Source organism: Chlamydotis macqueenii, chromosome 19, assembly GCF_036417535.1.
Source record: "Chlamydotis macqueenii isolate bChlMac1 chromosome 19, bChlMac1.mat, whole genome shotgun sequence".
In the NCBI taxonomy this organism is placed as follows: Eukaryota; Metazoa; Chordata; class Aves; order Otidiformes; family Otididae; genus Chlamydotis; species Chlamydotis macqueenii.
The window spans coordinates 4,452,077-4,563,910 of record NC_141574.1 but is presented as its reverse complement, the minus strand read 5'-3'; the positions used below and the strand labels follow the sequence as shown (position 1 = coordinate 4,563,910).

Genomic DNA, 111,834 nt, shown 5'->3' with positions numbered 1-111,834 from the left:
AATAACCAGGAAGTTTGTGACGGAATGACAGAGCTGCAGGAAGCCCTGCCACATTTCTGCGCCGCTGCCACCACGTACCCAACGTGTGGAAGAATGGCCTTTTGCCTTTATGGACCTGGGCCTTGCTCAGATGGGGACCCACAGCTTGTGACTGCCTCTGTTGGGACTGCAAAGCCCCCACACCCCACGCCAGTGCTCAGACGGACCTGGCGTCTGTGGGGCTCCTCTGCCCCTGCACCGTGGCCGAAGGGGCCATTTTGGGCCCACGTCTCAGACGTCTCCAGGGTGCTTCACACGGCATCTCGGCTGTCACCGGCCCTGCCATGCCGCTTCCTCCTGTCCCTCGGTCGCTGTCACCTGCCCTCAGGGTATGCTGTCACCCCTCGCCCACGGGACGTGCCCAAACTGCCGGAGCGTCCCTAAAGGCCCTCAAGGCCATTCCACCCTCATCCAAGATGGCCGACCGCGCCTCACTCCGCGCGGCGCCCCGCCCCGATCAAAGATGGCCGGCCTCCCCAACCGCTGCCGTGGACTCCTGCGAGCTTCTCGCCCTCATCCAAGATGGCCGCCGCGACTCGCGGATTGGCTGGTCTGCCCGACGCCGGGGCGGCCATGTTGAGTGAGGCAGGGGGCCGCGGGCGCATCCCGTCATGCTTGGCGGGCCGCCGGCTGCCCGGAAGAGGGAGAGGGGCGGTTGTTGACAACATGGCGGCCGCTGGCGCCTCCGCGGGAGGAAGAGGCGGAGGGAGAGGAGGCGGCGGGCGGAGGAAGGAGTCTCATTCATAGGGAGCCCGGCTCGCTGCCCTTGCTCCTTCCCTCCCCTTCTTCCCCCCCCTCCCCAGCGGCCGCCTCGCCCCCTCCCCGGCACCATGTCCTTCTTCAGGCGGAAAGGTAGGGGGGCGGCGGGCGGGAGGCCCGGGGCTGAGGGGCGGCTACCGGCCTCGTCCCCCGCACGGCTGCTGGGCCCCGGCCCTGCCCCTCCGGGGACGGCGACCGGGCCCCGAGAGGAAGCTCGGCCCTCGAGGAGCGGGCTCCCTGCAAATGACGGTCAGTCCCGGCGCCTCCCGGGGACGGGGCCCTTCTCCTCCCGGGGCGGGGGGGCCGGGGCTGCGCGGGGATCGCTGCTGCGGGACCTCCGGGTGTGGGCTGCGATCGGGGCTCCCCCAGTGCTCTCGGTAGCGAACGCCGGGCTACAGGCTCCGTCCTTCCCGGAGCGGCTGGGGCTGCAGCGATTTCCACCCTTCCGTACCGGCGGAACACAGCGTAGCAGTTCTGAAACGGGTGACCGGTGCAGTTAGGTGGACTGGTATAAAACGTCTCATACCTCATCCAGATTTGGAGCCTCTCTAACTGTTCAGAGAATATTTTTTTTCACAATGCTGGTATGCATATTTTGCTAAAAATGTAATAGGCTAAGTATGCTGCAGCAGGAGCTAAAACCCTAATTGAAAAATAATGGCTCTCATCGTGCTGAGTTCTTCCTGAAAGCCAAAGGACTCAGTGACAACTTCTTTTGTAATATGTTCGTTGATGTTCTGGAGCACAAGCCAAGATTTGAAACTTAGGACTCCTGAAATATTTATGATATTCCTGTAGCACAAATGGAAATAGTTTAAATGTTCTTTGAGAGTGAAATGCTTTGAAGGCACTTGTGCCACAGCCTGTGATGCAGCGTGCTTTCAATCTGCACGATGTGTGGTTCGAGTGGTTTTTGTTGCAAGTGGCACCTTTTAGGAAGGGCTTCTTGGGAAAGTCATTCTGTTATCTCGTAATGCTTTAGCTCAAGCACTGTGACCATTGCTCTTCCAGCAGTGGCTGATACGGTGCTCTCCTGGAGCGTTTCTCAGTTACTAAAGCCCAAAATGTACGTCTTGGGAGGCAAGAGTGTAAGTTAGGAGGAAAGAACACATCGTCTGAGATGATGTTTTTGCTCTTGACTGACAAGTCCTGTTGTAAACTTGCTCAGCTGAAGTTGCAGCATCGAAAATTTCATTCTTTGTGGAGGTTAGTGCAGTAATCCTGGAAGACATAAGTTAAACTTCTTTTCATATTAGTAGTTATGAAGATTCTTGAAGTCTGCTGAAGGTTTTGCAAGTGCCATAATCCTTTTTTGGGGTGTTTACATGCTAATGTTGAGCTGCAGAATAAAACTTTCATACTGCTTATAACACGCTCAAAAATAGTGTCTGCTGCTTCGGTGATGAGGAGTTGTGAAGCTGATGTTCCGTCCTGGTGTGTAGTCATAGGAACAATGTAAGCTTTGTCGAAAACTTTCTCAGGAACAAAGTAATGAAATCCCTAATTGAGTATCTGTTTGTGTTACTTGGATTAAAGGATCTTTGGTCAGAGAAGCACAGTCAGAACTGAATGCCCAAGAGAGGTGCTGTTAAGGAGAGGAGAGAAGCAAGCTTTCGTCTGGGTTGTACATAAATCAATATTGCTTCTATGTCTCCATTTTAGATACTGGCTTTTGGAGATGGTCTTAAACTGCAACTGGGAGAAAAGCAACAAATTAAGGGTTATTGTAAAGCTCTGTAGGCTAGACACGTGCAGTCCAAAGGAATGCAAAAGCATCCGTGTTCTTGGGTTGAGCTGCTGTTGTTTGAGAGGATATAGCATTGGATTAAAAATTAAAATAACTTTTCAAAATGAAGTCATAGCAAGGATCATAAAACTACTAACATGTAGAAAAAAGTCGAAAAACAGTAGTGAAATGTTTCTTTAGCATTGGCCTTAAAATAAAGGTCTGGAAAACTCTCAGGTTGGATAATAGGTTGAAAAATTAAACTATAACAGTTGAACCAGCGGCCAGGTGCTTGAGGGCTGATTTTGAAATTGTTATCAATGAAAGCAGCCAGACTGCATGCTCATTTGGTAGTGATATCTTGGAAATAACACACAGTCCCACTAGTTGGCTGCCCTCTGAAGTAATGTTGGTTTTTGTGCAGGTTTGTACGTGAACAGTTCAGATTTGTTCATTTTTCTGCATTTCAAGATGTGAATTAAAATTGTCAAATGTCACGTGGCTCATTTGCCTCGGTTTGATGCATCACTCCGTTGTGAATGAGGCTTGCGGTGGAAACTCACCGACTTTTAGTCCTTGTTTATCATGTACCGCAGTGGTCTCTCTGGCTTCACACAGAAAGTGAAAGTCAATTCCTCGACTGAAACTTCGCTCTCTAAAATTCGGTCTTGTCACATATAGGAGTTTTGTTTTGTCCTCAGCTGTTAATTTTGTTCTGCTAGAAGGTGATGGGGATGAGAGAAGCCTGTGTACAGAGGCTGGGAACGTGACCCAGGAGTTTGTATTACAGTAATGAGTGGGTAATTAGAGAGGAACTGAGTGGTTGGTAGGAGGGAACAGATGTATTTAAACTGAAAATAGGCTTACGGAGGACTCTTCTGTTGAAACTCAGGAATCACTGCTGGCAGTTAGGAATCAGTTTGAATCCAGGGTTCAAAATACTGTATAGAGGTTGCTTCATTCTCGTTGTACCTCAGTATTACTTCAGACGTATATTTTTTCCAGTGATTTTTCTCCTGCATATCAGCACGCCCCCAGTTACGTAAAAGCTGGTTATTCTCACTGTTTGCAGCTGCATCTGGCTCCAAGAGTTCAGTTTTAAAAGAATCTGGCTCTTTTAACAGGGGCTTAAACCTCTCTGTCGGGAAGGGAGTGTGGGAATGTGCTAGCCGCTGGCTTAAATCTTCAACGCTGAGTTGCCGGTTTGCAGACCTGCACCATTTATACTTCTCGCAGCGGAGGCTGGCAGCTCGGCAGTGCTGCAGCCGCCACTGTGCAGGACAATTATGTAACCAGAGACTGAAGTTTCCCTTTAAAATATTTAAAATACTTAAGTCAGAGTAGGAAGGGCTTTTTTAAAAATCTACTTGTGTTTTGTGACGCAGACGTTTGATTGTGCTGGGTTATGGTTTGTGGTTACGTTTGGAAGGACCTCCCGATCAGTGTTCAAAGATGACCTATTTGTAGTAATAATCCCAGCCTGGAGCAGCCGGAGAAGGTTTTGCTGGTAGATCATGTTCTTCAATATAACCACTTAATTTGTTCCTCGTGCCATCCTGTTTATGTAATCCTTCAGTTTCTTTATTTTTGTTTCAAAGAGATCTCCTTATTCACTTCCTTTAGGAGCTTCCTTTAAAAAAAAAAAAAAAATCACTTTTTCATCACAACTTTTTAAAAACTATTATCTTCCTGTCAGGTGCTTGCCATAGGCAAGACAGTAGTTAAGCAGCGTTATTTGTGAGAGAATTAACTATTTGCAGTGTGTTTCCAGAACACTTCTGTGGTATCCATCATGGCTGGGGAGTTGTGGGCTGGCTCTGGCTTCGCGGAGCCTGTTCCACGTCCATCTCTCGGGCTGTGTGTGTGTTGTACTGTTCTTCCTGTGATAGGATGGACATATCGGGTTTAGGTGTGTGATTTCTGATTCATAGAGAGCATCTGCCAGTGCCCTACACTTAAAATACATCTATCCCACTCCTTCCAGTTAATGCTGCTTATTAAAGTAACCTTGAATGCGGCCTTGCTTTAATCATCTAAACAGCAAGCATCTTTCTCGGTGTTAGTTTGAAATACTGTATTTTGTTAAACTTAATTCGTGGACGATAAGGTTTTGCTTTTGAAAATAAACCAACACAAAAGCTTTGAAAACCTCTGTCAGTTACTAGATGTGCAGATTTAAACACGAGAGATTAGCTGTAACAAAATGATGGTTTACATCTGCCTTTGATACTTGCTGAAGCAGGGAATTTTATGTCCGTTCTCTGGTAAATGCCATCAGTCACCCAAAATAGCATTAATATTTCCCTTTGCATTTTACAGTGAAAGGCAAAGAACAAGGAAACACCACAGATGTGAAAGCAATTAAAAGTAAGATCGATATTAATTTTGTTTATAAATTCAGATATCTGATATCATCTGCCATTTTTGTTTTAAGCACTGTAATAATTTCCTTACGCCTGAGCACAGATGTGACCTATGCGTTAAAAACAAAACAAACCCAAAACTTAATTCTGTTTCAGAGTATTTATAGTAACTAATCTTTCCTAGTCATCTTGCTGAATCTGTAAGTACAGAAGGTTATTAAATTATGTCAGACATGAGCTTTAATTCAAAGTGATTGTGCAGTTCAGTCACCTTGCAAATAGTCGTTCTTCCTTATCTACAACAAATTGCTTCTGAACTTTCTTGCTTACATGCAGGAAGCTACTTTGCAGTTTTGAAAATGCAGCTGAACTGTGTCTGATTCGCAAAAGCGACTGCGGGTGTCTGATTCAACTTTGACTGATGTGACTTGTGGGACTGAAGATCTGAATCTTGTTCAGAACGAATAGCTACTCTAGTGCTGTTCCGTGCGATACAGAAATCTGGCTGCTAAATCTGTTGGGAGAGAAAAAATATTGATGGGAAGGAAGTTTATAAACCGTGAGAAAACAAGATTATTTATCTTGCCAGGTTTTATTGCAATACTAAAAATTTGTGTGAATCTGATCTGCTGCTTTTATATCCTCAGACATCAAAATCCTGTTTCTGTACTTGTTAATGTGTTACCTGGATATCAAGAGAAAAGGAAAGGCTTTTTTCACCTTGGTGGTCTGTCTTTCAAATCAAATACAGGAAATAGTCGCATCCGTTTAATAGCACACCCCGTGATTTCAGTGCAACTGCAATCTCCAGTGACTAGCTGAAAGAGTTTACCGGGAAAAGGCTGCAGTATGGTCACTCTGTAAATAAAAATAAATTTTAAAATTTACTGCATTGCGAATTGTGGGCTGCTGCAAATGGGGAGCACCTTTCCAGTTTGGCAAGCAGCTACTCTACAGTCTGTATGATGTTAGGTTAGTGATGTGGTGCTATCTGGAGGCATCTGGTGTTTGGTCCTTACTTTAAGTAGAAAAATTTTGCTTCTAATGTTCATAGTATAAAATTAAATTTTAATCTAAATCTCAAAAAGCCTAAACCATTACGAGGAGTGTGGCTCTGGTTCTACAAGAGTAGCCTCCAGCAAGTTTCCCTCAATTACTGTCATCAGCCAAGCCACTGGCTGCCACCCGTTGGCCTGGAAAAATATGGTTTGTTTTTTTTTTCTCCATTATTGCTGGTATTGAATACCAAAGGCTTTTTAAAAGATGGCAAGCAATGTCTTGGTACCAAACACTGCAACTGGAGAAATGCTTTCCAGTAGCTTAAACGTGTTAGCTCTCCTGTTCCGGTGCTCCTAAGGTGTCTGTTACCGTGATGTGCAAGTGTGAAATTGCCAACTTCTGTCATGTGTAATGAAGTTGTGAATAAAAATAAAGTTATGCAGCAGGACGGTCTTCAAAACCAAGTTGCTTGACACCTTGATGAAGCACATCGTTAGGAAGCGGTGTGCTGAGATATAGTGTGTCATCTGACTGGCTTTATTTTTAAGTCAGAGGTGTAAGATGTCCTTGCATGACATCCTAATCAAATGCGATTCCCTGAGAGCTTTTGAAACTGCTATGAACTTGTTCTGGTTTTTTTCAGCTTTGTCATTAATTAACCATTAGGTGATGCTTTTTCACTGGCAGAGTTTTGTGTGAGGAAGTTCTTTGTTCTCTTTGGGCTCAAATAGCCACCTGTGCTCTAAAAGAGCTAGAGGAGGTTAAGGCTTTTAACCCAGGTCTCATCAGACCTGTCCTTACTGCTTTTTCTCTTAAAATAAAAGAGGCAAAGAAAATATTTTTGAAAAATATTATTGTTAAAATTCCCAGGTAACCTTGTAGTTCAGGAACTTCTTCTTTTCGTCTTCAAAAAGATAAGGAAATTGGTATGAACATTGCAAATACACTAAACTGTTGGCAAAGTATTAAGCTGTTACGATAGCAGTTATCAAGGAAGCAGGAGGACTCAGGAATAATAATTGATGTGTAAACTTAGACTTAACATCTTTTGATTAGCTAGTGAACAAGGAAAATATAGAGGGGTGGGTACCACTGATCTATTGGAAGTGAGTTTATTCTTGCTATAATAAAATTTGTTTATTTCTGTGGTCTTTATTCTTATCAGACCCTTATCAACGCTGGCACACGCTGGTACAATGAGGTTTTTAATAAGGCTGACTCTTGCAAACTCTCTAGCATATCTTGAGGTGCTTAGCACTGGATAAAGTGTAAAAGAGGTTTGGGGACCCTTTGATTTTAATCACTCCTGTCTTGATTCCAGCTCCAGTACCAGTACATTCCCCTCAAAGAAGCACTAGGAATCATGCCTTGCTGGAGGCTGCAGGACCAAGCCATGTGGCAATTAATGCCATCTCAGCCAACATGGACTCTTTTTCTAGCAGTCGGACAGCTGCCCTTAAGAAGCAGCCGAGTCACATGGAAGCTGCTCATTTTGGAGACTTAGGTAAGGCTTCATCAGCTCTATAACTATGTCAACATTTCTTTTTATTCTGTGTATGTTACTGGTATGCTCACCATCCTTTGGCTTTCAGGAAAGTAGATGAGGTAATTGGAAGATTTGACTGCTCTTAAAATAGCATCTGTGTTACCCTAGAAGAGTTTTGAACGGGGACAGTACATTTGTTTGTTAAGAGGTTCCTTTACTTTATTCCACCATTATGTTGGAATTGTCTCTTCACCAGTTGCATTGCAGGACACTTTTGTATTGAATACCCGTGTCTGTAATACAATATGGAATCATTCTCTTGATGTTTTTCTTTAGGCAGATCGTGTCTGAATTATCAGGCTCAAGAGACCAAATCAAGCCTTTCAAAGACCCTTGAACAAGTTTTGCAGGACAATGTAGCCCTCCCTTATTTTATCCAGTTTATGGAACTGCGGAGGATGGAACACTTGGTTAAGTTTTGGTTAGAGGCTGAAAGCTTCCACTCCACAACGTGGTCCCGTATAAGGGCGCATAGCCTGAACACAGTTAAGCAGAGCTCGTTGGCAGAGCCAGTGTCACCCTCAAAACAGCAGGAAATTGCGTTGTCTTCTCCAACTGGATTGCTTGAGGAGAGACTGGAGGATTCTAGCACAGTCCATCTGCTCAGGACCAAGCCAGTGGCTTCAGACAAGAACAACAGAACTAGCAACAGCCAGAACCACGTGCTCTCGGGTCAGGAGAGTGACAATACCAGTGTTCTTTGTCTAAGAAAATCGGAGACAGGGACTCGTTCTGCTCCAGCTGATCAGCAAGAATCTTCCAAGCTCACGGTATCAAATAGAAACAGCCCCTCCTCTGCACTAAAAGACTTGTCAGGAAAACTCATGAAAAGTAAGTGCCATGTGTTCCCTTTCTTAAAAAGGTGGGGAGATGGGGAACGTGCTCCTGCTTCTTGCTTTGTACAATCAGCCGCCTCAGTTCTCGTGCATTGTAAGTGTGATGTCATGTTTCGAGGAAGGAAATAATCTTGTGTGTCGGTAATCTTAACTTGCTGGATAAGCTAATGGTCAGTTTGAGCTGTGTATTGGTTGTTTGAAAATAAATATGCTGCTGAAGAGACTTAAAAATCTAATAAGTTCAGGTTACTCCTGTTCTCACATATATAATCTTAAAAATGAACATAGCGATATCCCGTTCTTCCTTCACTCATCCCAGCTTAAATGAAATTGCAGAAGACTGGGATGATGGGACTAAGAATTGATAATTAACTTCCCACAGAACATAAATATCCTGTATCATGTAAAATGACATAAGTAACGGTTGCAAGAGACTTGCAGAGATTTTTATGTGGAACCTACTGTTTTTGTTCTTGAATTTATTTGCTAGAGTTCCTCCCCTTGTAACTGATTTGTTCTCATTTGGATTCCACCTCTTCAGAGGCTACTGGAAGTAAGGATGAAATTAAAATATTTACTTTTGGTAGTAAGCTATGTGCACAGTAAGCTGTTTCTCTACTTTGCATCTACTCATTCCTCCCTCATTTGTGCAAGTCTACAGACAAAAAGGAAATGCTCCTTTCTTCATATTGGTTCCTTTCGTTTGCCCAACTGTTTCCTTGTGTTGCATCCCTTTCTCTTGCTGTTTGTCTTTCTCGTACAGTTGTCATGTACCTCCACAATACATAACCTCAGCCCCAAAGAAGCTTAAGCAAACGCAATGGTACGTCAGTCATGAAAAGCACCTCTGCTTTCTGACATCTGAAAAGAACTTGAAAGTGCTACGTGCTTTCTGAGAAATCTGAAAATCTGGAGTATAATTTTTTTTCTCTCTTCCAGAGCAGTGTCCCAACTCTTGAAAGATCACATGTAAAGCATACATCTTGTTCTGAGGCATCCCATTTTGAGATTTTTTTAAAACTTTCTTTTAATTCCTTTATAATGCGAGTGTTGTATATTCTCTATGATGAGAGCTAGAAAACTGGAACTTCGCGGCAGTTCTTGGCAGAAAGGCTTCACTTCTGGGACTCAGGTGTGCAGCTGAGAAGAGGGTGCTTTCTTGTCTGGTGGTAGGGAATTCAGAGCTACGTGGCTTTGTTCCATCTCGCGGGTCAGTCTCTGCTGGGGGCTCACTGTGACGTGGCTAGAGAGAGCGCACTGTAGCTTCTCAGTAGCAAAGTCTTGAGTGGTGGACTGAAAGCTTCATGGGAAGGAAACTTGTCACTAATATTCAGATACTCGCTTTTCTGAAGAGCGGACGTTTGTCATTGACTCTTTGTTTTAGACATACGCCAAGGAATTCAAAATTTGATTCTGTATTTCTTCCTTGTAGGTATAGAGCGGGATGCAGTTAGTACTTTTACCAAATATATTTCTCCAGATGCTGCTAAACCAATACCTATTACAGAAGCAATGAGAAATGACATAGTTGGTAAGAATGTATACTGCCTCCTCATTTCAGAGCTTCCTCCTTCCTCATAAAAATGTATCTTTAATACCACACGCTCATATTTCTTCTTATTTTTATGAATTTTACAGTCAGTTGTAAAAAACCAGTAGATCTCATTATAAGTATCAATGGATCTGACCTTTCAGTAGTGCTGTGCAATATCCCCACAAGAATTTTCAGAGTCTTTGCTTGAATTAGTGAAAGAATTCCTGGTGGTTATGGAGGGAATCCAGATTTGAACCTCAATCAAGTATTTTAGCCATAGTATTATCATTCAGCTCCCTGCAGTACTTTAAAAGCTCTTTTTGCACAGTCAGAAACAGCTGATTTAGTGGCTTTGAACTGCAGTTTTTCATTAACTAGTTATCACTCGTGTCTTTCAACTCGATCAGCCAAGTGCATGTTAAAATTAACCTGCTCTTTCTTTGCAGCAAAGATTTGTGGGGAAGATGGACAAGTGGATCCGAACTGTTTTGTTACAGCGCAGTCAATAGTGTTTAATGCAATGGAACAAGAGTAAGTGGATTGAATGGTTTGGCTTCTCGTGTCCATTGTCCTTCTGCAAAAGGTATTCCATTAAAAATGTTCGTGGAGGGATAACTGTATAATCATGTTTTTGTGCAGTCTTCTGTATTTGAAACTGCTCAGATCTCTTTCTCCAAATCCATTCTTGTGGTCACTTGCTGGAGTTGTACGTGCACGCTGTTATTACATTCCTTATATCTTTGTGTCGTTTGTAAACCCGCACCATTTCTTGCGTGTTTTGCTTTTATCCAACTAAAAGTGTAAGACTTCTGGGGCGAGAGCTAATGGGTTCATAAGGTGCCTCGAAGGCTGTTGGCCCTTAATAACTAATTGTTATTCTATCTGCGTGCAGGCACTTTAGCGAATTTTTGCGAAGTCATCATTTCTGTAAATACCAGATTGAGGTGCTGACTAGTGGGACTGTTTATCTGGCTGACATACTTTTCTGTGAATCAGCCCTGTTCTATTTCTCTGAGGTGAGTGTTAGGTTTTGGGTTGGGTTTATTTTGTATTATTCCTTTCTGCCAAATGTAAAACCTGTTCATCCCCGATAACTCTGATAAAGACACCTCAGATAGAAACAAAAACATGAGGTGTATCTTTTTCTGGGAGAAAATGCATTAAACTCTTTCCAGCTGCGTGGAACTACTTCAAATGTTCAAACCCGTCCACTGTGTTGTAGGATGAGTTTTTGTGTGTATCTTCTCCAGTTAGCGAGTGCTTCTGGGTGTCACTTTGCTTTGTAGAAGCTTTGACGTAGTGGCCATAATGAAGTAGTGACTCTGAAAGCCCGAAGGATTCTTACAGATGACAAATAATTCACTGGCTTTACATAGAGAGGATACTAATTGAGATGTGGTAGGTTAGATCTGTGATTTCACAGTTGCAGGGTCTTGTACCTTTAGGGAATCATCTGTTAGCGGTGAAAGACTTGTCCTGATAGTCTGACAAGCCATGTAGTTTGAAACAGCAAGCTGGGAAGCTGAGACAGCATGCTGAGTTCAGTGTAAGCTAGGTGTACCATGAAAATAGCATTTCCTCTGTCTTCAGGATGGTACAAATAAGTAGTTGTTTGGGAACTGAATGTGAAAATCAGTACAGAAAGAAATGTCACAAGTTTTTGGTTTTGTTTTTTTTTTAAAAAAAAAAACCAAACTAAATCTGTCTGCAACACTATCTGAAAACTCAGAATATTTATGTGCCTTGGTGACAATTTTGCATCATTAATATATGGACTGTGTTTCTTGTTTTAAATGAGAAGCAGGTTTGTCTGTGCCTGTTAAAAGTTTCTTGCTAAAATTTCCTTAATTTCTTCTCTCTCTTTAATTTCCCTTCCAGTACATGGAGAAGGAAGATGCAGTTAACGTGTTGCAGTTCTGGTTGGCAGCAGATAACTTCCAGTCTCAACTCGCTGCCAAAAAAGGCCAGTATGATGGGCAAGAAGCACAGAATGATGCCATGATTTTATATGACAAGTGAGGGAGTTCAACAATTATTTGTTTCTGAAGCTCTAATTTTATACTTATAGTTTTGTGTTGCACTGTGCAAAAGGAACTTTTTGTTTTCAAACCATAACTGTGTGGTCTTGCACTGTTATGCTGAGATGCATTTTATTAAGGTGGCCTTTGATGTGTCTGCACACAAGAACTTTTGAAATTTTTCTTTATACGTGAAGAGAAAATGCTCGTAAGGACTCCATTCTTAAACTCAGTTCAGAATTTTCAAGACTTGATTGCTTGAGTTAATGTTTGGTTGTGAAATGTCAAAGCCAATTGATTGCCATTTGAAAATGTAAAAGATTTAAACCGAATAGCAGATGCATCACTGTAGAAAAACCTTGGGGTTCAGATCCTGTTATCCACTTGAAGTAGGCTGCTGGAGCTGTTATCATATATAGTAAAACCCAAATAGTGCTTGTTCTTAATATTATAAAATATTTCCCTTTTTTTTAAGGAAGCGACCAGATCCCTTTAATGTCAGACTTTCCTCTCACTCTCAGCAGTGTAACTTTTGTTCCTTTATTTTGTGCTTCCCCTTAGCAATAATGCAACGGGAAGACAAACATCAAAACTACTTCCAGAAAATGTTTGCTCTTAAGCTTAAGTATGAGACTTATTGCCACAAGCTTGTTATTACCTTAGTAGGAAATAATTAGAGAGGAAGCAAACAATTCACTTTGACTTTAATCAGTCATCCCCTGACTCCATCCATAAACTGAATTTTCAGTGATGCAATCAGGAGATCAAATGCTGCTTCAGAGTTTTGGGTGTTTCCTACTTCGTTCCTGCTTCCTGCTACAAAGCTGTGTGTATAAGATGCTGATCATCAGTAGCCATGTGATGCTCTGTTTCTCTTATTTGTATCTTCAGGGCAAGACTTTATGAAAAGTACTTCTGTGAATGGGGAATTTTCTTCCCCTGCCGTTAGTGAGGGTCAGTTCTATGTACGTTTCTGAAGCCAGCACCATCTAGTGGCTGCAGCATGGTTGGTGGTCCTCAGTGGAAAGGGTGGGCACTCACCACCTGCGAAGTTTTGCAAATCCTGTTGTGCTGTCTTCTTCCCCTGTCTGGTGCTGCAGGTACTTCTCCCTTCAAGCCACGCATCCTCTTGGGTTCGATGACTCGGTGAGGTTAGAGATTGAATCCAACATCTGCAGGGAAGGTGGTCCTCTCCCGAACTGTTTCACTACTCCCTTACGGCAGGCGTGGACTACCATGGAGACGGTGAGATACCTTCTTCACAACAGTTTTGACAGTTAGTAAAGGTGATGTGGAGATTCTGTGGTGTGTCAAGTGTCCCCTTCGGCGTTTGTCCCCTTCTTTTACTGACTTCCTGTTTACCTGGATAATATAACAGCTTAGTAAAACTTGCTAGACCATTTTCCCCAGCCTGATTTGAAAAGATACCACCCACTGGCTTCTGTTAGTTCTCTGCGAAATGTTTGCCTTGGGTGATTATTGCAGTTTAATGGAAGTAACAGAATTTCCTCCCATGTGAGTACTTTTCAACAGCTTATTACATGTCTTTAGAAACTTTTCCTTCCTGCTAGTAGCAGTTGTTTGCAAGTCTAATACTAGTGGTGTGGCTAATAGTGTAACTCTGGGATATTTGGATACTAGAGATAAATAATTTGGTTCTGGAGCTGCTGCTGATTTTTGAACAGCGTAGCGGAATAACTGTAAGCCTGCTGCACTGTCAGGCCTTTCTAGAGGAAATAAAAACTTGAACTTCAGTTCCAGTAGCTGGAGGATTTGATTAATACATAGTTATTTTTGTTCATTTTGCAGTAGGGTTCAAATTTCAAGGAATACAATCACTAATCCAGAATAATTCCATATGCGGACACTTTTTGTGTACCATCTACACGAGGACTGAGATGCGTGTCCCTTCTGTTCTGCAAATGATCTACGGTAATTGATTAAAGAGGACTCCTTCTTCTGTCTCTCAGGTTTTTTTACCTGGTTTCTTGTCCAGCAACCTTTACTACAAATACTTGAACGATCTCATCCATTCAGTACGAGGAGATGAATTTCCAGGAGGGAACATTGCACTGAGTATTCATGGCCACGGTAGCTCTCCTGATAGCGACTCTCTAGGGGGCCCGGATGGCTCTGCCTCCCAGGTATGGGTTTTGTGGTTTGGTTCTGTTATAGGAAATGCTGCAATCACTTTTTTGTATCAATATCAAAGTTCCTACGCTGTAAGGAAACACCTTGTAATTTGAAGCTTCCCGTTCCACTTTCACATTAAAGCCTGTGTTCTATTGAGACACATTTAGTCTACTTGCTGCTGAGTTCAAACAGGCGGTGTTGGCCTGGAAGGGTATCTTCTGTATTTGTTGTACCCAAAGCCTTGCACTGCTTTTAGACCTTTGCATCAAAGTGCCGTAACACTTAAGAATGCTTTTTATTAGAAATAACATTTTAAATCAATACCACAATTAAACTTGAGGCAAAACCAGGTAGTTGTGAATGAAGTCCTGAAGAGTCCGCGCAGCTCTAGGTTTTAAGGCGTCGATCTACTCATGCGTAGAGCAATGACAGTTGATACCTGACCAGGTGACGTTCGCTAGTTTGTCTTAGCAGACTTTTCCCTGCTGTCATCCTCAAGCTACCTAGTCATGCTGGTCTGCTAGAAAATGGCCAGATTGCTGGCTGGCCTTCCCAAAAGAGAGCTCTGACGCTTTACTGCATTATCACTGAGGTGCTCTGAGCTGGGGGATGATACCTGAATTTTGTTTGCATGTACATAGTTTGATGTAAAGCTGGGCACAAAAAAAGTCCACTGCCGGGTAAGGCGTGGTTAGAGCTGTGTGGCTGCCTCTCCGCTGTACTGTGTAGAAATGAGAATGTGACTGGGCTCCTCCAGCTCTGTAACCCTTCCAAAGTCATTGAGAAATGTCCACTGTGTATTTGCTTTGCACAGCGCCCTGATTGTGGGCCAGCATCTTTCCTTTTTGTTGCCTTTTGTGGTGCCGCTTTCTGAGAGCTGTATTCCTGCGTGGGCCGAGCCTCAGAAACGGGCAGCGGAGCTTGTCACGCTCTGAAACCATTCAAATGACGTCAGAGATGTGTTTTTAACCAAGAGTTGTCTGTTCCAAAAATTCTAGCTTTGCTTAATTCAGATGTAAAAGAAGAGAGGATGAGCGGATTCTAGCTTATCTGTAACCAGGTCAGCTTGCAAACTGCAAGCCCAGCTGAGAGCAGAAAAGCGAAGCTAGAGCTGCTTTTGCTGAGTTGCTTTATTGAATGCTGCAGTGCTGCCATGAGTTTTAAATCCGGTATCTAGATCAACAGTATCGATGTACTGTGTGTCATGCAACTTGGAAGCTGTACTTCCTGCTTGTAATAGTTTTAAACCCTCTGATTTCCAAGAAGGGGATATTCCCCCCTGGTTGCCAAGTGGGGAGTAAAATCTGTGTTCTGACCGTCTTGCAATGCCCTGCTGCGATAGTCTGAGCAGGAGAAGCTGCTAGCAACTGGCTTGCTTGGACAATTTGGGAAGTGGAATGCTACTTTTTGTTGTGTGCATTCCTGCTTATCTGACTAGGAGAATCTCCAGGTCCCTGCATATTTTTACATAAAGAACAGCGCTTATGCAGAGCAGCAGGAAAGGAGTTCGCAAGGCAGCTGCTGTAAACATTTCTGTTCTGTGTTAAGGTGCTAATAGATTGCTGTGTGTTTGTGCTCTCCCTGCTGTTGCTGTAATGTTTCCTTGGCTTTTTTCGTAATCTTACATAAATACTCCAGGTCAAAAGATAAATGTTTGTTCTCTGTGTATGGGGGAAGCGCAGTGTGTTTGGGAATTGCTTACCAAGTGCATGAGAGGGATGAGTGAAGCTGCTGCAGCTTTTGAGGTAGCTCAGTGTTCTGTACTCACAAACAAATAACTTGTGCGCGCGCACAGATCTGTTCAGTTGATGATGCTTAGGCAGCAGTCCTTACACACACGTATGCTGACCTGTACATGGTGTCTCTGGCTCTGTTAGTAGAACTTTATCGTCCTCTGTTTAAAAACAATGTCGTACTGAGCTAGGAATTCGTCACTGCGTAGATGCTGATTCTTTTATGCTTGCTTAGAGACTTTATGGAGGTTTAAGTGTAAGAGCACTGAAATAGCAGTTTTGTTAAGAAGCTATTAGTTGTCTGCATTGGGCACTAATACTTAGAATTTTTATTTGTAGTCCAATGTCAAAAAGGCTAATGTTAAAATCCTGAAAAATTTTGATGAAGCAATAATTGTAGATGCTGCAAGTCTGGATCCAGAATCTTTGTATCAACGAACGTACGCAGGGTAAGGTTCATTCAGTGTATCTCATTCTTTCCAGCTGTGTTTCACCTGTTTCGTTTCTGCTGTGTCCTCCTGCATTGAGAGCACGCATAAATGCAAGGTGTTGCAGTCTTTGTATGTGTCTTAATACTTGAAAGTAAATTTATTCCATTAGTGTGATTTAACACCAGTGTCATAGTGAATGTTTCTCTGACCAGAATGAGAGAAAAAATATTTCCAATTGGTTTTTCTCTCTATCCTAGTTACTGTTCCTCTTTGACTCCAAAATACAGTTAAGTAGCTCCTGTTTGGGGTTGGAACAGGAAAGAATAAGCTCAGCCACCTTTGATATTGTAACGTGCAACTTTGGTTTGTCCCTACCTGCATGGTCTTATACTTCATTCCTTTAGCAGACTGCACAGCTGTTCTTCTATTTCTTAAGTTGCTCTTTGTTATAAAGCTCTTCTGCTCTGTGGATCTCGTACAGAAATTCCTTGTTTCTTGCTTTTCTGTTGCATCCCAGTCCTCTGTCCTTCTAGGTACTATAAACCGTTTTCTCCCTAACGGCGTGTTTTTATGATAGTGCAAAGCACTTGCTAGCCCTGCCTATTGGTGTTACATGATTGAGTCACTGAAGCATTTGCCTACTTCTAGTTTCTAGAAGAATTTTTAAGGTACGCTTCCAATTCAGATATGTGAGAAGAGCGGGAGATTTTTCCCAATGTATCAATTGTAGATGGAAGAAGTGGCAATTGTTAAAATGCCAGTCTTCTGATACTAGAGTCTTTATTGTGGTGGCTTTTTTTCCTGACTGGTAGCTTTTCATAATGCTGAAGTTCTCTTAGTAACCTGTGTAGTTCTTTTATTCCTTCTGCCTTCAGGAGGATGACCTTTGGACGAGTCAGTGACCTGGGACAGTTTATTAGAGAATCTGAACCAGAGCCTGATGTAAAAAAATCAAAAGGTTTGTTTTTCTTTTTCTCTCCACTTCTGTAAACATCTGCAGAACTGATCTTTTCCTTACTGCAGTCAAGATAAGCAAGATTCTTGACTCTTTCCAGATCTCTTTTAAGCCAAACAGGGATGCTTAGGGCATCGTCCTGTACCAAGTCAAAACCCATCTCTGGCCCAGTTTCCTAGCCAAATTCTGCTTTTCTGGTCCAGCTGGACTCCTGGGAGTATGAGCAGCCTGTGGGAGCTGGAGCTGTCGATGGAACCTGGCAGGGATGAAAGCCGCTAGCAGCTGAGCTGATGATCAAACCTTCAAAGATTTGGTCTTGAGATGGAAAAGAACTTCAGCTCTCCACATGCTTCCCACCCAGTGTGGGATCTGCTGTTAATGCAGCTTTCAGCCCTGGCAAGGAGGAATGGTTCAGGCTCAGTGTCTAATGAACCGTGGTTCCACATAATCCCTTGTCTTCCGTGCCGCTCCTCCGTGTTCTGTAACGCCAGCAGTGCAAACCCTTCAGAAGGACGGAAGGAATTGGCTTTTACAGGGGTGTGCCGCAGTTTGCTAATATACCTTGCTGTTTTGTGTCTCACCTAGGGTCCATGTTTTCACAAGCAATGAAGAAATGGGTTCAAGGAAACACAGACGAGGTGTGTTTTCTTATGTTGTCCTTGTGACTTTGCGGCATAGATTAGGGAAATGAAGCACTGAAGTTCTTAATCGTGGCTGTTTCTCGGAGTATCTTTCTGATGCACCAACAAGAACTGTCAGACTCTGTGTGCTAGATATAATTTGATGGCAGGCATGTGTGAAACTGGTTTGATTTTTGCCAGTGCCTGCTGGTTTAACTGACGTAATGGTTAACCGTGCTTGCAGTCAAGGCTTTTCTTATTATGGGATTATAAGATATGATACAATTTGGAGTGGAGGTGCCTGTTCTTCTTCAGGGTTTTTTTTACTGTGAAGTGAAAATCCACTGTATATGGATTACTGGCTGCATTTTTTTCCCCTTGGAGGGGCTTGGACAAATCCCCAGCAGATAAGTCTAAGAACTTAGAACCAACTCTGAAATTGCATCGAGCCATAAATACTCACGATAACTGAAGTTAATGCTGTACTTAGAAACCAGGTGCGTTTCTGTCGAGGGAAGATAAGTTTACTACAAGTCACCAACTTGTGAAGGTTAACCACGTCTCCAAGGTTGAGCGTGTGAATTATGCTGAGAGGACTGCATTTTTATTTTAAGAACTTGAAGCTATCTGTATTTTGGGCTGTTTTTTCTGCGGCAGGCTCAAGAAGAGATGGCTTGGAGGATAGCGAAGATGATAGTCAATGACGTTATGCAGCAGGCGCAGTGCGAACAGCCTTCGGAGAAGGTTATGAAGGTAAGGGGGTGGAAAGGCTGCCTGTCTTTATCCGACTTAAGCCAGGCTGTGGGAGGAGCAGAGCTCTTGCTTGCCTTCCTAGCGCATCTGAAGCCCACGCTGGTGAATGTTCAAACTGGCATGGCATGATATGAAGAAACAAAGGTTGGAAGTGTTTCAGCCTACGTTTGATGGAGGAATTTCTTAACAGATACCTTTAGTGGTTCTCCTGTGCGAGTGTTAAAATTGTCTGTTCATTTCGAGTCTTTACGAACTGTATTATTAGTTAATGATCTGTGTTGCAGGATCAATACTGTAATTTCTTATTTGAGTTCACACTTGCTGTTTCATGTTCAGTAAAACTCAGCAGCTGGAAAGTTGTCTTGCTGGGTGCACTAATTCGCACAGTGCTGTGTCTATGCTCTTCAAAAAAGACGCAGTAGCCGTGTCAAGGCTGGTGGTTTAGTGTGGGATGTTGTTTAGCAGCTTTGTTGTACAAGTCCACATGTTCTTTGCTTTAAAAAAAAAAAAACCCACACAGTTCTGATGCAGCAGTTCGGTTTTGTGAAATAATGACGACAGCAGTTTCCTAAGTTAGTATCTGGTACTTCTGGCTTTCAGGCATCTGACTGCTTTAAAATTAACTTGCACTTTTTAAATTATTGAAGGCAAACATGTGCCAAAGCCCAGTGATTAGAGCCGAATGGGTGGATCCATAGTTTCGCTACGTAACGGTTTTATTTTTAATAGAGCAGTTATATTTAAATGACTTGTATAATGATTTCCCTTAATGGCTTGGCTGCAAATGATGTAGTTCCAGTCTGGCTAGATGAAAAGGTCTCTCAGCACAGTATTTAGAAATGCCGAGTGGCTGCAGATGCTCTGGATTCAATTAAGCAAGTATGGTTACAGTAATCAAAAGGTTGAGTGTGTTGTGGGATTAGGTTGTTTGGTTTTTTTCCTCTCCCAGACTCATAAGCATACCTGGCCTCAGCATTTTCTGTTGAGCTCAGCTTTCTGTTGAGTGATTGCCTTTCATGTTTTAGGGTAAAACGAACTCTAACCCTGTTTTTCCTTTTCCAGCTATGACTCTAGAAACATCAGAACAGGAAATCTGGTTTTCCGCTTCCAGAACGAGTGAACTTTCCCTTTTGGTGGATTCTTTAACACAGCCAATAAAAACAAAGCACTGTTACTCCAAATGCTGAACTCTCCCTCATTTATAAGGAAGAATTAAAAAGAAGCAATCCTGTACCTCCACTGTAGAGCCTGAAGAAACACTTTTTCCTGTTGTACGTGGCGTTCATAATGATGGGTTTTAAAGAGAGGAAGATGCAGTTTACAAATGTGTCACTGAGAAACTGTGATCAGCTTCACAAATACTTGACCCTGTCTCAAAACGACTTTTAAGCAAAATATCTGGAACAGGACACAAGCCACAACAAAGAGGGGAAGGTTTTGCTGTAGTTTCTAGTTCTACTACTTGTAATTTTTAAACACGTAATGGCGAAGGCCGAGGGGCCAGGTCCCCAGCACCGGCCACTGGGGAAGCGAACCTGAAACGGTGAATTCATTGGCAGTGAATGACCCGAAAAGTTCCAAGTTTTATTTTTCCTTACTTGAAATAGATGCGTATTCAACTGTAAGATAAATGTATTTTACTTCATAACTGCATTAACTTTTGAAGGCAGCATAGAATGATGAGGAGCGAAGCCCGGACAGTGTAACTCTTCCTTGTCGAGCTCTTACACCTGCAACCACACAGCCCTGCTTCCGCCACGGGGCAGACCCCAAAGCCAATCTTGCACTGGTGCCACGCTCTGCTCCCGATCCACGACTCTGAATGCAGCCCGTGGTTTGAGGAGATCGTACTCTGTAGAATGCTCCGTTTTCTTTCCTCTCCATCCCATGAGCAAGGAAAGTAATTGCTGCCATGTGTTGCTGCCACTCTCCATAGCTTGTTGTCCTCCAACATAGTATTGAATTCCAGATGTTTGGTTTACAAAGAAAAACAATTTTTTATGACCTCTGGCCTTCTCCCTGACATTGTCAACACTTGCAACTTGCAACACCTTTAGTTTAAGTAAAAAAGCCACAGTGTTACACAGCTCCTCTCTTTTTTTTTTTTTTTTTTTCTCTTCTCCAGTTAATTGATTTTGCAGGGTATCAAGAGTACTCAGTGTCTCACCATTATGTTATCACTACATTTTTACTATACAACACTTCTATTTTGGGTTTTTTATTTTACTCTTATGATTGCTTTTTTCCTCAGACTTGTGCAAAAAAAAAAAAAAAATCACTTTGCAAAGAACTCAAATCATCTCCAATGTTCGGAATATCTTGATTGACTAGCAAGTGTTATTCTGTTGCAATATTTGATTGTATAGAGACACACTGTATTGTCTATAAAGCAAAAAAGGCTGTGTATAGGTTTTTGGTACTATGTACCACCTCTTATTTCTCTCATGCCCAAGTATTCATGTACTTAAAACATACTATATTTAATTGTGTTTTGATTTAAAATATATAAATATTAAAATTTGTGTCAATTTTCTGTTTTGATGGGATTTGACTTTACATATATATATTTTTTTAATGGGAGTCTTGGGGCTTTATAAAAGAACCAAATCCCTGAACAGTTTGTCCTTGGTACATTTGTACACGTTTATTAATAGTTAATGGGTGATGTTAATGGCAGTGTGGTGAAACAAGACTAATTTCTATCTAAATACGCAATAGGAAAGTGTTTTAATTGTGGAACACAGCAGAAGTTGGGCAGGGAAACAGGTAGAAGGGGCAGGGCTTGGACCTGTAGCATGGTGTTGAGCTATGTGCGCACACTCAAATCTTCTGTGCAGGAAAGCTGAGCCCTCACCTGTTCTGCATGCAACACTTCCTCATTTTTCCACCTTGGCAGGATCCAAACTAACCAGCTGAGTGTGGCTGGGCATTCCAGGTGGTGGATCTGGGTACAAATACTGCTCAGGGCTGTGTTTCCTTCAGCTGCTGCGCTGCCCGGGCTGGATGTGGCTCAGCTCAGCAGCAAACACCTGGAGTGCTGCAGCTCCTGGAGACTGATAAGAAAAAATTCCATCAAAAAAAGAAGGGAGGAGTCTCTGCCAGGGCTGCGCCGCGTTCACGGGGCCTCTCCCTGCTCTTCGATGGGAAGGCCGTGTGCCAGGGGCTGCTGCGGACCAGCCCAGTGCCTGCTCGGGGCAACTTGTCAAGAGCTGGTTTGCTTGAACAGCGGCCAAGGGGCGAAGCGAGGCTTGGTTGTTGATTTGGACGCCCCCTGCCAGTTTTTCCTCCTCTCTCCGTAAGTGGTGCCTGGATGTGATGGAGTGTTGGTCTCCAGGGTTATGGGTAGCTGATCCTCACTGTGGTTGTTACTGGTTTGCACCGGATGGGGTGGGTGACATTGAATTTCTCACGGTGTTACATATTTGTGTGGCAGATTTGAGTCTCCGTGCAGTATCTCCCTGCCTCCCGTCCGGCCCAACGAGCCAGCGTTTATTTGGTGAATAAACCACATTTGATGGCAGCCCCAGCCCTTCTCTCCTTTACTCAGAAGGATTTACACACACTGCACCCAGGCGGGCTGCGGCGTTGGATTAATTTCTTACTGGAGCGGGATATTTGGGGCAATTCGTCCTGGTTTTGCCGCTTTTCGTTTTAGAAACGCGATAAATCCCCTGTTCCTCGGGGCGGAACCCGCCCACCGCGGCCTCGAACCCGCGGCCCCCGCAACGCGGCGCCGCCCTCACCGCCGGCCGCCAGGGGGCAGCAGCGCGGCGCCCAGCGCTTCCCGCTCCAGCGGGGGCCGCTTCCGGCCCACGCGGGCCGCGCAGGCACATGGCCGCGGTGAGCGGGGGGAGCGGGGCCGGGGCCGGGGCAGCAGCACGTCGGTGTGGGAGGGGTGGGGGTGCTGGGGCGCTCCGGGGTCCCCTGACCCCTCACTCCCCCTCCGCGGTTCCCCCGTAGGGCTCCTCCTGCACCCCCCCCCCCCCCGCGTGGGGTCCCTGTAGAGCTTTTCTTTCCCCGGGATCCACAGCGGGTTCCCCCGTCGCGGCTCCCACGCGGGTGTGGTTGCGCGGGTGGGGTGCTGTGTGCTCGGCCCCGGTGGGATCCCCGCTCCTGAGCCCCCGTCCCGCAGAACATGTCGCCGGACGAGGACGTGCAGCGGCTGCTGATCCAGTTCCGGGACGAAGCCGGGGAGTCCCTGGGCTCCCCCTTCGACGTCCCGGTCACCATCACCCCGGACAAGCTGCAGCTGGTCTGCAACGCTCTCCTGCAGAAGGTGAGACCCCGCTTCGAGCTCCCCGGCACCCCCCAGCCCACCCTGGGCCCCCCCTCGCTACCTTTCTGCCCCCAGGATGAGCCGGTGCCTCTGGCCTTCTTCGTCGGCGATGCCGAGATCGTGGCGTCGCTGGAGAAGACGCTGGCAGGGCAGAGCGTGGAGACGGAGAAGGTGCTGGACGTCATCTACCAGCCGCAGGCGGTGTTCAGGGTGCGGGCGGTGACCCGCTGCACCAGCTCCCTGGAGGGGCACACCGAGGCCGTCATCTCCGTGGCCTTCAGCCCCACCGGAAAGTACGAGGGGCTGGCTGCGGGCGGGGGGCTTGGGGTCGGCAGTGGCTACCGTCATCCCCTACTCTGGTGGCACCACGCTGAGCCGGGGTCTTCCTCCTCTCCCAGGTACCTGGCGAGTGGCTCTGGAGACACCACTGTCCGCTTCTGGGACCTCAGCACAGAGACGCCGCAGTTCACGGCCAAAGGTGGGCGCGGGGGTGTCCCAGGAGGGCAGCTCCTGACACCCCTCCCTCGGGGACCCCCTGCCCGCTCGAGGGGACAGAGCGGAGCCTGGGTGCTGCCTGAGCCGTGTGGGCTGGGACCGCGGCTCAGGGAGGGAGCAGCTCTCTTTGACTAACGGAGCAGAGGAAGAGGGTCTGGCCAGGAGGAACGCGGAGGGTTCCCCCCACCTCCAGCCTCGGGGCGGCTGCGTGCCGGGGCCTGGGGACAGACAGACACGGCTCTCCGTTCACACCCACTCGCGTTCTCTCTGCCAGGTCACCGGCACTGGGTGCTCAGCATCGCCTGGTCGCCCGACGGCAGGAAGCTGGCCTCGGGCTGCAAGAACAGCCAGGTACGCGTCGGCTCCCTCCTCCCTCGGCGCGCGGCCGGGTGGGTCTGTGGGGGCGTGGAGGCTTTCTGCAGCCCTGTTCTGAACTGAAATGAAACCTGGTAAAGGGGCTGTGGGGGATCAGGGGCAAAGACTTGGTTTTTCTGGGGTGAGAGGTGTGTATCCAGTTGTCCTGTTCCCCAAAGGAGCTTTGCTTGTGGGTGCGTCCTGGTAGTTGCGAGTCGCATCTCTGAACTCTGCGCTGCGCAGGGCTCTGGCTTTGTCGCCTTTGTAGACCTCTCGCCGCTGAGCCCTGCTGTCTCGTGGCAGACGCTTTTCCCTCCCCGCAGGAAGGAGTCCAGGCTTTGGACGCGGTCCTTGGCAGACGGCTCCATCACGAGGGAGGTGTCTGGAGTGAGAGAGGGTATCGCCCGGCCAAGCCAGGGCTGCTGTTTGCATGACCCAGACATGCAGCAGCAGCCTGTTTCGCAGTGCTCCTGCTCAGACACAGCTGAATTCCCGCTCACAGGAACGCGAAGGGGGCCCTGCCCCGGCTGTGGGGCAAAATGCGTCCGTTTTGGGTGCGCTTGAGGGCAATTAAAAGTGAGTCAGTAACTTGGGAGGCTGTAGAGGGGCGGTCACTTGCTGTGACCTTCGAACGGTCTGGGATCAACGAGAGCTGCCCCGCACTTGGTTTCTGAGCGGCCGCTCCGTCAGGCTCCTGTGATACCAGCCCCAAGGAAACGGGACGGGCCAGGGTGGCTCTGCCCTGGTTTGGTGCTCTTCTGGCTTTAATCTAACACAGGGAGCTGCTTGTCCTCTTGTTTCCCTGTTTCTCCCAGGTTCTTAAGCAGGAGATGACTAATGCCTTGGCTCTTTGGATGAACATTTATGTAGAGAGAGAAAAAACAAGAGACAACCAGCGTGTGTCCCGCCCACAGAATCCGATAATAAGTAGCATTTAGCGTGCTCTGGCTTTCGTCGCGCTCTGCAAACATTCGCTAACTCCCTGGCACAGAGTGTCATAGGCTCAGCCTGTTTTTTGGGGACCTGGACGGGTTTGGAGTTGAGGCAGATACTTTTGTAGCGGCAGCGTTTTAGGCAGAGCGGAGGGTGACCAGGTCTCATGCTTGGAGATGTCAGCTGATTGCTGCAGGGATTTGGAAAGGCATCTGGCCCTCCTGCCCCCCTCCCTTTTTTCTCCCTGCCTCTGCCAATGTAAATGCAACCCCAAGGACACCTATCCTTTCTAAATGGAGCCCAGCGTCCCTGGGATTCACGTGATGCATGTGGCCTGACACGACCCTCTTGCTTTCTCTCTTGGACAGATATTTCTCTGGGACCCAGCCACCGGCAATCAGATCGGCCGGGTGCTCGCCGGCCACTCCAAATGGATCACGTGTCTGTGCTGGGAACCGCTCCACATGTAAGTGAGGGGCCAGCCCGGCCCTTCCCCTGTACTCGTACGGAAAAGAACAGCCTGACCTGAAGGGCACGGTTCCCGCTTGCCTTTCCCCGTTACGGTGTGCAGAGGGGCTGCGTGCAGGAGAGCGTCGCTCAAGGCGCGCTGGGAAAAATGTGTCTAGCTCGGAGCCAGGAGTCTCAGCCGCTGCTCACCGTCCCTGTGTGGCGCTGGGGAAGTCGCTGCCAGGCTATGACTGTTTTTCTCTGTATAAGAGACGTACCTGCCTGCAGAAAACAATGTCTTCGAGGTGCTGGACAAACGTTTGAGGTGTTACTCCCCAGCATGCAGAGCGGGGAGCCTGCGCGGTGCCCGAGCTCAGGCTCTGCAGAGCGCTCCCTTTCTGCATCCTGGTTGCCTGTGTCGTCTGGTTTATTTATCCTGAGGGCTGATAAACTGTGCAACGCGATCCCCTTATCCCTTCGAGCAGCTAAAGCTCTGTCTGAGAGGTGGGTGGAAGGGGACAGTTGTAGCCAATAAGCCAAGACATCTTAAAATAAATAAATAAAAAGAGCCCCTTCAGAGCAGATCCTTGCAAATTGAATTTGCCAGTAGGAAACTCCAGTTATTTGCAAACCGTTAACTGGATTAGCGAAAACTGATTATCAAGGAGGATGAGGAAATGGAGAGGAGGGAGACGACCCTGCCAGGGCTCCGCTTCTGTCTCCAGCCAGCTGCGCTCCCCGCTCAGTTCCTGCGCAACAGGAAGAGCCGTGCTCTTCCACACTGCTGCTGGTGCCGGGGACCACTTTCCTTGGCGTTAAAACTACGTTGAGTGGTGAAGATGTGCAAAGGACAGGGGGCTCTTGGCTCCCCTGTGGCCAGCTGCTTCCAGGTGTGGCTCATGGGGACCAATTTAACACGTGGACAGGCATTGCTGCTTTTGGCACGGCGGCACTCGGTGTCCACAGGCGAGCACAGGAGTTTCCTGCCGGAGACGAGAGCATTCGACGTGTTCCCGTTACTGCTGGGCTGCGCTGCCTGCGTAAGGCAGGCTGATCCCCCTGCCCAGGGCTCTCCCCAGCCGGTGCCCGGGGAAGGTGCCAGTTTGTGGTCCCCTCGTTAGCCAGCGGGTTAAAGCTGCTCCCTGTGAAAACAAGGTCATTGCCAAGAGCTCAGGTGCCAGGTTTGCCCTGGGCTGATGCCTCCGGCGCGCAGCCAGGAGTCGGTTTGGAGGGAAGCATCTGTCTGCCCGTCTTCCACCTTATGGGATCTTGTTGTTTGTAGATCCGTGCTCTGCCCCTGCCCAGCCTCTCTCTGATCTTCAGCCAAAAGAGAAAGTTCTCTTCTATTGACTTCTGGGCCCTTGAATCCTCTGGGGCTAGTTGGGGAAGAGCTTGGTGGAGAAGCTCTGTGCAAATGGATTTGATCTTTTTTTTGCCCAGAAACCCTGAGTGCCGCTACCTGGCCAGTGCCTCCAAGGACGGCAGCATCCGCATCTGGGACACGCTGATGGGCAGGTGTGACAAAATCCTCACGAGCCACACGCAGTCGGTGACGTGTGTGAAGTGGGGTGGCGATGGTTTGCTCTACTCCTCCTCCCAGGACAGGACCATCAAAGTCTGGAGGAGCCAGGATGTAAGTGAGGCGGGGAGCCCCGGGGCTGCTGGCGAAGGGGGCTGGACACGCTGTGCTGTAGCTCGCTCTGCTCTTCCTGGCACAGGATGTACCCTGGAAAATGGAAGTGCAGGGTGGGTGCTGCATCCTGTTGACCCAGCAGAGCCTGTTGATTAGCGTGATGTGGAAGGGGTAGCTCTTGTGCAATGTTTTCATCCCTAAAAGCATGAAATGGGGGTAAAAGCTGGAAACACCCTTGGAACAACCTGTCCTGGTGGGTTCCTTGCAAGGCCCTGCAGGAAACAGGTCCCTGAAGCTCAACGGTGTCATTTCATCCCTGCCAAGCCTGGCTGCAGTCCTGCTGCACAGGCAGGAGGGTTTGGAAAGTTTAGGGTCGCTGCCTGCAGCGTGATGGGTCCGGTGGGTCCTGTACAGTCTGGCTCTGTCCTGCCCACCCCTCTCTAAGCGGGTGGTTTTGTTTCCAGGGGGTCCTCTGCCGCACCTTGCAGGGCCACGCTCACTGGGTGAACACCATGGCCCTCAGCACTGACTACGTTCTCCGCACTGGTGCCTTCGAACCTGCTGAAGCCACCATCAACCCCCAGGATGTGAGCGGCTCCCGTAAGTGCAGCACCCGCGTTGCAGGCTGAGGGAGGATAACGAGGAGACCTGATGTCTCCTCTTAACGCTGCCACGGGCCAAAGCAATCTTGAGAGCTGGGAGGAGGTCCTGTGCTGCTGTTGGTCATGCTGGCAGCCGTGATCTTCCTTACGCACGCACAGGGTTGAGCAGTCTGGGGGATGGGAAGGCCACCCTGTTTTCAAGGGCTGTTGCTCCCAGTATCGCCCTTGGCAAAGAGGAAGTAGGTGACCAGTCACAAACGCATCCGCTTGGCCCACAGACCCGGCATTGGAATTGGCATCACAGGGTTATAAAGTTTTCTTTCTCCTAAGAACTGCAAATCTTTCTTCCTTCCATTCTCCCTTTCTCTCTTTCAGTGGCAGAACTGAAGGACAAGGCACAGCAGAGGTATGACCAAGTCAGGGTAAGTCCCTTTTGTCCCCACTGTCATTTCTAACACTGTCACTGGTGGAAGCAGTAAACGTGCACGGCTGGCTGTTGATCCCAACACTGGTGTGCTTCCGAGCTCTCCGCACCTGGCTTGTACAGGACTTTGGCTCTTTCGTCCCTTTCTCAGGGCCAGGAACCGGAAAGGCTCGTCTCGGGGTCGGATGATTTCACACTGTTTCTTTGGAGACCAGCAGAAGACAAGAAGCCGCTGGAGAGGATGACGGGCCACCAGGCATTGATTAACCAAGTCCTCTTCTCGCCAGACACTCGGATAATAGCCAGCGCTTCCTTCGACAAGTCCATAAAGCTCTGGGACGGTAGGACAGGAAAGTGAGTTGGTTTGTTGTGTTACAGAGGTGGTACGGGGTCTGTGTGTAAGGCACGGGTTATGCAGAGATGGGCCGCATTGTCATTGTCCAGCAACTCCCTGGTGTGTTCAGCATCTCTGTGGCCTGAACTTACACAAAGTAATTCTGCTGCCTCTCTCTCTGCCCTTGAGATGTCCCCTGTCCACGTCCACTCCTCTTGTGTGACAGGGTCTGTGCTTGGCCGGCTGCATGTCACCCAGCCACAGCACTGCCTGCCACCCGTGCGGCACACGCTGCCTGCTGCAGGGTCGGTTCTCCGGGCCAGGAGCAGCTGCGGTGGGATGGGATGTTCCACTCGGCTGCCCTCCTGAAGACATGTGCGTTGCACGCTGTAGACTGACCCGGTTTAAACAGTTCCTGTGCCAGAGAACAGCTTGTTCTGGACGACGCAAATTCTTGCAGTTACAAGTGGTGCTGGTGGTGTTTGGATGCTCCTGCAGTCCAGCTTTTAACCTTCAGCTGGAGTATTGGTGACCTCTCTGGGGCAGAAGTCCTTCCTTGTAGATCAGCCTTTACACTGATGAGCTTAGGTTTCATGTCAGTAAGTTTAACGATTCTTCTAAATCCAGGCTGCTCAGCCAAAGAGGAGGAGGACACATCCGTATGATGAGGCTGTAGTGTTCCCTGCTGGATAAGGATTTCTTGGCAGAAGAGTTCAGATAAAGAGCCGTTGTCTAGAAGGCTCTGAGCCCAACTGGGAGGGTTTTTAGATGGACTGAACCCCCTATGGACTCTGTATAGCAATTGACTGCCTTGTGTGTGCTGGCTTGGGGTGTGCTGGGCCTCCTGTGACCGTGTTCGCTTGCTCACAGGTGGAGAAGAAACGTGAAGGCTGGGCAAGGGCAGGTTTGGAACAAACCCAGCTGCCTGCTCCTCTAACAGCTTCTTCATAGCTTCTTCATGCCTTCTCCACGCCAGGTACCTGACGTCGCTGAGAGGGCACGTCTCGGCTGTCTATCAGATCGCCTGGTCAGCCGACAGCCGCTTGCTGGTGAGCGGGAGCAGCGACAGCACGCTGAAGGTCTGGGACGCCAAGACAAAGAAACTGGCCATCGATCTCCCTGGCCATGCAGATGAGGTGAGGTGTCTGGCCGAGCTGAGGTGTTTGAGAGAGGCAGGAATAGCTCCTCCTCCCAGCAGAAATAACTGGGTCTTTCCCTACTGCTAGGTGTATGCAACGGATTGGAGCCCGGACGGACAGAGGGTGGCGAGCGGAGGGAAGGACAAGTGTTTGCGGATGTGAGTAACCTGTTGGGTGTCCGTAGAGGATGTTGCAGCTACTCCATGTGTCCTTCAGAGCTGCAGTCTCCTTGCAGAGACCTTCATGTTTAGGGCATGGTCTCTCCTTGCAGAGAGCACAGTCCTGGGCCAAATTCCAGCCCGGAGACCTGACCTCCCTCAGGGCAGGAGCTGCTGCTGTCCCCTGGGAGATAACTGGAAAGCAGAGTCCCTCCAACTGAGCAGTCGGTGGTGAAATTTGACTCAGATATTTTGGCTCCTGAAGCGGGGGAAGGAAGGGTTACACCAGTTGGTCGCATCCTTCCTTTCTCACCTTCCTGCCTCTCCCAGTTATGCAGACAGACAAATTCCCATGAGCTGGTTGCCATTTGACCTCGGCTGATGAAGGAACCCAGGCCCTGCTGTGCTGCTGTCGTACAGTACCTGCTGGGCCATGTGGCAGCGCTGGTGCTGGACCACAGGGACGCAGCAGCTCTTTCTTTTTGCAGATGGCGTCGATAGGAGCAGGAACACAATGCCACCAGTCCCGTCCTAAGCTGGCCAGCCCATCGGCGTAATCTGCCTGGGAGATCTGCGAAGTGATGGATGACAAAGGCTGACCCGAGCACGTCTTCCTGTTCCAGTTGGCTGCTCTCCCTCGTGGACTCTTTCCTTATATTTATTTAAGGAAATTTTAATTCCAGAGCTGTGCTTTGCAGGATGATTTCCTCTGAACATTACAGGAGGGATATCTCATCTGCCTCCATCTCAACTGGCTTTTTATTGCAATTTCAGCCTTACAGCAGCCTGCCGCCTTGAAAGGGGCAAGCGAAGGGCGGGGACAGCTCATGCCCTTTCTTGCTATGTGAGGAATCGTACAGGGAAGAGGCTTTTAGTAGGGTTATCCTTGTGTGACCTTCAGAGAGGGCGAGAGGAAGGGGAAGATCCAGCACATTACACTGCAGAATTGTGCTCGGCTGCATGCCTGCGACAAAGATCTGCTGAGAATTAAGGTGTCAGGGCTTCTCGTTATTCCAGTGAGGTTTTACCTTTCCACTCAGGCCGTTTCCCTGTGGGCTGTGCCGACCATTATCTGTTAGTGATCCTCCACGTCCACAGCAGCTCACCCCTCTGCTCATCCGTTCAAGGTGCAACAGGCATGGACTTCAAATGGCACGGACTTTCAGGTCTCGACGACTCTTGGAAGTGGGGGAATGAGGCGCTTGTGCCTCTGAACAGGGAGGAGAGCGCCCCTTTCCCATTCACTGCCGGCTCAAGGGGGAAGGAAGGGGTGGGGAAGGGGAAGAACGGAGCAGGCGTTTTGGGTGGTGGTTTGTCCCTTGCCCTGGATACATGCTGACAGCAGGGCTGGGCCTGTCGCAGTGCCTGGCAAAACTTCCACTGCACAGAGTTGGCTCCTTCTGGAGTTTCTCAAATGCATTTACTCGCCCAGTGGGTGAGAGGGGCTCAGCGCTGTCAGTTCTATGTTCGTAAGCTTGCTTATGAGCCTTTTACAAGTCGTTTCAGGCTTCCAGCAGTCATGAGGCAAATGGGCCTGGATTTAGCGTTTATTTCCAGGATGGCTACAAAACTGTGGAAATCAACATGGGATTAATAAGGAATAGAGATTATATTGTCAGATTTAGTTGCAGCAAGTTAGCAGGAAGGCCAAAACATTCTCCTTGGTCCTCATACTGCAGTTGCTACTCAGTGGTTACTGCAACTCAGAAGAGGAGTTTGTGTCTCAGGTGCTTCCCAGCTGCAGAAGGTGCATTTTAGGACTTGATTGCTTTGGGGAATTAAGAGGAGATGGTGCAGTAACGGCCATTTGCTTGTCTGCAAGTGTTCAGGTGAGCAGAAGACTGGAACAAAGGGTGAAATCTTTAATATGACCGAGAACACAAATTGCAGTTCCTGTGGTTGGTATCTCTTTCTGCCAGCCAAGTCAGCAGGCTCTATCTTCATGGGATCTTTTGGGAAGAACTCAATATCCTGTACCTCCTCTCTCATTAACCTCCTTCCTCCAGCTGGTTCTTGCTGACTGTGAAGGCCATGTTGCGTCCATCTGCATAAACAAAACCTTTCGTAATTCGCTAAGGTAAATGTTGTAGGACAGGGTGATTTAAAACTGTGGCTGATAATTCAGCCTCTCCAGATTGCCGTGCCCTTGGGAAGGAGAGGAACACGTGTACAGCTGACGGATCTCTCGTAACAGCCTAGAAGCCTGCCCGTTTTGCAAGTTTTTTGGGCTGCCTGTCCTAAAGGAAGCAATCCTCCCTCGGGAGTTCAGCTCTGTCTGTGTCCCTGGGTCTGACTTGCTGAAAGCAACAGCTTCTGCAGCTCCAGTACATGGCTCTGTCAGGGGGACGAAGCGTAATTCTCTGCTTCCTCTCCTAAAGTGCTGCACGAGGTCACTGTGCCCTCTTAATCCACAGTGCGTTTTTTGTGAGAAGTGGGGGTGTATCACAGCCGGGGAAGTGATCCTGGCTGCGGAGGCTGGCCTGGCTGTGCGTGTGCGTACGCGTACGAGCACCTAAAGACCATTTCCTTGACCCCTGATTTCCAAACCAAAGCAATCGCTGTGCCTTCTGGCCATGCTCCTGGCCTAGGCTAGCTCCTGCCATCCCTTCAGACTGCTGCTGTAATGTTAAGCACCAAACAGAGCCTAACTAAACCCCGCCTTCCTAATGCTGGAGAAGAAAGCTTTTCCAGAGCAAAGTGTGACCTCTTGGAGAAAGAGAGGGCCTTGCAACTAAGGTTACACCAAAATAAGCTATTTTGGCCTTAATCTTTCTGTGACCTGACAGTGGGTGGATTTTGAACCACAGTATGTGATGGGTTTGCACGCAGACCAAATTATTTTCCTGTCTAAGCAGCTGCTACTATTTTTATCATTCATACAGTACCAGCCCTCACGCATACGGAGTGCTGGCCCCGTTCCAGCTGTATTCCTAAGCAATCCCGTAACGCTCCTCCCAGTTTGATTTTGAATGCGGCGTTTCCCGGGCCTCGCTCTGCAGTCTCCTGCCTGCTCTCGTGCGCTGGGGAATGGCTGCTGCCCTTCGCTTCGGGGGGGTGCCTTCTTTTTGGCAGGTGGCGAAGTGAGCACGCAACCTCCTTCGCTCTCCTGGTGATGGTGATGCAAGCTTTAATTAGCTGATTTTTGAAATTGCAGCTGCAGATTTGGGTTGATGGTGTTATTAACGGGGAAGACGTTACTTTTTGTTAAAGGACAAATCTGGAAGGTAGGCTGGAGCTTGCCGATTGCTTTTCCAGAAAGCACGTCGCTAACCTTACAAGAAACCTGCTGAAATACCTGAGCTTTTCCAACGCCGTGCGATGAGAATATCGGTACCTGCTGCTGTGTTTCAGTCCTGTTTCACCCGAGCTACTCGTTAAGCATACCACACACGTATGCCTACCGCAAGGGCGTTATTTTTCACTGGTAATACGAGAATAATTTCATGCATGTCTGGAAGCTGTCTGTCCCAGGGAGCCCTCTGACACTTTCTCCTTTAAAAGCTGTAATAGCTCAGCTGATGCCGCCGTTAATTGTGTTACAAGTCCCCAATGGGAGGACAGAGATGATAAGGCCTGGGAAGCATGCCAGTCCTCCGAGAAAGGTTTACCTGTCTCATAAATTCCTGGGTGTGAGGGAGGGAGGGAGAGAAGAAAATGGTGAGATCACCTAGGGTGAAGTGGGCTGTCTGCGGTAGCGCTGAGATGAGCGGGACGGTGCCGGACTCCTGCCTTTGGGAGCAGATTTAGATCTAGGTGAGGCCTTAGCATCCTTCTGAATGTTCTTCTCAGGGCTGTGTGTTCTCCTTATCGAGGGAGGAGGGCTGGGCAAGTGGCATACACGTTGTGCTCCCTGGGTCCTTGGAGCCACGCGTTCGTGTTCTACTCAGCTCATCTGATCTCTGTTATTTTCCCAGATCAGTAACTTAACTTCTGTGGGCATGTTTATAGCCTGGGGAGAGGTATAAGAAAACTCTTTTGATGAACAGGAAGAAAATAATCATTCATTGTTCTGTGTGGACATGAGGAAAAGCAGTCTTCTCTCTCCTTTCCTTTGGGTCAGCCCAGGCACCGTTCAAGTGAAGTTTCCCCCTCAGAAAGGGCTGCATTTTGGTGGCATGGTGGAAAAGGACTTACTGTGAAGACCATTAGAGCTTTTAAGGATGAGAGGTGTTATGGAAACTCAGAACAGCGGTGTTTGTATTCTCAGGAGCTGCTGACAGATGAAAGCATACTTCTCCCGTGTACTCAGACAACCAGCCTGGAAGGTGCTAATTCCTCCCTAGATCTGTTGCTCTTGTGATCGTGAGTCCTAGCTCACATCTGAGGGACGAATTTGTCCAAACCGATGTCGTGCAGCTGGGAGAGCGCCACAAATCCATCTCCAGTGCTGCTGTTCTGTGTTTTCTTCACTAACCCTGTAAATCAGTGGTCCTTCCTAAGCTGCAGGTCACTGGTGGTCTCTGTCAGTGGGTGACAGGTGTTGCACAGTACCATGTTAAAAATAAATAAACTCAGCACGTTACTCTGTGCTTGTGAAGGATCACTGCGGTCGGTTAGGCGTGGTACTGGTGCCTGCTGCCCGGCCGCGCTTTTTGAGCACGCTGGTATTTTATTGTCCTGCCGTGTGGCTTGGCAGAGCAGAGCAGGGCATCTCCCTGAGTGTTGCAGGGCTGCCGCCGCCTGCCCGTGCAAAATGGTGAATATCTGTGTATTCCTTGGGCGAGAGGAGCAGCACGAGCCCCGCAGGGTTATCCTGCATCACCCTCCCAACACCTCTAGGAATGAGGCTCCCTTTGGGAAAGGTGGACAAACACAGTCTGCTCCATCTCTGACCTCTTTCAGCAGCGAAAGCAAATGAGGGTGCTGTTTGAAAATAGGTTTATTGTAGTCCACCGGTGCTGGAAATATGGACACCTAGAAACCCTTGCAGGGGCTAAACAAGGGCCCAGCTTAAATGTGTGACCTGCATGCAAATCCCGCAGCTCTTCCTTGAGCAGTTTTCCAGACCACGGCCCTTCGGATCCCGTTGGAATCCCAGTGCGACAGCAGCGTGTTTAGTTATTCTGGTCAAACCTCCCCGCCGTTCCTGGCTGTTTTGTCCTTGCTGTGCTGAAACAAACCTGCTCGAGGGCTCCAGCCCCGTTACGGGAACAAAGGGGCATCAGATGTGCTACTACTGAAGCGAACTGTGTCCAGTTTTTGAAGTGTAATGCAGAATAGGTGGCTTACAAATTCCTGAAGTGGCTTTCTCTGTTCAAAAGGCATCTTTCTGGATTTTTTTTTTTTTTTTTTTTTCAGCTTTCCTAAAATGCAGCTGGTCACATTGATTTCTGGGTGAGGATACATGCTGATGCTGAGAGGATTAATACCAAATGTGAGAATTGGTGGATGGCAATAAACAGCCAATTTTCAGGGAAATTACCTTCTGAATCAGAATATTTAACACTTGTGGGCTTTTTTCTGATTTTAAAACCAGGGGCACTGTGAATGCATACTAGAAAGTGTCAGTGTTACTACCAACACCTTAATTTATGATTAACTTGGAATATTTTTACATCTCATTTATTCTTTCCATGGGGGTGTTCTGAGCTGCTGAAATTATTTGGTTCGCATTGCTTTCTCTGTTTTGTTTGCTAGGTTAGTGCCATGAACAGATTTTGGATGGGAGCTCAGAACTTTAGAAAATAAAAGGAGGATTCAGTCTTGAGGGGTTTTAAAGTCCTTTGGTTCTCTTTGGCACAGAACAGATGTCTTAGGATTCCTCTGATGTCCCCATAGAATGTCTAGAGCTTAAAATGTCCTTCATAAAGCTGTCAATATTCCCTTAAAAAATCTCTTGCTGAATATTTTTTTTAATCTAATTGTGTTGTCTTTGGCGAAGACTGGCAGTGGAGGTTTTGACATGGCACACAGCTCCAGTAGTGCTTGGTTTTGCGTGCCAGAAATTAAAGTGAGATAAGTGAAGAATAAGGAGAGGACCAACAGCGTAACTGCTCGGTCTCTATTTTGCTGTAGCAGCGCTGAAAGCAGACCCGATATCACGTGAGAGAAGGCGCAGCGCAGCTATGTGGGGCCAGAGCTCTGCCCTGGGTGATCTGATGCGCACCTTGTGCTGTCTGTAACTTCAATGGAGGGTTAACCCCTGCTGCAGCGGTGTCAGATTGCTTAAGGGGGTTTGGGGCAGATGGGGATATTGGGGAGGCCTGAAACAGCTCTGGGACAGGAGGCAGCAAAGTGGAGAACATGGACAGAGAAGAAGAAGAGAGCACTGAGGAATGGAAAGGAGTGTAATTATGTGTATCTGGAGCTGAAGGTCAAAGGCTCCATGTGACTGCTGTGTCTTTTGTTTTGTTTTGGTTTTTTTTTTGTTATATTTGTACATGTTGCTGTAAACAGCCCCAGGCTGATCTAAAAGTGCTGGGGGGCAGAGGCTGTAAATTAAATCGGCTGTTCTCCTTATAAAAGAGAGCAAGCAACTTGAAATATCTTTGGCTTACAGCAGTTTGCATGTTTGTTCCACCATGGCTTCTCCATTCATTTAAGTTCCTTGTAGTGTGTCTGAAGTAGAGTCTCGCTGACGAATGGAGCGAGAGAGGCGCTGGGAAGGCAGTATCGCCGCCCTGGCAGCGAGGCAGATGGTGGGATGCCTGCCTCCCCACCTTGGGCTGCTGCGTGACCGTCCGGGCCTCACCCCTCACCTTGCCTTGCTCCTCACTGCAGGCAGCTGGCTTGTGGGGCTCCCTTCTCTCCTGGGGGGCTCCTCAGCTTTGTCCTCGCTGGCAAGTGGGCCTGAGGCGGCCGAGAAAACAGCTAAAAGTGAAAATACAGCAAGGGTTAGAAGTGATAGCCAGGCGGGGGAGGGCCGAACTCGAGTTTGGCCTCTGCCTGGGCCCCGGGGTGAGGACAGGGGCTGGCCCCAGGGTTCCCGCCCTCCCCAAGGGGACCGACCCCAGGAGCCGGGCTGGGGGTTTGTGCGGCCGGACGGGGGGCCAGGCCCAGCCGAGAGCTGCGGGGCCCGGGGCCGGGCGCGCCCCTGTGCGGGGATGGCGGCGGAGGCACCCCGCCCCGCGCTCCCGCCGGGTTACGCGGGGTGAGGCACTCTTTGGCCGCCGGCGGAAGCAGCCGAGCGCTGGGGCCTGCGCGATTCGGCCTATAAAAGGCATTGGGTGGCGCGGAGGTCCGGGCAGTCGGAGCTGGGGGTAGCGAGGTTCGGATTGCGGGGATAGCGGTGGGAGCCTAGGGAGCCGCTGACGGCCTGAAAAGCCCGGTCTGCACCCCGACTGCTTCCTCCCTTCCCGCGGGGAGTGCGGCGGAGACAGCGACAGCCACCGCCGGAGCCGCGGGCCGCGCCTCCCCCCCAACCCGCCTTGCTGCATGCTCTGGGGTTGGGTCCTTGAGGGGGGCCGCGGCGCCGGCAGCCCCCGCTGTGGCGAGGCCATGGGGGCGAGCAGCGGCAGGGCGCCGAGCCCCCTTCCCCGCTGAGGAGGCCCCCTCGTCCCGGCGCCGATGCGGCGCTGTCCCCTCGCACCCGGCCCCTGAGGTCCTTCCTCCCCCCGCCTCGCCCTCCCCATGCCAGTCGGAACCCCTCGCTTCGGAGACGCCCTGCAGCAGCCCCGCCGGCCCGGGGGTCTGCGGCTGCCCCCGCGCTATGAGAGGAGCTGCCCCCGCCGCCGGGGGCAGCCAGGAGAGGGGCAGGCTCCCACCCCGCCGCCGGCTGCCGTGAGGCGGCTGTAGCTACCTCGGCTGGAGGAAGAGCCCCTTTGTTTTCCCTCCCTCCCTCCTTCTTTCCCGGGGCTTCATGCCCCCCTGAGGGATGATGGAGGTGGTGGGGGACTTTGAGTACAGCAAGAAGGACCTGATAGGACACGGAGCCTTTGCTGTGGTCTTCAAAGGTCGCCACCGCAAGGTAAAGAGCGATGGGCTTCGCCCGCAGCCGGAGCGGGGCCGGTTACACAACCCCGGGCCGGGGCCGTTCCGCGGGGCTGCGGCTGCCCGGAGCCCCTCCCGGTGGGCGACAGCTGGGAGGGGGGTGTCCGTTGGGGAGTTCTGTCGTGATTTGGGGAGGGGGAAAAAAAAAAAAAAGAAAGAAAGGTGTGAGGTGGGCTGAGGTACCGGGGCGGGGGCCGGGCCTGTGCCCGGGGCAGCCCGCGGCCGCCTGAGAGCCCAGCAGCCGACTCCCGGCCTCCATAAACCCGTTATTTTGGTTTTTTATTTTACCCTTCCCTTAAAAAAAACAGCAACCAATCTGCGTTCCCAGCTCTCCTCCCTGCTGTTTGGTAGCTCCCTAACATAGCGGCCAGTGGAGAGTTGCAGCTGTAGGGGAGGCTGAGCCCTTTGTTTGTCAGGAGGGTCATGTTTATCCCGCTGGATAACGAGGGATCTCATGGAAAATTGTCTCCTTTGGGATTGGCTGGAGATTTCTTAAATTCAGAGGTGTCTGGTTTCCTGGCGTGGCTTGCTAATAACCACGGCTATTCATAGTTATGGTTTCTTGATGCTGGGAGAGTTTATTCTGGTGTTGGTGCCTAAAGTGCTCAGCTTTCCAGAAAACAACTCTTCAGATTTATCATCTTGAGCATTAGGGTAGTACTCACATCTTGGAGAGGCACAGGGCAGTGATTTTTGGGTTAAAAAAAGAAAGAGATAAAGGAAAACAGAAATTTTAAAGGCCAATGAAGATGCTTCCACCTTACAAATAAATAGGCAATTTATTTTTGGATAATAGATAAATAGGCAATATACCAGTTTACTTAAAAAGCCAGTTATTTTCTTGTGCAGTTTTCAGCTGTAGAGCATAAGAAAGCTGAAAATGGGAAGTCCTTAAAGGAAAGTAAAAGTAACTTGATCATTGAAAGAGCACTAAAAGCAGATACATAGCACCACTACCACAAAATAAATGGGATATGATTACTTTTTTTTTTTTTTTAATGCTTTGGAATCCATGAAAATGCAGTGTAGCTGCAGCTGGATTTTAATAGCTGTCTGAGCTATTGTGGAATGAAATAGTTCTTGATGGTGTCATGTGATGTAGTAATCACTGGTGGGTAGAGAAGGGGTGATCTCACAACTTGTTCTCCAAAGCTTTACTAGCTAGTTGTTAGTGGATAAAGCTTAAAAAACCCATAAAACTGACAATACTTGTTTGTTTGTTTCCAGAAAACTGATTGGGAAGTAGCCATAAAGAGTATTAACAAAAAGAACTTGTCAAAGTCACAAATCCTACTTGGAAAAGAAATAAAAATCTTAAAGGTATGTTAATTTGCAGTGATTTTTAAAGCTGCTTTGCTTGAAAAGGAGAAGAGACTTTTGACCTAGTTCATTCCGGGTCATGGGTAATTGCTATTCTGCCTTTTGTTTCTTTGTTAGTTTGTTTCTTTGTTAGTTCCAGCAGAAATCCAGAACTGAAGAGATCAAGGGAAAAAAAAAGAAAAAAAAAAAACCTTTTTTAGTTCTGGATATGGTCTCAGAACAGGTTATGGGCATGCTTTTGTAGTTAAAAGTGGAAAATTGTTGTAGAACCAGCCCCTGTGCTTTGTTTATTGCACATGTAGAAAACTTTGTCCTTCAGGATGGCTAATGCGGCATCTTTCCCAAGTAGTGCATACAACAAAAGTCATAGCTGGGGGTAATACATCAGTCTTTGATCTTTCTTCATCTTCCTTGCTCAAAGATGCCTTGGAAGCTAAAAGTGGCGTGCTGAATTTGATTCCTGAAGCGGTTTTCCCACTTCTGAGTTGTGTTAATTGACTTAAAATGTGTAGTGTGGCTTTAATGAAGGAAATAAAACGGAGCATCATTTAGTTTTTCAATGCTATTTTACAGAAACGTCTCCTCGGATGGTCTGTTAGTGTTCTCCATGCTCTGAACTTCACCATATCTCATTTCACATAGCTTCACAGTAATAATTAGTGCTGATTTCTTTCCATCTTCCCATGCTTCTTGAGATACGTCACTATTTTTATACAAATGTATACATATTATGTTCTAGTATATTTATTATATACCAGAAATTGTCTTACTGGGTAAATTAGTGTGCTGCAAAGACAGATCCTTTTTTGAGCAGTTAAAATAATTGCATGTCCTGTAAGTTTTATTTGGTGTTAATTGGTTTAATTTTCAGTTTATTGTGAAATGCTAAGGTTGAATTGAAAATAGTGTAGTTAGTTACTCTGCTAAGCAAGAAATTGTGTGAGACTATAAAATTCAGTTTAGTCGGTTTTCACTACTCATTAAAGGATTTGTGCTGTAGTACTTTCTGTAACAAGACACAGGAAACAAATTCTGGAACCAAATGTTTTTATAATCTCTGAAAATATTGCCTAATTTCCTATCCCTGTAAATATTGTCTAAATAGCTGGGATTTCATCCAAATTCCATCAGATGCTCCAAAAAAGATGCTACCTTTCTTTGTAAAATCTGATTCTCTCTGATTATCACCTCGCATATTAAATTTAAAATAATAACAGGCGATTTCCATAATACAAATGTTTTGTTTTACAGGAACTTCAGCATGAGAACATTGTAGCTCTCTATGATGTCCAGGTAAAATATATTTTGATGCCTTTTTCTTCATTAACATTTATTTATGAAAATATAATGCATATACTGAGTAGAAAATTTGGAATGGTCATGTATTTTGTTGCTATAATCAGGTTGGTATTTAGAAAAGGGAATCCAGTTCCCTAGCAGTGGCAGGGGAGTTCTCTCATCTTCAACGCGCTATGCACTTATTTTGTATCGGCTCTTTTTAATAGGCAGGATGTACAGCTGGGATAGAAAGCCGTGAGGAATACAGTTTACTTCCAGGCAGCAGGGGCAAGCGGCAGCATGAGAACCTCTGAGGAGGCTGTTTGTGTAGTCTGGTCCTGTCTCCAGAGAAAAAGCCTCAGCTGTCTGGGCTGTGTCGGTGGCAGTAACTATTCTCCTGAATTAGATTTGTTTCTTTGGCCTTATAATTTAATTGGAAAGTGGATGTTCATAGATAACGGCTGACTACACCTGAAGGAAAGTGTATGAGTAGGAGATCTGAATGGATGAAGCAAGTGACATTAAGAAGTCAACATAACTTACAATACTCTGTTGTAGAAAAGGACCAGCAGACCAGCATCTTTGAGGTCTCTGTAACAAAGGAATGCCTTGTATAGCCCTGTGTCACGGTGAGGGAGGGCTGAAGGAAGTGAGAGGCCATGATCACACATGGATGTGTTGCTGTTGCCTGTGTTCAAAATGACAGGATAAAGTATAAAAGCCAAGCAGACATTTGGATCTTTTCAAGTAGGAGAAATCAGTAAATTGCTTCGAATCGTTGTCGTCTTTTTATTCTGAGGATTCTGCCTGCTCAGGTGAAGGAGTTGGTTTTGTAGCCTATCTAGGGTAGTGTATTCTACTTAGTAGGACATACATTTTTTCGTATCCTAAGGCCTGCAGGTGTTGAGTAAAGCTAAATATTATATGATGTAGTTTATGCAGCCATTTGTTCTGCTTGAATAAGAACTATACATTTATCTCCTGGGCTCAATTCTTATCTTAAATACAGAGTTACGTCTATGAAAAAATTATTAAGACCCACCCTTGGGGCATTGCGTAGTTAAAGCAATGCAAAATAGAGATTTTGACATTCTTCAGTGTTTTCTGCCTTTACACGTTTGCATCCTAAAAGGTTTTCAGCTTACGTGTAGATGTGTATTTCTGTAGTTGCAGAAATCTGTGTTCACAGGATATATGCTGGGCAGGCTCAGGTTTTATTGTGTGTACGGGACAGGTACTGACGTCTGTTGGCTTTTGGTACAAGGAGATGATGTTCACGTTGTAGCAGACTGCATCAAAACTCCCCATATGGATGTGTAGACTCTTTTCCCTCCTGGGAAAACTGCAGAACTCCCTCCTTCAGAGCTCTGCTTTTTGAATCGTATTAGCTGCTCTGAGAGGGAAAGTATAGTCTCTTTGCTTCTTGAAGAGACGAGGTTTTCCTGAGTATGGCTAAGTGGAAATAATCTCTCAGCATCCTAAATTTAGTATATCCAGACATCTTAAAAGAAACTGGAATTGTTGACGGTGGGTGTCGGTGTGTGAGTAAGCAGCTGCATTTCAGATTTATCCTTTACAGTTGTTTATATGTGAAGGTTACTTACTGAGCTTTGCAGCTCAACCTAAGATATGTATTTTGATGATTTACCATTGTGTACCTTCTAACCCTTGGAGAGGCGTTTGCTTCTTTTGGTTTATGCACAGAACATCCACAAGGGAAGAGAGGACAGAGCCATACACTTGTAAAGAAAACACCATCCTAAAGATTATTTAAAAATGTAACTTTTATGCTTTTCTGTTTTGCCACAGGGAAGGGTGACCTTAGGGTGACAGGACTTCTTGAACGATCAGTCTATTTGAGAAGGGGATGTTGCTGCTTGTCACTGGCTATTGCACTTAAATAAAATGAACAGTTAAAGCAAAGAGAAGGGAAAACCTGTGTCTCATGCCTTGGATATATTTCAAATACTTTCATGGCAAACATAAAGCTTGGCGGTATGGTGCTGCTTCTATAGAAGAAATTGCTCTGCAAATTACGGTCTAAAGAATGCGACGCTTGCACAAATAAGCTTTTCCATTTCTGCACAGGGCTATGTTTATGAAATATTATACATCATTAACTTGTATGATTACATTAATTTATAACCCAGCAAGAACGAACACTATGCAAGGCATTCACATGTCTAGTAGGCTGTTACACCTACTAATTTTCTTTGGCATTTCATGTTCTTGCATGTACTGTCTTTTTTGTTTGCCCTAGTATTGTGAACATAGTGACATAGTACGGCAGATAAGACTTCAAGATTTCAAGCAATTTTTAAGTTACGGAAGCTATTTTTTTTTTCCTCAGTGCTGGAGCCAGTGGAGTCTGTGTCACAGCAGGAAGTTCTCAGTGTGACTGGGAGTCTGTTTTATTTTTGTAGTTCTGTTGGTCTGAAGTTTTTCTTAACCTTAAGACGGTTTGAAATAGGAAAATGCTTGTGTTTCAGATGCACTATTTGGCAGGCCATTTAGTTGAATAATCCAAGAACTGATTGTTGTACTGAGTTTTCAGATAGGAAAGATGGTGTGCAATGTAAATGGCAAAACTAAGTGAAAAAGTGTAAATTAATTGCAATGACAAAGAAATATTTTTATATCTCATAATATTACATGAAATTATTTGTACTTAATAGCAGTACTTAAGATGAAATCTGTATCCCTGCATAGCAATTTGGAATATATCTTTTAAGTTTGAGAATGAAAGGGTGGTTATTGTTTTACGTATCGCAAAAGGCTTCATTTGGAGTTACTTTCGCAGGGGGTGGTTAGATTCCTTCTCTTTCATCTCTTTTCACTTATGGTTGTGTTCCTGTTGCATGACCTGTGACCAGTTGCACAAATCAGTGTCATAAAGATACATACGGCGTTAAGGTTTTAATTAGATCCGAGGAGAACTTGTGAGCCATTCTGCTGGTAGTACATGAACATTTTAAAATCTTCTACGTTGCTCTTGCTTTGTCTCCTATGAACCCCATTTTGATGTGTTACTTGGTATGTATGGAGTCCACCGAGTTAAATTACTAGCAATGCCTATTGTTGGGGAGACACACCCGAATGAAGTGGTGTGCCGTTAATGTTGTATGCATTGGTCGGCATAAAAATCTTTTGTTCTGGTGCTAGCACGATAATTGCCCTTGACTTCCGAAAGGAGGTTACATGCAACGCTGGCGGGTTTGATCTGCAGTTAAGCATTTTATGTAAGCAGAGCATACCGTTGTTGTTTGTGCCATCTCAGAAGGCCGGGGATCTGCACGTACCGGGGTGTGGAGACCAGCAGTTCTAAGACTGAAGGCTTGTGTGGAGATACTTAAATACGAACTCTCCATCTGTGAGAGGAAGATGTTTTGCAGTAGGAGGGCTCTGAAAAATAATCATATGCATCTCACCTCTAAATGTGAAATTAATTTTTTAATGAAGTGAAATGCTTGAAAAAAACCCAGAATACAATAGATGGATAGCAAGACGTAACCTGTTGAGACATTTTTTACTTAGCTTCTTGGGCAAGAGTTTGGTAGTCTTTCATTCAAGAATAAAAAACTCCTGAATCTCTAAAATGGTGTAAGAATGCAGCTCTTTTCTCAGGGTGATGCTATGGGCTGTCATTCGTCCTGCAAGAGATGATCAATCTGGAATCCCGTTAATTGGGGAAATGGAGCCCACTAGTTCTCCAAAGCAAAAGGAGTCTAGAATAACCTCTAACTCACCAGCATGAAGTACAGTGAGGTCCTCAGATAAAGTATTATGCTGAAGTATGAAGGTATCAGTAAGTTATTTGGAATGTGCTATATTTAGGGCATGAATTTACAGTTTTGTGCAGTTCATGATCCCAAGTGTGTGCCGAGTAGAACTAGTCTCTTACACACTGCCAGACAGTGCCTGTTTTAGCAAATAATTTAATTCAAAACCTTTTTAGTATGTCAGCTGTCAGAATGAAAGCCTGTAATGTATCTTGGAGATAGCGTTTTAGAAGAATGAATTAATGTCTTCGCTGCATGGAGTCTGAAGTTTGCTATTTGAACAGTAGTTTAGAGAGAAGTAATTTCTAGTGTGTTAGTGGAGGAACAGTGTCTGAACAGAAATTGTTTCTTGTCTTAGCTTGTTGATACGTAGCAGACAAATAACTGCAGCTGCTTCTGCTGTCCTTGAAAGCTAGTGGGAACAAAGCCACTGGTCCTTCTGGGGTCTACACCTCAGCCTTTACTTACACACAAGTGCCCGTGAGTCCTTACTAGGGATGCTTATGGAAGGACCCGTATTTCTCTGTACCCATTGTGTTACCAGTGGGAATTAAATATTGCTGTTTGGTTTACCCAAGGACTCCGGTTGGTCTGGTAGTATTTGTATGTTTCTTAAGGCATTTACTTCAAGTATTGCAGTGTGTACTCTTGATCTTGGTGTCTCAGCTTTGATTGCCTCCATACTCTCGTCACAGCTGTTTCTAAACTCATCTTTTGAATGAGAATGTTTCAATATCTTTATTTTTTTCCCTCAGCTCCTTGATTACGGTCTTTGTGTTTGTCAGTATCCATTCTCACTGCGTGAGGAAATAGTCATGTGAAAATATGCTATCTAGTCAAGTTTTCAGATAAAAAGGAAAATCCTGCCCTGTAGAAATTGTAAAGGTTTTGAAACACTGCCTGACAGCTGACGCTAACTGGAAGGTTGGTTACGACAATACTGGACTGCAAGGAATGACGCCAGTGTGGGCGTTGAAGGTTAGGGACAACCAGTTAGAATTTGTTTTGGCCCAGAACAGAACCAAAGAGTTGGAGTTACTACATAGTCCTTAGCTTACCTGCTGTGCCTAGATGCTATAATTTGTATTTCAAAACCATTTCAGAAGATGTTCAAGCACGCGAGCCTGTTAAATGTTTGGTATGCTGTGAAGAGGTTTGCCTTGCCTTTGTGTTGAGCAGCAGGCCGGTCTCTTTCACTGCCTCCCATCTATATTAGTTAAGTACAGCATTTCTCATAACAAAACGAGTGATACGGCTATTGTGGCACATTTCTCCGGGGCTGATTGCTCTTTTATGTGAATAATTGGCAGCACGCACACTATTTGAACGCTACAGGCACGTGTCAACTGACATTTAGGCTCAGACTTAGCATTTAGTCGGAACTAGCAAAACGTTCAGCCCTTTAGACGTGATAGGAGCTGAACATGTTAGAAGCTGCTGCTGTGGCGCACTCGCAAAGCAAAACAGGAGTATGTGATACAGTGAGAAACAGCCTTACAGAGATCTGGGCCAGTCCTTTTTCACTAAATCAGCAGAATTTTACCAAATGTATTTAATGCTCAGAAAAAACATGAGGAGTGTATTCCTGGACAAAAAAAAATAGAAGCAAATATAGCACAAATTAACATATCAGAAAATTAATCAGATAACAGCAGTGCACAAGCTGTCAGGTTAACTCTCATGCTCTTGGGAGTCCAGTCATACACTGCAGCTAAACAGAATATGTAAACTTGGAGCAAAAACGTAGTGGCTGTTTCTTTGCCACAGTTTCTGCTTCGGCAGCTCGCTAAGAGCTCCTTGCAGACTTTCAGCTTGCTCTAAAGGAGGACTTCCTAACCAAAAAGGAATCTAGAGTATGTTTCTGCCAACACGCTGGAGTTCTAGCAACAGCTGTCAGAAGTAACCGTGGATGTTTTGACTTCTTTTCCAATTAATGTCTTTTAAATGGAACTACTGCGCCGAGCCTGTGATTTGGGCAGGAACTTCACATCCCCCGAGACAACTGTTGGAAGTCTGGGATTAAAACACAGCAAGTTTTGGCAAATATGTTGCCTCTTAGTCTCTTTCTAGTAGGTTTATCTGTTAGCTTTCTGAATTGTAAAATGGTTTTCTACTAGCCTTTGCTATCTTTTACTTAAACTTGCAAGTAAAACCTAGGTTCAGAATAAGAAGGAGCCAAAGTCGGGTTTTTGTCAGGAAAACTTCAAGCTACAAAGCACGGCATGCTGGGCAAAACCGCTCTGTAATTGTTGCAACACAAGATACATTTGTTTTGCTTGATTATTTTTCTAGGTAGACGTGTAGACCGGGACAACTCCACCTGCAGTAATGTTCTGATCTGCAAGTCAATGTAAATTTTTGAAAGGTTTGTTATCTGTTTCATGAAGCAGCTTAAAGTAGCTTGCTAGGTCAGCTTTATTCCTGAATGTTAGATCTGAAACATGCTGGTTTACAAACCTTTTCCTTTTTGAGCGCTTTGCTCACGTAAACAGAAATCACAGGTCTAGAGGATGATCATAAGGATAGCTTTATTTTCCAGCAAAATAATGAAGAAGGGAAAAATGCATCTACAGATTTGACTTGAGTTTTCTGATTGTGTTCCCAAAATGGAGATCACATTCCCAGTCAGGCTGGCCAAGAACTGTAAAGCAAAATGTGAGCAACTGCGAAGGGATGAATGACTTGAGCTGTTTTCAGCTAAAGCTGGCGCTGGTGGGATATTGAAAAGTGTTTGGTTATGTGTTAAAGTTGGGATGAGATGTGGCTGTACCAGTACTGTGCAAAATAATTACTTCTGCCATACAAATTAGAGAGGACTTTTGACCAGTCTGGGAAAAATCTCTTTATGAAACCTCTAATCTCCTCTGCTGGCTTAATAAGAAAGGATTATCTAAGCTACAACAAGGAAACACACTTTCCTTCTTACTATAACTTTAACCCAGTGACTTGTTTGATTATTTTAAATCAAGGACATCAGTCAAAAAAAAAGATGAGTAACGCTGTTTGAGAGAAATCTAGTGTAGTCAGTAGGAATGGCTTTCTGTAAACAGGTGAGGGCTAGTACAACAGGACAAACCATCAGCTCTGTGTTTCTGAAGGGAGCAGTTTGATTTGAAAGGACTTTGTTTCCAAGGGAATCCAGAGAACACATTATCTTAGCTCTGTGATGAATAAATGTCTGTCATGAGCTGAGCATTACATACTGCCATAAGCTGCTGTTTTTGTACAGAGTGCGTTGTGTAGCGGAGACACTGACGCTGTGGAACATCTATTTCTGATTCATGGGATTGCTATGTTCGGGTGGAAATCCACTAGCTGAGCTCCTTTCTTGTCACTGGAGAACAGACGGTTTCCATGCTGCTTAGCTGTCTTACTCTTTTACACAGCACAGCTGTGCTTTAAGTGAAGTGATCTTCAGTTGGCAGAATTTTCAGTTTGATAAGTTGAGATCTTAGAGTTGCTCTTTGGGATCCTTGGGGTTCCTGAAAGGAAGTCAGTTTCTATCTTGGAAGACGCTGTTGTAAAGGAACAATGTAGAAAGAAACAACATTTATCATTATATATCTCCAGTAACTTACAGAGCAAGTAATTACTTATCTATTTTTGCTTTAATGTATGCACTTAAGTTTTGAGGCATTTATAAGATTGCAAATTATGGTTCACGTTGGCCACAGCTGTTACAGAAACATTGAACAATTGGGACTTCCTGAAATGTGATCTACTGCTGCTTTAATATTCTGTACTGCTTGGAGTTTGCCTTTCATTCCCAACAGATTTGACTAATGTTCCTAGAAACTTGCTTTCTTTGAAGCTAATTTCCAAATGTAAACAAATCTGTAATGTGCTTGATGTTCTGAGCTGGGAAGAGCCTCAAATGCATTTCTCTAAGGCAGAGGAGGGTGACTAAACTAAATGCTTCCAGAAAGTGAAGCAGCCTAATGCAGTCTGGAATTAACCTTTAAACGTCCAGTTTGTCTCGAACTGTGCTTACTACAGTTACCTGCCATGGATATCTGTGTCTGAGATGAGTTGGTGGACGTCGGCTCTAACGGGTTGTACCACCCCTGTGCTCTGTGCTGTGTTTGCTGTTTAGGATAGTTGGTTTCCCTACCCTGGGCCCATGGGCCCATTTTTACTTTATTTTTCTTTTTTAAAGCTTCCTAGCCTGGCCTGTTAGCGAGCCCTTGAAAATGGCAGTTCTTGCCAGTATGGTGAAATTGAACATGTGCTGAAGTTTTAATACAAGCACTGGGAAAGGTGGCTAAGTTCACAGCTTTTGTTTTGCCATGCAGTGTCCCTTTTGACTTTCCTTTGTCACGGGTTAGCAGAATACAGTCAGACTGTCTGCGGTTCCAGCTGGGGCACATGCCTGACCTTGTCTGGTGTGCCATCTCACTCTTTTCCAACTGTCTTAAAAACATATTTTTCCACAAACTATCAACCTTTGTTGAAGTTTATTTTTAAAGTGGAAGGGAGATAACATACCAGGTAACTAAAAACATTATCCTGTTTATTGTATACTTACCTTACCTTTCCTTCTAGTTGTCTTTGTGTTCTTTCCTTTCAGTCTTAGTCAGCGCAGAGGGGGAAAAAAAGCTTTTACTTTATAAAAGATCTCTGAGTGTCTTCAACTCTGTAGGCAGAACAGAACTAGTTTATGCAGGAGACTTTGTGCAAAACAATGTTGATTGCTGGCATAGACAGGTAGGCTCTTTCTTTCCTCACACAAAATAAATATTTGTAAAAAAGAAGAATGTTATTGCTACAGTTGGGTTTAAGCACAGATGTTTTTACTGCATTTTTGTGGCGTGTGTAGATAATTTACAGTAGAAGTTAGCTAATCTGTCTTTCAGTAACTTTTACCCAGTTCCAAGAGAGGGAACTGAGGTTGCAAATAGGTCAAAGGAGGTCAGCGCTCTGGAAAATCTCAACAGGGCTGCCATGCCAAATCTCACCTTTGCCGTAACGTGTCTAGGTCCATGGCAGGGATATGCTCCTCGCTAAGGGAGCTACTTTACAGAAGTATGTGAATTAATATCCTAGAAAATAGCATTTGGGAATCTGATTATTCCAGACAGGTAACTGCTCTGTGATTTCTGTCTGACCTTCGGCTTGTCAGATGCAGAACCAAGGTTTGTTTTACCCAGAAGCAGGGAACATAGCTTTGGAATTCCTCCGTAGAAAGCTGGTTGTCATAGCCAAATTGTCTCGCTTACAGTTTGTTATTCTGTCCGGTATATTTGTGACTAAATATTACTGTCCCGTTACCGACTGATCGCAGTGATGCCTGCTAGCAAAAGTTTACTTATTTGGAAGGGTTCTTGGTACAGAGGCTGTGTTGGCAGAGCAGCCCAAGGCAGCTGAAAGCTAAGGGAGCGATGTACAGTGGAAATGGATATTGCTTACCGTGTGATGTCTTTCAAATGATAGCTTTAGTCTTCAGGATATTGCCTGGTGATTTTTTTACGTATACTAATGCTTTTGAAAATGTGAAATATTTAATATGGGGAATGTACATATTTGCTACCCTCTAAAACAGTGACTTCAGCGTAAGGTGTCTCAGTTGACTGACAAATCTCAAGTTACACTTGGTTAATGCAGGTTCTGAAGGCTTTGTCTTGTTGCATTCTTAAATGGGATTTGTTCTCCTTCTCTTTTAGGAAATGCCCAATTCTGTCTTTTTGGTAATGGAGGTATGTGGTAACATATGTATTTCTTTCTGGCTGATTTTAAAGATGCTTTTTAGGAAAAGCTCCTTCTTTGCACCGCTGCAAAATAACCATGAATTGTTAAAGCCAGCAGTTATTTAAACTAGATTATTAATTTCTTATGCACTACTAAATTTATCAGCAGTGTTTGGTCCATAAATTATTCAGTTTCATTTTATGATACTGTAAGCATTGATGAAGTGTTACACCTCAGATTATTAATTATAAGTAATTGACAAAACGATTGTAAGGCAAAGAACTGGAAAGGATCTTCTAATTTTTGTGAAAAGATTACAAAGTAAAAATGATATAGCAAGTATTTCAGTGCTTGAATTTTGAATAAAAATCTTTCTTTTTAACAGTACTGCAATGGTGGGGATTTGGCAGATTACTTACAAGGTAATTGACTACTGATTTTCCTTATTAAGAAGCTATTGCATTACGTGTCTATATTCTGTATTCCTGTAATCTATCAGTGTTTCTCTGAGATTTTTTTTTTTTTATTTGTGGTTTAAACATTTTTCTGTTCATGGCATATCTGTAATTCCACAATGCATGTTCACTCTGGTGTGATTTTAGAATACCTTCTTTCTAAGAGTCATTGAATTCACCCAGAATCCGTTTAGTGGTGTATGCTGTCAGCAGCAGAGTGCTGTTTGTTGTGCGTCTGTATGCCACCCTGGGAACTTGGAAACTAAATTTTGAGGCTGCAGGAAGACATTAGTTTTTGCAGTTGTTTAAAAATATTTGCCAGTGTTTCTAAATGCCACTCATAATTGAAAATAAAACTGACAAAACAGCAATGAAGGTGAATAAAATAATGTACAAACAGAAAATGCTTTTTGCCACTGCTTTCAAAACAGTTAAATGTAACATTCCTTTATTTGTAACTGAGGGAGAAGATGGAGCTAACCATTAAAATGAAAAATGTGTAGTTTTCTTTTGGGGGGCTGTTCCCAGTATTTTGATTCCACCTGCTTTCTTTTCTAAGATGTCAGCTTAAAAAAATACTGAATTGCTTATATAATGATGCTTTCTACAAAGAGGCCGTTCTGACCTAGGGGAGATTTTACCCTTCAACGTGGCTCTGCCCAAAGTGAAGACAGAAGTTAGAGAATCATGACAAATGGGTTCTTATTATAAACAAAATTTTGAGCAGAGATGTTAATCTTTATATTTTTCTTGATGAAAATATTCTTCTCCTTGCCTTTGTAGCTCAGTATGTTGAAGGAATCTTTTTGTGAAGAGCTATTGTTATGGTAACTGTGTATATTAAAAGCCTAATTCACTTCCCATTAAAATCTTTGGAAAAACTCTGACAGTATAATCCAGCTCTTGCGTTCAGTACTTTTTCAGACTGCAGAATGAGATAATACCTTCTGAAGAGACTTTTGAAAGTATATCTTATTTTTTCCCTTCAAAATAAATTTTATCATGGATGAAACTTTTGAGCAGAGTGGTTATCTGCGTCCCCATAGCGATATTTTTAAAGAATAGGTTTTACAGCTTCAGGTTGTAACGTGATTGTAGATGCATTTAATATTCTAAACCTTGAAGTTCTTTTATTTTCTCTGCTCCTTTGTCTTTTCAATGAGTTTAGGATTTAATGGTGATTGAGAAGTTTTACAATTATTATGCTACTGAGTTGAATAAATGACTGTAAAACCAGATAATTCAGAGCACTGTAGCTAGTGTAAAACTATGGAGATGTACGTGTTGTTGAGAGTGTATACATTTGTAGAAAATTACTGGAGATTGGATTGTTCTGAATGTAATTCACTGTGACTTGATTGTTTTCATTGTTGATCACTGTCAAGTTTATTGCTTTTTCCCCCCCAAAAAATTATATTTATTTTCTCATCTGCTAACTTGTGTGTTATTTCCAGCTAAAGGAACTCTTAGTGAAGATACCATCCGAGTGTTCCTCCAGCAGATTGCAGCAGCCATGCGTATTCTGCACAGTAAAGGAATCATTCATAGGGATCTTAAACCACAGAATATTTTGTTGTCTTACGCCAGTCGTAGGAAGTCAAGTGTCAGCGGCATACGCATCAAAATAGGTAAATATGCTTTTCTCTGATCTAAAGGTAAAATCATCACTGTTGGATTGTTTCCCTCATCAGGAGCGTCTTTGTAGTTGAAGCGCAGAGGGTGTACTGGATATGGTGTGTATTGAATTGATGCAAATCAGACAGTAAGTCTAGAATGATGAGGTTTATACTGTACTGCAGATTCTCCTTATGAAAAACCTTGAGTCATAAAGACCTTTTTTATTAAATCTGTGGGGAAAAGAAACCTATTTAGCTGATGTTTCTAGTATTAAACTATTTTAATTAGACATAAATCTGTAACCTTTGAAACTTTGAGTAGCCTTTAGCCCATTTCAAAACTGTGTGCATGTGAGACTCCAGTCACAGTTCCAGCTGTTTGGGTTTTTTTTTTTCTGTGATGGACCCTCCTAAGAGTTATTTCAGAAGTTTAGAAATGTAGGTTATGACCTATTTTGGCATTGAAACTGGGGAGAGATGTCAACTATTCAGGATACTACCAAACTCCTCTTCAGAGGACACTTCAGGAGTTTTAGTCTGTCATTGTTGTCTGTTAAGCGTCCATTTAGAAATACCTTGTTTTTAACAAGTTTCTTTTCTATGCTTTTGCTCAGCTGAAATCTGAGATCTGTTCCAACTCATTCCATCTTCTAAACAGCACAGAGGAGACAAAAGTTCTTCTCTTGCTGTCCCTACTTGATAGTTTCAGATGCTTTTGCCTACGTGGAAAATTCAAACATCTGAAACTTCTACCTGATGTGATTTCACTGAAGCAGATTGTATATTCATCACTCTTAATGAACCATTTATATTTAGCCACTGACTTTAATCCTTTCCTGCTGACGCCAGACAGCACGCTCTGCAGCTGGGGAGATGGCTGAGCAGCAGTTTATGCAAATGATGTCACTGCTGTTTCTTGGCTTATTATTTGGAACATAATACATTATTCTTTCAGTGTAACATAGATTTTTACTATTTGATGTAGTTGGCTGTATGTTATACGTGTCTTTTTCTCTCTAACTGGTAATTGTAGCAGATTTCAGTAAGAGATAATTTCTAGACTTTGAAAATTATCTTTCTTTTCATTGACAAATGTGTTTCTTTACATAGCTGACTTTGGTTTTGCTCGTTATCTGCATAGCAACATGATGGCTGCAACTCTGTGTGGTTCCCCTATGTATATGGTAAGTGACAGTATATTTCAGTTTATGTTGCTTATCTCAAACATTCTCCTGCCAGAACAAAATAATTTACTACTTGCAGATTGGCAAGTGCCTAATGTTGCTTCAGAAGTATTAGGGGCAGCATGCAGCTCACCTTTCTTTAGTTTTACTAGCTCCTTTTTTTTTTCCTTGAGATTTGGAGATCATGATTGTCAAGATCAGGGAGACATTAAACATTTGTTAGCACTACAGGGAGGAAAAATCCTAGAAAATTAAAAGACAATACATCTTAGCATTAATTTTTTGGCAAAGTATTTTCATTCCCACTTACATGTTTTGTTTTTGTTTTGTTTTGTTTTTCTTGAAATAGGGCATTATACCCTTCCCAGTTTCTAAGAAAATAAAAAGTGATCAAATATAGGCTAGAAGAGCTTTACACTAGTAGTTTTAAAAAAAAAAAAAAACCAACTTGATGTTTTCATTCTATTTATTTAATGTATTCTCTCACATGAGATATTTAGTTTGTGTTTTTTTTGTTTGTTTGGGTTTTTTTAAACTATTTGGAGGTAATTGCTGTTAATTCTTACTACGTAGTGTAGTAGTCAACTGAGCACTGAACTGTTGGATTTTGGCACCACCACTACTATACTGTATGGTCATGGCAAGATCATTTTGCTTTCTCTTGTCTTGTTTTTGTCCATGTAAAATGGTGATGATGATATTCCTTATAAAATGCTTGGCTGTTTATCCACAAGGAGAACTGCATAAACCAAGCAAGTAACGCTTACCCCTTATTCCCATACGTGCCGAGCACCGGATGCTTTCAGAACATCAACGTTTCTAGTTTTCTGTGTTTTCAAAATGTAGCTTTCATTTTAGATAGAACTGTTAGCTTTCAAGTCATGTGATGGAGATTAAAATGTTAACATTGTTTTAAAATATTTACTCTTCACAATCAAGTGGTCTGTGTTAGTACTGCTCTGACAGAAGAACTGTAGAATTTGTATTGCTCTGGCTTTGCTTTTTTGTTTTCCCTTCTGAGATTTTGCTGTTCTTTCCAGGCCCCTGAAGTGATTATGTCTCAACACTACGATGCTAAAGCAGACCTGTGGAGCATAGGAACTGTGATTTATCAGTGTCTTGTGGGAAAACCACCTTTTCAGGTAACATTTTATTTCCTTTTCCCTCTTTTTAGTCTCACGGAAATTCCTAGGGCTTTTTCTTTCAGTCATGAAAACAGAAGTAAGTACTGATTCTGAGTGTAGTGTCGATGCTTCAAAGGCCAGATCACTTGAGGATGACAAGGAGAAGTTGCTCATACTTAGTCTATGAGATCAGTGTGTTCAATCCAGAGGAAATATATGAGGATACTCAGTACTGAAGTCACTGCTCTGCTTGGGGTTCTGTCCTTTAATGCCCATATGCAAAAGCCTCCTTTTTGTGTATGTGTGCATAGGTACGAAAGCTATTTTCTCCATGAAACTGAGCTTTAATTAATGTACATTTTTATTTGACAGGCCAATAGTCCTCAAGATTTGAGAATGTTTTATGAAAAGAACAGGAATTTGATTCCTAGGTATGTCACCATGGCCTTTCCTGTCACTTACATTTGTTGGTTGAACACTTTTTCATCTTTGGGAATGCCTGGGATTCATAAAAATATTTGGTGGTGCTATCTTTACAAGGATGTAGTATGATACCAGCAACTCATGTTGCATCTTGCCTTCATTGTACCTTGCGGAGTTGAAGGTGCCGTGTAGTGAGGCCACAGAGCATGTACAGTGAAGGCCTAGGGACATGGCAGAATGCTGACTTCCTGAAATTTAATGTGCTGTGCATTATTTAGCGGCACGCATGAAACTTAATGCATGTTTTACTTCCTCTCTGTGTGCAGTATTCCTAGGGAAACATCAGCTTATCTGGCTGACCTGCTGTTGGGTTTGCTTCAGAGAAACCAAAAAGACAGAATGGACTTTGGTATGTAAATTTTCCTTTTGCTGTCTTGACTTTCCTTGTTAGTTGTATTCATGTGACCAGAATAACTGTCTTGACCTTTTGTCTACAGCCAATTACAGGAAAAATGGAGTATTTTATTCTTCTCGGTTCTCATACGGAAGGCAGAGTAGCCAAAATAAATCATTAGGTAACTACTGTCAGTCAGTATAAAGTGATGCATGTAATTTATGACTTTGTTGTTCAGTAGTGAAATTCTTTCAATTGTGGCCTTCCCCCCCGCCCCCCCACTGTGTTAACTGATACAACTTAGATTTCATGTCATAGTCTTCTGTTACTTTAACTGGTGTTTGGGCTTCAGACTGGGAGCAGACATCCCCAATCTCCATGTGGTGCTGGTTGCAGAATTTAACACAGTGCTGGAAGAACCCACTTCAGAAGGAAAGTTGCTTTAAATGGTTTTCTCCTTGATACTTTCTCTTGCAGACTGCAAATATTGTAGCAGTATTAATGGGGGTACAAACTGTGTAGGTTGGATTGGACCTTGAAAGCTATATATTTGTATATCTGAGGGCAGCGAGACATGATGTTACATCAAAATTGTTTATATTTGCAAACATGAAATCCTAGTATTGTGCTTAGATATTGCTAGCTGTAGAGACTTCTTTATTTTAGTGGAGTATTTTCACTGGGGTTTTTTAAGCCCAAAAGTAATAGGAACAACAGTTTGTATTTCGTTAAGTCCTAAAATTTTAAAATTTTTAGGCTGTGCAGTGCCTGAAGCTTGCGCACTGTTATGCATTACTGCAGTGTCTGTCTAGGACTGCATTTTGAATTAGTTGGGAAGTTAAGCCTAGTACAAACTAGGTGGATACCCCCTTAAAAAAAAAAGTGAACTTGTTTGGCTCCAGTTTACTGCTGTTTGGCTTTTTCTCTTTAGCTGGAGACCTTTGGTTGCAGAACATTGTTCTAACTTCTTAAGATTTCAAGGCCTCAGATTGGTGCTATTGAATCCTTCAGAATGGCTACAACTGTTGCCTCTTCAAAATTAGTCAGGAGTGCAGTTTAGATTTGTGTGTGCTTTGTACCTGCTGGGTTGTCTGTTACTCACTTCACTCTCAAAAAAGCCCTTTTATTGCTGAGGTTTTCGTTACATATTACTGCAGAAGTAGTAATGTTTGGGTTTTTTTCTCCTTTTTTTTTTTTAAAAATGCAAACTCGGGCAGCATTTTTAAAAGACCACCACTGAAAAGTTAAATCTTGATTAGTTCCCCTTAGCTGCATTGTGTATGTCACCTTATTCATGCTGGTTGTTTAAATTTTATAGCGCTATTTGTTATTGCAGTTTTATCACAGCTACCAGGAAATGTTAATTTTAAACTTTTAGTTAATTAAAGCTAACTTACCTAAATACTATTATCTTTTTTTTTTGTTATTACTTTATACCAATAGCAATGTGCTTTATACTGAGATTGTTTTAGCAAGAAGGTGGTTGGCCCATCTAGTTTAATCTATGGAATGGTGAGAAAGAGCCTAAACCTTAAAGCCTCCTCAGGCTCTTTGCAGATAAGACGCAGTTCTTTCCTTACCGTAAGCTATTAGCTATTGCGATGCTGAGATCTCAGGGAGAGTTGCAGCCAAAAGTCAGACATGCTCAGTTTTTGTTTCTGCTTATGAAACTTCACCATTGCTCTTTAGTTATGCATGCAAGCTTGGTTTTGGTGCAGTGCTGAAATACACAAATTGAGTCATTCATCACATGTGGTCCTTGCATATTTGTGATAAGCAGACTATATTTGTTAGGCTGTGCAGACAGGAGGATTCAAAAGGCTTAAGCTCAAGACTCTCCTAAATACTTTTTTTTCTTTTCCTTTTCAGTTCCTGCTATGTTTTGCCTCAGGAAATATCAAATTTTTTTTTTTTTTTTAGCAATTTGGAATTTAAACCATCCATACTAGCATAATTAAAGTGTTGCTCATCTGAGAACCAGGCATGGGTTTTTGTTTGTGCACGTGACTGACGTAACTCGATTTAACTGCTATACATAAAAACTTAAGTAGAAGTTAGATCTGGAAAAAATACATCATAATTGGGTAAAATGTCCCGAATTATAGTGTCAGTATTGAGAGGTCAATATATAAATCTGTATGTGTAGAAGTGTTAATACATCACAAACATGGACTTTGAGTAATTGATTCCACTTTGCGCTTTAGGTGTGCTGATTCCTACAGTTTCTTCAAACATGGGAAATGCACTGTATCGTTTGTGGTAGTGGGAGAAGGCATTTTTGCTTAGAAAGAAAAATGGAAAGCAGAATGGTAGTGATGAAATTAATGTTTTCCTTGGCTGAGCCACTTCAAGGGCCTCAAAGGGGCTGCTCTGGAATGTGCTTAGCAAAGGGAGTGTATAACTGAGCCCAGTTGCCTGTTGTTAAAGTAAAAATAGCATTGGAAATCTTGTTGATCTTCCAGTAATATAAAGAAGAACAGCAGGTGTTGTACAAAAGCTCAAGAACACCTGACTGTCGTGTTAGAGTTAATCATTACATTATTGTTCTTGCGTTACAGCCAGCCTCCTTCTGTATCAGGTCGTGGAAGAAAGTGTTGTTGAAGGAAGAGGAGATACTGCAGGCCTCAGATTCTTTCATTCTTTTTTCTTTTTTTTTCCTTGTTATTTGCTTAGGTCTGATAAACAGCATTGCTTTTCCTCAACTGTTAGAACATTAAAGTTCACAAAGCTCAGCAGCTAGCTTCTACCAACCCTCAATTTCCCCTAGCTAGCCTAAGGTTGGTTCTTGTAGAATGAAACTTTCTCTGTAAACTGCTAGCCAAGTGGTTATGCTAAGTCAATTAAATACATCTCAGCATGTCCGTTTAGAATAAAAACAAAATATTCCTATTGTGACAGTAACAAGTTAACTGAGAAAATTGTTAAAGAAATCGTGTTTAATTCTGCTTAGGCAGAATGTGAACTGGCTGCTTAGGTTGTGTTCTGCTGGTGGGAAGGAGAGTGGCTGCTGCTTTGTTGTGATTTTTGGCCACCTAAGAAGTCGCATTAATGGGTTCAAAAATAAGCATCACTCCTTGGGAAAGGCAGAAGTGCAGCAGTGCTCATCATTTTGAAGAGAGATTAAAACTGAGTTAGTACCATATTGAACATAGAGAACAAAATTTTATGGTGAGTATAGGAAGGCTTCTTGTGTGCATGATCCTTAAGTGCAGTCATAAAATGTCCTCCAGCAATTCAGTCTGATTTGCCTTGCTGGCTGTTGTTTGAAGTTATTCAATTGATTTTTGTTTCCTTTCCAAGTGCTATAGCAAAATACAACATAGAAGACTTTAATCTTTTATAAGCTCTTCACCCTCTGGCTCTGAAACACTGATTCTGGGAAGGCAACCATTTATCACCATCTACAATATAGTCTGTAAATTCTATGTCATTTGTACATTTGCTCACCATGGTTGTTGTTTCTTGTTCTATAGAAGCATTTTTCAACCACCCTTTCCTGGATCAGATTTCAACAGTGAAAAAATGTAAGTAGTTTTCTTTTTCCATTTACTTGTGCAAATGATGAATGTTGGGAGCTGGAATGGAGGATCTGCCAAATATCACGCTAAGTGTTTATGAGGCATTTTCCTGAGTCTAACTTTTTGTTGTGCCCTATTGTGAGGCTGTGTCTAATCCTTTTTTGTATTATGCTAGACTGAAATGTGATAATTACTTACTAGTTCCTTTGACATTTCAACTGAACTTACTCTTGTGTGTTTAAGGATGTGCTGTGCTTATCAATTCAGCCTTTCAAAATCTTAGTCCCTTTTTGTTTTTTTCCTGGGTTTTCCTCTTTTAGCTTGTCCTGTGCCAGTGCCCACTTACGCAGGCTCAGTCTCTGGCAGTTCCTGTGGTAGCTCTCCTTCATGCCGTTTTGCTTCTCCTCCAGTAAGTTCTCTGTTATACAGAACAATCTCTAGAAAATATTTTCTGTAATGTTTAGCCAAGAGTTAGGTGAATTTTAGATCTTTCAGTTCTTGAACAGTGTAAACTGTCACGTTTAAGAGCACAGAGCAAGAAATACCTCTGTCTTTTGCTAGAAGAATGGGATTAACGTTTTGGTTTTTCCTTGCTCCTTGTGTTGTACTTTGTAGGTTTTTTTGTTGTTCTTCTTTAAAGAAAAAAGTACATATACATATCAAATACTAGAGTAGTACATCTTTAGATACGCTAATACGGTTTGACACATAATGAATGTTACAGATAATTTTTTGAATTGGCCTTTTTGGCTGAGGCTCCTTATACTGATACAAGCTGGTGACTTCAATTCTATGTGGTATTTGAAAGAGGTGCATCTGTATCATCAGGAATGATTGAATAAATTGCAATCGTTTAAATTCACGGCCTATTTAACACAGAACTGTCTAAATTGACACTACAGAGTTGTCCAATATTTTAAACTTCCAAATTCAAATTCATTTTATATTTATAAATACTTAAGGAAAAAAAAAAAACTGCCCAAGCTTTCTTTTTTTTTGGGGGGGGGGGTCAAAGCTAGTGTTGATTCTTACTTCAGAAACTTCGTAGTTAAAAGAGCAATTTCACATTCTGAATCACTTCTTTATATACAGAGGATTTTTTACTTTCTTTTTTCCACCCGCCCCTCCAGTCTCTGCCAGACATGCAGCATATTCAAGAAGAAAATTTGTCTTCCCCTCCACTGGGTCCTCCTAACTATCTTCAAGTCTCTAAAGACTCTGCCAGTACCAGTAGCAAGAACTCCTCTTGTGACACAGATGACTTTGTTCTTGTCCCGCACAATATCTCTTCAGACCACTCATGTAAGAACCTTCCTTATTTTTACACTTTAAAAGAATTTCCACTCGTAACATACCTTTATGTCATGTTACTCTTTGACTCTCTTTTCTCTAAACATGTCTCGATTCAGATTGGAACTAATTTATTTAGTTTGATTACTCTTTGAAGGGAGACTGTTTGGTATACCTGCATGCCCGTCTGGGACCTTCAATTGAGTAGCCAGATATGCCAAAGATACCACGGTGATTTAAAGTAATGGAAAATATTGAGGCTTGGCAGTAGAAGTTGTCAGTTGCAAACAACTGCTGATAATAAGCCCAAGGATCCTCTTAGTGGAGGCAGGCACATTGTTACTTCCAAACTAATTAAGTGTTTGTAGACGATGCTGTAGAGCTTTATGTAATAAGTGTAGGTAAAACCATAAAAACATTTAACATGAAAGGTAAGGCATCAGACTGGGCTTATGCAGTAGAAAGACTTGGATGTTGCACGTTGCCATTTTATGACCTCTTCCAATTGCCTGAGTTGCCATTAGGAAGCCAGTCAGCTGATTTCTATACAATGCCACCAACTCATGTTAAATATTTGACTAAATCAGTGCCTTGATCTCTGAAGGGTTTCTGTTATTCATTATTATAAATTTCCTAATGCTGATACCTTGTATTCTTAAGCAATGTATCTTATTTCAAAATTATTATAATTAGTATAGCAAAAAAAAATCCAACACAAAAACCTTTCAAAGAACTACCTTCCCCAGTTATATTTTTGTTATTGGCCACATTTGAGGTATTGTCATGCACAAAACAATTTGTGGGAAAACCTATACGTTCATAGAAATTTGTCAGAAGTTGTTATTTCTGCAACAGTAATATTGGAGAGATGGGGTTTTTTTCAAGATTTTGCTTCATGACGTGGATTTTCAATGTGTTCCTCTGCTTACTGTAGATGATATGCCATTGGGAGCAGCTGGCAGGCGGGCTTCGAGCGAGTTCTTGATGTGTGGAGGGTAGGTGTGCTGAGCTTTATCCAAAAGAAGTCTCATGTTCTAAAATTGATACTGCAGCTGTAGAAGGGGTTGCTGGGGTTTTTTGCAGGGGTGGGTTTACATAGCTGTGTGTGGACTTAAAGATTAGTATTCCAAGTTGATTTTAATAAGAATATGTAAACAGCTTGAGTTCAGAAAGTTTTGCTGCAAAGTAGATAGTTTCTCTGATGTGAAGATCTGTCTTTTGACAGCAGATTTTGTTTTCACAGGCAGTCACCATTAACTATTTCTGGAAGCTCAGGAACTGTACAGAAACCATCCTCGGCCTCTTCTCGAAGTACTGCTTCTGGTACAGCTAACAGGTGCGTGATGTAGGCTTAGCGTTTCCTCTCTTTTATAAAGGTTCTCTGGTTTTGTGGGAGGTTTTTTGTTGTTATGTTGTTTTTTGTTTTGTGGTTTGTTTTTTTTTAATTGTGCGTAGCTACTGGAAAATGAATTGAAATAGAAGCTGGTTGTGTTGTTTCCAGGCTCTCTACACTTCATACATTCTAATGGCTAACAATTGCGTAGCTAACTTCTGGCTCTGATGCGTCCCCAAAAGATTTCCTTAAGGAAAGAGAGTATTCGTTTTTTCTGTTTAAATATTGAACTGGTTGAAAGCAGAAACCTCAGAGACAAAACTGATTTGTCCTTTTTGGTATTGTGAAGCACAGCACAGTCTTCATTTAGTGAGTCAAGATGTTGAATGCAGTACATGCGTTAAGTAGTTGTGAGAGAAGAGGAACTTCCAAAGCCCAGATTGCCATGGATTTGTGTCTCGTGGCTCGATTGTCTTGTGTCTGCTAACTGGGTGTGGTGCCTGGTATCTTTCCTGTATTATATTGGAAAATGTAAAGCTTAACCATGCTGTTTAAATACTCATGTAATATCTAAACAGAAGGCTTAGATTTGTCATTTTACCAAGTAATGTATTTCATAATGTTTTCAATGCAAACAGAAAGAGGATGAGTGGCTAAATGGGGAATAAAGCCTTTATGCTGGGTGTGTTTTTGGCTTATGCTAATACTACAGGGCTGCGAGTCAGCATTATTTGTCTAGAAATGCTTGTCACAAGAAAAGTTGGCTACTTTGTGCTGATCTTTGTGCAGTTTGTGGAATCTGCTGACATGGGCTATCAATACAGCTTTAGTCTTACCTTTCATGTTTAAGGGCAGATAGTGGGGATGGTTTATCTGTAAAGATCCATTTGCTCTGGGCTGGCTTTGTACAATGTATTATAAATACATTGTAATTTCCTATTTTAAATGGTGTCAGGCATCACAGCTTTTAGAGTTAGAGGTTCTGTGAAAGTATGCCAGTTAGGTTATCTGTACGTTACTAAATGGAGCTAAATGGTTGTGTGATTAGAAACAGCTGCCTACTGTTCACACGTTCGGTGTTTGTACTGTAATAGTTTAATTAATAGTTGAGTAAATTTGGTAACTAATGCTTGGGGCATGGTCTGAAGGAAGCAGTGTGTGTCTGATACTCTACAAGGTGCTGCTTTTAGGTTTTGGGTTTGTTTTTTTATTCCTGAGAAATGTTCTTTCACAGTGTGTGATTTTTATTTACCTATTTTTTTTCAAAAGGTTAGGCCCTATGAAACGGTGAATTTTTCTGATTAGCTGATCAAACGGAATGAATTGTACCCATAGTTATCCTGCTTTCTGTCAAGTAGAAGAAGCTGTAACACTTCTCAGGCTTCAGCCAGAATGGGCAAAGTAGGTAGAGGCAGTTCACTCTTGTGGTTAATTGCTCACTTTATTCTCTGGATCTCAGAGAAACAAGATTTGCATGCAACTCTGCACACATCTGTATTGCGTTTTCTCTGACCAGTAACAAACCACATCAGTCCCAAAGATGCCTAACCAGAACTTAGCTTTGGGCCTGGGCTGGGGAGCCCTGAGGGGAGGCCAGGTGCTGTACCATGCCTCTCCACCGACACGAAGACGGCATTGCTGCCTCCAGTTCGCTGTGGCTCAGAGAGCTTGGGTGCACCTGCGAGGCTGCTTGAGAGCAGGGGAAGGCATTTTCCATGCTGAGTACTTTAAAAGTTGCAGTGCCTTCATGGCCTCCCCAGTGGCAGTGCCACAGTTTAAATAACATCTGCTTCCCCTCTCTCGGAGGTCGGGGCTAGGGAGCCTCCCTCTGCTGCCTCGGTGAGTTGTGTCAGTCGTAGCAGGCTGCCCGCTGCCTCTGTGTGGTTTCCACTTGTGAGACCTCTCCCCACAGGCTTTCCACTGACTCTGATCACAGCTGACTTCCAAAGTACTCTCTAGGAACTAGTTGGCAAAAAAAAAGGACAAACTTCTTTGCTTTTGCTAAGGAAATTGTATGCATATTTGGAAGTAGTATTTAATTCTTGGAGGTAGCAAAGAGAATAGGACAAATACAGTCAGAAACCCAGATTTCTGTTCGCCTGTAGATGTGCAGTGAGTGCTGTAAGTGCTTGTTTTCTAGAGCTTGTGGTAAACTTTTTGGACGTTTCTTCTAAGAATTTCTAGTCTTTCTCTGAGAGATGGTCAATAAGGACCAGATACTAAACTGATTATCTTCCAAAAAGCCCATTTGTTTGAAATTCTTTTCATTGAATCCTGTCTTCCTTTAAAAGTGTTGGTAAATGATTACGTTGCGGTGGTTTGATTCCCTTATCAGATAGTACATTGAGGTAAGCGAGGACACTGACACTTCCGTTGAACTTGGGCAATGCTAATCTGCAGTTTGACCCTGTGGATCGGTGTTCAGGTGTGTGGTTTTGGTCATTTTGTCAGAGGGTGGTTACATAACATGTTTTCCTTCTGCAAGTTCACAGTGTCTCGTGGGATATCTCTGACTGTGCTTTAGTGGCTTTTGTACACATTCCAGCCCTGCTGCTGAACTTCCTGTTCTTAGCGCAGTGAGTTTTCCTAGAACGCTATTTTGAAGCATGGTAAACAGAGCGCTCTGATTGGCAGGAAGTCGGAGGGATCTGCAGATCGCTGTGATGCGTGACGAAGTGCTTCAGCTAGTACTGCACTCTCAGCTCGGTCTCATACTAGCCAGTGTACAAAGGTGGTTAGTAACGAACAGTTCCTGCTGTTCCTCTGTGAAGTGTTAGAGCTAAGTTAGGACAGGCGAAGATTGTATGGCTTGCAAGGGAGCGCAGAAGTAGCTTATTTGCCTGTTTCCTAGATTTTCTTGAAATTTCAACAATGGTACAATTTAGAGAGAGACTGGTCTGCCTCTATTCATCTCCTGTCTCCATACCTTCCAACTTCAGGCACTGTCAGCCTTCGGTGTCCCCTCGCAGTGAAACGGCACCTATTCCAGTTCCCACTCAGCTACGGAATTACCAGCGCATCGAACAGAACCTCTCCTCTGCTGCCAGCCCCGTGTCAAACCCTCACGGATCACCAAGGTGAGATTTTTTTTTTTTTTAAACTCCTTTTTCTTGGTTCTAGTTTGTGGTTGTACCCTGACAGATGTCCATGGTTTCTTGCTGATGTAATTTTTTTTTTTTCTACACAAAAACGTACTAAAGAGACACTTAAATTATAACAAGTAATAGTCCTTCACAATCTCAAGACTGTTGGATGGGCACTTGAAATTTTTCACAAAAACAAAATGAGCTTGTTCTTTCACTCAGATGCAACCCAAGAAGGTAGAAAGATGAAGTCTCATTTTTATTCTTCTTTGTGTATTATACAGCACTGCGTCATACACTAGAAAGTCAGTAATAAGTTATGTTTTGTTTTCACACATGTAGTGCTGAGATGAACACATTGTTCTGTAAAGCTTCAAGGAAACAATTTTTGGCATGCTAGTTAACCAGCTTGTCTTATTACAAAGCTCTAGCATGCCAGATATATTCTCTGCCTTGGGGTCTACAGGATCAGGATGGTGAAGGTCAAAAACTTAGAAACACACTACTCAGAACCCTGTAGATATTTACAAAAACAAAACTCGTGGTTCTTTGTATTATTTTTTTTCAGGATCTCTGATTTTATAATAGTTAGGACCCTTGGAGAAGTGCCTTTCCCTTAAATAATCCATTTTCAGTTATCTGACCTGTGTACCAGACCCAATATGAAAACTTTTCATAATCTTCGGTTGACATAAAAATGGGCATTTGCAGCAATTCCTTTCACTTGATTGTAAAATTCAAAATTTGATTATCAGGTTGTTCGAAGATTAGGAATCCATGTACTAAGGGATATCTGCTTTAATTTGCTGCAGTTAACAGACTATTACGGCATTGAAAGTTAAAAAGTCAGTGTGAACAAAGGGAATTAAATCTTGCTTGTTTTCAGTATGAGAAGCTTAGCTTAAGTTATTAGCTTAATAAGCTTCAACGTCATGGCTTTCTCTTTAAATATCAGTATTTTCTTTAACTGATCATTATACTCCTTAGGAGATTCTGAAGCTTATCTCAAGGAACCACAGTGTGTTTAACCATTCTTTTCACCTCGTTAGGGCTGGAGTTGTGAGACGCTCAAATACGAGCCCAATGGGCTTCATGAAGATGGGCTCTTGTTCTCCAGTACCAGCTGACACTGCCCAGGGTGTTGGGCGCAGGTTATCCACAGGGTCTTCTAGACCATATTCTCCTTCACCACTAGGTAAGCCCATAAATTCTTAGCAATTGGTGATGGTTTATCTGGAACAGTAATTCAGAATGCTAAATCTTGCTGGAAATTATCTTTAACCAAAGCCTGCCCAACTAGGTCACAGTTACAAAAATAATTTATGTTAAATGACTCACAGAAATAAACTAACTAGGTTTTATTTTGCTTTATCTTCATTTGTAGGTGAAATATAAGGTGTAAATTCACATTTTGATTTTGTTTGCATAGTTGGAACCATACCTGAGCAGCTTGGACACTGTTGTTGCGGACAACTTCAAGGACATGAGTCAAGGAGTAGAAACTTCTCAGGTGAGTGACTTTGGACAATGCAGCCAGTACTATTTTCATAGAGCTTCTACAGCATTTTGTGAAGGGGAGAATGGTCCCCTTCATTCCCCATTCATTCTCCCCATTCTCAAGATAAAAAAGTAACTCTGATAATGCCTGTCTTCAAACAAGGATGGAAGTGGATGGATTTTAATGAATGGTAGTAACATGCTTCTCAAAATCTGTTTTTGAAAGACCAGCTCTGTCATCCCAGTCCTCAGAAACAGGAGGAAGAACTGACACTGTGCAGCGTGCAGCATGTTTTCATCATTCACTTAGGAAATTGGCTGGGAGCTGATGCTAGTGTTGCTAAGCATTCAGTAAGCTTTGCGAGTCATAAATTATTATGGCATGCCAGCAATAAAAAAAGATCAGGGAGAAATAGGACTTGAAGACGTTCTGAAACTGTTAAAGATTGAATTGCACTGCAATGTCAGAAGGATCAGGCATAAGACTGTGCAATTCAGAAACAAATTATTTTGCTTTATGCACGTTCCGGGTGCAATTTCTTCTTTATCTAAAATACTAGGTATGCTATTTTGACTTTGTAAAAGGCAGTGTTGAATCTGCATTGTGGGTTTTTCCCCTATTTAAACACTTTCCGAAATCGTCTGGAGATGATAGAGCCTTCATTTCTTGGAGCAGCCATATTTCATGTATCTGGGAATGGTTTCATCCATATGAAATCAGTTCTATGACACGTCTCAAAAATTACCTTCATAATTGCTATGCCATTGTCAGTCTCAACAAAAGACAAGGAATGAGTGAATCCTCAGATTTGAAATAGTCTCTTCTCTTAAAAAAAAAAAGATATATGTGAATTGAATACAAAGCAGTGTGTATGCTTTTCTTGTTGCACCTTTTCTTTGGATAGAATTTTGTAGGGCTCTTGTAGTGCCTTTTGCCTGTGTCAGACTGAGTTTTAACATACCACAGCACTGTTTTTAAGGGTTTTTACTGTTTTATTTCTTCATCTGTTTCCTGCATTCTTTTCCTATTTAAATTTATTTCTTAATTTCAAATGGATGCAGTGGTATTTCTATTTGTAAAATACCACAAATGGCAGCAAGTCTGTTTCTCAGCATTTAAATGGATATGGGAAGCTGTCTTTTGCTTCTGGGTGAAGCCAGGTCATCTGTACTGCAATTTTCTAAGGACTGAAGATGTTTGTTGTGATGTAGCTTCTGAACTAATTGAGCTGCTCTTGCTGCCAGTGGCAGCAGAGGACAAACTTCTAATTCAGAAGCCTTCCCCATGGTGGCAGTGAGACTAGAACAGTAACCAGTGAGATTTTAAGACTAGTTTCTGAAACAACAGGTGAGGACTTTCAATGCTATGAGACAGACAAGCAGAGGGATTTCAGACAAGCAAATTATTGGCTGGGAAGTTAATGAGAAATAGACTTGATCCCTCTGATGGAGCTACAGGCAGAAAGGCTGTTCTGAAACACACTGTTTAATGGAGTGAAATGAAATCAAGATGAAGTAGCTCATACTCAAAATCTAAATGGCAAAAGCATAGCCTTAAGAAGGTTGAAAGATTTGTCTTAACAGCTTAACAGGGCACTTTACTGAGCAAACTGCGAGACGTTTGTGATGATTTTTTTAGCATACACTTATGAAATGGAGCGTATCTCAGAGGATTGTCTTGGCCAGCTCTTAAAAATCTTACCTAGTTAGTATGGTTCATTTTCAGTTTTATCTTTTTTTAAAAACAAACTAACAAAACCAAACAAATGTGAGTGAAATTGTCACTTCAGTGTCAGTTCTTTGAGGTTACAAAGTTAGGCTTTTCATCTGGGAAGTCTTACGTACTGTTTGTAACTTTGCACAGTTCCTCATCATGAGACATAAAAATATCACAAGCGACCATTTCATCAAATTTCAGTTTCCTTATTTTGAAAGAGGAAGGGCACCTTTGAGTAGGTGAGATGTTCATAAGAGATGTTTCCCCAAAGTCCTCTGTTTATATGACTGTTTATAGTTCTTCCCTTTCTTTTTCCTTTGGGAGAAACTTTGCACTCGTTCTTAAGTGTGAACTTCCTTTGTACATAATAAGCTTTTGAAAAGGATTCAGTCTCACAGACTACAAAGTAAATGACTGCCCAAAGTAATGATCCCAAACAGTTCCATCTGAATAATTTGGTTCTTTTTAGTACCTAGTTTTCTTGCAGGAACCATGAGATGAGCTGCCTTCTGTGTCTGCAAATGAAGTCATTATGTGCAAATGAAGTCATTAACATGCAATGTCGCATTCACGCACTTGTTCTCAAGTACTGGAATTATGTTCTTGCAAACCTCTACTGAACCTAGGGTCTTGGTGGCTGTGCTTGGAATTTCAGTATTGGTTACGGTCATGCCATTCCTGTTGAATCCAACCACTTTATTTGTCTTGGTGCAGGTTGCCAGAGGTACTGCAGCTGCCAGTACAGCTGTCACCCTGAAATCTTGCCTATTTGGCAGCCTGAGTGTCTCATCAGTGTGATGTAGTCCAAATAGCCAGCAAGCTAAATGCATTCTCCTTGCCATCTCATGGATATTTGCAGTCTCATCTCCCTCAAGTTTAATGGTGATCTCTTGCATTTTGGGCTTCATTGATATGTTTTCCGAGCACTGCAAGGAGAATTTTACTTCATTGTTTTTCATCCCCACAGGTTCTCCAATACCACCATCTCAGTCTCCACAGTCACTTCTGATGGGAGCGAGGTTGCAGAGTGCTCCTACTCTCACAGATATTTACCAAAACAAGCAGAAGCTCAGAAAGCAGCATTCAGACCCAGTTTGCCCATCCTATGCTGGGTATGGATACAGTCACTCTCCACAACCAAGCAGGCCAGGTAGCCTGGGAACATCACCTACCAAGCACATGGGGTCGTCACCTAGGAGTTCAGACTGGCTGTTCAAAACTCCGTTACCAACGATCATTGGCTCTCCTACTAAGGTTTGTTAAGTTGCCACTGTCAGTAAAATGCGAAGTGGCAACACACTGCCTGAAACAATTCCCAAGAATATTTTGGGCTTCTAACCTTGGGTTTTGTGTGTTCTTGGTCTTGATTCTTAAAGGCAACAGCTCCTTTCAAAATACCTAAAACTCAAGCATCCTCAAACTTGCTGGCCCTGGCTAATCGCCAGGGCTCGGTAGATACCCCGTTGCAGCCTAAAGACATCGCTGACCCGAGGGACTTCACGCACTTCCACTCGACCCAAGGAGGGGAAAAGCAGGCAGGAGAACAGCACAGTAAAACGACATTTGGCAGGTAGGCATTGTGGTATTTATAAACCTGTAAAGCTGGGTAGGTAACTTGCAGAAGAATGCACACAACAACTTGGAGGGGAAGAGCATGCAAAAAGTGAGCTGTGAGGAGATGCTGAGGTTTGGTGTATACAACAAAAACATTTTGTACTGTGTATAAATATAGCATGGACTTCCTGGAGTGCTTTGTGTTGCTGTCTAGTTCCCTTTTGTTTTGATTATCTGAATATGGAATTCCGTTGCCTCTGTGAAGCCTGTTCAGTTTTTCCTTGAAAATCAATGTGACAAAAAAAAAATATCTCTGTTTTTATAGTTGGCTCTGTTTCAGTAGGTCCATGATGAACAGTGAGATTTCAAAATTTTCTGTATTTTTGTTGAAGAATTCTCTCTAATAAATACCAAGAATCTGAAAGTCAGCTTGTGTTGCAAGTTAGATAGGAATGTCTTCCTGAAGAACTTTGTTGCGAATTCTTATGTTTTTTCTGTTTAGGTCTGTTAGTACTGGGAAGCTATCAGATCAACAGGTGAAGACTACCCTTGGTGGACAGTTATATCAGGGCAGTACAGACAGCCTCAATACAGAGCGACCAATGGATACAGGTAAGGAACAGATTGCTACACCCAAGCTGTCTGTATGTGCTAGGTTTTTTATGGACTGCCAACTAGATACAGTTCTGCTTCCAACTTGGTAATTGGCTCTGACAATTTTTAGTCTCGGTGCAGAAGGCTTTTTTTAATCTTTGAAGAGGATATGTTCCATTTCTTTAGCATAGCTTTAAAATAACTGAGACAGGAAAATATCTATTTCTGTGCTAAACACAGAAATATCTCAATTGCCTATACTGGCTAGAGGGGTTTGGGGTTTTTTTGTTTGGTTTTATTTTAATACAACATTTGCGGCAGTTTCATTTCCTGTTTCTACCTTGTTTTCATTTGTAAGCCAGTTTGTGTAATTCTGGGTCTTTTTTTTTTTTTTTTTTTTTTCTTTCTTCTTTTCTTCCCCCTCTTCTCTTCTCTCCTCTCTCCCTCAGCTTGTCCCTTGCCACAAGTGGCCACCCAGAAGTTCTCACCTTGTTTTTGAGCAGTTGGAAGAAGTTCTGTAGACAGGGCTGGTCTTCAGCCTCCAGACATATCATGATCTGCCTTTAGAATTTTTCTGTTGTATCTTTTGCTACAGGACTGTTGTTGTCCTCAGGCTCTCAGACACAGCCTCTTTTGCCCTTTTCTAGGGGAGAGTAGAGCAGAGAGAGATTGAAAGTAAAAAGATACGTGTAGACTGCATCTTGACTCTTTTTTTTTTTTTTTTTTATGTATCACCAAGGCTGTCCACCCAGCTTGTTTTATTTGCTGTCAGAACTTCTAACTAATCCAAGTCTTGGATCTACATCAAAGCATGTTGTGTTGCAGTGCTCCACTGTGCTGCATCTAATTAATTATTGGTATGATTATATGTAATAGGGACTAATGTGCTGAAATTTTGAAATTTTCTCTTCCAGCTCCAGCAGGGGCCTATGGGATGGCAATGGCACCTCCTTCCATGGGAAGTGGGGCAAGTTCTCGGGCTGTCATGTTTACTGTTGGGTCCCCTCCAAGCAGCGCCACCCCTCCTACCTGCACCCATATGGTCCTCAGAACCAGAACCACCTCAGGTAAGACTTTTCTGACAACTGTGGACAGTCCTTAAATGCAGTATTTAGGTTTGCCCACTTCTTGCGTCAGTCACCTGCCTACTGCCTTGCGCAGTAGGCCCTCTAGGCCATACAATGAAAGTGCTCTGTAAAGCAGAGATTAATATAAGGTGACTTCTGCCTTTTCTCTCCTAAAGAGAGGGCCAGACGTACGGATTTATAATACAGCGGTGTGTAACCTCCTGTGTACACAGCTTTACTCCACCCCAGGGAGTATAACAGATCTCTGTAACAAAGGTGGAGATGAAAAGCTAGACTTCCGATTCTGCATTTCTGCCTGCTGCTGTGCGTTGTACCAGAAACAACACACAAGAGGTGTGAGCTGACTGCGTTTCAGCATGTGTCAGCTGTGTTGCCAAATATCAAAGATTTCAAAGAAAAGGCCTTCATCTGCTCAAGATGAGCAGGAGTCTGCAGCAGTGTGCGTTTGTGAACTGCAGCACAGCCTTTGGTCTGTACTGTTGGACTGTCTGCCTTGGACTCCTTGTCAGCCATTTCCCAGAATCTGTGCTATGAATCGTCGCTGTTCATTAAGCTGTAGCCTTTGCATTCTCTACAGAGCGATGCAACGAACAACGAGGAGAGCCTCCCAAGGGTGAATCTGTGATGACTACTGATTTGTCAGTTGCTATCATCCGCAGTCCCAGCGCTGCGAGATGGAACAACCTATTAGACTGAATGTGTGTGTTATTTTTCTTGTAGTTGGATCAAACAGTTCTGGAGGGTCTCTCTGCTCTACTAGTGGCCGTGTATATATGGGCTCTCCTCCTGGTATTTATATGGGTTCTTCTCCTCCGGGAGCCGAGGCAGCTCCGAGTCTGAAGTACATGCCTTATGGTACTTCGCCTCCCAGCTTAGAGGGCTTTATCACTTTTGAAGCTCCCGAATTGCCTGAGGAAACTTTAATGGAGGTATAGAAAAAATAATTTAATGTTTTACAATGTATAATGCTGCTAAAACAGAGACATGGTGAAAACAGGACTGCTCAGTGCACTTCGTAGTTTCCTCTTCACTATCTCACATATTCCTTTTAAGATCTTGAAAATATTCCTGTATCAATTGTGGCCAATTTCTCTTTGGTAGTTATCCCTGGCCTTTCATGTATTTGAATAGGTAACCACAGGAACATGACCGCTTGTGTTCACCAGAGCCTTCCCGAGAGGCCTGTGTTTTAATGCCAGATCTCTGGCCACGGGTGCTGACGGTAGCAATCCCCCTCTGGGCGTTGTTTTTTAACTGCTTCTTCACAGTCAGTGAATGATATTAAATCCTACTTGTGGGAAGAGTGTCCTGTATTTTTAAAAATGTGTGGAGGAGTGACACACCAAGAACACAAATTGGGGTGGTCTTTCACCACCACCACAGAATGCTAGCTATCCTTGGAGTGTAAATTTCTGAAGACAGATTGCTGGTCTGTTTTCTCATTCACGTCCTGCTGGAAGCTGTTTGGATCCCTATTGAATCTAATATGTTGTAACATGAGTGTTGGTCAGGACACTGCATTCTTCCCACAGATAGAGTTTAAAATGTATTTACACCTGCATTACTAATGAAAAGATTATAAATATTGCTAAGATATGTCTGATTAATTTTGAAGGCTAACTTTTTTTTCTGAGCACAGACTATGCATGTAGTATCTGTTTTAGTCACCAAGAAGCAGTGAGTTGTTTGCTTCAGCTGAAGCTGTTCAGTTTAAATTGTAAACTTTGGCAATGACCACCTTTTAACAAGATATAATTTTACATCTAAGTGTAAATTAGAGTGAAGCAGATAAGTATGAAGCTTTAGATCAGTTCTCTTGTAGGTATCAAGTCTGTTACATGATAAAAGCCAAATGTTCCTCCTGGCTTCTCCTACAAGTGCCAAGCATACTTTTGGGTTGCTGATAATACAATAACAAGTAATATGTCCCACTTGTGATTCCTTTAGTTGCTCAGGTTTCAACAAACATAGAACTCCATGCCCCAATTCCTTTGGCTTTGTTGAAAGCCTCTTAAGTATAAGCTACAGTATCTTGAAATCATTAATGAAGAGAGACTAAGTTAATATCTGTCGATGTGTTTGGACTCGCTTGGTTCTGTAGTCCCTAGTGCTGGCTCTACTACCGTGTGATTTCTGCATAGAATTGACATACCAAGAGATCCTTAAATGATTAGCAAGAGTTTTAAGTGTACTTGCTTGCCTCACGGCTTATAATGGTTAAATTGTTGTCAACTTTCCCTCTGACAGAGAGAACATACAGATACACTGCGTCATCTAAACATGATGCTGACATTTACAGAATGCGTTCTGGATCTGACAGCAGTACGAGGAGGAAACCCAGACCTGTGTACTTCTGCAGTATCGCTGTACCAAATCCAAGAGAGCATAGTTGTTGATCAGATCAGCCAGCTAAGCAAAGAATGGGGGTAAGTATGCGGTCAAATAGTATCGAGAGAATTAGTGAACGTTGAATACATAAAAAAACGTATTCAAACTATGCCCCTTTTGTTGGGAGTGATTGTAACTGTATAGAATCTTTTCTAGGAATAAGTGTTTAACAACTGAAGAGAGGTCAGAAAGAGCAAAGGATAGACATTTGCTGGCAGGCAAATAAAAGGACAGTGTTTTTTGGCCCGCCACATAAGCTGGGGAAAGTGGTGAGGAGTTGAGGCCTGAGGTGCAGCAGTGCGCTTCTAAGCTTGGAAATTTGTGTCAGATCTGAGCCCTCAACTGTTCCTGTTGACCAGGCTGAAGCAGTAGCACTGAGGTGGAGGAAGGGGGAAGGATTGTCCAAATTTGACCTGTTTTCAGTGGAAACAATCAGCCCTAATACAAAGTCAAAAGCAAGGAGAAATATGAGAAATTTGGAGTGGTGGGAAAGGGCAGTTCCACTTCCTGCCTTGTTCCTGAAAAAAAAAACAACAAAAAAACCCCAATAAAACAAAACAAAACAAAAAAAAACCCAACCCTGCAAAGTGTTTGCTTTTCACAACTGAGAATTCCAGGGGCAGAGGAAATGACACTGCAAGGAAAAGTACACCCAGATGCTGTGGTAAGACATTGACCTCGGGCAGTCAGACCCCACAAATAAGTGTTCCTTTTCAAAATGTCTACATTAAAGCAGTTTGTGTTGCTGCTGCAGCTAGTAGCTGAGCAGATGTACTCTCAACCCGTGACAGAGTGTTTGTGAGGGGAAGGGAGGGGTGGAGTCGCATTTTAAACATCTATCTTCCTTTGCTGCTGCTGCTGGGTCCTGTGTAGGGTTGTAATTGAAAAGAGGTGTTGGCTCAAGGCTTGAATGTGCTCAAGAAAGGTGTTTTGATACATAATTACTTTTTTTTTTTTCTCCCCTCCTCCCTAGACAAGTGGAGCAGCTGGTGTTGTATATGAAAGCCGCCCAGTTACTAGCATCGTCTCTGCATCTTGCCAAAGCACAGGTCAAATCGGGGAAACTGAACCCATCCACTGCTGTTAAGCAAGGTAGAGGCAACATAATCTAATTTGCTTTTCTTCAGAATTTGCTTTGCTGATACATCCCTCAAAAAGCTTAAGGTGCAACCTTAGGCCCCCCCTCACTAACAAAATCAGAACAGTTTTCTTCTGTACAAAAGAATTGTAGATGTGTACAATTGCAGAGTTCTGATAGTAAACAAAGATACAGCTAGAAACTGTTAAGAAATGGGCAGCTTTAAACTTGAAATGGAAATTATTTGATATATATTGAATTCATACAAGTGGCAGAGTAAATAAACATTAAAAGCACAAGTTTAAACAGATTGACTGGGAGAAGCTGAACTTAGGCTATGTTGTTGTTTGGTTATATGGTTTGGTTTTGTTTCGGGTTTTTTTCTTAATTTCTTCTTACCTTTCTACCAGTTGTGAAAAGCCTCAATGAGAGATACAAATTCTGTATCGGCATGTGCAAGAAACTGACAGAAAAGTTGAATCGTTTCTTTTCGGACAAGCAAAGGTTCATTGATGAAATCAACAGTGTAACTGCAGAGAAATTAATCTACAGCTGTGCTGTAGAAATGGTAAGTCACTCCTACCTAAACAATATGACATTGAGATGAATTGCTTTCTTCTCTCATGTACCTCTTCTACATAACCAGAAACTAGAATGTATGTTTCCAGAGTTCTGTTTGTGGCAATTTTTTAGTCTTTCACTCTCTTTCCTGCCCTGCCTTTACTGTGGTGAAAGTTCCTGGCAGATGCTGTTCCTCAGAGACATTTCCCCTCCATCAGCACATTTGGTACATAAACACTAGGAAGTGAACTCCTAATCCACACAGCCCTGTGTGCTGAAGTCTCATCCAGTTAAGGCTTACTAAAGCACAGAAGCAACAGAAGTAGCTTCATCAGTCTTAGCAGGTCAGTTTGAGGAACATCAACCTGTCCATACAAAGCAAAAACAGTAGCAAATGTGTGGAAGCATTTTCATGTAACTGATAAACTTTGTCTGCCATGGAGCAGATGCAGTAACCATACAGGAAACTTAACTGCTTTTTTTGTGGAGCGGGAAGCCTTTTTAGCATAGGTGTCACGCAAAAGACACTGCGTAGTATTGTGCTTAACCCTGATAATCGTGTAGTCAGGCAAGATTAATTTGTCTTCTTTACAAGAGAATGTAGATGTAAGAACAAGCATATTTATTCACATGTTGTTGTAACACATAAGATCAGAAAGTGCTTTTATAGCTTCTCTGTGCAGAATATCCTTAGTTAATAGAGCACAGGCACTATATTCTCAACTTCATTTTGTTGTCTCACAGTTGTAAAAGCAGATAAGCTCAATTAAAGCTCAAAAATAGTTTCTTAATGACACTTTTATATCGTTCATTTTGAATTTTTCATTTCATTACTTCCCTGATGCAGTTTATGTAACTGAATCTCCTGCGTGATTCCAGGTTCAGTCGGCAGCTCTGGATGAGATGTTTCAGCAAACTGAAGATATTACATATCGATACCACAAAGCAGCCTTGCTGCTGGAAGGACTGACTAAAATACTGCAAGATCCTGCAGATATAGAAAATGTACACAAGTGTAAGTTTATGTTGAATAATGAAAATACTGAAAATTACGTGGAATTAATGCATTGTAAAATAACACTGAAGTCATCAATTATTTTTTACCTCTCTCTGTTTGCAGATAAATCTAGCATTGAGCGAAGGCTTTCCGCACTTTGCTATAGCACAGTGGCTGTATATGAGCAGTAGGAATATCCCAAGGACCAGATGGCGTGAACATAAGGGACCACATCAGTGATACTGCACTTTTTTCACTACAGCTTAATTGTTGTCCTTGTTCTGCCCCACGTGGAAGATGATTCTTACATTTCTGTGGTGACTACCAAAGAAACAGCAGCATATTCAAAGAGGAGAAATTCCAAAAGTACACTTGCCTTACTGATCCAGCAGCTCCTTTTTCTTCCTAGCAACAGAATTTAAAAGAATCTCTCTTCACATTTCAAACTGATCCTTGTACGTGTGCTTTGAACTTGAATGATCAGGGTTGTTTGTTTTTTTGGGTTTTTTTTTTTTTTTTCTTCTCATGAGGTTTATAGAGAGTGGATCCTTCTGCATCAGGTACAAAAAGACATTTCCCTCAGAAGATTCCCTCAAAAGTTTGTGAAAAATATTTTTAAGTTGTCAGGAAAATGTGGCAGAGTGAATTTGGGAAACCCTAACCATGCGCAAGTGCTGTTTGAAGCTTTCGGGGCTAAGCTGGCTTCTGTCAGAGCTCGCATGTTGTAGACATGGCTCAGCTTGTCACATGAAGGGATGGTGAGAAAGCGCTCTTTCACACGGGGGAAAGATGGTCATGGAAGAAATTGCGCTCCATCTGTGCAAAATCCCCAGTGGGTTTATCCTGATGTGGATACAATTTGATGATCTTCTTCCAAAATATTTTGTTTTGCACTAATTTACTAAAGCAACTGTATATTCATTTTTGAAGAACTATATTAAAAAAAAAATTAGAGAAAGAAGGCACAATGGACTTTGGCTGAATTTCATTTCAGTGTACATAAAATTCTTTTCAGAATTTCAAATGTAGCTTCTAGAAGACTTTCAAGCAAACTGTAAAAACTTGTATTCCTGTGAACCTTTCCATTTTATACCTATTTGTCTAATACTTGAGTAACTACTGCTCTGGACTTTCTCAGTAATAGCAATGTTGAGTTGCTGGTTGGTTGCTTTTTGTATAGATTTGGTTGCATCTTTTGTTGTGCATGCGATATGTGCATTAATGCCTGCAGTCTCTAGGAGTGTAACGACAGTTCTCTGTAGTTTGTTTCTTGGGCAGTATTACAAGAAATACTGTAAACCGAAGGTTCTGCAAGGAACCATGCAAAACCAGAAAATAATGTTGAGGTTTGAGATGCTGATAAATTGATGTAGTGTATCTACATACAGTGTGTGAAAAATCAGGATTCTTTTGTGTGCGTTTTGGGGGAGAGGTGGGAAGCTTCATTTAGCCTTATAGGCATTATCATTTCAAGCATCCCATAGATCATCAGGACAGCGATTTGCAAAGTATTTAGGCAGATCAGCTTCTCTGGAAATGGTTCCTATACTTTAGTTTGGGGACTTTTTTTTTGTTACTCAACTGCTTGAATACTTGAATAAACCATTCTCCAGGACAAAATCATTTTAATCCTCTTAAACACAGTGGTCTGAACTATTTGACAAAGTTGTACAGGGCTTACACATCAAAATATGTTTCAGTGTTCGGATAACCATGTGTTTCCTTTACTTTGACAGAGTAATGTACTTTATACCTTATTTATCTGTATGAAATTCCAACAGTTAATTTGAAAGTGTTTGTTTATATAATGTTTGTATTTTTAGGTCTTTAATACAGTGTTTCTACCTCTCCTTTGTAATTGCATGCATTATTCTTGAAACTAGGTAATAACTCACTGAACTGTTGCGTAATAGCCTTTTTATTATGGCCTGTATAAATGTATATTAAGGTAAAAATAAATACTGACACTAGAAGTGTTTCTATGGTAAAACCGAGTTTCTGCGTCTCTGTAACCAAAGGCCAATGGCGTTAACTTCCAAAAAAAATGGTCTGTACTTGGCTGGTTAAACCAGGTGCTGAATGTTCCCTGTGTGGGTCGAGACGCTCACCTCAGCGGTTGGATGTGCCACCGGGGCAGGATGGGGCAACCTGCTTGAGTTTGTTATCTCCAGATAGCTGTGGCACAAAGTGTCCCCGAGTTTGTTTTCCCTTGCTTTAGGAAAACAATTCACCTTGCTTTTTTTTTTTTTTTAATTTATTTTTTTTAAACTTGGATTTGAAAACAAATATGCTAAGTAGGTTCCTGGGTAACAGCTGTATGTTCTTTCAACAAGGTGCTTATTTGTTGCCTCTAGCAAAGAGGAGCTGTCTGGGCTGCCAAAACAGCATATACAGAGCTAATTGACAAAAACTGGCAGTAAGTTACAATTTCTATCCAAGCTTTACAAAAAACAGGCTTTCTCCACCCTGTAGCTAATATCCTCTCCCCAGCTGATGTGTGCTGTGGTAGCTGGTACGCGGCTGTTGTATCTTTGGGTTGTACTATGAAATTTTTCCCAATTTATTGTTTAAAAAACCCTACGCTTGTGACTGGCACATAACGATAAAAGAGGATAAGGAAGGAGTGAGCAGGGAATGCTAATGATGTGTCTGAACACGCATCTAGGAACAAAGCGAAAGCCTTAAAATACAAGTCTAGGAGATAAGCTGCTTTTCCCAGGAACTCACTGTTTTTTGTTGGGTTTTCTTTTTTTTTTTTCTCAGGATTCAAGCTCATTCTCCTTCCACTCTTGCCAGCAAGACTACAGCTGCACAAACAGGAGGAGAAGAAAAGGGCCATTCTTGTTTGCTGTTTTCAGGAGGAGGAGACCAATGTTCATGGCCTGTCTTTCTGCATCAACTCATTCCACAAAGATCCTGAAGCTGTCCTCTGTCTTCAGCTCTCTGCACTGAACAGCAGGTGCTTGTTTCTACCAAATATTTTTTTTTCAGCCTTTTGAAAGATAGAACTTGAAAGGAGATATTTGATGTGCTGCTTTTCTAGTTCAGCTCTCTAGCATCTACTCAAGAGCACCATGTTCCGTACTTGTTCTGCTCTCTCCGTAGTGTATAATGTTGACTGAGGAATCTAAGACATTTTGATTGTGACACTTGCTGCTTTTTATAAGCAAGAAATTGAATGCTGAGCCTTTCCTTTGATACAGAAAATGAAGTCCAGTGAATTTAACTTGCAATCAAGATACCATGAATTATTCTGAGAGGCATTTTTCAGTTGTGAGTTGTTCCTGGGACTCGCTAGGCTCTGCATAGTTCTTGCTGCTTTCTCGTACAGCAATGTCAAGGTATTACCATCGTCACCTCTGGGTTCAGAGGTGGGGACTGTTGTGATCCACTGGTGTCACAGCACTGTCCAGCGCACAGCCCAGCTGCAGCGAAAGGGAAGTTTTTTTGACTTGAGCAAGTAAAGCTGGATACTGCTGCTTTCAAAGCCTGTTGAGGCTTTGAAATTCAGACAGGCTAGCTTGTGACCTGACTTGTGACTTGCCTCCTTTATGACTCCTGCTTCCTCTCCTATTTTTGTGGTGGTTTTTTTGTTTTGTTTTGTTGTTTTTTTTTTTTTTTTAATTTTGATCCTTTGACTTTTTTGTCTGCTCTGAACTCTGCTTGCCACTATTTTTTGACTGTCCAGGATGCCTTTAAGTCTTTAAGCAAATCTCCTTTTACCCTGTACTTCCCTGTCCAACCTGAGCCATAGCCCTGGCTGTGGCTTTTTAATAAGTGCCCACATAGCTGCTCCTTTCTGTAGATCAGTGAAGTAACAGCTCAGTAACCCCTCTCTTGAGGTCTTTAAGTCAGCTGGAGCCCAGTGTAACTAAGTCTTGGCACTGCTTCTTGGGACAAACACCTTTTCAATAGGCTTTTGTATGTGGCAGGCTCCCCCTCCTCTTTGCCTGAAAGCGAACGAAATGCCAGTGGTGCTGTTGAGTCTTGTTGCAGTCTTTGTGCCAATCATTTTCATTGTTTCTTTGTGTGGCTTTCACATTTTCCATGGCCCCAGCTATGTCTACAATGCAGCCCACAGACCGTGGCTCTGTACTGCACAGTATCTTGTTCTTGCAAATGTGAGATCAGCCGCAGCTTTCAAAACAAGTGATGCCATAAATGAACTGAGCTGTATTTATTCGTGTAGGTTCCTTAAAACCCTCTCCTTGTTGTTAATCTTCTGTACTCGCTTTTATCATTGAGTGCTGTTTGGGCTTCTGTATCTGCCCATCTTTCTGTGCCACTGGTCAGATTGTGTGACTTTTAGAAAACATTTGGAGCTCTAGACTAGGTACATACGTAAGCAGAAATTGAGGATCGTCAGCCTGGCTAAAAACTTGAAGTTCTGCGAGTGTGGTATGCGAGGTAAAGAAACATTTATTGATTAGCTGTGTTATTTGATGGACTCCTGAAACCAAATACTGCACAGCTTATCTGCTAAACCAAAGTCCTCCTTCTCCATGCTCTGCTGGATGTTCCTGGGAGCAGGGAGCAAAGGCACGCTCCCCAGAGCCAGTGCAGTGCAGGAGCCTGTCTCACCACGATGCCTTGCTATAATCGACTCCAAGAGGGGAGCGAGAGCAAGGGGCTGCGAGGAATTAAGGGGAGAGGGGAGTCTCAAGCTCAGCTTCTCAATAAATCATCTCTTGCTGCTGTAAGTATAGCCCTGGGGATTACAGCACACCCAGCACCGCTTACCTCCCGATTCCTCTGGAGTTCAATTACTTTCCCATAAATAGTTGCCGTCTTTATTGTTTCTTAGTGACTGAATAAAAATAGAAAATACTGTCAGCTTCTAGGCGTGGGGAGCATGCTGCAGACCATGCATTTCACCAAGTGCTCTGGGGTATTCTTCCATTTCACTCGAGATCCCACACTTCCCTAAAATCCACGTGTCTCGCCCAGCTGCAGACTCAACCAATATTTTGCAATGCTTAAAACGCCCTCAGCCTTGTTTCCTGTCCATAATTGGCTAAAAGATGTCCCTGACAAGGACCAAAAGGGACTGTCTCCCAGGATGCTGCCGCTGTCTCATTCCTGCAAACGCTGAGGAGCCTTAAGACCAGGTTTCTGCCAAAGCATGGCACGGTCCCAGCCTGCTGGCCACCGGGATCAGCTGGGACGTTTGCCTCCTGCGTGTGATGCCAAGCACAGGAAGCGCTGCTGGGGCATGAAAACCCTCGGGCTACAGGGTGAGGATTTTACAGGCTCTGGAGAATGGCCACTGTGGAAAACGTGGGTAAATAACATCTCCCTGCTCCCGCAGATATCCCTTGGTGGGTGCGCTGCCCGCAGAGGATGCATTGCAGCACTGTTTCCCCAGGCACAATGTAATGCTCCATGCTGAAAGCTCAAAGACTTTTACTCTGATTGCAGTAACGTTAACTCCTTATCTAATTTTCTTTGGACTTTCAGACAGCGTGGTGCCTGGATACAGCTCCAGCCTGCCTGCTTGCAAGGACACTGACAGGATCAAGGAGAGCACGTTCGCAACAGGTAATGCTCCTGCGAGGAACGTTTCCACTTCTCCTGCCTGCATCTTCTTGAATGCAAACCCAGCTCCTTGTCACATGTCACAGTGCAAGGGCTCTGTCAAGCCCAGCCTGTTTTTCTTTCACACGTTGCTTCCTGCATGCAAGAATTGGCAGTTGCTCATCATTCTTTTCCATGGCAGATTGTTTACTGCTGAGATTTGTGCAATAGCTTGTGAAACGCTCACGTGCTGGCTGAGCCACAGCCCATGAGATGTCAGCAAAGCCAACTGACTTCATGAAAGCCAGGCTTTGCATCTGGGGGGGAGTCACAGCTCCCCCAGCCTTGGAGAGCTGCGCTGATCTGGATAAATTTCATGAAACGTTGGGGAGGAACATGTGCTCATCAGCCTCATCTCCTGGGCACAAGCACCCAGCTGCTGGCCTCGTGTGTCACAGTGGTGCATGTTGGGCAGGGATTTAGTTGGGTGTAGTTTCAGCTGAGGAACATTAGTCTCTGAAAGAGCATGTAAAAAACAGTAGCACGTAACAACCTGGGAGTAATTTTCAAATAATCCCCTTGCATTTCTTAGAACAAGTTGCGGCAGGACTATTTTTAACTGGAATAAGCCCAGCCTTGTCTCAGCTCCCTTCTCTGCTTTTTTTTTTTGGCTTGTTTCCCACGCAAGTGCTGTATCGAGGTTAATTTGACTGTCCTGGCCAGGCTATTCCTGTTGATAGTTTTGCCTTCTACAAAACACCCCCTGCCTTCTCAGCGCTTGCTGGCCGGTCTTCCTTGACCACCGGCACAGGGCGGTGGCTGGAAGGGGCACCACGATCCCTCCACCAGCACTCGGGCTTGGAGATGCCACCCAAAGATGAGGCGCTGGGTGAGTTGCTGCAGCATCTGCTCTGCAGGGGAAATCCGAGCGGTAAAGCTGCCCCGTGGCATTTCCCCTCCTTAGATAAGGAACCCCGCGTGGGACTTTGCTCCCCCCCCCCCGCAACGCGTTTCTCTGCCCCACGTCTGCCAGCATTTCACAACCGGCTGGGCTCCAGTCCGTGCCAAACCCGGTTCCACCCCCGTGCTCGGCGGAGCTCCCGGGGGAGCCCACGGGGGAGCCTGGAGCTTTTGGGAGCGGCCGGCTCTCCTGCGCAGGCAGCCGGCGGAACCGGAGGGGCCGGGACGGGGCAAGGAGCGTCCCCGACGGTGGGAACCAAGGTACGGGCCGCGCAGCCGTTCTCGTTCTCCGCCGCGCTCCGCTCTTTTGCTTCTCTGCGCTTCCATGCTCTCGCCGCGCCGCTCTCGCTGCTCCCCTTCCCGCCCGCTCCCCCCGCAGGAACGGCTGTGAGCCCGCCCCCCCCCCCCCCGGCCTCAGCAGCGGGGCCGAGCCCCTTCTGCCCCCCGCCGCGGGGCCGCTGGGGCTCTCGCACCGCGCTCTCCTCTTCCGGGGGGGCCGTTAACCCGCGGCCATAAAACCGGTAACGGCGGGGGGGGGGGGGGGGGGATTTTGGGGGGCGCGTCCCGCTCCGGCCGCTTCCATTCCGGGGGGGGTGGGGGCGTGGGGGGGTGGTGGTGTTGGCCCAGGCGGCCTCTCCCATTCCGCCTCCTCCGGGGGGGGGCGGTGCCGTGACGTCAGCGGAAGGCGGAAGCGGCTGGAGCCAGCGGGGAGCGCGGCGGAGGCGGCCCCGGGTGGGCGGAGGGGCCGCGACCGGGGGGCTGCGGGCCCTTCCCCGGGGACAGCGGCACCGCCGCGGGGTGAGGGGGACGCCCGCGGTCGGGGGTTTCGCTTCAGCCCGGTTGGGGCCCGCCGGGGTTCCTCGGAGGGGCCGCCCTCGGGGTCCTGCCCTCGCCGAGGCCTTGCCGGGCCGTGCGGGGAAGGGGCTGCCTTCCCTGACCCCCGCCCCGCCGGGAGCTGCCCCTTCGGTCCCTGCCTGACACCCTTGCTGTTGTACCCCGTGCTTCTTTTCAAACTCTTCTAAGTCACAAACTGCAGCAAATTATTTAAAGTTTCAGAAAGATACGGCAGATGTGGGGCCGAATGGTAGCAGATATCGGGGAGGGGGGTGGGATTGCAGCTGCGGGGTGACGCTGTGCCTGATCCTCATGGGAAAAGTCGGATCCCATCCCTAGGAGGGCAGCCCCGTAGCGAGCTGGGTCTTGCTGCTCTCTCCCCGCAGCACTGAGCGGCCATGGAGAGGATGCAGCAAGTTGTTGGGCGGGCGAGAGCCGCCTTCAACTCAGGCCGGTGCCGCTCGCTGGAGTTCAGGATGCAGCAGCTGAAGGCCCTGGAGCGGATGGTGCAGGAGAAGGAGAAGGACATCTTGGCAGCCATCAAAGCAGATCTGCACAAGGTCGGGGTCGGCGGGGGGTTTCTCCCGTTAGCTGCGCACAAGCAGCGGTCAGCCCGGAAGGGAGAACGGGAAGGCCAGGGGCTGCCTTTGCCATGCCAGATGACTTCTGCTGATTTTCCCCATGGTCTTGATTCTCACTGTGGCCTGCCAAGGTCTGCTGCTGCCATTTCGAAGGAGCTAATCTGAGGCAGGACTGCGAAGGCAGGTCCTGGCTGTCAGGTTTTGGCTTCTGCTGCACACTGAGCCTCATACACCCGGACTGACCGTCGTCTGTCAGGGATCCTTTGGGGCAGCACTAACAGTGACTGCCCTGGCAGATGCTTTAAGCCAGCAGTTTACTTTGCTTCCTGGGGCCGGTGCAGTGTGTGTGAGGGGTGGGTGCCTTTGCTGTCCCCTCCCCAAGCTACTTGTCGTTTCAGTGTGGGCACAACGCATACAGCCATGAGATCCTGGGCGTGCTGGGGGAGCTGGCCCTGGCCATGGACAAGCTGCCATCCTGGGCAGCCCCTCAGCCTGTGAAGAAGAACCTGCTGACGATGCGCGACGAGGCCTACATCTGCCTCGAGCCGCTGGGGGTGGTGCTAATCATCGGGGCCTGGAACTACCCCTTCGTCCTGGTCATGCAGCCTTTGATCGGGGCCATCGCAGCAGGTGGGGACCCGCCGCAGCCCCTGACCTTCGTGGGGCCGTGGATGGGTGCTGCGGGAGGCGGGAAAGGAGCGTGAGGGCTCAGTGGCCGTGCTGGGTTTGTCTTGTAGGCAATGCCGTGGTAGTGAAGCCGTCAGAGATCAGCGAGAACACGGCTCGGCTCGTGGCTGATCTCCTTCCCCAGTACCTTGACCGGGTGAGTGTGGCCCTGTGCCTGACATGAGGGTCTTGAGGAAATATCTGTCGCACTTTTGAAGGGCTCCTGCAAGTTAGAGTCAAATCAGTTGCCCGTTCCCTCTGAAGGAGTGTAAGCAGGAGGTGAGGGAAGGGTTGAATTGCTGTTAGAGTACAGAGACACGTTGACTTATTCTTCCTGTGTTTATGTAACCTAATGTGCCTACATAGCGTTGCTGCAACGTGACAGCCTTTTTGACCTTCGTGACCCTGTAGAGAGGTGTGTACGTACTTCTCACTGCCAAGTTGCTCTCTTGGACGTTGTGCTGTGGTTGCCTCTAGATAAGCACAAGTTTGTGCGGGACGCTGGCTGTGACTGTTCCTGAGAACTGGGTGCCATTTGCTCGGTGGCTGTAGGTCCCGGATTTTCACGTCCTGCTGAACCACGCTCAGAGCAGGAGGTGTTGTTTCTCCTCCGCTTGTCTGGCAGTTCTGACATCCGTTGCGCTGTGTCGCTGAGGCTGTTGCTCTGACAGCAGGGCCCCGCTGTGCAGGCTCCTCCGGGGAGTCAGTGCTTTCTGGAGGCAAGAGCTGAGGAAGGAAGCAGCCCTTGGGAGGGCCCGGCAGTCGTACATACCCTTGGTCTTAATGTGTGGGAGTAGGTCCATAGCCTGACTCAGCCACGGCCTCCCCCTCCATTTCTTTTAGTTCATGTGGCACAGTACAGCAAGGGAAGCTTCATTTCAGGGGAAGGAGCAGAGTTTGTTATCACAATCTTTGTCCAGATTCTAATGCAGCTCACAAGTCCCATGCAGAGCTGCTCCCTCGATATATTGGCTTTCAGTCAAGGTAACTGTGAAGCTCTTGTTTGCCCCACAGGAGCTGTACCCCGTGGTCACTGGAGGAGTACCTGAGACAACAGAGCTGCTGAAGCAGAGATTCGATCACATCCTTTATACTGGTAGCTCCACGGTGGGCAAAATCGTGATGGCAGCGGCCGCCAAGCACCTGACGCCCGTCACCCTGGAGCTGGGCGGGAAGAGCCCCTGCTACATCGACAAGGACTGTGACCTGGCCGTTGCCTGCAGGTCAGGCTGTTGCAAGCCCTCTGTGGGCCGTTGTCCCCAGACCGCGGGTGTCACTTAGGCATTGTCAACTGGGCTGTGGGAGCTGGAAGGGACTGACCAAAGAGAAACTATCTCCCTTTCCTCCCGCAGGCGGATAACCTGGGGGAAGTACATGAACTGTGGGCAAACCTGCATCGCCCCAGACTACATCCTCTGCGACGCGTCCATCCAGAGCAAAGTGGTGGAGAACATCAAGGCGACTCTGCAGGTGAGCGTGGAGTTCCTCGTGCTGCAGGGGTTGTCCCCATTACAGCCCAGGTCAGGGTTTCTGGAGCTGCAGCCCTGGAGCTGTGGCTGTTGTGACGGTGTGTTGAGCGCTTTGGTTCTGCTGTGCCCCTTGTCAGGAATTCTATGGGGAAGATGTGAAATCCTCTCCAGATTACGAAAGGATCGTCAACAAGCATCACTTCAAGAGGATCCTGGGCCTGCTGGAAGGGCAGAAGATCGCTCACGGGGGAGAGACTGATGAGGCCTCCTGCTTCATAGGTGCTTCTGGCAGCTGTTGGGGAGGTGGAGGGTGGGACCTCCTCCTGGTAGTGAGTGTCTTTTAGGGCCTGTGTACATGTCTGTGGTTTGCTTGGTGTGTTTTCAACACAGGCGGTGCCCAGGACAATGTCCTGTGATGGACCACGTCTTCTGTCATGCTCACGCCATCTCCTGCTGTTCTGTTTGCCTCAGCACCGACAATCCTCACCGATGTTTCTCCGGACTCAAAGGTGATGGAGGAGGAAATCTTTGGACCAGTCCTCCCCATTCTAACCGTGAAGAGTGTGGACGAAGCCATTGAGTTCATCAACCGTCGGGAGAAGCCCCTTGCCCTGTATGTCTTCTCCAACGACAAGAAGGTGGGTCTGGGCTGTGCTCCCCTGCAGAGGCGTCTCTATGTAGTTTGTTCCTGAACAGGGCCAATCCCCGGCACGGCTCCCCCAGGGCCCGTGTCAGCTCCTCTTTGCTTGTGAATCACAGCGTTTCCCTCACGGGGACCACGAGTATCCACGAGCCTGGAGGCTCCCAGCGTTTGCCTGACTTTGTGCAATAGGATAAAAGACTGAATTTCCTCTCTGGTGCCATGTAGTATTTCATTATTAATTTAATTACTTTTAATATATTGCTAGGGAGGCAAGCTCCTGGATTTCCAGCTTTCACATCCCTCCTCTGAGCTTTCCCACTTTCTTTGAGTTAACATTGCATGGAGAGGGCTCGTCTGAGTTGTCAGCCAGAGGAAACTAACACTGGTGCCTGCTAGCTCATAGCACCCCTCGCAGTCCTGCTCAGTTACATGGTCTGGTCTTTTTGGGGGCCTTTGTAATGTTCTGTTTTGTTGGGGTTTTTTTCCTTTTGTCAGCTAATCAAAAGAGTTATTTCGGAAACCTCCAGTGGGGGTGTTACTGGAAACGATGTCATCATGCATTTCTTCCTCTCAACCTTACCCTTTGGTGGTGTTGGTGAGTTCCTGGAGCTCCTTAAGTGTTGTGACTCGATGCGCGGTGTGACCCAGGGAACAGCAGCAGTCAGTTTGTGTCCTAGGAGTACATTAGGAAAGGGGCCAAACGAGAGAAACCTTTGGGTGTATTTTTGGGAGACTGAAGCATTTAGTGCAGACTGATGAAAGGTGCATTGGGAATGGTAACAGTAATTGCAGGAGGAAGGGTAGGACTTCAGCTTGGGGAGAGCTGGGGTGGGTTAGGTGGCCTACGGGAGCTTTGCAGAAGAGGGTTTGGGTGTTACGGGGCTCACAAGCACTGTGAACCAGCAGTGTTCTCCTGCTGTGAATGGCACGTGCTATCCTGGAATTGGAAAACGGAGGTGAACCTGCAGGGCTGCTCGGGAAAGCCTTCTCACGCAGCACCAGCTGGATCTCAGCCTTGGCATGGTGCTGTGAGCGGGAGCTAAATCCAGGGGAGGGCTGGAGACGCACGGAGGCACGGGGAGCAGCACACGCAGGACACAAAGAAGTACGGGAGAGCAGGTAGTAGAAATGGGATGGGGAAGAAGAAGGATGGAGTACAGATGGATGTCTTGGAGACTGAGAAGTGCTGCAGAGGGGAAGGAACAATTGTCCTCTCTGAAGGAATATAGAGGAGAAGTTGTGCTTTTAAACCGCAGCAAGGCAGGTGCAGGGTAGTTAACGTGCACTGCAGCTGGCAAGCAACTGGCATTTTCCTGTGCTGCTTCTTGCCTGCTGGTGGCCTCAAGTGGCCAAAGGTTTGGCTGGCTGAGCCTGTTGTGTGACCTGCCTGCGTTGTGTCCCTCAGGGAACAGCGGGATGGGCGCCTACCACGGCAAGCACAGCTTTGAGACCTTCTCCCACCACCGCGCCTGCTTGATCAAGGACCTGAAGATGGAGGGTACGAACAAACTCCGGTACCCGCCTGGCAGCCAGAAGAAGGTGGATTGGGCCAAGTTCTTCCTCTTGAAGCGCTTTAACAAGGGGCAAATTGGACTGGTCGTCTTGGCCCTGCTGGGGCTTGTGGCAGCCGTGGTGATAAAGGTGAGCTTTGCTTCTTTGCCATCAACATGAGTGCATGTGGGATTCATCTGATCTTCTGCAAGTTCCCTCTTCACAACTGTAGTCCTTTCTTAGAGCCTGGCCTGTTTTTTCTGTCTTGAGACTTACGATATCTGTCCCACCTGAAATTATCGAGATCTGCTTCTCACTTTTGCAAGTGCCATCTAGAATAGAAATACCCTCAGGGCAATCTCCTGGGCTGCTGTCCTATTTGTTACTCGGCCTTGGGTGACACTGGTGAGAAGCACCCTCCAGAGGCAGCAGTTTGTACGCTTTGGACAGGTTTCCAGAGTGATTTTTATTCCTGGGCTTCCTTCAGTGGCGTTGTAAGCTACTCCGCAGCCTAGCCCAGCCCGCTGTGGTTTTGTGCTGGGAAAGGGAGGCTGCATCCTAAAGCCTAGGGCTACAGCGAGCTTGTTCCTCGCCCAATTGCAGCCTTCATCGACCTTAGCTGAAAGATTTCCGTTTCCTCCCATTTCCCGCTGTGTAGTGCAGAGAGGTGAAATCTCCTCCCCTCTCTGCCGGAGGCAGAAGCCTGCTGGCAGGCTGGAGGACTTGAGATGCCTCCTGAGATGGAGGGGTAGGATCTAAAACTCCAGGTGTGATCGCTGGTGGTCCTCCGTGGCTGGCGGACCACGCACTTTGTGTGCTTGCAAAGCTTAACGGTACATCCTGGGGGTTTGATAGGCTTAAGGGAGCAGCCACTGAGGCGATAGGAGACAGCAGAGAGTGGATTTCTGTGCTGTTACTGCTCTGAGGAGGCGTGCAGGAGCCCGCCAAGCAGGGGGAAATCACCTGCCTGCGTATCTGAGTCCAGGAGGAGGTGTAAGAGCCAACACCTGGCTCAGACCTTGAAGCACCAGCCAGAGAGGCAGGCCCTGTCTAGGTGAATGCCTTCTCAGCGAAGAGGGGGGAAACTCACGGCATTTTGAAATCATTTGGGTTTTCTCAGAATCATCAGTCTGTGCTGAAGAGAAAAGCCCTCTTGATTGTGCTGGCTGTTCAGAGGCTGGGCTGGCTCAGTGTGTGGTAAGGAGGAGCAGGTTTCAGAGCACTGCTGTGGCTGTCGCAGTGAGGTAGGAGCCTTTTTCTTCTCCTGTGTGTAGACCTGACTTGAGATTGTGTGAAGCCTTGTTAGAGTAGCGAATGTGGGGCTTGCAGAAGACTCCCCCTGGAGCCAGAGAGCGATGCTTTCCCTGGCTGCTCCCTGCTCGGAGCTCGTCCAGCAGTCAGTGCATGCCGTGGGGGCAGGAGTGATGATGAGCTGAACGCTGGGGAAGTCACCCTGAGTGGAAGGCGCTTTGCTTCAGGGGCTGTTCCAGAAAGGGAGTTGGTTTTGTTTCTGCAAATCCTTCACAGGATATTGGTGTTGTGTTTTACTTTCACAGATGGTTTACTAACTGAAGAGAGGAGAAGGCGCCATGTGCAAGTCATACTCTGAGTGCTGGCTTTGTATCTGTTCCCTTAAGCTGAGAAGTCACTTTTTCTTTTGTACTGGGTTATTTCAGTGAGCTGTCGAGCACACGGAGTAGCTGTAGAAAGGCACTGACCAAGAGAAGGCTTGGAGTCCTGTTTACTAAAAAGCCATGCTGACACAGAGGGACCAGCGAGTACGAGCTCTCGAAAGGAGGACTGCAGAGCGAGAAATGCCAGTCCCTACCTCCACCCTGTGCCACGCAGAGCCCCGCTCCCAGGGACGCCCACACTGTGTCTTGCACCAAACCGCTTGCCTTCCTTCAGTGACAAACAGGAGATTTTGGGCTGGGGTTGTGTTAACAGTGTTCTCCCTGCAGTTTTCAGGACGGTCTGTCTTGTGTTGTGCTCCGAACAGCCACTCCCTGGTGATGAGTCTGAGACAGGCTGTGCTGGCTGATGGTTTCTACCAATAGTGATGGTTATGAATAAACCCGGTGAGATCCCACTTGATGTTTAATTGAGGTGAAATATTCGTGGATCCCTGTGAGCCAGAATCATCCACAGCTGGTCAGGAGATGCAGGCCAACACTCTTTTTGGGGCTCTGGGCTGCATCGTGTGCCTGTAACAATTAGTTAGCATTTAAAAAATGACACAGATGATGCCTGTACTGCCTATATTTTGCTGATAAGAGTATCTCATGCTCGTACAAAATAACTTTGGGGCCTGTTCAGAGAAGTGGGACTCATAAAGCACCCTGATGTGGGTTAGCCCGGGTGGGAGCCCAGGCCCTACGCCGCCACTCGCTCATTACCCCCGGTGGGATGGGGAAGATCAGAAGGGTAAAAGTAAGAAAACTTGTAAGTTGAGGTCAAGTTTAATAGGTAAAGTGAAACCCAAGCATCCGGTCAAGCAAATTAAGGAATTCATTGACTACTCCCCCCTCGCCAGGCAGATGTTCACCGTCCCCAGGAAACCAGGGGATCACACATAACAGTGACAGTAGACAGATGCCCAAACTCCCCATGTCCCTCCCTCCCTCTTCTTCCCCCTCCCAGCTTTTATCTCTGAGCACAAAGTCGTATGGTCTGGAATATCCCTTTGGTCGGTTGGGGTCAGCTGTCCCAGCCGTGTCCCCTCCCCGCTTCTTGCCGACCCCAACCTACGCGCTGGTGGGGCGGTGAGGAACGGAGACCTTGAGGCTGTGCGAGCGCTGCTTGGCAACAGCTGAACCGTGGGTGCGTTACCGACACCGTTTGGGTCACAAATCCAGAACACAACACCATCCTATCGTGAAAGAAACTTGGCGACTGTGATGAAAATTAACTCCATCCCAGCCGAAACCAGTACAAACCCATTCCTGGACAGATTCCTCCAAGAAAAAACAATTACTGAAAGAGCGTGTACTGCTTTGTGTTCTGGCTTCTGGGTCTGTTATAATCTTGCACTGGGAGATGTTAGGGGGCTTGCTCTAGCTTGGGGAGAGGCTGCTGGCAGAATTTAAGGTGAAAGGACCTTACAAATACTAATGTTCAAATAAGGAAATCTAAAAGTTATTACTCAATGCAACTAATACAGAGCAGAAAATTATATTTACTGTGCAATACGTGGGATTTCGTCGTATCTGGTGAAAAATCCATGTGCTAAGCCTTTTTAATGATATATTTTGCAAGCACTAAATAAACATTTAGAATTTAAATAAGAAACTGAGCGTGGTAAGTCCCTGCTGTCTCCTGGGAATCTTGCCCATCCTGTGTCTCTCCCGGCTCTGGCCACGGCTTGGCCGAACATCCTACACGTGTTGCGAGGTGCCTCAGCCCCAGCACAGGAGCGCAGGTCCCCGGCGCGATGACCTCCCTGCTCGTGGGGACAGGTCCCCCGGAGCGCTGGCACGGCAGCGCAGGCAGGATGCCGAAGAGGTGCCAGGAGCCAGGTAGGGCATGGGGCAGGGCAGTGCTGGGGCTGTGAGGGAGCTGGACTATTTCCCCTGTCCTGTACAAATCCGTCTGGTTCCCTCCCGCCTGCAGGCGCTGCCAGCCTGGGGGTTGTTCAGATCTGGACGGTAGCGCGGGCTGCGTTCGTTGGCTCCCTGCTGCGGCACGTGAAAGCGCTCCCCTGGCCTCGTGTGCCCAACGTGGGCAAAGGCACGTGGTCTCTCGCAATGCCGCATGGGCGGCTGAGTCAACCGCCCCGGCTGAACACGGTGATCCCTGAACACAGGCTTTGCGTGTTCCCAGCGTGAGGATATGTCTGGGTAAAGGGCGTCTGTATCCAGCCAGAGCCCTGGGCCCGGGCCAGCTGTCTTCTCGTGGGAGGAGAGGTCGCTCCGTGTCAGGGGAAGGGCTTGCACCTGCTTGCGCTCCCTGCGGGAGACTCGGGGAGAGAGAAGCGTCTCTGAAGGTAACTTTCTTTTTTTCCTTCGTATTTTCAATGAGTCACCTGCTTCCTTGGGCAGGATCGGGGCTGCAGCACACGGCTGTGGCAGCGGGCGAGAAAGGGCAGATTTTAACGTTTAGAAGGGAACCTCAGTGTCTCCTTTGGTTAGGCAGGGACTGCAGGCAGATCTCTTGTCCTGACTAAAAAGTGAAAGGCTGCTCCTGAGAAGCAGGATGAAACCTTTCCTCATGTTACTGTGATGCCACGCGAGGGCCTCGCAGTTACAGGGAAGACGAGCACGGGCTGGCTCCGGACACACAGCTCCGTTCCAGCCTGCTTCCCACCGACACCACGGCCATCTCCGTGTCTTGGCTCCTCAGGAGCATCCCTGTGAGCAGAGGGTGGGGTGGCTGGTGGGTCTGAGTGTACCCCTGAGCTGGGAGAATGCAGCTGCAGCGTGGGGCCTGTCAGCCATGGCCAGAGATGTGGAGTTGCCGTGAGAGATGCCCTCCAGTGGTGGACTCTGTAGGATGGGGCATCAGAGGGTGGGAGCAGCAGGTGGGGACCCGCTGCGTCCCCTTTTCCTGCCGCAGGCGGATAACCTGGGGGAAGTACATGAACTGTGGGCAAACCTGCATCGCCCCAGACTACATCCTCTGCGACGCATCCATCCAGAGCAAAGTGGTGGAGAACATCAAGGCGACTCTGCAGGTGAGTGTGGAGTTCCTCGTGCTGCAGGGGTTGTCCCCGTTACAGCCCAGGTCAGGGTTTCTGGAGCTGCAGCCCTGGAGCTGTGGCTGTTGTGACGGTGTGTTGAGCGCTTTGGTTCTGCTGTGCCCCTTGTCAGGAATTCTATGGGGAAGATGTGAAGTCATCTCCAGATTATGAAAGGATCGTCAACAAGCATCACTTCAAGAGGATCCTGGTGATGAGAGGCTGATGAGGCCTCCTGCTTCATAGGTGCTTCTGGCAGCTGCTGGGGATGGGAGGTGGTAGCGGGTGTCTTTTGGGGCCTATATATGTGTCTGTGATTTTCTTGGTGTGTGTTTTCAACACAGGTAGTGCCCAGGACAATGTCCTGTGGTGGACCACATCTTCTGTCATGCTGACGCCATCTCCTGCCCTTCTATTTGCCTCAGCACCGACAATCCTCACCAATGTTTCTCTGGACTCAAAGGTGATGGAGGAGGAAATCTTTGGACCAGTCCTCCCCATTCTAACCGTGAAGAGTGTGGACGAAGCCATTGAGTTCATCAACCGTCGGGAGAAGCCCCTTGCCCTGTATGTCTTCTCCAACGACAAGAAGGTGGGTCTGGGCTGTGCTCCCCTGCAGAGGTATCTCTGTGTAGTTTGTTCCTGCATGTGGCCGACCCCAGGCACGGCTCCCCCAGGGCCCGTGTCAGCTCCTCTTTGCTTGTGAATCACAGCGTTTGCCTCATGGGGACCACGAGTGTCCCCAGAGCTGCTGGAGACTTGCACTCCACTGTGGCCAAGCGGCTGGTTGAGTTTCCACGGTCGCTGTCAGACTTACAGCTTTGTGGCAGAGACAACCTGGCTGTGGGTGGACGGCTGAGGTTTTGGGTGTTCCTGATGGCAGGCTGCTGAATGTCCTCCGTACGTCCCACTGCTTGAAATAATAGACCCTGTTCCTCCTGTCCTCCACCCCAGGGTAAATTTAGTGGGAGAAGCACGACTGGCCCCGAGGAGGAGAAGGCTGGTGCCGTTAATGTTTCAAGGGAGAGAGCAGAGGACCAGCCTGAGCAGCAGTTCAAGGCAGCGAGCAGGTCCTCACTTATTTCTGGGTAGCTGTTAAAGCTGCTCTTTGCTTCTCTGCCCTTGGGGAGCAAAGCAGCTGCTCCAGGTGTGAGAAGCACCGCAACTAAGCTTTCCCTGGAGGCTGCCAAACAGAATTTAAGAAATGCAGCTGTCACCGTGCATGGTGTGACCTGCCTGCGTTGTGTCCCTCAGGGAACGGCGGGATGAGCGCCTACCATGGCAAGCACAGCTGCGGGACCTTCTCCCACCGCCGCACCTGCTTGATCAAGGACCTGAAGATGGAGGGTACGAACAAGCTCTGGTACCTGCCTGGCAGCCAGAAGGTGGATTGGGCTGAGTTCTTCCTCTTGAAGCAGTTTAACAAGGGGTGAACTGGACTGGTCGTCTTGGCCCTGCTGGGGCTTGTGGCAGCGGTGATGGCAAAGATGAGCTTTGGGTCTCTGCTGTCCGCGTGAGCATGTGCTCCCAGCTCTGGCCCTGAGCCCCACCAGGTCTCAGCCCCCATTGCCTGGGGCTCTGCTCCCTCCCTCTGGGACTCAGCCTTGTTTCTGCGCCTCTCTAGGAGGTGTCCCCCCCGTGAGATGGTGGTCAGCAGTCAGCAACACTGGACCTGTAACCCACTGCTCGCTCCTTGCAGTCCTAGTGCTGAACTTTTTTTTTTGCTGGAATTTCATGTCTTCCAAGGCAGCCAACGCCCTGAAGAAGTAGAAGCAGAGAAGCCCCAAGCTGAAGGCTCCAGCTGAAACACAGAGATCAATCCAGACCTGCACCGTTGGTCGTGCCTCAGCAGTGGCTGGCGGCAGGCGGAAGAAGGCAGCATCTGCCCTGCTTTGCAAACAGCAGCCCACCTAAAAGCTCTTGGTAACGGCAGAATCGCTTGTCACAAGGATCCAAAACAAAGCCAGTTGTTACTGAGCCTGTTATCTATGTAAAACCTCCTGATCCCTGGAGAAAGCTGTCTCATACCAGCAATAAGCCTGACAAAATGTGGGTCTTTACTGATGGGGACAGGCCAGGCTGGTTGTCCCCAGCAGCCTGCCCAGAGCAGAGGGGAAGAGCCTCTGAGAACCTGCAGCATCCCATCCTTCAAAGGACTTGTGACTGAACAGGTGATGTCTTGGCGCAGGGGAAGCTACCTTTAGCCATCCAAGGCGTGTGAAGGCTGCCTGAGGTGACAGCAAGGGCTTTTTGAGCTCTGGCTGCACCCTGCCCCAAGGACTCGAGGAGCACCAGGGATGGTTGCACCGCTGGTGCACTGCGGCCAGGGCCACATGCTGACAGGGACATTGCTGCCACCGGAGCCCCAGGTCTGGGGAAGTCATTAGCAAGAAATGTAATTCAATTTCCATTTTTCTGTTCATTTACTGGGAGTCTTTCACCTCCAGGCTTGTAACTGGAAGCTGACCTTTAGCCTTGCTGAATAAAACCTTTTGTTTTGCTGTGAAGGCCACCTGGGCAGGGCAGGACCTGCATGCCCCGTGCTCGCTGCAGCCCCCAGCGGCGAATGGTCCCCTGCCCTGGCCCAGGCCCTGCCCGCAGCCTCCCCCCAAAGAGCCAGCCCGAGTCCAGCTGGGTTTATTCTTTATTTGGCATTTGGCACGGAGCAGCGGTGTGAGCCGGGCTGCGCTCGGCTCCGGTCGGCAGGCGATAGCCAGCAGCACGGGCTGGAGGGGGTTACCCACGCGCTCGGTGCGCGTCGGGTGGCCCAGAGCAGCGTTTTGGGTGTTGGAGCAGCTGCAGGGCCCATTTCCAAGCGGTGTCTGAGCAGAGGCTGCCGAATGCTGACAGGGGCCTTTTGGCTCCCGTGGGACAGGGGTGCTGGGTTCTCTCGCGGGCCAGTCTGTGCTTTGTGTGTCCATCAGGAGGGGCTTTCGCCCCCAAAGCGAAGTCCCCACAGTCCCTGGTGCGAGTCAGTGTTTGCTGGTCATCAGCTTTATGATGATGCCGAGTGCAAGTACCGCGATGGCTGCGGCCACCGCCAACCCGCGCCGGATTATCAGCTCCTTGGTGGTCATGGCGGTGGCCGGAGGGGACGCGGCAGGCTGGGGCTCCAGCTGGTACGTCGGTCCCTCCATCCTGGTGATGCCCGTAAGTACGACGCCGTTCTGCGCATCCACTCCCGCTGCAAGGAGAAGGGGGCAGCGTTACCAAGGGCTTTTGGGGGGATTGGGGGGTTTATTGGGAGGGTTTTGTCTGAGGCCTGAAAGAAGGTTACGAGCAGCCCAGAGCCTGGAGATCTCCAGCCCCTGATGGAGCTTCGGTGGGACCTGGTGTCTGCAAGGTGAGAAGTGCCCAGGGTGCCCCATCCCTCCACGTCATCCCCCCGCCAGCCTCTGTCACCCTCCCAAGCCCGCCCTGGAAATTACTGTTTTCCCAGTAACTGGGGGCATCACCAGCGCTACGCTGCACCCCCATTTTGTGAGCTTGTTTCTGGCTCACATGAATCCTTGGGGACCCTCGCTGGACCCAAACCCAGCACCGCACGCAGTGCCCAGCTCCCGGCCATACCTACGCAGCCCTGCACCGCTGTGGCGGGGGGGTAAGTGTGGGGCGGTAGGGCTTGCCCCACACCAGAGGGAAGCGCCTTGCAAGAGGGTTCAGGGTCCTGGTTCGGCTCCTCCGGTAGCGGCTGGGTCACTCCTGCGCGGCGCTGAGCCTGGGGGAGGGAACGTGCTGGGTTTAGCTGGTGGTGCGTGGTGAGGGAAATCCCCACCGAGCAAAGGCAAGGTGTTGCCTCTCACGGGGTTTGTCTGGCTGGAGATGGCACTGCGCAGCTGCAAGTTGCCTGAAATGAGAGATGCTGCTGGTGGAAAGGCCAGCTGGTGGGGCATGAGGTGACGCCCAGGGCTGCAGGGTTCAGGCAGCCTCCATCACCCCGTCTGCTTTGTGCTTTGTGTCCCCGACCAAGGGTGGCACGAGGTGCAGAGGGAAACCTCGAGGCTGTTGAATGCACATGTGGGAGGGAGCTGAATACAGAGATGTGGTCATGGGAGCACTGGGTTTTGCTGGGGGCACTGGAGGACAGCCCTGGCCCATGGCGTTGAGCTCGTGATGCTATCCCAACCCGCTCCGATCCCACCCAAGCCGCTGGGGACCTTCCTGCTGGCAGGGCACGACGCCGTGGGCGCGTGGGTTACCTCCTCGGCCGCCTTCCTCCAGTCCATGCGGGAGATGTAGATGATGAAGCAGGTGCAGAGGATGGAGACGCAGACGAGCATGCTGAGCCACAGGCCTGCGGGGGGCACGTCGGCATCAGCCGGGCGCTGCGGCTGAAGCGAACGCGGCCGAGACAGCACCTCAGGACAGCGAGTCGAGAGGGGACGTCACCGAGGTCAGCAGGGACACAGGGATGGGGTGGCCGCGGGCGCCTGCTGCGGAGCTGCCCAGCAGACCTGGCAGAGGTTGCTTTTTCCCAGTACCATTAACGGCTCTCGGTAGTTGCAGGAGCCATCCCAGTCCACCCAGTGTGCCCAGTCCCCAGCCAGGTAGAAGGGCAGAGCCAGGGGACAGGGTCGTGGTGAGCTGTTGGTGGGGCTGGGGGAAGCCGCATCTACCCACAGCGGGTTTTGGGGCAGGCAGAGCTGCGCAGCGGAGGGGTTGGTACCTATGACGCCGATCCTGGCCACGAAGAGCAGCACGGCTCCCAGGGGCAGGCCCACGCCGTAGTAGCTCACGGCGTTGAGGATGGCACCGAATTTCTGCTTGCCTACGCCTCTGAGCACCCCGCTGCAGGTGCCCTGCGGGGAAGAGGGAGAGGGGCTGGGAGCGACGCCTTGGCTGAATTCGGGGCTCTGTCACTGCCTCGGGGGGCTGGGGATGAACCAGCCTGGTGAAGAACAAGCTCCCCACCTCCTCCTGGTAATTTCTGTGTCCCCACCTGGTCCTGCGGGTCAGCATCTCTTTATGCACTTGGTGTTTTGTAAGGGGTGACCCCAGGAGCTCTGTGGGGTCTCGGTGCGTGTCCCAGTGCCCACCCGCAGCCCGAGGGACCCTCAACCGACCCGCGATGCCGCTGCTCAGCACCAAGCTTTCGGTCCCCTACCGAAAGCAGCAGCATCCGCAGGGACTTACACACGTGGCTTCAAACACGTGGAAGACGACGTAGACGGGCATGACCCAGGCCACCAAGTCAACGATCTCCCTGGGGACAGAGAGGAGCCAATGATCCTTTTTGGGAACTGACCTTGGTGCACCGAGGCCGGGAGCCGGGGACACTCACTTTTCACTGGTGAAGATGTACCCCAGCACGTCCTTCGCAGCGGCCAAAATGGCCCCCACGGCTATGCAAAACATCCCTGAAAAACAGCGGAGCACTGAGCCTGGCCCAGCCGTGCCGTGGAGCTTGGGAGAAGAGGGGACGCGGGAGTGCAGAGGGGACCGCGAACGCTCCCCGCTCCCCGTGTGCCTGCAGGGAGCCCCGGCAAAGGCTTCCTGGCACGCGGGGCCTGACCTGTGCAGAGCAAGCTGGTGGTGGAGGCTCTCTTGGCCGTCTCGACGTCGCCGGCGCCCAGCGCGTTCCCCACCTGCACGCTGGCGCCCGTGCTGAGCCCCAGGGGGATCTGCAACCACAGGGCCGAGGCTCATGCGCGCGTCCGGGTGACGGGGCCACGGCAGCCACAGCGGAATAACCACCCGGCAGAGAGGGGGATGGAGTTGAGGGTTTAATTTAAAACATCTCCATAGGAGGAGGGATAGGCAGGAGCCGGGAGAGGTTTAAGCACAGAGGGGGAAGACCAAGGTTTGCAGGAGCTGGTTTTTGCTGGGTGCCTGTACCGGGCCGTCTCTAGGGAGCCCTGGTCGGAAACAACCCGCAGCCCTTACCATGAAAGCCACGACGGACACCTCATAGATGATGGACTGGGCAGAGAGCTCCACAACGCTCAGCAGGCCTGGGGGAGAGGAGAGGAGAGGGTCAGCACTGGGTTGGGACACCCGGCGAAGAGCCGCTCTCGGCCCCTGCGGGGACAAGCTGTGGACGCTGCTGTGGGTCACGCTCGGTCCCCCTCTTGGCAGCTCTCCCTCTCTGCTCACCTATCAGGAAGCTCCCGATTTCATAGGTCCACCACTCGATGCAAATCATGAGCATGCTGGGGATGGCCAGGGAGGTGAAGCTGTCCCACTCCAGCAGGCACTCACTGGACCAGCCTGCGGAGAGGAGAAATGTCATCTGACGGAGGAGCAGACTGGCCATGTGTGGCGTCCTTGAGAGCACCTGGGGCAGCTGGAGGTGCCATTCTGGATTGCAAAGCCACCAGAGCAATGCTCCTCAGCTCCATGGGACCTCCAGCAGCAGAACATGTGCCTGTGAGTTCTGCTGATGTTGTTCCACGGCCCACAGAGTGATGCAACCCTCAGCTCATCCCTCCCGGAGTAGAGTGCCTAAGGGCAACCTCCTGCTCACGTCTGTGCTCATCCAGCTTGGGGGATGAGCCCTACGAAGCCTCAGCGTTTCTGCAGAATTAATGTTTATTGCCCGGCACGCTGCCCTGCCAACACTCCCGCGTGACACGCTGCCACTGAAGCAGCACTGCGCTCCTGGGGTGTACCGGGCGGAGGTTAATATTTCACCATCAGGACTCCGAGAATTCACTTGATAAAATGGTGGAAGATGCACAAACACTCGTGTAAAGCGGGACCCAGAGCGAGCTGGGGAGATGACCTTACCTCCCCAGGTCTTCACGTGGAGTTTCCTGCCTACAATGTACAGGAACAAGAAAATGGCTTGGGAATACTGAGCAATGGTGTTGGCCCAGGCAGAGCCCCTGCAACGGGAATGAGAAAGGTCATCGGCATCCTGCCCACACCTCCCCGGCCTCGGGGTGCCAGAGCGTAACATCCCGCCATGCCCCCGTGAGTGCCGGATGCTCGGCCGCGGCTGGTGGTGCTGACGTCCCTGAAAAATCCCTCGCTGTTTCCAGGTGTCGCGTTTTCCCTCTTGGTGGGAGGCGGGCACTACTCACACGATGTCCAGGTGGAACACGTAGAGGAAGACACAGTTTGCGAGCACATTGACGATGTTGCCAACGGTCCCGCTCAGCACCAGCGGCCACATGATCATCTGCAAAGAGGAGGAGACGGGGGGCTGCGGCATCTTCGCAAAAGCTTTGGAAGAAAGGTGAAGGTCCCTGCCAGCCCCATGCTCAGCATCTTTCCCAGACGAAAAATAAACTTCTGATGATGCCGTCTGCTTGGAAAATGTGTGTGTTGGAAGTAAACCCCTGATGTGGGAAGTAGGAAGGGAGGTCCATCAAGCAGATGGACGCAGCTAGCCATGGGACGGGGTGATCTCCAGGGTCAGCTGCTCCAGGGCAGCGGGGAGGTGATGAGGACAAACGCTGCCTCACCCCCGGGAATGGTGAGCATGAAAAACCCTGGCTGTGGGGCTGAGGGGAGCCCCAAGCCGCGGCTGACCCTCCATGGGTGGGAGGGCTACGGGACCCACCTGGTTCTGCAGGTATCTTGCCTCCAGGTTGTACAGAAAAACCGCCTGAAAAGGAAATTTGTGGGTGAGATGAGGCCAGAGCTGAGCAGGGGCTGCGGTGGAGAATGGGAGCAGGATGGCCGATCCCAGTGCGTGGCCAGCACCCGAGGTGTCCACAGGAACTCACCGGGAGAGCAGGGACAAACGCCATCACGTAGCGCTGGGTTAACCTGAGGGAACACGAGAGGTACGGTCAGAGAGGGGCCGTGGCCGCCGTCCCCCCAGCCCTGCGGTGCCGGGGATGGGGAGGCAGTGGCGTCTGGGCCACGGGACCACCCGACCTGGAGACCTCGGGGTCCTGCTGCATGAGGAGCAGCAGCTGCTCGATGTTGATGAGGATGGCGCAGCAGGGGAAGCAGCAGAGCAGGAGGATGAGGGTGGCACGCTGCAGGATCACCCCCACGCGCAGCAGGTTCTTGCTGCCGTAGGTCTGCAAGGCGAGAGGGTGGGGAGCTCTGCTGTGCTGGGAGCACCCTCGGGGGACGGGGACCCCGCGGAGCATGGGGCAGCCCTGACCACCCTGGAAGACCGCCCAGGAAGGATTTGGTGTTTCAAGGGAGCTCCCTGTTACGGGATTGCCGCTTGGGAACAAGCCTCCCCAGCTCGCCAGGGCTCTGCGCAGCGCCTGGGCAGCGTCAGCCGGTGCTGGAAAACCCCGTGTCTCCAGGACAAGCGCCAGCGTCTCTGACCTACCTGAGACATCAAGGTGTCACATGCTGAAGACAAACCGTATCCTACAGAGATGGCAGTAACATTTATAACCTGGAAACAGGAGTTAAAAAAACCAAAGAGAGAACGTAAGCATTTAAGACTTTTGGGTAGGGAAAGGGGCTAAAAAGGAAAAACGAGAGTCTGAAGTCTCCTCTGCCTCCTTCCCATATCCCGTCCCAGCATCAGCGGGTGGGAGCTGGTGCCCGGTGCCGGGGCAGCCCCGGGAATGCTTACAGCGATGGCCAGCGTGACAGAGGCCAGCTCGACGTTGCCCAGGTGGCCGCAGAATATGGAGCTGACGAGGTGTATGAGGAAGATCAGCAGCTGGATCAGGATCTAAGCGCGGGGAAGAAGAGAGGCAAAGGTCAGAGACAAGGGTGCTGAGGGGAGACCTCTGGCCAGAGCATAGCTGTATGCCTTCAGCTGCATCCATGTAACCAGTCAAGCAACCCAATCCCCCAGCACATCAGGTGAAGCTGATCTGAGGTTTTGAGCCCCTTGCCAGGTATTTAGCAGCACTTCAGGTCTGTCTTCTCCCATAGCTGTTGAAGATCTCACATCGGCTGGGCTCCACTGGCCAAAGGACCCACTCCCCAAGGTGCCCACGGCATCAGGCTGCGTTTGCGGCCACCCCAACGCACCAGGGCTCTCCTCCCAAGGTCCTTACCAGCGGCCCTGCCAGCACCAGCAGCTTCTTCACGTCCTCCCAGAAGTTGTCTGGGACCAGGCGCCGAAGCCAGCGGCATTTCTTCCCACAGCTGCCAGGTGTGAGATTGTGCTGGCCAGTGGCCATCGCCTCACTGAAGCCATTCTCCTCCGGGAAGCTCTCCTGCTTCATGCCGCCGCTCTGCCGGGGGAGTGAAACAACCCTCTTCCTCCGCGCTCTGTTAAAACCACCCCAGCCGGGGTGAGCAATGTGTAACCATGGCGGGGTGAACTTCAGCCGGGGCTGGGCGAGCTGACCACGTGCTCCTTGCTGCCGGCAGCCGGGGCGGCGATGGGAAGCGCAGGCAGCGGGTCAGGGCAGGGCAGGGAGGGACCTGTGCACCACCGCGGGCAGCGCGGAGGAGCCTGGACGTGCAGTGTAAGGGACCGAGTCTTCCCAAATCGCTCCCATGAGCCCTCATACCTCTCTCCTGCTTTGCCGCAGCTCTGCCGGCCGGTGGGCTGGAGGGTCGCCCTCCTCTTCCAGCAGCGATGGAGGATTCATGGATCCGTGCGCGGACTCCGGTGAGCTGCTGCCGGCAGTGGCGAGGCCGCTGCCCATCTCGGCCCCTCTCATCACAACACGGCGGTGGCCAAGACAAGCCAGCCCCATTGGCTCTAGCTGTTGGCCTCGTGCAGCACGGCAGCGTCAGGTTTCACCGTCACCGCTGTGCAAGGCCAAATATAGCATCTCGCCTCGGCCCGGGGCGGGGGAGGCAGAGGGGAGCTGTGCCGCGGTGCACCCTCTCCTGCACCGAGCGGGAGGTGGGCTCCGCTGGGATGGGGTGGCCCACAGGGCAGAGCAAGGTGGGCTTCCTCCTCTCCCCAGGCTCTGGTCCCAAAACCGCCGGGCCTCAAAGCAGGGCAGTCTGCCACATCTGGGTGCTGAGGTTGGGTTGATGGCTGTTTTAAACTCCTTTGTGTCACATCTTTTCATTCCCAGCCCGCAGACAGCCAGCGCCAGGTGGCAGGGAGGTGCCGTGCACCAGCCGTACGTGGGATCCACCTCCAAGGGCCGAGCGCGTGCCACGCCGCAGAGGCCTCGCTGCTGTCGCGCAGCCGCAGGTAAGAGCGGGGCCAGGTCCTGAGGGGCTCGGTGCCGAGGGAAGGGGTGGGCAGGCGGTGCTGGGTGCTTGTATGAAGACACAGAGTGGTTCCTCAATGGCTCTGCACCACACCACCCTCTCCCACGCAGGAGCAATGGAGCTCACCACGCTGCACAAACCAGGCGCACGTCTCCCCTCTAACAGCTCAGCCCTGCCAACGACCGCGGTCATGCTCACACCACGTTAACAGCTCAACATTTACTCAGAAAACTTTATTGTATCAAAATCCCACCTTACAAAAGTGCAAAGAAGAGTTGCTTTAGGCCCCGTGCCTGCCCCGCAGCAGGGAGAGCAGCCAGTGCCCAACGCCCCGGCAGCAGTCTGAGGGATCAGCCATCTTCACCGAAATCAGCCTGGCCCTGCTCTGCCACACCGAGATGCCAGCACAGACTGGTGTGTGAGGAAAGAAACGTGCTGTGGGCAGCAAGAGCCTCTGCCACTAGCAAACAACACAGACAAATGACCCCAGGGAGAGTGAAGCAGGACAGCAGCACAAGGTCCCCGTCTCCTTCTGGGCCAGCCCAGGAGAGGCTCCTCCCGATCACAAGTGACATCCCGGTGCAGTGCAGGAGAGGAACCAGCTCTCAAGCATTTTCTTCCCAGATGCTGCACCCTCACCCCCTTTAAGAACTCTGCATGTGGGATAAAACGTCCTGACTCTTTACAAAGAACTGAGGGGGAATTCATTCCCCCACACCATCCCCCTGGGACATTACTATGTGCTCCGCTGCTCCCCAGTGTCACCAGTTCTAGCCATTGCCGGTCAGGAGCCGGACCAGTATGCCCACCAGCAGGACGGCGACGGCAGCGGCAGCCGCCAGCACGCGGCGGATGATCAGGGCCCTCCACACCACGGCAGGAGGAACAGGGACGACAGTAAGATCCTCTGTGATCAGCTGGTGATCAGGTTGCCTCTCGCCTCCCACGATGCTCTCAGGCAGGACCACGGTGTCCACGGTGTCCGTGTCAACGCAGACGTAATCTGTGAAACAGAGGTGAGTGCCGCAGGGAAGCCGAGCTGCAAACTCAGGGGATCCCAGTCTGACGCTGCGCAAGGGCTGGTGACAGCCCTGAAGGTCCTTTCCCAAGGACACTTGGAAGTGCCACACCAACGCGGCAGATGTTGCCGGGTAAGGCAGACACTGGCCAGCAGTCCAGGCTCTTCCCTGGAGCAGCCAGGGTGGTGACAGGGATAATGGGGTATCTTGTGTATAAGAGAAGTGCCACTGGCCTGGGACCAGCACCAGACACTGCTCTTTCCAGCCATCTGGGCCTGCAGGACAGACACAGCTGCCATGACTGTGAAGGAAAGGAAGGGTTGGGTGGAGAATCTGGGCTCCTTCCCTGTTGTCCAGTCTGGTTACATACCCACAGCAGATGTTTTGTTAGCAGCTGTGCCATTGGAGTTCACATCTTCCTGTTGTTTTTTCAGTCCAGCTCGGACTTGAGCCTAAAAACACGTGGAAGAGTTTCTCTTCTCAGGACAAGGATGTGCTGCCTAGCCAAGCAAACCTCAGCCTGCTCCCTCCACTCTCCCAAAGCAAGCATGCTCAACACCAACCTGCTCCTCCAGCACAGGAGAGGGACAGATCTCATTTCATTTTTGCCTCCTCCCAGAGGGCTGTGGCATCGTACTGAGACAGGAAGTCACCCAACACCTTTTAAGAGTTACTAGAGAAAAGCACAAGCCTCACCTCTTCTGCAGCTTTCTTCCAATCCATGCGCATAACAAAAGCGGAGAAGGAAAGGGCTTGCAGAGAGATGCAAAGGATCATCCCCACCCACAGACCTGCAGGGATGGAGAGGTACTTCAGGGAGGGCTTGAGGAAAGCTTGTGTTTGCCAGCCACTCCCAAAACGCCCAGGGACTTCAGTGGGGTCAGACTGTCGCCCCATGTCTACCCCAGTCTTGTGGGAGAGCTGCGAGAGGAAACAGCTCCTGGGAAGGTCCTACGCTGGGAGCAAGCCTGGATGTACTGGGACACCCCAGCCCCCATCTGCTGGAGGCTACTCAGAGCCTGCTTCAGCGTGCAACCCAGCCCCACCGATACGAAGGAAGAGCTGAGCACAAGTTCCAGGGCTAAGCCTTTGCTCAAGGCACAGGGTTCAGCCCTGCAGAAGCAGCGCTGGTAGCTGGTCCAAAGCCAGGCTCCCAATGCCAAACGGAGGACACACCTACCCAAAACCCCCATCTTGGCCGCAAACATCAGTGAGATGCCGATGGGTAGGCCGATGGCGTAATAGCCGATGGCGTTGGCGATAGCACCCATCTTCTGCTTCCCCGTGCCCCGCAGCACACCGCCGCAGGTCGCCTAAGGAAAGCGGGCAGAGGGATCAGCGCATGGACAGCAGCTGCTACGGAAGGTACCAGCACAGGAGCTCTGGGGTACGGCATGGCCCTGCTAACGGGGAACAGAGCCGAGCGGGACCAAAGCCACATCACACAGCACGTGGTGCAGGGCTCCTTTCGTTCCAGCTGCCGACCCAGGCGCAGGATGTGGAGCTGTCTGCAGACAGAGGCGTGCCAGCGGACTCCATTGTGCTTTCCGCACTGCCTGGGTCCCTCTCCCAGGGACGTGACAGGAGGAAACAGGCCAAAATGACTTTCTAACAAGTTGCATGAGTGCTGCTGCTCTGCTGGGAGTAGCTAGTATCTCTGAAGATCCAGCTGCCTGCTTGCGCTGCTCTGACAAGCCAGTAAAAAGCTAAAGCCTTGCTGGGAGGAAAAGATGGCGGGGAGAACTGGGCTGTTCTGCAGCAACGCCAGTGGGCAACTACAAGCACAGGGGACACCGAGGTGCTACAGGTAATGCAGGCAGCAGCTTTGAGAGTTTCAGTTTGCTTCTCTGCATCATTTTAACAGACCTAGAGCGAGCTAGAGGCAGCTTTGCACTCTCTGTTGCACCCCAGCCTCACTTTGTGTACTGGAATACTCACCGCTACTGCATCAAACAAGTGGAATGGAGCAAAGATGATCACCACTTTGGACACCAAGATAACGATCTCCCTGTTGGGAAGATGTACGTACTGGTCAGGGAAAGCAGCACGGCTGGGTCCCAGGGGACTCTGGTCACATCTCGCTTGGCCAGCTGCAAAGCCTGACCCCAGCCCGGGAGACTTGAGGGGGTGCAGGCAGCTTGGGTACCACCATGGTAGCATCCCAGTGTCAGCAGCATCCGTGCTGCCCAGTGACACCGGGCAGTGGGGAGGAACCTTTGGGGAAGGTGTTTGCCACATGGAGGTTTATGAACTCTGTCAGGAGCTTCTGAGCAGCTCCTGGGATATAAATCACACCCTCTAAGAGGGTAATAAGGCTCAAAAGAAAGCTGTTAACCCACTTGTCATTGGTGAAGATGTATCCCACCACGTCCTTTAGGGTTCCCAGTAGTGTTGCAACCACCACAGCAAAAACTCCTGAAAGAAAAAGAAATAATCAAATTGCTTGCCTCAAGGGCAGCAAGCCCTGCTCCTTTATTTCTCTGCAGGACCTGGCACCAACCTGAGCACAGCAGCGCGGTGATGCAGGAGGTCTTGGCTTGCACCACATCCCCCGACCCCAAGGCGTTGCCCACTCTCACGCTCACAGCCACGCTGAAGCCCAGAGGCACCTGAGTAGCAGGAGACGAGGAGGAGGTGAGTGGCAATAGAGCCTGCAGCAGTTTTCTGACTATCCAGGGGTATTTTCTGACTATCCAGGGGTATTTTCTGACTATCCAGGGGTACTTATTTGGGGTAAATCAGCATTGTTGCAGTAAAGAGATTTTCCATCTGCAGCCCACCCCTGGATGTGCAGCTGCACAGCAGGCCTGAGAGTCACTCCTGCTTCCCTCCCCAGCCTTGATCTACAGGGCCACTGTCTGGGGTTCCTCCCAGGCTGATCTTGGTTCAATACACCCAGCCCTTACCATGTACGCTGCAGAGGAGAGCTCGTAGATGACCGACTGCGCGCCCAGCTCCACCACACTGAGCAGCCCTGGAAAAGAGTCATCAATTCCTTCACCAGGTCAGAACGAAATTCCTCTTTTGCTGACAAGGAGACAGTGACTACAGAGCTCCCATCTACCAGATGCAGCATCCTGCAGAACCAACCCTGCAGGCAAGGAGGCTGCTGACAGGAGCTGCTCTGGGGACACGCTCAAGAGGCAGCCACCAGAGCAGGCATGGCTGGAAGATGACCTGTTGAACCAGACGGAGAAAACAGGATTTGGACTCGCCTGCCAAGAAACTCCCAATCTCAAAGGTCCACCATTCAATACACATCATGAGCATGCCAGGTACTGCCAGCCGGATAAAGGAGCCCCAGTCCAGGAGGCAGTCCCTGGTCCAACCTGCAATGAGAAGGTGAAGCAGAATGAATGCACGTTCTCTCTTTCCTCCCCCAAAGAGGAGCCATATGCTCTTCTGGACACTGAGGACAACCACCACAGGTCACAGCTCCCAAGACATCAACCTAGTCTTGCTGTACCATGGTGCATTGCTGAACCAGGGTGATCAACAAGAATGTGCTTGGGGCTACAGTAAGGACCTTGAGACCGTGGTTACAGCATCTCCCCACTGTGAGGGGATGATAATCTCTTTGCCAGACCTAGACTGTGGGTGCTGGTGACAGTGCCAAATCCCCAGGGCCAGACACCGGTATTTTGAAGGATTAAACTAAAAATGGTACCTCCCCAGGTCTCCACATGGATCTTCTTCCACCACACATAAAGGAAGAGGAGAATGGCCTGAGTGTACTGAGAAACAGTGTTAGCCCAGGCAGAGCCCCTGGGGAGAGAGAGAGGCAGATTTCAAACAACATCCTCCTCCACCACCTCCTCAGCTACAACAGGAGAGACCTGATGGCACCCATAGAAGCCTTGCTGCAGATATGGGGCAGATCCCTCCAGCCTTATTTTTCCAGGTTGGTTGGCTGGGGGCAGATGGTGGCAGAACTGGGCACCCAGGACACCCCCAAAGCCCCGAGCAAACCCCTGCACCCAGGGAGAGGCTGTCACCACCTCTGCTCACACTTACACCATGCCCAGCTTCAGCGCATACAGGAAGAAGGCATTCATGGCCACATTGAGGATGTTGGCTGCAATCCCCGTCAACACTTGAGGCAAAATGATTGCCTGGAAGCCAAGGAAAGACTTTGGAGTTTGTTTCCCCAGCACTGCCCAAGCCCCCATCCAGCGAATACACGGGAGACCTTCATCGATGCCCGAGGAGAAAGCCAAGAAGGCAGCTCCTCTTTCAGATAAAGCCAGACTGTGTCAGACCCGCAGAAGGGAGCGTGCAAGAGCTGGTGCAATCAACTCAAAGCAGAGTTGGGAGGTAACAATGGGGAAATGGAGCAAGCTAAGGGGGGTTCCTGTGATTTCTCCCTGCCCTGCAGGTCCGGCTGAGGGCTGTGCATCACACATTGCTCAGCCCAGCTCTCCCCAGGACACTAGGAATTTAGTTCCCCAACTTTGTCCACGTTCCTAGGAATACCTTCCATCTGTGGCCCAGAACCTGGTTAGTTATATAGTACCTGACTGAGTAAATATCTCGTCTGCAGCTGGTAGAGAAAGGCCGCCTGCAAAAGTCAGGATTCATTTTGTCAGCACCACCGCACTATGGTTCAACCGCCAGCTACTGTTCAACACTCACAGACAGGTCCTCCCCTCAAGTCCTCCTGCCGCCTCCCGAGGGTGACCCAGCCAGGCACGCCGCCTGACGCCCTGCTCCTGCGGCCTGGCTGAAGCGCGGCATCTGCCAGCGCTGGCTGCACCCCAAGCCAAGAGGAACAAAAGGAACCTTCCATTCCCACTGGGAAGAGAGACCAGCCTCCAAACAGGAAATCTCCCGTGCTTCCCCATCAGCACAAGACAGCCTAGAGACCTTGGAAGAAAGCATTAACCTACAGATGCTCATTCCCCAAGAGTACTGCTCCCTGCCTTAGAGGAATCTCTCCAGGGAGACAGCATAACTAGCCAAGAGCCCAGCAGCTCTGCGTGTGTGCGAACAGCGAGCTGCAGCCTTTATCTCTGAGCTGAGAGTGGAACCAGGGGCTCCAGGGTTCAACGTCCGTCACCAGTTACTTGTTGTGCAGAGACGTGGCCTGCAGTAAAAGCCTTTGCACAAGCAAGACGAAGAGTGCATGTTTGCTGGTCCAGCAGCTGCTGGCCAGCACGCACCTGTAAAGGCTTAAGATCAGGGGGGCATGTTTTAAAACCTGAAATGATGCTGCCCTGTGATCGACAGAGCAAAGACCCTCCCTCCTTTCCCCAAATGTTACTGGGAGATATAGAGCTTCTAACAGCTTTAGCAGCAACTTACAGGAAGCGCTGGAATGAAAATCATCACGTAGACCTGAGTTAACCTGGAAAGAGAGTTGTTTCCCAGTTAATGATACAGCAGAGCAGGAGCCAAGCCAAGCAGCGTTGCGCTCAAGCTCCACGGAGCCTTGATTTCAACACTACGAGGCAACCCATCCGCAGCCAAATGCCTGCTCAAGAAGGGCTTGATCTCACCCCTGACCTGGAGACCTCGGGGTCCTGTTGGATGAGCAGGAGGATCCGCTCGGTGTTGACAAAGAGCGCCCAGCAAGGGAAGCAGCACAGCAGCAGGATGAGGATCCCCCGCTGCAGGATGGTGCCCACCTGCTTCAGGTTCTTGCCGCCATACGTCTGAGTCAGGAGAGAGGACCAAGGTGAGCATTACAGGGAACCAAAGGGTCTGGGCAAATGCTCAGGACTCAGGGCAGCAACGGGCTGGTTTCCCATGCCCTGGTGCCAGGCTGGTTGGGTTTAACTGGCTCTCAAGTGGATTGCACGTCCCTTTGCCACCCAGGCACGACCCAGGGCTCCTTGGGGGAGCTGCAGGGAGGGAGCAGGCTCCAGCCAGTGCATCTGTAGCCCCATGTTGGCCAGAAGCTGCCATCCTCCCACCCTTTGCGCCCAGATCACACCGCACAGGAGGGCGAGACACCACCGATTGAACCCTGGCAGGCACAAGAAAGGGGGAGCTGCTACTGACCTGGGACATCAGCGTGTCGCATGCTGAGGCTAAACCAGAACCGATGGAGATGCCCGTCACGTTGATAACCTGGAGGAGAGACAAAGGGCTTGGGTTGCAAGGGAGGGTGACAGGGGACCTGGCCCAAAGCAACAGGGTCCCTCCCAGCTGGGTGGGGAGACATTTCTGCTATGAGTTTTTGGGAAGTTTCCAGTCCTTCTCTGTTTCTCAGAATAACACATTCTTGCTAGCTAAACAGCCTCTTCTCTCTGCTGTGGAAAAGGATCCTCTAGCAAGGGGTGAATATCTAAAGGACCACAAATGCTGCCGCTCCTAGCCACACGCACACGCCTAGGGCTGGTGGTCCAGAGAGCTGGTCACAGGCTCCAGCTGCCTGCCCCCGCGCTGGCCGTGCACCGGCACACTCACCGACTGCTCGGTCCCCACCTCCTGCCTGTGCTCAGGGCAAAAGAGAATGATGTGGTGGATGCAATGTTTGTGTTGCATCAGGCTTTTGGGTTTTTTTTCCCCTTCTTTTTTTTTTGGTGACAGATAATTTTTATGTTCTAAGTCAGAGAGGAATCAGAGTGATACATACGGACACGGCCAGCGTCACAGCATCCAGCTCAGCTTTCCCCAAGTGACCGCAGAAGATGGAGCTGACCACGCTGATCAGGAACCCCAGCAACTGGGCAACAAACTAGGATAAGAGGAGGAGAAGATGGTGAGATAAAAACCAATTAGGACTTCAGGAACACCACCCTTCCCCCAGAAGTCGGACTATGAACCGTCTGATTTCCTGGTGTCATTCAGTACCTCGCCTTGAGGCCAGGGCTCTGCTGTCCCGGGAACTCAGTGCTGCTGGAGCAGAGGAGCCAGCTCTAGGAATTGCGCAGGCTCTCGGTGGCTTTGTCTTTCAAAGCAGAGCTCTACCTGCCCTGTGGTATTTTGGTGTTATGCAGCCAGTCTGGCAGATGACATTGTTTACGTGTGGTTTAACTAGAAATCCTCTTTTCCAGGATGAAAGACGTATAGAGAGAAAAAAAAAAAAATCTCAATGCTGTTCAGCACTTCTGTGCATCTGGGGAAAATCCTCCCAAACCACAACGTCCTCTCCTCCTGGAGAGATGCCAAGCCCAACCTGCTTGTTCCTTGCCAGGGGCTACAGCAAGGCTTAATGATGCTGTAGCAGAGATTGCACTCCAGACCTGATTTTCCCTTGGCAAGAGGACAGTCTCTCTACAGGCGTCCAAAGCATGGAGTCATGGCACAGCTAGAACCAGATGGTAGGAGTTAGAGACGTTTATACCCACTGAGGGGTGGGCATGGCTGTGGACCATGCTCAGGGTCTGCTCAGACTCCTCTCAGCCAGCAGTCAGCAAGCGGCAAGCCCAGCGCTGGTGGAGAACCAGCTCCTGCGGGGTCAGAGGAAGACCAGAACAAAACTTTCTCCTCCCCAGAACTCCCACCGCTGCCTGCAGATGTGGTCCTCCTGCCAGGTTCAGGCATGTTCGACCTGTTGCTGTGAGTAATCCAGGCAGGAGGGCTCCACGGTTGCTCCAGCACAGGGTTTGACATGAAATGATCATTAACAAATGACAGCCACAGGTTTGGTATTGAGGTTATCTGTGCACGGGGAGAAGCGGGCTGTTCCGCAAGTGGGACGGTTGAGGGGACAGAGCTAGGGCTGATGCGTTCAGCTGCCAAAACCGAAACTCATCTGTACTTCCTCTGCAGCCTGATCGCAGCAGGTCAGTGCTTCGATGTCAGGGAGGGCATCTCAGAAGTTCGTCAGTTGCTCCTTATTTACCGCATAGAGCAGAAGATTCAAAGCACAAAACTTCACGGGCAGTGGATTTAGACCAGGGCTGCCGTCCCTTTGCAGAGGTAGCAGTGTAGACCGGTTTCCCAGAGCAATTTAACAGCTCATCCCTCGCTCCCCAAGTGCGCCACTTCTCTTGGCAAGCCGCGCTGCCAGGCCCGGCAGGAGCACGGACCAAGCTGGACAGCAACAGGAATTCCTGTGGCAAAGCGCCCTGGGATGGCGCTTTCGTTCCAGCTGCGCCCGCAGCAGCACAGACCGCGGGACAGGGGAGCTGAAACCCCGAAGGGACATGATGAAGCGGCAGCACGGCCCGGAGGGCGGGGAGGTCTCCTCCGGGCCACGCTGCCAGGCTCCGGCGGACAGCCCCGCACCTCAGCGCCGTGGCCGTTACCCCCGCCCCGGGCTGGCGCCGCTCCGGCGGGCGGGGGGCCGGTTCCATTCCATCCCCCGTGTGTCTGTCCTTTCCCCCCGCCCCGCCCGGCCGGCCCCGGCTCTCTCACCACGGGCCCCGCCAGCCGGGCCAGCTCGCAGCTCTCCCGCCGTGCGCCCGCGGGCGGGAGGCGCCGGGCGGCCCGCAGCCACCGTGCTGCTGCTGCTGCTGCTGCTGCCGCTCCCGCCGCCGCCGCCATGGGCCGCGCCGCCGCCGCTCGCTACAGCCGCCGCCCCCCCGCCCTTATGGGCACGGCCCGGGCCTCCTCCCCGCCCCCGGGGCCGCGGGGTTGTGGGCGGTGCGGGCCGGTACGGCGGAGGCAGGGTCCGCTCCGTGCACCGGGGACCCTCCCCCGAGCGGGGAGGGGGATCTCCGCCTCAGTGCTGCGGGCGTGGGTCGGGGAGGCGGGAGGTGGGGACTTCCCCGCACACACACGTGTTGGCCGGAGCCAGAGCCCCGCCGTGGTTTTTGGGGGGTTGGGGACACCGCCATGGGCTGGGGAGCCTCCTGCGTGTGTTGACGAGAGGGTGGGGGCCCTGCTGTGTGGAGAACAGGGTACCCCCCTGTTTGTTAATTGACATC

General features: G+C 47.6%; 6 protein-coding genes across 18 annotated transcripts; 4 read left to right on the top strand and 2 right to left on the bottom strand.

The window, feature by feature from the left end:
* Window positions 1-679: 679 nt before the first annotated feature.
* On the top strand, window positions 680-19,626 carry AKAP10 (A-kinase anchoring protein 10). 6 transcript variants are annotated; one of them, XM_086762920.1, is made up of 15 exons: window positions 683-1,047; window positions 4,844-4,891; window positions 7,208-7,390; window positions 7,709-8,263; window positions 9,701-9,799; window positions 10,249-10,333; window positions 10,695-10,818; window positions 11,681-11,817; window positions 12,921-13,065; window positions 13,791-13,964; window positions 16,026-16,135; window positions 16,993-17,075; window positions 17,658-17,710; window positions 18,350-18,445; window positions 19,508-19,626. In XM_086762920.1, exons 1-15 carry the CDS (start codon window positions 870-872, stop codon window positions 19,511-19,513), a joined length of 2,076 nt encoding a protein of 691 aa, XP_086619046.1. In that variant the 5' UTR covers window positions 683-869; the 3' UTR covers window positions 19,514-19,626. The 6 variants fall into 6 exon arrangements, 5 of the variants coding, with proteins under 5 accessions (XP_086619050.1, XP_086619046.1, XP_086619047.1 ...); XM_086762922.1 differs by having other exon boundaries at window positions 684-891; XM_086762921.1 differs by lacking the exon at window positions 4,844-4,891.
* Window positions 19,627-22,226: 2,600 nt separating this feature from the next.
* NLE1 (notchless homolog 1) lies at window positions 22,227-29,980 on the top strand. The gene is made up of 13 exons (XM_086763054.1): window positions 22,227-22,285; window positions 22,578-22,721; window positions 22,797-23,014; window positions 23,120-23,199; window positions 23,491-23,567; window positions 24,872-24,969; window positions 26,391-26,583; window positions 27,048-27,183; window positions 27,561-27,607; window positions 27,761-27,963; window positions 28,920-29,079; window positions 29,170-29,240; window positions 29,729-29,980. Exons 1-13 carry the CDS (start codon window positions 22,277-22,279, stop codon window positions 29,739-29,741), a joined length of 1,449 nt encoding a protein of 482 aa, XP_086619180.1. The 5' UTR covers window positions 22,227-22,276; the 3' UTR covers window positions 29,742-29,980.
* Window positions 29,981-36,456: 6,476 nt separating this feature from the next.
* ULK2 (unc-51 like autophagy activating kinase 2) lies at window positions 36,457-77,119 on the top strand. Its single transcript, XM_086763116.1, has 28 exons — window positions 36,457-37,146; window positions 38,397-38,489; window positions 39,741-39,782; window positions 49,207-49,239; window positions 49,617-49,653; window positions 51,141-51,314; window positions 52,413-52,486; window positions 53,527-53,628; window positions 53,983-54,041; window positions 54,360-54,442; window positions 57,901-57,951; window positions 58,266-58,354; window positions 59,076-59,247; window positions 60,170-60,230; window positions 60,479-60,571; window positions 63,508-63,645; window positions 64,701-64,846; window positions 65,081-65,161; window positions 67,833-68,119; window positions 68,242-68,435; window positions 68,922-69,031; window positions 69,928-70,080; window positions 70,822-71,030; window positions 72,349-72,527; window positions 73,463-73,581; window positions 73,978-74,135; window positions 75,008-75,143; window positions 75,249-77,119. Exons 1-28 carry the CDS (start codon window positions 37,054-37,056, stop codon window positions 75,314-75,316), a joined length of 3,234 nt encoding a protein of 1,077 aa, XP_086619242.1. The 5' UTR covers window positions 36,457-37,053; the 3' UTR covers window positions 75,317-77,119.
* A 4,595-nt stretch (window positions 77,120-81,714) lies between these two features.
* On the top strand, window positions 81,715-94,574 carry ALDH3A2 (aldehyde dehydrogenase 3 family member A2). 7 transcript variants are annotated; one of them, XM_086762871.1, is made up of 12 exons: window positions 81,715-81,860; window positions 82,820-82,993; window positions 83,413-83,644; window positions 83,752-83,837; window positions 84,695-84,903; window positions 85,033-85,150; window positions 85,287-85,428; window positions 85,621-85,787; window positions 86,288-86,387; window positions 87,198-87,433; window positions 88,404-88,527; window positions 88,840-90,571. In XM_086762871.1, exons 2-11 carry the CDS (start codon window positions 82,832-82,834, stop codon window positions 88,482-88,484), a joined length of 1,533 nt encoding a protein of 510 aa, XP_086618997.1. In that variant the 5' UTR covers window positions 81,715-81,860; window positions 82,820-82,831; the 3' UTR covers window positions 88,485-88,527; window positions 88,840-90,571. The 7 variants fall into 7 exon arrangements, with proteins under 7 accessions (XP_086618997.1, XP_086618999.1, XP_086618996.1 ...); XM_086762873.1 differs by lacking the exon at window positions 81,715-81,860 and adding an exon at window positions 82,292-82,397 and having other exon boundaries at window positions 88,960-90,571; XM_086762870.1 differs by lacking the exon at window positions 81,715-81,860 and adding an exon at window positions 82,292-82,397.
* A 12-nt stretch (window positions 94,575-94,586) lies between these two features.
* On the bottom strand, window positions 94,587-101,527 carry LOC104476377 (multidrug and toxin extrusion protein 1). Of its 2 annotated transcripts, none has more exons than XM_086762867.1 (18): window positions 101,339-101,527; window positions 100,877-101,056; window positions 100,444-100,545; window positions 100,192-100,260; window positions 99,780-99,928; window positions 99,626-99,668; window positions 99,460-99,504; window positions 98,978-99,075; window positions 98,682-98,779; window positions 98,049-98,162; window positions 97,839-97,906; window positions 97,468-97,576; window positions 97,237-97,312; window positions 97,089-97,158; window positions 96,622-96,754; window positions 96,155-96,249; window positions 95,526-95,673; window positions 94,587-95,139 (listed from the first exon to the last, which is right to left on the bottom strand). In XM_086762867.1, exons 1-18 carry the CDS (start codon window positions 101,525-101,527, stop codon window positions 94,928-94,930), a joined length of 1,998 nt encoding a protein of 665 aa, XP_086618993.1. In that variant the 3' UTR covers window positions 94,587-94,927. The 2 variants fall into 2 exon arrangements, with proteins under 2 accessions (XP_086618993.1, XP_086618994.1); XM_086762868.1 differs by having other exon boundaries at window positions 100,877-101,108; window positions 101,340-101,527.
* Window positions 101,528-102,211: 684 nt separating this feature from the next.
* On the bottom strand, window positions 102,212-111,424 carry LOC104474081 (multidrug and toxin extrusion protein 2). The gene is made up of 17 exons (XM_086763055.1): window positions 111,323-111,424; window positions 109,596-109,697; window positions 109,019-109,087; window positions 108,521-108,669; window positions 108,320-108,362; window positions 107,532-107,576; window positions 107,033-107,130; window positions 106,686-106,783; window positions 106,234-106,347; window positions 105,925-105,992; window positions 105,519-105,627; window positions 105,358-105,433; window positions 104,957-105,026; window positions 104,199-104,331; window positions 103,715-103,809; window positions 103,389-103,470; window positions 102,212-103,002 (listed from the first exon to the last, which is right to left on the bottom strand). The coding sequence occupies exons 3-17, from the start codon at window positions 109,025-109,027 to the stop codon at window positions 102,770-102,772; spliced, it is 1,422 nt and encodes a 473-aa protein (XP_086619181.1). The 5' UTR covers window positions 109,028-109,087; window positions 109,596-109,697; window positions 111,323-111,424; the 3' UTR covers window positions 102,212-102,769.
* Between the last annotated feature and the right edge of the window lie 410 nt (window positions 111,425-111,834).

Bases quoted from the DNA above. Each gene is read 5' to 3' on its own strand.
- ULK2 (XM_086763116.1), top strand. From the start codon at position 37,054: ATGATGGAGGTGGTGGGGGACTTTGAGTACAGCAAGAAGGACCTGATA. The intron at 54,443-57,900 runs GTATGTAAATTT...CTTGTTCTATAG, and splicing joins AAAAGACAGAATGGACTTTG to AAGCATTTTTCAACCACCCT. The intron at 60,572-63,507 runs GTGCGTGATGTA...TTCCAACTTCAG, and splicing joins GCTTCTGGTACAGCTAACAG to GCACTGTCAGCCTTCGGTGT.
- AKAP10 (XM_086762920.1), top strand. From the start codon at position 870: ATGTCCTTCTTCAGGCGGAAAGGTAGGGGGGCGGCGGGCGGGAGGCCC. The intron at 11,818-12,920 runs GTGAGGGAGTTC...CTGGTGCTGCAG, and splicing joins GCCATGATTTTATATGACAA to GTACTTCTCCCTTCAAGCCA. The intron at 16,136-16,992 runs GTAAGGTTCATT...TTCTGCCTTCAG, and splicing joins TATCAACGAACGTACGCAGG to GAGGATGACCTTTGGACGAG.
- LOC104476377 (XM_086762868.1), bottom strand. From the start codon at position 101,527: ATGGGGCTGGCTTGTCTTGGCCACCGCCGTGTTGTGATGAGAGGGGCC. The intron at 99,669-99,779 runs GTCGGGTGGTCC...GTGTTCCCTCAG, and splicing joins CAGGACCCCGAGGTCTCCAG to GTTAACCCAGCGCTACGTGA. The intron at 96,250-96,621 runs GTACCAACCCCT...TGCCCCCCGCAG, and splicing joins GGCCAGGATCGGCGTCATAG to GCCTGTGGCTCAGCATGCTC.
- ALDH3A2 (XM_086762871.1), top strand. From the start codon at position 82,832: ATGGAGAGGATGCAGCAAGTTGTTGGGCGGGCGAGAGCCGCCTTCAAC. The intron at 84,904-85,032 runs GTCAGGCTGTTG...TTCCTCCCGCAG, and splicing joins GACCTGGCCGTTGCCTGCAG to GCGGATAACCTGGGGGAAGT. The intron at 85,429-85,620 runs GTGCTTCTGGCA...TGTTTGCCTCAG, and splicing joins TGAGGCCTCCTGCTTCATAG to CACCGACAATCCTCACCGAT.
- NLE1 (XM_086763054.1), top strand. The intron at 23,200-23,490 runs GTGGGCGCGGGG...TCTCTCTGCCAG, and splicing joins GCCGCAGTTCACGGCCAAAG to GTCACCGGCACTGGGTGCTC. The intron at 26,584-27,047 runs GTAAGTGAGGCG...TTTTGTTTCCAG, and splicing joins AAGTCTGGAGGAGCCAGGAT to GGGGTCCTCTGCCGCACCTT.
- LOC104474081 (XM_086763055.1), bottom strand. The intron at 105,628-105,924 runs GTAAGGGCTGGG...CCTGCTACTCAG, and splicing joins TCTCCTCTGCAGCGTACATG to GTGCCTCTGGGCTTCAGCGT. The intron at 103,003-103,388 runs GTATGTAACCAG...TCTGTTTCACAG, and splicing joins TAACAAAACATCTGCTGTGG to ATTACGTCTGCGTTGACACG.